General features: G+C 38.4%; 2 protein-coding genes and 1 pseudogene across 3 annotated transcripts; all 3 read left to right on the plus strand.

Moving 5' to 3' along the window:
- The first annotated feature begins 6,540 nt into the window (after nt 1-6,540).
- LOC138811965 (serine/threonine-protein kinase MARK1) lies at nt 6,541-98,242 on the plus strand. 2 transcript variants are annotated; one of them, XM_069999918.1, is made up of 18 exons: nt 6,541-6,672; nt 40,702-40,905; nt 42,595-42,648; nt 51,968-52,016; nt 52,517-52,582; nt 56,353-56,423; nt 62,209-62,265; nt 67,397-67,633; nt 67,720-67,839; nt 76,451-76,550; nt 82,117-82,229; nt 84,448-84,601; nt 84,916-85,109; nt 89,156-89,256; nt 90,012-90,176; nt 91,451-91,705; nt 93,984-94,028; nt 96,147-98,242. In XM_069999918.1, the coding sequence occupies exons 1-18, from the start codon at nt 6,622-6,624 to the stop codon at nt 96,499-96,501; spliced, it is 2,391 nt and encodes a 796-aa protein (XP_069856019.1). In that variant the 5' UTR covers nt 6,541-6,621; the 3' UTR covers nt 96,502-98,242. The 2 variants fall into 2 exon arrangements, with proteins under 2 accessions (XP_069856019.1, XP_069856020.1); XM_069999919.1 differs by having other exon boundaries at nt 6,543-6,672; nt 91,454-91,705.
- Nucleotides 31,158-31,279, plus strand: LOC138811970 (small nucleolar RNA SNORA70; annotated as a pseudogene).
- Nucleotides 98,243-111,221: 12,979 nt separating the features above from the next.
- LOC138811966 (required for drug-induced death protein 1-like) lies at nt 111,222-120,825 on the plus strand. Its single transcript, XM_069999920.1, has 2 exons — nt 111,222-111,536; nt 118,407-120,825. Exons 1-2 carry the CDS (start codon nt 111,225-111,227, stop codon nt 118,524-118,526), a joined length of 432 nt encoding a protein of 143 aa, XP_069856021.1. The 5' UTR covers nt 111,222-111,224; the 3' UTR covers nt 118,527-120,825.
- Nucleotides 120,826-126,598: the final 5,773 nt, after the last annotated feature.

Below are 126,598 nucleotides of genomic sequence, written 5' to 3' on the forward strand. Positions count from 1 at the left end.
ACTTCTGCTTTTCCCAAGAGGTTAGAATAGTACCTAGCATTAGCAGAGCTTAGTATATTTAAACAAATGAATGACAAGCACACTAACAAATGGCCAATATTTATATGGGAAAGGAACAAGTCCATCAAAATGTGATACAATACTTAATTCATAAAAATAATTTAAATATAATAATTAAGTTTAAGGAAGGAAACTACAAACCTAATGTTTGATAGTAATAAACTTAGTATAAAAATGTAAAAGATGGCTGGGAATGTGGCTTAGCGATAGAGTGCTTACCTACCATGCTTGAAGCCCTGGGTTTGATCCCTCAGTACCACATAAATAGAAAAAGCTGGAAGTGATGCTGTGGTTCAAGTAGTAGAGTGCTAGCCTTGACCAAAAGAAGCTCAGGGACAGTGCCCAGGTCCTGAGTTCAATCCCTCAGGACTGGCAAAAAAAATGTAAAAGAACAGTTCATCCAAACAGTTTATCCATGAAATCAAATATACAAATTGCAAGGCTGTTTAAAAGGGTGTTGTATTATATTATGTTCCATTTGTAGCACAAATACCAAAAGAAAGATAACCAAACTCCTACTTTAGGGTGGCTATGATAAGACTTTCAAAGGATTGTTTTGCTTTCTTCATGACATTACAAAACTAGAGTTTGGAAGCTATAATAATATAGGTGTATCCACACCTATAAACTTATGACGGTATATGTAACCATTGTTCTCTTACTTGAAGATGATGCTATTGATGTTGAATTTTACCTACATTTTTCTGCAATGTTGCCAAGTGTCATTATACAACTCATCACCAAATGTCACTTCCATATGCCTTAAAATTCTGTCAATGTTTGCATTACTGTGTGATTCTGTGATAGTCTGTTGAGAAGTTTTTGCTGAGAAAGAGTATTTCAATTTTTTTTCTTTTTCTTACTCTCTTTTTTCTCTCTTATTTCCTTCCTCCTATTTTTTCTCTTTCTTCTTTCTTTCTCCCTTCCTTGGTTTGCTTGTACCAATTTGCCAGTTCTATTGCTTCTAACATATCTTTGTGAAGTTACTACATTTGTAATTTTCAACCTACTCTTAAAGGGCTATTACCTAATCAGTTGCTTGGTATTAGCACACCTTCATTTATGTACATACTTGCTTAAAAGACTATTCTGGATGGGCTCTGGTGGTTCACACCTGCAACCCTAGCTACTCAGGAGGCTGAGATCTGAGGAAAGTTCAAAACCAGCCTGGGCAGACTTTTTTTTTTTTCTGGTTGTGGTAGTTGAACTCAGGACCTGGGCGCCATCCCTGAACTCTTTTGCTCAAGGCTAGCACTCTAGCAGGTTGAGCCACAGCACCACTCCTGTTTTTGAGCAGGTTAACTAGAGATAAGAGTCTCACAAGGACTTTTCTGCCTGGACTGGCTTTGAACTGTGATCCTCGATCAGCCTCCTGAGGAGCTAGGATTACAGGCATGAACCACCCCACTGGTGCCTGGCTGTGTGGGAGGCTTGGGAAATTCTAAGCAATCCAATGAAGATGAACCTGAAGAGCTTGTAGGGAATGAAGGGGCAGTGAATGTAACTTAAACAGAGATTGTGTTTTATAGAGTGTGTTATAAAGCCCGTTGAGCTGACCCATCTGCGTGTCTACTGATGGCTATGAAGGTGTCATTTAAATAATCTATTCTTTTAGGAATATATATCACAAGAGGTGGAAATGGCATTACAGCTTTCAAAATATATCTTTCTCTTGGAGCCCTTGCCCATTTCAGTGATTCCACATTTTGAGTGGTGAGTGTTGACACATAATAAAAATGTGTCCTTGCTAACCATAGGAATGCAATTGGAGTCTAGTTTGTTTATGAAAGTATATGATTCTTTCCCAATGAGCACTAGCCATGTTTCTCTTAAGCTGGGATAGCTCTTTGTTACCATACAGAGCTATTCATCCTATAGTTTCCTTGGGTGGTTCAGTGGAAAATTAGAATAGCGTCTAGTGCCAGGCATGGTTGTGAATGCCTATAATCCCAGCCATGAGAGAGGCAGAGATTGGGAGATCAAAGTTTCAATTCAGCCCAGTAAAAAGTTAGCAAGACCCTCAACAAATAAGCCCGTTGTAGGGTACATGCCTTTGGTCCTAGTTGTCAGGAGATCTGGGTAAGAGAATCACTGTCTGAGGCTAGACCTGTGCAAAAAGACCATATATGAAAAATAACTAACATAGAAAGAGGGCTGGTTTCAGCAGAGCACCTGCTCAGCAAGCTTGAGGCCCTGAGTTCAAAACCCACAATACTATTCCCTCCTCCAAAACAGAGCCTGCAACAGCAGAAACAAAGCCTCAGTAAATAAGTATTGACTGTCCAACCCTAGCAGACAATAAATACATTTAAAACATGTGGTATGATGACTGTGAGGGTTTATGAATTTACTATGAACTTTGTTGCATCTGTCACATTGATCACTTCTCTGTTTACAAGTGACTACAATCTGTTAATGCTCATTGTATAGTTTCAACATCTTTTCCACTGAGCCCTTTAAAAAGACTATAATGCTAACTGATGGTAACTATTTGGTGAAGGATATTCTCTTGGAACAGCTCAGCTTGGCATCTGATAGAATGGTATCCAATAAATGTTTCTTGGACACTACTTTACCAATAGCTTCTAAGCAAGGCCTTTGATACTTCAGAAATTAAATGTCATTATACTCAATTTTGACTTCACAGAAAAGTCTTATCCACTAGACACGTTATAAACCACACATGCAAGTTTCTATTTCTTCAGGATCTACATTAAAAAAATTTAAAACAAGAAGTTGAAATTAGATTTAATATTGTAGTTTATTTAGCTAAATATATGAAACTATTGACATTTTACTATGTCATCAGTATTTATGAATGAGATACCTTACATTCTTTTTTCTCCTTCTAAGTCTTTGAAAACATACTGTACTTTGTACTTACTATTCTAATTCATTGATAAATTTTCATCAGAAAGTTTGATCTTTATATGTATATATATATATGTATATAGTAAAAATGTTGTACAGTTACATGAGTAGGGTAATGAGTACATTTCATAGCGAGCATTATTACCTCCTCCTTTGTTTTCCCCCTATTATCACTTCCCTCCCCACCTCCCCAACTCCCCCTGGCCTCCCCCCAACCCTGACATTATAAAGTTCATTTTCAACATAGTGTCCTGTACATCTTGTTGTGATCTTTATTTCTTTTTAGAAAATGTATAAAAATATTTTTTCAAACGTATGTTAAACATTTCCAAACATGGAATCAAATTTGTATTTAAACAACATTTCAAGTGTTCAAGAGCCCCATGTAGCCTGTATGTCATGATATTGGACAATATGGTTTTTTTTAAAAAATTCTGCTTCTTAGGGCTGATTGTAGACAATGATCATTTACCGTATTTTAGTGTAGGTCTGGCATCTTGTAGATGTTAATTTTGCTTTGTTTTGTTGGAACTTTAGTTTTCTTCTGGAGCTTTTATTGCTCTAATACTTAAAAGTCTCTAAATTGAACATGCCACATTTAGCTAAAAACCCTAAAGAAAATGACTCAAAGCCTTAATATATTCCCATTGCTATTTCTCCAGTCACAGCTGCAAGAAGCTCACAGTCATTTTTATGATTATTTTATTTTATGATTACGGACTAGGGCTAAACAGTTGACACTACCACAGCGCTGCCTTATGTCACTTTTAGAGTGAAGAGTTCACACAGGGGCACGCAATTTCTTTTTACAAAATGATTTTCTAACTTAGGCATACTTTCATTACATATGAAATTTAAATTGTATTAAAAATAATTTGAATACCAATTTTTGTATAGAGTTGTTTTTTGCTTATTTTGTTCGAATTATGGATTTCAGTTATCCGTGATTCCATTTTTGAATGTGGTCTGTTGTTAAAAAAAAGTATTGGTTTAAAAGGTAAGTAGCTCTTATTCATCATATAATATTTGGCAAATTTCAATATGTGAGCAGAGTGTATCAAATACAGCTAAAAGAGTTGTGTGGCTAAAAGCCACTGTGTCTGAATTCTGGGCTCTCCTCTGAGCTCTGTCTCTAATTAACCTTTATGCCTTCCATGGGTGAACTTAGGGGTCTGTGACTGGTACACATTGAACACGGGCACATATTCCAGTTATCTTCTTCTGTATCTCATTAACTTGGTACATCGATGATCTCCAGTCAGTCCACTCAGTGGAATTTTGTCAAATGGGAATAAATATGCCTGTCAGGGTCACTACAAGGGTAAAGATACAGGACATGCTGACTGAAATCCAAGCTACCAGCAGAAGGAACAATCATATTCCAAAGAAGCTAGCCACTTTCTCAGAGCAACTTGTTTCCTTGCAGGTTAACATAGGTACTGTTATTAACACCAGACACTCGATAGTCAGTGTTGTACTGGACAGGGTACAAAGCAGCCCCTCTAGGCAGCAGTGGTACAAGTGCATGCCAGACAACTTCACCATGTCTTGATGATTCAGGATCTCTGAAGAAGCACTCTAACAGGGTGGTATTCCCACTTACATCTCATAAGTCTAGATACAGCCTAACAGCTTCAAAGCCCTAATGTTATGTGACCAGTGGCAATGGGATCTTGAGATTTTTATTTGCTTCGTGAAAACTGTGCAGTGTTTACAAGATGAAATGCTAGAGAAATAAACACACAGATGGTGTCCTAGAAGTGACTGCACACTGAGTGAGACTTTTTTTTTTCTTCCTCTCAGACAATTTGTATTTTGCTATTTTTAGGTTCTTGGGGCCCATGTTTTTGTGTTTAAGGGTCAAGTGTTAACTCTTCAGAAAGAACCTTTAACGAGTCAGGATAAAAACCATCTGGTACAGCAAGTCTTCCTTGGAATGGATGAATCTGGAGAGAGAGGAAGAATTTGCCACCATCCTAAGATTCCCATTGGAGGCATGTATAAGTTGCTCAACAAAACATATCTATCCCTTCCTATCTACTGCTCCTTTTTATCTGAAAGAAGTGGAACAAAGAGATGTAAGTCCCACAGACTGTGCAAAATGCCAACTCGGGAACAAGACTGAGGACAGCAGCCTTGCTTACTCAGTGTGGTGGTGGGGATACCTGAAGGCCAGAATGAGTAGCAGCTGGTGGAAGGGCCAGGAAGGACCCAAACGGCATGGCCCAGATCAGAAACTGCTCTCTCCCCTCCCTCAATGACACTTCCTTATGTCCCAGGAAGTGACGATAAGCCCGTTGTGGGTGTCGTGACTCCTGGGTGTCACCCACTGCAGGGAGACCTGGTCCACCTGCCTCATTCCCAAGGAAGCCGGGGGTGGGGGCGGAGAGAGGACGCTGATCCCCGGGCCTGACCCGGTTCTCTTACCAGCCCTCTTACAGGCTGCTGAGGGGCAGACGGGGGAGGGGGAGGGGGGAGGGAGGGGGGGTCTTTTGTACCCTTTGTCCAAGTATAAAGGTGACCCTGAACCCAGAGACTCCCTGGAAATGGGACTGAAAAAGAGCTCCAGCTCAGCCAGGCACGGAACAAGCCTGACCACGGGGAGGCGGAGGAGAATTTAAGAATGGGGGGCGGGGGGGGGAGGGAAGGGTGCAGGATCCAGCGACGCACGGTCCCCAATTCTTCCACCAATGACAAGGACAATAAAGAAGGCGGGGTGGGGGGAAGGGGGACATACTGATTCGATTTTGCACCAGCTTCCCGGTCTCCCTCCCCCCCCCAAACCGGACCTTCCCCCCCCCACACCCCGATCGGAGGCTGGGAGAAGATCGCGCACCCCGCGGTTAGGGCGAGATGTGAAAATAAACCGGGCCGCGTTGGCTGCCGGGCGGGAGCCGGGCGGGTCGCGGGCGGAGGCGGCCCCGCATCCCCAAGCCGGGGATGAATGGAGAGGCCCCTCGGCTGGCGCGCGCCCGCCCACCCGCCGCCGGCCGCCAAGTGTGTCGGGGCGCCGCGCGCCGGGCCCGCCGCTCCACGCGCAGCCGGCTCGGGCGGAGGGAGGCGCGGCGGCGGCGGCGGCGGCCGCGCGGACCCAGTTGAGAGCCGCCGGGGTGGGCACGCCGCCGCCGCTGGGCCCGCGCGCGTGGCTGTGGCTGAGGCTACGGCGGGGGCCGGGCGGCGCCGCACACCTGAGGCGGAGGCGCGGCGCGGGGCGGCGCTGTCAAGGCCGCGCGCTCCGTCACCCGCCAGGCAGTGATTTGAGTCGCCGGCTTCACCTTCAGCCCGGACGGGGGAGAGCCTAGCGGGGTGTGGGGCGACCCTCCCGGGGGTGGCGGCCTCTCGGCCCCCAGCGTGCCCCCGCTGCGTCCGGCCCGGCCTCGCTCGTCCGGCCCGCCGTCCCCCCCCCACTCCCGCTCCCCTCCCACCCTCCCTTCCCCACTCCCCCCCCGCGGCGCCGCCGCGGGGAGCGGCTCCCCCTCCTCTTCCTCCGCGTCCTCGGCCGCGGCTCCCCCGCCCCGGCGGCTTGTTGCACCGCCCCGCGGCCTGCGGGAGCCGCTCGGCCCCGGCCTGGGACTCGGCGTCGGCGCGCTTCCCGGTCTGCCGCACCCCCTCCCTCTCCAACCTCGGGGGGTCCCGCACCCCCCCCCCCCCGCCTGACCGGCGAGACCCCGACCCTGCCGCCCGCACAAAATGTCGGCCCGGACGCCATTGCCGACGGTGAACGAGCGGGACACGGAGAATGTGAGTACCCGGAGCCCCCCCCTCCCCGCACCTTGCCGCAGCGCCCGGGGCGCTGACCCTCCCCTGACACCCCCACCTCCTCCCGCGCCCGGGCCGCTCCCCCCCCACGCGCGCGCGCACCCAGCGGCAGGGTCTCCCCACCTGGAGCGAGGCGGGACCTCCACCCCACCGCTCAGCCTCTATTCATCCCAGCCCCATTTCGCTGCCTTCCCCGCTAGGGTGCGGGTGGGGAGCGGTCAGTGGCGCCCTCTGCCCGGTGGTGGTCCTCCCGGAGAGCGCGGGGTGTGATGGAGGGCAGGGGGGCGGGGGGGGGGAGGTGGCAGAATGGGCATCCAGGAGGGCCTGACTCCTGCCACTGTATTGCCATTGCCACCCAAGTGAATGCAGCTACCTCTTTACACCTCGCTGTTCTAGATCCTTCAATCCCGGACAAACAGCTTGTCTCCAGCCCCCACCCCCCCCCCCCCCGCATTGCCCCATGACTTTGCTTTTTGTCGCATCTTGTCCACATTTGGGGTTAGTATAGGCACCAAAGGGAGAAGGATCAGGGATGGAAGCCCGTGTGTGTGTGTGTGTGTGTGTGATGTGTGTGTGTGATGTGTGTGAGTTTATACTGCCGTGATAGTCTAGGAGAGAGGAGTCGGGGAGAATTGCACCCACAGCCCCTGGGGCCCTGGGATTAAAGCAAAATGTTTTTCCAAAGCCTCATGCAGCCCACTGGCTTTGTATTCTCTCCCTCAAGGTAGTGGGAACAATTCCCCGGGAAGGTTTTATTGTAAATATCTCTCCTTTTCCTTGAAGTGTCACAAGGTGCATTTCTTCAAAGCCAAAGGTTCTCCAGGTCTGAACAAATTGCCCTCCGGAGTGGGATGTATTTATGCAGATGTCTGATGTTTGCACTCGTGAAAACTAAAAGAACATGAATAGAATCATTAGTTGTGTGTCTTCTGAAAAGTACAACTGGGTGTACGGGAGCAAGTGCAAGTTCGTTTGTGGAAAAGGGCTTTTTAAATTTTTAAATCCCCATGACCTGTAAAGGGACCCCAAGGTTCTATAGGGCCTTGACTGATTGACTAGTTTTAAGGAGCTAGAAGGATACTAAGTTTTGGTTGGCTGCCCAGAGCTCTCTGGTGTGTGTCTAGTTAACTCATCAGCCCTCCAGGGTTTGTTGTATGTACCAGTGATTTCATGGAGCTGGGAAAATAAAAATAAAGAAATGGTCTGACATTCTTAGACAAAAGATAAAAGAGAGAAAAGATACTAGCTCACTTCTCCCAGGGATAAAGGGGGTAGAAACACATTTTATCTTAGAGAGTAGGGGAATGCAGAAATTTAACAATTTTATTATGTGATAGGAGATGAAATTCCAGTAGGATACCATCGTTAGAAGACCTAGGAAGATGTTTGAGTTTGCTTTTGTCTTCTCCTTTGTCATGTGTTTAAAATGATACAGACACTGTTAGGATGCCACCATCAGACATTATAGCTTAATTTTGATCACAACTTGTTTTGTGTGTGTAATTGTGATTGAGAGATTGGAAAAAGTCAGAAAGACGGAAGCATTTTGTTACAGTTGAATGTTAAAGCCAAGCTGGTACAAGATTTTTTTTTTTTTGGACAAGAATTAAAAAAAAAATCTTGTCACTTGGGAGTGTGAATGATAACCTTTGTTTCTCTTAGCAACATTCCAAAAGACCTAGGGAATATTAAAGACAGCAGTTCACAGGAGTGGGAAGAATACATTGTTTTTATTTTGTCTTAGTTAACACTCTTTGCGTAGGTGACTTTATACTGACATGAGATAGTATTATAGAAACACACAAAAAAAGAATAGTACAAAATGTAGTATTGCATGTAAAGTCAAAACCACCACAATGAAAGAAGATTTTAAAGCTAACCTATAATAGTGTGGTAAGTTTTGTTGGGAGTACTTTCTGAAAATGACTATGCTGCTATATAAACTCATTTGCTGTCTCTGAACATGTTATTTCAAAGTCACTTTTACATTCTTGTTACTGTGTTATAAGTCTCCATTGAGCTCACTTTACCACATCCTAATTATCTTCTAATTGGAAAATATCTTCCATACTGTGGCTGTTAATCAATAAGGATGCACTCAGCTCTGCTTTTTGAGCTGGAATGGGATGCAGAAGTATTTAGACAAGGCTTCTCCTTTCATAGAGCTTAGAGAAGAGATAACTTAATCCCAAAAAAATACACAGTAGAAAAGTGTGTAAATAGAGATAAATTAGTTTATAAGTGTTCCAGGTGTTTATCAAAGGGGCTACTACTGGTGGCTGTAAAATCACCATTAGAGTTTCCCTTTATTGTCTAGTTAGTAGTAAATGGCCTTATCCATTCCTAATTCTCATCTGCGAAATAAAGTACCTAACTTGCCAGTTAGCCTATATCAGTGCCACATGACAGTCAAAAGCTGCATTTATGGTAGTCATTTTCAGTTAAGTGATCTAAAAAAATACTTGTGAAAAAGTTGTTTATATATTTATATATAAATATATGTAAATAAACAAATATTTACATAAATATAGTTATATTTATATAACTCAAAGACTTCTAGGTAATATCAAAATCAATAATTCACCTTATTACTCTTAGAAATTAAAGTCAACAAATACAATAATTTAAACAAAAACTTTGGAATCGAATAGTCACTTATAATTAATACAAATATTTTTATGCGTATAACATAATTGGATTTTGTGTCCTTGGGAATATGTATCTATTTTTTCCAGTGTCAGGATACACTTCAAAATGTTAAAAAAAAAAAAAAAAAAAGAAGAAAGAAAGAAAGAAATACTGATCTCTCTGTGTGAGAATTGCTTTTCTTTGAGAAAAGAAATCTGTTAGGTTATTCTGGGATAATTTCAGCACGGATACAGATAATATATTGCTATTTCTCTAAATATTTTTCAGTGAAACAAAATATACTTGAACGTTTTGGGAAAACTCTGATTATGCTCATTTCATGGGTCGAAAGTGCCATGGTGCTCTTTCTGTGTGGAAATTTGGTTCAATAGGAAGAAAGTTGATTTGAGTACTTCTTGGATTGTTTGAAAATTAAATTCGGCTTAAGTTTAAAAACCTTTAGTTAAAAAAAAATCCCTTAATTGTGAATCTTGGTAAATCTGAAATTCATGTTGATATTGAAGTACTTGATGTAACGAAGGTAGCCATTGTGATTTGTCTGATGGAAGTCATTGTTAGTAAAATGAAAGAGCAAAAGAACAGCATACATTTACCACTGACTTTGGCAAACACCTCTAGCAACTACCATTATTACTTATTCTGCACTTTGTGTATCCCTGACTTTAGAGACCCCTTCACACTGCAATTCAGTTGCCTGACTTTATCTCCTTTATTCTGTACTGTCGGTGCCTACCCTTAGCTGAAGTGATTTCTGGGAGTTATGTAAGAGATCAGTGCCATAACACCCCCTTTTGAATTGTTTCATTTATCATCAAACTGTGTTACTGACATGTGCAGTGGTAAACATCACAAATTACAACTCAAAGCAGCAGCTTTCACAGAGCTGAGTGACCTGACCAAGGTGTAATGAATCTCACATCTTCCACTGTTCCCTTCATGCTTTTGCTTGCTTCTAGGAGGTGGTTTGTGTTTTTTTTTTTTTTTTTGCCTAGAGATTGTAAAAGAACATACACACCGATACCATGTACTTTATGAGGAAGAATGGAGTGTTTGCTTCACTGTGTTTCTGAAATGTTATTTTTTTCTGTCTGAGGGACAGAAGAAATACAAGGGACAGCTGTGTCCTTTCTCCTTTCTCCTAGACTTTACAAACCCATTGTGATTTGAATCATGTAAGTTCTGACAAGACTCCTGAAGTGATTGCAGCCAGTACTCTCTTACCTTGCTAAATAGTGGTATATGTATACAGTGTACTCCAGCGGTCTACAAAGTGGGTGTCCAGGACAATCCAGTGGGAGAAGAAATGCCTTTAATATCTATCCCTTCTCTCTGACCTGATGCCCATGAAGTGCTTAACTAGCTATTGATTTTCAAATAATAGTGATTATTAATAACTTTATAAATTATTATAATGAAATTTATTGTCATTCTTTTTTCATCTAACATTTTCCTTTGGAGGTCTTTACTTTCTTCCTGATGATCATCTTTAGAAAGTTCTTTTGGTGAAGCCAGACACAATGGCATATGCTTGTAATCTCAATTCTCAGGAATCTGGGGCCAGAGAATCATGCATGAGTTCAAGGCCAGCTTGGGCTACATTTTGAGACCTGTCTCAAAACAACAAATATTCCAAAAGGAAACTCAGAAGTCTCTTTGGTGAAGGATTGTTGTTGTCAGTCAAAAGCCTTTTTAGAGTCTGAAAACATGATTTCAGAAGGTAGTGTTACATTGTCTAAGAAGTCTATTGTTACTGTTCAGAAATCATGAGTGATCTGTTGCGTTTTTTTTTTCTCTAAAGTTCTCTTATTTTGTTGATGTAGTTTCATTGAAGTACATTTAAGTTTCTTTTCATCCTGCCCGCTTTCTGTATTTGTGAAGTCATGTCAACTTCTGGGCACCTGTTCAGTATTATCTTCTTATTACTATCTTGCATCTGATTCTTTAGTTTCCTTTTTTTGTACTTTGATTAGGTTATATTACACCTTAAACACTCCCAACAGCACTTTTCTTTTTCCCACAGGCTCATTGTCTTTCTAAATGATGAGCTATCTAGTTCAAATCATATAATTTGTTCAGATCTATCTTCTATAGATTCATTTCTTTTTGTCCCATAAATCCACAGTTGACTAAGCATGGCATTTTACTTATTTAAGTTCTGAACATTTATTTTATTATTTTATGTTATTTTATTTTCTTTCTTGTGCTGATACTGAGGCTTGAATTCAGGACCTCTTCCTTTCATTTTTCTTTACCAAGGTGAGCTCTCCACCATTTGAGCCATACCTTCCTTTCTTGCTATTTGCTGGTTAATTGTTGTTAAGAGTCTTATGAACCACAATTCTTAGTTATATTTAAATCTTAAAATTGTGGTAGAGAACATATCACATAAGATCTACCCCCGTAAATCTTTTGTCCAGTATTGTTAACTGAAGAAGACAGTTTTATACAGAAGATTCCTAGAAAATTTTCATGTCCCATGAATGAAACTTTATACTTGAATAGTAATTCTCTTATTTCCCTTTCTCTTCATCTTGTGGCAGTCACCATGGTTATTTCTGTTCTGATTATTTTGATTACTTTAGATATTTCATATTAGTGGAGTCATGAAGTATTCTTCCTTCTGTCACTGGCTTACTTTATTTTAGCGTATTGTCTTCACAGTTCCTCTGTGATTTAATGTGTGACAGCGTTTCTTTCTTTTGATAGCCAAATAATATTCCATTTTTTTTGTGTGTGTGTGATGTGTATGTATATTTCACAGTTTGTTTATCCAATCATGTGTTGATGGACATTTGGATTATTCCTACTGATTGGCTAGGTTAAAAATCCTGCAGTAAACACTGGAGTGCAAATTTCTCTTTGAGACCCTGGTTTCAATTTGTTTGGGTAGAAACCAAAAAGTTGGAGTTGCAAGTCATATATTGGTTCTACTAGTTTCTTGAGGAACTTGTATATATTTTTTTCATAGCAGCTGTGTCATTTCACAATTTCAACAACAGTGTACAGGGTTCGAATTTATCCTTGTTATTTTTGATGACAGCTTTTGTAAAATATATGAAATGACTACCTCATGTATTTTGATTTGCTTTTCTCTCATAGTGATGTTGATCACTTTTTTATATACCTATTGGCCTTTTGTATGTCATCTTTGAAAAAATGTCTATCAAGTCCCTTATGTATTCTTAAACCAGATTTATTTGCTCTTCAGATGTGGGTTCCTTGTATATTTTGGATATTAACTCCTTATCAGATACTGTTTGCAAATATTTTCTCCTGTAAGTTGTCCTTTCACTATTGTTTTCTTTACTGTGCAGAAACTTTTAATTTGGTATTGTCTTGCTCATTTATTTTCTCTTTTTTGCATGAACTGTTGCCAAGACCAATGCCATGAGGCTTTTCTTCCATTTTCCTCTACTATAGGCCTTAAATCTTAATCTATTTTGAGTTGATTGTTGTGTGAGGGTCCAGTTTCATTCTGTTGTATGTTTGCATTCAGTTTTTTTCAGGATCCTTTGTTGAGACTGTTCTCTTGATAAAATTAATTTGACCATATTTGCATGGGTTTATTCTAGGCTCTTTATTCTGTTCAGTTAGTCTCTATGTCTCTCTTTATGTCAGTGCCATAATGTTTTGATTATCATAACTTCATAATGTTTTGAAGTCAGAAAGTATGAGGCTTTCAGCTTTGTTCTTTGTTATAATTGTTTAGGCTATTCAGGGTTCTTTGTGCTTCCCAATGAATTATAGAATAGATTTTCCCCCTATTTCTGTAAAAAAAAAATACTATTGAATTTGATAGGGATTCAAGTACCATTGAATTTCGATTGAGTTGGTATGACTATTATCCTAATCCATGAACATAACTTTCCATTTCTTTGCTTTATCTTTAATTTCATTCAGCAGTATTTTGTGCAAATTTTGGAGTGTGAGTCTTTAACCTACTTGGTTAAATTTATTATTTTTTTCTTTTCTTTTTTTTTTTTTTTTTGTCGGTCATGGGGCTTAAACTCGGCTTGAGCACTATTCCTCAGCTCTTCAGCTCAGGGCAAGAACTCTACCACTGGAGCCACAGTGCCACTTCTGGTTTTCTAATGGTTAATTGGAGATAAGAGTCTCACAGAGTTTCCTTCCCTGGGCTGGCTCTGAACTGGGATCCTCAGATCTCAGCCTCCTGAGTAGCTAGGATTGCAGGTGTGAGCCACTGGCACCTGGCTTGTTTCCCACTCTTAAATATGCTGTTAGCTGTGAGCTTTCACATATGATCTTTATTATGTTGAGAGAATTTCCTCCTATGGTCATTTGTTGAGCAGTATTCTCATGAAAGAGTATTGGATCTTACCAAATTCTTTTTCTGTAACTATTGAGATCATCAAGGAATAGATGATACCTGCCAAATTGATAAGGACATATTCTTTGCTCACTCTGCTGATAGAAATGCTGAGCTTTTCCAGAAGTACTATCGTAGTCACATCCAGAAACAATGTTTTCCAGCAATCCAAGCCTAACTTCACAAAGTTTATGTTTCTAGTGTCTCCATTTCTTCTCTGCTGTCCAATTAATTGGCATTAATATAATTAATCATGAAGTGTCTCTTGTAATCCTTATTTATTTATTTTGTGGGTCGTGGAGCTTGAACTCTGGGCCTGGACTGAATTGCTTAGGGACAGACTGTCCCTCAAGACTAGTGCTCTACCACTTGAGCCACAGTGCCCACTTCCAGCTTTTCTGTTTATGTGGTGCTGAGGAATTGAACCCAGGGCCACATGCATGCGAGGCAAGCACTCTACCACTGAGCCACCTTCCCAGCCTCATATAATCCTTTTTAATCAACTGTTATTAATCTTTTCTTTGATTTCTGATTGTATTTATTGGTTTGCTCTTGTACATCTTAGTCTAGGTAAAGTCTTGTTAATTTTTACTGATCTTTTCCTATTGTTTTTTACTCATTCCGGATAGAATCATTATTATTTCCTTCCTTCTCTTTCTCTGGGATTAGTTTCTTTTTTTAAGTCCTTGAGGAATAGAGTTTGATTATTCATTTGAACTCTTCCTTATTATTGTAAATATTTTAAAATTAAGTAGTTATAAACCTCCCTCAGTACTACTTTTATTGTAGCTTTTAGATTTTGATATGCTATGTTTTTGTTTTTAATCTGTCCTAAGGTATTTTCTAATTTCCTCTTTGATTTCTTCCTTTGCTCATTGGTTGTTCAGAAGTGTTTGATTTCAATGTATTTGTGGATTTCCCAGCTTTCACTCTGCCATTTATTTCTAGTTTCATTCCATTATAGTTGGAAAAGATACTTGGTATGATTTCAGTCTTCTATTTGTTAATTTTTTTTGTGGTGTATGTGCCTTTGTGTTTTGTGTATGTGAGTATGTGTGTGAGATGGGGAAGGGAAAGGAGAAGAGGGGGGAGAGAGAGAGAAAGGGAAAGGAAGGGAGAGAATGAATGAATGAATGAATGGAGAATGAGAGTGAATATCCTGTTGTGGGTGCCTAAGTAGAACACATAACATGCTACCATTAGGTGGTATAAAGGATGTTTTCAGTATGACTACTAGGTCTACTTGATCTGTAATGATGTTCAGTTCCTCTTATTTCCTTATTGATCTTCTATCTGGATGTTCTGTCTGTTATTGAATGAACAGTGTTGAAATTTGTTACAATTGTGTGGCTGTTTATTCCTGCCTTTGGTTTGTCAATGTTTGCTTTATATAATTAGTTCTTCTGTTAATTGCATATATGTTTATACTTGTTATATCTTCTTCATGGTTTGACTCTTTTTTCACTATGTGATGTTCTTTACTCTTCTGACAGGTTTGTGTGTGTGTGTGTGTGTGTGTGTGTGTGTGTGTAAGTGTGTGTGACAGGTTTTGTCTTAAACTAACATAAATATGACATTTATGTCATATTTATGTTTTTTAGACATTTATCTTTTTTAGACATTTAGTTGGATTTTATTTTTTAAGCCATTCAACTCTATGTCTCTTGACATAGAGTTGTGGGGGGTACTTCATCCTTTATATTTTATGTAGTTGGTGTATGTGTTCTTGATGTATGCTTGCATTTTCCCAGTTTGTCTGTGTGAAACTTGATGGGGGGTGTCTATTTTGAGGATTATGTCTTTTCAGTTAGTTTTTATTTTTCTCCAGTTGGGAACTTGTTGATTCAGGATAATTTAGTATCTACACATTTTAGTATCTTTTGGTAATTTTGGCTCCATGGATCTTAATTACCACAGAAAGAGTGAAATAAGCTTATACATTTTCAATAATTTCACATTAAATGAAATGTGAGTTTACCATACTAAACTGTGGCATTTCTGAGATTCTACATCTATATATGTAAAAACGTTCATAACTCTGTGTTTTGTTTTTCCTTTCAAAAACCTTAGCTGGTAACCAATAGCTCATGCCTATAACCCTACTCAGAAGGCGGAGATCTGAGGATTTTTGTTTCGAAGCCAATTTAGGCAGAAAAATCTGAGTGACCTAATCCCCAATTAGCTAACCAAAAGCTCAACTGGACATGTGGTTCAAGAAGTAGAGTACACTGTGAGCAAAAAAGCTGAGCATGACTCTGAGGCTTTGAGAACAAGCCCCAGTACTGATGCACACATGGCAGACAGACAGACAGACAGACAGACAGACAGACAGACACACACACACACACACACACACACACACACGTACGCACGCACACACACACATTTAAACATACAGAAAATCAGTAGATTTTGGAAACTTTATTATAGTTTAAAATGATTAAATTGCTTTTTGTTGTACTGGAATTTGAACCCAGGTCCTTGGGTTCACTAGGGTGATGCTGTCTTACTTAATCTGTGCCTCTGGCCCTATTTTTCTTGCTGCTTATTTCAGAAATAAATCTAGTGGACTTTGTGAGTCTGGCCTTAAGCTGTGATCCTCTGGATCCCAGCCTCCTGGGTTTCAAGTGTGAGCCATCAGTGCTTGTATAAATGGTTAGTTTTCAAGAACACCTAATTGTCATCAGGGAAAGTAGAATGTTTTGTGTGTGTGTGTGTGTGTGTGTGTGTGTGTGTGTGTGTGTGTGTGTGTGTGTGTGTGTGTGTGTGTGTGTGTGTGTGTGTGTGTGTGCTGGTACTGGGGCTTGTACAGGGAAAGTAGAATGTTGTGTGTGTGTGTGTGTGTGTGTGTGTGTGTGTGTGTGTGTGCTGGTACTGGGGCTTGAACTTGAGGACTGGAGGTCTTGCTTAGCTTTTTTGCTCAAGGCCGATGCACTCTACCATTTAAACTATACTCCACTCCCAGCTTTTTGGTGGTTAATTGGAGATAAGAGTGTCTTAGATTTGTCTATCCAGGCTGGCCTCAATCTAGGATCCTCAGATCTTAGCTTCTTGAGAGTAGCTAGGATTACAGGCATGAGGTATTGGCACCCAGCTTAAAGGTGGAACTTTTATAAAGAATATTTTGCTAGCAGAACCTTTACGAAAGTTTTTTCTTAATAGATGGATTAAAATGTGTGCAACATATTTAAGTAACTGTAGTTAAATAAGATGACCCACTGTCTCCTCTTGTGTGAGGGATACCTTATCCATGACAATCATTAAAGTCAAGTATCAATATAAACTGAGTTTACAAACAGTCCTTTCATTTTCTGCCTCGCACAATTTTTAAGATTTCAAACATTAAGAAACATTCATTTCAAAAATTGCATAAAATAATGTTTTATTAAATACTGAAAAGCTTATACCATTAGTATTTAATATATTTAAAATGTTCTGCTTTTTTAATATTTTTATGCATATAATTTATTTGCAAGTTATATTATTTCCATCAGAATTCCTATGGGGAGTTCAGAATTTAAAATTTTAAATATAGAGGCCCTTGAGTTAAAGTTGAGGGACTGTTCGATACCTCAGAGTTTAGCATTTGTCTGTAGATGTTCATATAATAATAATATACTCTTATACATATAATAATACTCTTATATACATATAATAATAAACTCTTCCTCACTAAATTTGAAAATATTTTGAGGGCGCACATTCCTTCTAACCTTGCTTTTATATATCCTGTATTACTAGCCTAGTTTAGGATTTGCCATATATTTTGGTACTAATGATTTAACAACTCAAAATCTATTTTATTTATATATTCTCAATTGTTTCAAATACACTTCCCTAACCACTTCCATCATCACATTACATGTTCTTAACACAATTTCTCCAGTAAGCTCTAGATGTCTCCTTCCCTGAATCTTGTGATGCAAGTATCTTACTGACTAGGTGTGATAATGATTTAAGTGATGGTAATGATTGCATTTAGTCTCATCTTTCTCTTAAAAGGAAAGAAGAGTTATGGTTGGCTATAGGAAGTCAAGGGAGAGAAATGATGTGGCAGTTCTTTCATAGCTTATGACAGCTATAGAATTTTCTGGTTTGGAAGTAATAAGGTGCATGTATGAGCCACATGTAGGTGGAAGATAGAAGCAGGTAACAATCCTAGGTTCTTCTCTTCCTTCTTCCAGCATTACATAGCTAATCATGTTAGAAGAGAGGAGATGGAGCAAAACGAGTTCACCACACAGTGCATTTGGTTACGGGCTGAATCTTTCTTCAGAGGCAGTATTACTTAATACTATTTTGACCACCTTATCAGTGTAGTTCAGTGAGTAAACAAGCTGAGAAACAGTCCAAAAATTTGGTGACCTGCCGGTAAAGGATATAGTAACAAACTCAGTATGGCTCCCTTTCCTTCTGGGAGCCTAGTGCAGATTTCACAACTTGAAAAGAGGTTTACTTTTATTTCCTTTTCTATTCACTTCATCACAATTGAAGCTGATAGAAATACAAAGGCAAGTGAAACCTGTTCCCTGTTCTGGAGTGACTCAGAGTCTGAAGAGGGAGATAGACATAGAGACAAGAAGTTCAGTAGAAAGTTACAGTTCCCTGTCATCTGACTGATCAGAACACCAAACAAAGAAGGCTGGTGAGGCAGGCCTAGGTGCTCAAGACAGCCTGCAGGTTAAATCTGGAAAGAGATGTTTGCCAAACTGCTCTATGGGCTGAAGGAAGGAGTAATGATGCAGCTTGGAGGAGGGTACCATTTATTGGAGGGGACTCCATGGACTGCTGGAGAGTAGGTGGTACTCTGTGGGCCTTAGTAGGAATGTTCCTAGGGAACATGTAGCCCCTGGAAGGTTTCGTTAAAGGCACAACATGATTACATTTGTATTATCTGAATCTGTATGTTTTAGAAACTTTGCAGGTTTTCAATTCAGTGGGATACTTTGTCATGGAAGAGCTTTAAACATTTGTAAATACGTTCTTTGTCATACTGGAAAGTGTTTGGTAATGGGAAGTTGCCAGTTCTTGAAAAAAACGTTACCAGCTGGGCGCCCCCGTGGCTCAGGCCTGTAAACCTAACTACTCAGGAAGCTGAGATCTAAGGATTGCAGTTCAAAGCCATCCCAGGCAGGGAAAGTCTGTGAGACTCTCATCTCCAGTAAACCACTAGAAAACCAGAAGTGGCGCTGTGACTCAAGCGGTAGAGCGCTCGCCTTGAGCTGAAGAGCGCAGGGACAGCGCCCAAGCTCAGAGTTCAAGCCCCACAACTGACCAAAACAAACAAAAAAAGTTACCAAACTATAGTTAGGCTACTCTGACTTTTCAGCTAGTTTTCAACCTCCATCTTTTGTATTCATTTCTCTCCTTGCTAGCCTAGTTTTAGCAAAGGGTCCTACTGAATCACTTTAGTAAGGTATTATACTTTATATCTGGTCAACCTGGATATACCACTAAGGTCTTTGTCTCTACCTTTGTTGTTTCCTCAAGAATTTTCCATCTGCCACCTCCCACTCTGCTCCTTGACTATAAATCTGCAACCATCTTTGCTGTATGAGAATTGAGGCTGGTATCTTACTCTTTTGATAACATCTCTATTACAGTAATAGTGAATAATGTCTTCCTGACTTTTAACAAGTGTGAAAATACATTTTTCTTTAACACTAGTTAAAATTATCACTTACTGAAATCCCGTGTATGTGTGCAGTGGTGTATATTGGGATTAAGATTAGAGAACTGTGAGCCACGAGTGCCCAGATTGTCTTTGAACTTTTTAATCACTACACCATGGGAAGAAGACTTATTTCATTGCTGTTTTTACTTATTATTGTCTCCTAACTTCAGGTTACTTTGAGAAGAACATTATTACTTTTTAGAGCTGATCTACAATCTACTTATTATACTGAAAAAGATCAAGAGTCTAGGAATCAAAGTAAAAAGCCTTGGTGCTAATGAGTTACTAAGCTAGGTTATCTTAGAAAAGTCCCTTACTCTTTCCTCTTTATGGCTGTTAGGGATGCATCTAATTTTGGTACTTATAAACTGCTTTGAATGTCTCACAGAAATTATCAACTGAATCACATTACTAAATCATGCCACGGATCCTCCTGCCACTTAAAATTCTTTTTGTTGACTGTTTAAATATGATAAATGAGAAGGAAAGAAAGTAGTAGCCAGAGGCTACCTGTTTAAACCTAGGGAATGGTGCTGGTGGTGGAATTCTGGGCATCTCACATGCTAGGCCAAACAGACTACCCTTGAGCACTCTAATGAATTCTTAAATACCATTGCCCAGAGGGAAAGTCTAGAACAGAGAAGGTTGATCCCTAATGCTTGATCTCTTAAACCTTTCCCTCATACCTTCCTCTTATGGCAGGAAGAAAAACAAAGGCAAAGAAAGAGTTTGTCAAGGAGACTCTTCTCCTTCTTTTGGCCAGAAACCAGTATTTATCACTTTACATATTTTGCTTTGTGTATACTTGGTGACAGCATTTTCAAATGGTACTGCAATTTTCTTAAGTTTGTCCCACATGTGATGCTACCAACTCATTAAGACTAGGAACTCTATGAATTCACATATTATGCAGTGGTGTCTGGAGTTTGCAGAACTACTTGTGCCAAATTAAAAACAGCAAGAATACATGAGTACCATATATTCCTTTTCCTGCAGTATTTTAGCACAGTGCTATCTAGGCACATAGTAGTAATTTCATTTCATTCTGATATAGTACTAGGTACACACAGTATTTACCTTTTGGGGGGTGGGGGTCGGTTATGGGGCCTAAACTCTGGGCCTGGGCACTGTCCCTCAGCTCTTCAGCTCAAGGCTAGCACTCTACCATTTGAGCCACAGCACCTCTTCCAGTTTTTTATCCTGCTTATGCAGTGCTGAGGAATCCAACCCAGGGCCTCATGCATGCTAGGCAAGGACTCTACCACTGAGCCACCTTTCCAGCCCTTACTGTTTAAATTCTGATCATTAAATTCTAAACTTAAATCTTTTATCCTATATTTTGTTTGTTGAAAATCATCAGCTAAAATTTCAATGTGCTAAAAATATTTATTTTGAAAGTGTTTTAACATTTAAATTGGTATGATTATTAGCTTAAACTACATTAGGAAATAATTACTAGATTCTGTTAGGTTTATTTAACTAAACTGAAGATCATAGAATTAAACTTTTACTACTAGAGTATTAAATCAAATGTAATGATTTAGAGAACAAATTATCTATTGTAACTTCTGGAATGAGTTTTCTGTAACACTTTTATCCTTGTGGGAATGAAAGAATTAAGAAGCTTGGAAAAGAATTTAACACCATATTTTTAGCTTATAATTTAGGCAGATGTTTTCTTTAATTCTCTGGGGACTTGGTTGTGTTTGCGTGTAATGTTTTCTGGCAAGTTGTATTGAATGCCTTCCCAGAGGAGCTCTTGGGAGTATAGGGGAGGAGTGCCTCTAAAATAAATACCCACCCTCAGTGAGTCCCTGTCTGCTTCCTGTATCTCAACCCCCACAGTCCAGGGTGTGTGGGGGAATGGGAGATAGTAAATGCTTTTGTGTAGCTGCTTGATGAACATGCTCTACAGCCAGACCCTGGGTTCAGATCCTAGCGCTGTTGTCTGTGAATTGTGATTTGAGGAAGCTGTTTAACTTCTTTATGCCTCAGGTTCCACATGAATATATACATATATATATGTATATGTATATATTCACAAGGGAATTACAAAAATGCTTACCTTTTGTTGTGAAGTTTAATTAGTTGAGCATGTACAGTGTTCTTACAACAGTGCCTAGCATCTAGTAGAAACTATGTAAAGGCTAGCTGCTACTAATACTATTACACTTGCATGTTGGAAGATGTAAATATGTCAGAGTTTTAAGCGTATCCCAGGGTTACTAGATTATACATGGTCCACCTTTTTAAAAGTTTTTGTATCTTAAGACATGGACTTATATTCCTTTTTAGACCAAGGAGAAGCATTAAACTTACAGTTTAATGTAATAATCCAGTAGTTTAACTTTCTGGTTTACTGGATGCTTCCATTATATGTAAGAGGAATGAATTGGAAGCTGGCTTATCTGCAGGTGGCTTGGTGATCAGGAAACTAGAGCTCACTACAGAGGGGCAAAGTTGTTTAGTGACATGGATGTCTTCTCTGGAAATGGGAATGTTTATAGAGTGTTGTATACTGTTTAAGAACTCAGACTTTAGATAAGATACTTATTCTCATTCATCCGTTTAAGGTATATGACTTTGGACATGTTTTCTTATCTCTAAAATAGGGACAATATATATCTGGCATATAGTTGCCAGGTTTAAATCAGTAAGTTTATATAACATACTTTTTAAGAGTAATATTCAGTAAACACACTAAAGAACCAAGGAATCAAAACAAGGTAAAGTGAAAACTTGCATTTGCTGATGAGAATATCTTTCTCTATGTGCCTCCCCCAATGATGAAAACACACAAAGAAATAAATTTCTTTTTTTCCTTTAGCCAATGCTTACTGTTTTCTTCATGTTATACTTTCATTCTTCGGACTGCCTTTGAATATACTTGAATTGTGTAAACACCCTAATGTATTCTCTCTCTTGAGACTACATTGATTTCACTGAGCCCAATTAGGCAAGTCTTAAGTCAGGAAAATTCAGATTAAAGATCATTTTGATAATATTATTGTATATGCTATAATTTGATCTTTTTCTGCTGTTGTCTTTTTTAAAATGATATACTATATTTTGACCCCTTAGAAATTTTAAGCAAAGTTTTGGTGAAATGATGAAATGGTCTTTATTTGTATTTGGTATTAGTAGTCTATGTTTGTCTTGTGTCTCCTCAAATATATTTCTCTTTAATTTTCTAAAAATAATATTTTTGATGGGTAATTTTTTAACACAGAGGAATTTAGGTGTGTGTGTGTGTGTGTGTGTGTGTGTGTGTGTGTGTGTGTGTGTATGTGTGTGTGTGTGTGTGTGTGTGTACCAGTTTGGGGCTTGAACTCGGGGCCTGGGCGCTGTCCCTGAGCTGTCCCTCGTTGTGCTCAAGGCTAGTGCTCTACCACTGAGCCACAGCGCCACTTCTGGTTTTTGAGTAGTTAATTCGAGATAAGACTCTCATGGGGACTTTCTGCCTGGGCTGGCTTGGAACCACGATCCTTAGATCTTAGCCTCCTGAGTTGCTAGGATAACAGGTGTGAGCCACCAGTGCCCAGTGAATTTAAAATTTTCATAATCATAACCTAAATTAGAAATACAAGTCCATGTTCAACAAACTTAACTTTTAAGTAAGAACATTCTGATCTACGTTATTGCATCTGTGTTCAGTCAGGGAAGCAGAGTCCTATGAGTGATCTAGAATAAGGCTTTACTAAGGGATCAAATTTCTACAGTTGTGGGAACTGTTTAAGCATTCTGTATGAGATTGCTGTTTCAGAGTCTCTTATTAGGTGGCAAAAATCTTTGGGGCCAAGATCAGAAAAGAAAGAAGAATGTGATGTGAAGAAAAGTGAATACAAATTGGAGCCTGTGAAGATGAACTGGAGCCTGTGAAGATGAACCAGAACTTAAACTAAAACTGCTTTTAGTCTGAAAGAGGTGACCTGTAGGATGAGCTCTAGTATTTCCTATCAGTTACCCATGCACCTGGATTCAGATTCACAGCAGTTGAAGCAAGTGATCCAGTACAATGAGTCCTGGCTCTGCTCCATGCCTGTAAGACATGCCATCACATCAGCTCCATCAGACATGAGCTATGTCTGGTTCTGTACTGATTTTCAGAAGTTAGAAAAGGTTGCTGTTTTCGTTTTTGCCTTCCAAATGCATGCGAGTTTCTCTTGTGGTTAATTCTAACCCAAGGCCACAGGGAAAAGAGAATTCTGGGAACCACAGTTTCAGCCTGGCTCAATTAACACTGAGTCCATTCAGCCCATCTCTCTTGTCATTTTGGTTGTCTATTTTAAGTATGGCTTGTGCCCACACTTCTCTTAACTATATTTAACTTCCAAATAAAGATAGTAGCAAAATTATTCCTTTGCCTAATGTGACGCAGCTATCATAGACATTCCAAAAAACATGCAAATCCTCTCCTTACAAGAAGATATAGTCTCTGTCCATTTTTGGATGATATTTTTTTTCCTCCTTGGCCACATTTTAGTTTTTATTTGCTGTAACTCCCATGTTAACATTAAGAAATTATGTTAACACTTTAATTTCAGAGGATAGGGAAATGGGAATAAAAAGAGAAGAATTGGTTAATATGTACCCAAATATCATCATAACAAAATAAGAAATGTTTCTAAGTATTAAAGTCTTCATTTCTGTTGCTGGTCGCGTGGTCATAGGTGATATTTTAGTTACCTTCTACTACTAATTCCATATTCCCTCTGCCCTCAGCAAATACTTCAGCTGATTATAGTTTTTACTTGGTGAAATAACCAAGCCCCTCATTCCTCAGGAGTCTGGGCCTTCAGAAGTTGTGTCTATATTGGGTTGTTGTAATTTTCCATTGACTTCTCTCAGGACATAAGAGTAAGTAGAGCTCCCCCAGAGGAGCTCTTGCTATTTAGACATACTCCTCCTTACAGTCATTATGTAATAGCAACACAATTTTCCATTGATAGGATCATTCACCTCAGTATGATAACCTTTTTATCTATTAATTCACTACTGCGAAGAAGTTGCAACTTCCAGTTTAAAGGACTATTGCTGTAACACCTAGTAGAACATTTTCTCCCTAAGTACCACCTTCTAGAAGTTGCAGGGACTAGAAAAAGAATTTCACTAGTGGGTCTATAAGGATAATAGTGAGGAAAGCTACTCCTGTTTATGTCTCTTGATTCCTGAACCTGTGAATTCTGGCTGTGGGAGAAATAGCATCATATATTAGTCACTGGCTTATGGTACATATTGCATCCTGAAAGATGTTACTCCGGCTCTGCAAGGTGTTGTCACCCAGCTGGCATTGTTACAAAATCTTTAAAAGGCCATTCCAATGTTTTACCAAGCCAGGTGCATCAGACTATTGGGAAATATAGTAAGACTGGTAAATTCTCCAGCAGGAACGCATTTTCATGCTTCATTTGCAATAAAATCCATTTCTTTCCTAGAAGCAATGTTGTGTGGAATACTATAATAGTTAAAAAATAACATGACGGGAAACATTATTCTGTGATTCCAGTCAGTGGAGATTTTGGAATCATCCTGGAAGGTGGAAAGCAAATTGTTTATTCTAGGTAGAATAAAAAATGAGATAATGGACAAAGCACTGTCCATTCTATCATGCGAGCAGTCCAGTATGATCAGCCTGCCACCATTTAACTGGCTATTACTGCCACCCCCCTCAGGAATGATTCCATTTGGGGAGCTCAGTGTTGTTCTCTGTATTTGACACATTTGCCTTAGTAAATGTTACTACATGTTTCCAGGCCCATATATAATCTTCATTCTCACTAAGGTGGTGGGGATGAGTGATTACGTAGAGGGTGGCTTATATGCATAGCATGAGCCATCTTTCTGAGTACCAATTTAGATGAGGCACAACTAATATTCAGGGAGATTTATTCATACTGTTATTAATTTTTAAGTATATCTAACTTTCAAAGCATCTTAGAAATAATTGGCCTTTTTTCAAGATGTTGCCTTGATGTGGCTCTTTGAGGTATGAGGAGTGACAAAATGTATTTCTTCCCCAGTGCTGGCCTGCCATGCAGAAGGGATGTCTCATCAAATTTCTGTACTAGATTCAAGGCTTGTGAGAAGTGTGGGCTTCTCCTGTGGTGAAGATTGCCAAGTCTGTGTTCACTAAGGTTGTTGGACTTACCTTGTGTTTGTAAGTAGAGGTATGGATTGATTCCTGCTGTTCTGTATAGCCTTTCTGTTTCTTCATGCTTTTCAGCTTTTCCTCCATATTCTTCCTCTTTTTTTTTTTTTTTTTTTTTGTCGGTCGTGAGTCTTGAACTCGGGGCCTGGGTGCTGTCCCTGAGCTCAAAGCAAACACTTTACCACTTGAGCCACAATACCACTTCTGGTTTTCTAGTGCTTTATTGGAGGTAAAAGTTTCATGGCTGTTCCTGCCTGGGCTGGCTTTGAACCACAATCCTCAGATCTCAGCCCCCTGAGTAGCTAGGATTACAGGCATGAGCCACTTGTGCCCAGCCTTCCTCTCATTCTCTTTTCAGGATATAGTCCATCTCTTGTTCATCTGACCCTTCTTATTCAAGATTGAATGGAGGAAGCTTTTAATCTGTTATCTTGCCTAGAAATCCCAGAGCTCTGTTGGATTACCCATAATTTATATTACATTTTATTACTTTTAAAACCAGAATACATGGTGCCTTTCTCTTAAGGGTAGAAGGATGCAATTCTTTGTTCTTAAAGGAATATTTCAACATGGGAAAGACCATTAAGCCCCTGGGAATTTCACTGAAGAGTCAGGCCCCTGAATTTTTGTGGAGTATATTTTTGGTATACTGATGTATTGACAACATTTCTGGAGAAGTTGTAACTTCTTGCTCACCATATCTATTCAGTTTAGTATTAGCAACATAATGGGCTAGTGTGGCATCTTGTGAAAGGAGAAGTGATTTTTATTAATGTTGCTGTGAACTAAATGTAGTTTTCATTTGGAGATACTTTCCAGAAGACATTTGATAGTGTTTGGAGACATATTTGGTTATGACAAATACGGGTTAGGAACTATTGGCATCTAGTGAATGGAGGAGAGGGCAAGCATGCCATTAAACATCCCATAGTGCACAGGACAATCTCCTGTAAGAACGAATCATCTGGCTCAAATTGTCTGCTATGCTGGGGTCGAGTAACCCTAGACTAGATTGTAAAGTAAGGCTGGAGATGTGAAATATTCCTGAGGCATAAAAGTGAACAAAGAAGCACATTGCTTTGGGTGTTCTTGACTAACATATATGGGAGGAAGAAAGCACTCACCAGCTGAGTAGTCATACACTAGATGTCAAGAGTTGTAATGTGTTGATTTGATCCAGGAAGCAAACCACATCTATAATAGCAACCTTCATTGGAATTACCAGCAGGGATTAAGTTTTGATAATATATTGTCCAAAATTCCTCGGTCTTCTGCTCAAGCCCCAAACGCGAATTGGGTGGAAATGTGGTAAGATTACTATCCCTGCATCTTTTAAATTGCTTATAGTAGCATTAACCTGCAGTCTACCCAGGAAGCAATATTACTACTTTTGGTTTACTATTTTAGTAAACTCTAATAGTTCTACCTACCATTTTCTGATATTAATACCCTCATTTGCAGTCCAAGGATGGATTTGTATGGGTTTTGACAGGTGCTGAGTTATGTGTATTTTCAATTGTGTGTTCCAGAGTTGGGAAAGTAACGTAGGCTGTTTTGGGTAACCCGTTGGTTTTGCTGTGAAGTCACTTACAGACTTACTCTGTAAGTTTATTGATAATCTAATTTCCAGAAGCTTTGGCCCAAACATAATGGCTTTTAGTCCAGTGCATCATCACCCTAAGAAGTTGTCTAGTTTCAAGGAGATCTGGTCTCCCTTTCAAGAGTATTCTAGTTCAACTCTGGGAGTTGAAGTGCTGTGACTTTACTTTTTTATTTAAGTCAAAAGCACTTGACTTCAACAATTCATCCAAAAAATCATACACCACGATCAAACAGAATTCATTTCAGGGATGCAAAGCTGGTTCAATATACGCAAATCAATAAGGATAAGAATCACATGGTTATTTCAATAGATGCAGAAAAGGCATTTGACAAGATCCAACACCCCTTTATGATGAAGGTTCTGGAAAAATTAGGAATCCATGGAACATTCCTCAATACAATGACAAACCTACAGCTAGCATTATACTTAATGGTGAACAACTAAAGCCATTTCCTCTTAAATCAGGAATGAGACAAGGATGTCCACTCTCTCTACTTCTCTTCAATCTAGTATTAGAATGCCTAGCTACAGCAATAAGACAACATAAAGGGGATCCAAATAGGGAAAGATGAAGTAAAACTCCCTCTTTGCAGATGACATGATCTTGTATTTAAAGAATCCCATGGCCGCCACTCCCAAATTAATCAAACATTCAAAACTTTGGCAAAGTAGCAGGGTATAAAATTAACCCTCAAAAATCAATGGCTTTTCTGTATGCCAACAATGAGAAAAGTGGGGCTGAAATTAGGAAAGCAACTCCATTCATAGCTCCACAAAAAATAAAATACCTAGGAATTAACTTAACCAAAGAAGTGAAGGACCTCTATGATGAAAACTTTAAAAACCTGAAAAAGGAAATCAAAACAGAACTTAGAAAATGGCAAAACCTCCCATGCTCCTGGATTGGAAGGATCAACATCGTGAAAATGGCAATACTTCCCAAGGATATCTACAAATTCAATTCGATACCTGTCAATATTCCAACCTCATTCTTCAAGGAAATAGAAGAGGCAATTCAAAAGTTCATATGGAACAATAAAAGACCCTGAATAGCAAAAACAATCCTTAACAGAAAGAACGGTGCTGGAAGAATATCAATACCAAATTTCAAACTCTACTACAAAGCCATAGTAATCAAAACAGCTTGGTACTGGCACAAGAACAGACCTCAGGATCAATGAAATAGAATTGAAAACCCAGAAATGAACCTACAGACCTACAGCCATCTAATCTTCGATACGGGAGCTAAAAAAAATAGAATGGAAGAAAGACAGCCTCTTCAGAAAATGGTGCTGGCAAAATTGGTTAACTACATGTAGAAAACTAAAGCTAGATCCTTATATATCACCTTGCACCAGAATCAATTCCAAATGGATCAAAGACCTCGGAGTCAAAGCAGGCACTCTGAAAACATTACAGGATGGAATAGGAGAAACCCTAGGTCTCGTTGGCACGGGCCGAAATTTTCTGAATAGAGACCCAGAAACACAACAAATCAAAGAAAGGTTGGACAAATGGGATTGCATGAAATTGCAGAGCTTCTGCATGGCAATGGACATAGCTAGCAAGATCAATAGAAAGCCTACGGATTGGGAGAAGATCTTCACTAGCCATACAATGTACAAGGGTCTCATATCTAAAATGTGCCTGGAACTCAAAAAATTAAATCCCCCAACAACAAACCCTCAAAGAAACAACTGCCCAATAAATAAGTGGGCTAAAGACTTAAAGAGAAACTTCTCTGAAGAGGAAAGACCAATAGACACATGAAGAAATGCTCAACCTCCCTAGCCATAAAAGAAATGCAAATCAAAACAACATTGAGATACCACCTCACCCCAGTTAGAATGGCTATAATCAAGAACTCAAATAACAACAGATGCTGGAGGGGATGTGGACAGAAGGAAACCTTACTGCATTGTTGGTGGGAGTGTAAACTTGTTCAACCACTTTGGAAAGTAGTATGGAGGTTCCTCAAAAGTCTCCACATAGAGCTCCCCTATGACGCAGCAATCCCACTTTGGGGCATTTACCCAAATGATCACAAACAAGACCATACTAAAGCTACCAGCACATCTATGTTTATTGCAGCATTATTTACCATAGCTAAGATATGGAACCAACCCAGATGCCCCTCAGTAGATGAATGAATCAAGAAAATGTGGTATATATACACAATGGAATTCTATGCCTCCATCAGAAAGAATGACATTGCCCCATTTGTTAGGAAATGGAAAGACTTGGAAAAAATTACATTAAGTGAAGTAAGCCAGGCCCAAAGAAACATAGGCCCCATGGTTTCCCTTATTTGCAATAACTAGTATATGTCTGAGACAAGCAGAAAAGGTCAGATAAGTTGGTGTTAGGTGAAATGAACCCTAAGATAAGTATTCAAATGTTTTTTCTTACATGCTATTGTTTCTAACACATTTATAAGATTATTTCTTTGTTGCTTTGTATGTCCCTCCCCTATGGTATAACCCCTGTTTTCACTGTAGTTGATGTTGGTATAATTTGTGGAGGGGAAGGGAAAAAACAAATTGTTTAAATAGGGATACAGGTGGACCCATTGCAACAATGAGATGTACAAGTCGTTATGTTGAAGAACGAACTTTACAACTTTGGCCGGGGGTGGCGGGGTATGGGGGTGTGGGCGGGTGGGGGGGGAGATGGGAATGGATAGGAAGGGGAAACAAAGGAGAAGGCAACAATGCTTGATAAGAAATATACTCATTATCTTGCCCATGTAATTGTAACTCCTCTGTACAGTATTTTCACAATTAAAAAAAAAAAAAAAGCACTTGACCTAGGACTAGAGTATAACATGTGTCTTCCAGTCCTGTGCATGTTTCATTCATGGCAAAAGACATCTCAAAGCCATATATTTGGAACTTCGGCTTAGCTAAGTTGATCAGTACAAAACTACTATAGGTATGTTGATTACAAATTAGATTACTGACTATGGATAATTTTTTTTATCAGTACTAGGGTTTGAGCTCAGGTCCTTATGCTTTGTTAGTCAGGACCTTTTTATTACACATTGGCCCTTTTTGCTTTCCTTATGTTTTGGATAGGTTCTCCTGTTTTTATCCTCAGGGTCAACCTTGGACAGTTATCCTCCTCATACACCTTCCACATGGTTTGGACAACAGATGGTAATAAGTTATGTGGGGGGGAAAAGTTAAAAGGATGGAGAAGAATTGATGGGAGGCTCTTTTAGAAATGATGGTGCTAGAAGGTCCATGTTGGCATTTGGGTAACAGTTTAGTATGATCTCTTTAAAGTTGTACATTTTTCTGCTTGTGGCAACTTAGGATATGTTGGATAAATAACTTTAAAAAGTTAACACAGCTAATAAATTGCAGACCTTTCTTATATATACACTTCTCCTCTAATTTGGGGAGGGGAAGGGAAAAAACAAAATGCTTAAATAAGGATACAGGTTGACCCATTGTAAGAATGAGATGCACAAAACACTATATACAGGTTGACCCATTGTAACAATGAGATGCACAAAACACTATGTTGAAAATGAACTTTACAACTTTGGTGGGGTGGGGGATAGTTGTGGAGGTGGGAGGGAAGGGATGGTAGGGGGAAAACAAAGGAGGAGGCAACAATGCTCAATAGGAAGTGTACTCATTACCTTGCTCATGTAACTGTAACCTCATGTAACTGTACAGCATTTTTACAATAAAAACCATACAAATAACTAAATAAATTGCAGACCTTGAGCTCAAACCAAGCTGTCTAGGTTCAGAGACATTACTCTTGCTACTGTACTAGTGTTTGTGGAAGTAATCCAAACATTTTAATGAAAGTATTTTATCTGAACCTAGACTTTTTTTTTTTTTTTTTTTTTTTTGCTTCAAGTTACTGATAATCACCTGGTATGGAATAGCTATAGGGGTTGGGAAGTTGGCTCAGTGGTAGAGCGCTTGCCTTGCATGCATGAGGCCCTGGGTTCGATTCCCCAGCACCACATAAGCAAAAAGAAAAAAGCCGGAGTGGCGCTGTGGCTCAAGTGGTAGAGTGCTAGCCTTGAGCTGAAGAGCTGAGGGACAGCGTCCAGGCCCAGAGTTCAGGCCCCACGACTGGACCCATGGAATAGCTATAAACAGCAACCTCATTGGTAATGTAAGCATTCTGTAGTTTGTATGGTTACCCTAAGCAACCGTGGAGACAGTTTTCCAATAGATGGTCCTGTCTGAACTCACCTTGTCCTTAATCTAATCTACAGACAATCTGGGTTTCCTTTGGGAAGCTCCAGGGCACAATAGCCAGATTTCATATCAGCTAGGCCATAATGTCCATTTATACTAAGCGATAGAATAAGGAACATATGGTTGGGGCCCTAGGAAGGGTCAAGTTAAGTTACCATCTCAAAGAAATACAACTTTACTTGTTTTTTGTGTGTGGGGAGTGCTGGTACTGGGGCTTGAACTCAGGGCTTCATGCTCTTACTCAGCTTTTTACACATGGCTGATGTCCTACTACTTGAGCCATCCCTTCATTCCAGTTTTAGCTGGTTAGTTAGAGATCAGAGTGTCATGAATTTGTATTCCTCAGCCTACCTTGAATGAGATCCCCAGATTTATAGATGTGAGCCACTAGTGCCCTGCAGGACTTTACTTATTATAAGGCAAATGAATTTGAAGACCTGGTAGCTGAGAGATAGCTCATCCTAGCTGACTATAGAGTTAAATATATCCTAATCTTGGTTCCAGTTTATAATCCAGTTTACATCTAGAGAGCCTATATCACTGTTACAAGCTTCCTTTTGGGGATTTCATTGTAAATCAGCACTTGTATTAAAGGATGTGGGATGGGGGCACAGAAGACTTGCCAAGTTAAAATGGGTGACATGCTTACTCATTTAAAACAGTTTAGTCAGAATCAAAGTAGAAACCATTGAATGAAATAGCTTTTAAATAGCCTGTGGATTTAATTTCAGTTTTCTATGTTCTTTGTTAAATACAAATAAAAATTAGGTCTCATCATAGGTCTGAACATTTTGGGAGGTTAGATTATTTATTCTACACATGAGAACTTGTAGTAAGCTAGAGTTCCTATGCCAAGGAATTTTGTTTAGGTAGCTTGCTAGATGTGGGTCAAATGAGTCGGCACTTTTTGTTCCCTTTGGAGATATACAGTTAATTACTTAATTGTAGTGACAGTGGCTAAAAAAATACAAGAACCCAGGTATAAATGTAAAATGCTTCCTATGTATGTTATCTAAATTGGTCCCTAATGCTATTGGTCCATAAAAGAAGATATGCTGAGATACAACTCAGATGATCTGGGAGTAATGGTTTAAGGATGGGAAACAGTTCTAGTAAACAGCAAAACAGTATGCTGTGTATATGTTACCTTCTTATTACATCATATAGAAACAGCTTTAGATTTTTTCACTGATCATTATTATTTGGAGCTATTTCATATGATCATATTTATTCCATAAAGCAGCTATAGAGTCTTAATTATTATTTGTCAAACTTAATAATGTTTAGGAACTTCATCATATTCCTAAAGTAATATTAGTATTATTTTTCATCTTTAAGGCAGTGTTTGTGGATACCAAAGAGGAAATTCTCTGGTATAATTTCTTAGTCTTTTTATTCTTATTCTCATTTTTAAGAAGATTACATTTTCTAATCTTTCCCCATTCTGTTAGTTTTTTTAAATGAAAATAAAATCCTACTTAAATTGTAATGGAAGAACATACAAAGCTACCTATTTTGTGCAAAAGGAAATAAAAAACATCATATCTCCTTTTATATTTCAGTAAGGTATTGTTTGCAGCAGTTCTTTCATTAAGAATAGATGTGAAAAGCAAGTAAAATATAAAATAACTGCATTTTAATCATGTTCATCAGATACCTTTTCCATTTCTTTCACTGTGCATTTGTAATTTGGATGATCTAGTTTTCTCAGAAGTGACTATCATTTAGACTCATAAATATCTCTGGTTAGTTAACCCATTTCAGAGAATGCTACAATATCAAGGTCCTTTTGAGAGCTACGAGTGTCCCTATGGTAATATCCTGAGAAACCCACTTCTTGTTGTTGTTGGTGGTAGTCGTTGGACCTGAACTCTGGGCTTGGGTGCTGTCCCTTATCTCTTCAACTCAAGGCTAGTGCTTTCCTACTTGAGCCACAGCGCCAATTCCGGCTTTTTTCTGCTTATGTGGTGCTGAAGAATCGAACCCAGGGCCTTATGCATGCAAGGCAAGCACTGTACCACTGAGCCACCTTCCCAGCCTCCTGAGAAACCCACTTTTAACATTTGCTTTATAAAGTGGTTTATGATCTCCCTGTTGAAGTCTTTATTGTTTGGGAATAGCAGAAGAAAATACTGAAGTGTGAATGTATGCTTGTGCTTGTACTATTTTGTGAGGGTTGGCACTATTCTGTGCCCTTCGTGAGCCCTTTGTGTTGGATCTATTACAAAGAGGACGTATGGGTGACAAAGTGTAACTGGGAGTCTAGGGAAAAGTAGAGGCCCTGTCACTTAAAAGCTCTAACTATATAGTAGTAGCATTACATATAATAGTAGACAGTGAGAGGACTTTTTTCCTTGTCCACACTTCTGTTAGCTTTTCATTGCTGTGATAAAATGCCTGGGAAAAATCAACTTAAAGGAGATAAGTTTTAGTTTGGTTCACAGTTTCAGAAGTTTTCATCTATGACTACTTGTCTTTCTTGTTTCTGGATCTGTAGTGAGGCAGAACATCATGATAGAGGGGAGGGGCATGAAAAGCAAAGCTGCTCACCTCATGGCAGCTGAGATGCAAAAATAGAGCAGAAGGGGCAGGGTCCCTTCAAGGGCACACCCCAAAGATCTACTCCCTCTAGCTGAGCCCCCAACCTCTAACTTTCACCTCCTCAAAGTAGTACCACCAGCTGGGGACCAAACCTTCAACATAAACCTCAGAGGACACTCAAGATAGACACTATAACAACATTTAATAAAGTTCTGTTGGACCTTTGATCTCTTCCTTTCACCATGTTGTTTTTAGTTGTTTGCAAAGCTGAGCAACCAAAGGCCTCTGGCATTTGGGTCAGAGCCTTCCCTGTAAAATCTCCGTGGATGAGAACACAAGTTCTCTGTAGACACTCAGCTATGAATGGAGTCCTGAACATCTACTTTCATTGTTCCTCTGATATTGTCGGAATGGCGGAAAGTTTGAGGAAGTAGCTTCACATTCTTCTGAAGAATGTAAGCTTCTTACAGTGGGACAAATCAGAGTTTGTTTCCTGAAATTGCCATATGCTGGCTGTGAGACCATAGACAATTTGTTTTACTTCCTGAGATTCTGATAGCTTATGTTTAAATTGGACAGTGATAACAGTTTCTGTTTCTCTAGGTTCCAGTGAGACTGAATAAAATTATGTTTAAAAAAGCACTCCACATTGAAGGTATTGTCAGTTTGAGTAAAATGATTGTTTTGTGATGATTATTGGACTGGTTGTTAGGAATCACTAGCAGTTGCCATGGTGTTCTACTCATGGTGGGGGAGAGGAGAAGCCAGATGAGAGAACCACGATTGAAGACCTATTTCATATCTAGTAATCTGTCAGTGGTTAATATCACAGTTTCACCATAGTCTAACCACTAAAAGTCTTCATCCACAGATCAAAAGATACTTACTATTTGTCAATTTACTGAGAGAAAACCATTGCTAGGTTCTTTAATTTTGTTTTTATTTTTAAAAGAGCTAAGGCAATTGGATGCAAATGTACTATGCCTACCAAGCTTACTCATAAATGTGATTTGAATAGGATTGTAGTTCCCCAGTGATAGCAATATTCATCAAGTAGTAAATCATGAAATTATAGTTTAAAAATGTCAGCACACTGTAAGTATTCATTTAGCATTTAGTGAATAAATTCAGGTATAAGCCACTTAATTTGCCTTGCAAGTAAATACTTAGAAGATAGAAACCAACTACTTTTAATAGCTTTATATTCTGTTTAAATATTTATGATGACTAGTAATATATTTGAATAGGTGGAAAAGGTACACTAGTGAAAAGTTTTCTTCTCAACCTACGAGTTGTTGAGATATTTTAGTTTTATATAATTATCTCTCTGTATCTGTGGGTTTCACATCTTGGATTCAACTAAGTAAATAAACTAAATAAATGGAGAATCTTTTTTTTAAAAAAAGTCAGAACATCTCTAGACCCTTTCCTCATTATTTCCTAAGCAATTCAGTATAATTATCTACATAACATTTATGTTGTATAGATATAATAAGTATTTAGCGATTGCTTGAAGTATTATATAGGTGAATGTTGGATAGTTTATATGTAAATACTACATCATTTTGAGCAAGGGACTTGAGCATCTTCTAAGTTTCTATCTGTGTTGGGTCTTGGAATTTTTCTTTGTCAGATATCAAGGGATGACTTTATAAGAAAATGTGAATCTTCTTACACAAATGGAAGCATATATTACCTTCATTTCTTTCTTTTAAGAGTGTATCTTGGGTATTTCATATCACTACATAACGATCTTATTTTTCAAAAATAGTATTCTATTGTACCAACTTTCCTCTCAAGAACTATTTAGGCTGTTTTTGGACTAATGTAATAATATAAATGTTTTGTTGCAGTAAGTTGTGTTTGACTAGTACATAAATTATTTTACATTTGCATGTGTGGGAGTTTATTTGTAGGCTAAGTTCTTAGAAGTGGAATTGCTGGCTCATGGAGTAAGTACTTAAGAAGTCCCTGGTATGGCATAGTAAGTATTTGTGCTTTGCCTCAGAAGGAAAAACATTATACAATTAATAGCTATATGTTAACTCTTTTTAACCTTGAATGATTCTCCAAGTATCTTTAGAAAACAAAACAGATAGCTAGAAACTAGAATTTCTACCATAGTTCATTTCCTAACTTCAAAATAGCTCTCTTTAAGACTATTTTTCTGATATCAGAAATAATAAAAGGCATCTTCTCCATTTTCATATATGACAAAGGTGGTAATTACAGTGGATTGTGGTCTTGAGCCTGTGCTGTATACTATGCTAAATGCTTTATTTCATCTAGTTCTCATTTAAAATACTTTGTTATATAGTAAGCCTACCCCAATTGTGAGTTTTCACATGCGGTATTGACCAAGTACAATCAAAAAGTAATTAATTGAAATAATAGAAATTTCCAAGCCCAAAATTTTAATTTCCATGCACTTACCACACAGCTCAGTTGATTTGGAAAAGCTCTTATGTTATTGAAGCTTTTACTTTGTTATTGTCGGCTGTGTTTCAATTGTGTGATCTGCTAAATGTTTCTTTGCCCTCGATTTTGTGAAAATATACCTCTTAAAGCAAGTGGTAGCTGGGCACCGGTGACTCATGCCTGTAATTCTAGCTACTCAGAAGGCTGAGTTCTGAGGATCCCGGTTCAAAGCCAGCCTGGGCAGGAAAGTCCATGAGACTCTAATCTCCAATAAACCACTAGAAAACTGGAAGTGGCGCTGTGGTTCAAGCAGTAGAGCGCTAGCCTTGAGCTGAAGAGCGCAGGGACAGCGCCTAAGCCCCTTGAGTTCAAGCCCAGGACTGACAAAAAGAAAAATAAAAAAGCAAGTGGTGCCCAAAAAGCAAGGTAGAAGTTACAGTTATCCTCTGAAGCTAAAAAAGGCACCTCCTGTACTTTATTTAAGTGATAAAGTAAATGTTTTTTAAGTCTGTTGCTAGGTGGCTTGTCTTTAGAATCCTAGACGTAGACTCCCAGATTTCAATCCTAGACTTGCTATTTTATGGCTAAAGAAGGAAGTGACATTGGGAGCACTTTCAGGCTGACTCTTGTGTTGTTGATCCTGACATAAGATATTCCAGGTTGATCTTGTAAACTTCTAGTCTCCCTTACCTCATCCCCGGTTCTGGAGTCAATCACTTCTCTAAAAGGCACCCATTACTGGGTGTCCTGTGTTTCTAGGCCCTTTTCATGAACAGAATTAGGAACTAGCCTTAGATTAAAAAAATACTATAAAATTTTAAATTGCCATGATAATTTTTGTATTTTGGGGCTTTAGTTTGGTATTCATTCACATATATAGAGGGGGGATATATTTAGGAATGTCTATGTATGTGAATATATAATACATAGATACAGTATATGTGTATATTTACAGCATATAATGATCATCTCATGGTAATTGATATATCTAGCATCTTACATATTTGTTATTTCCTTGTGTTGGGAGCTTTCATAATCCTCTATGTTCCCTATTTTGAAATATAGAACCAATTGTTGCCATCCAGTTACCCTACTGTGTAATAGGGCATTTGCAGGAGGTAGGCACTTTGTTAAAGTAAAAATGTGGTTTATGTTCAATAGTTATCATAAGATTAGTATCATAAGATTTTAATTTTGGTTTTATAGTAACAATTTTTATAACTGTATAATTACTTGCTTTATACATATATTTATACATATATTTATTTGCTTTATACATATATATAGATTCACATATAAAATATAGCCTAAAATAAAAATACCACTAATAAGGCTTTCAAATAAATTTCTTTACCTAAAGATATATTGCACTAAGGATAAATTTTTTATTTCTAATTATATCATCAATTTGATATCTAGCTCATTGGTTCCATTTTATTTTAGATGTCTCAAGATTATTTTTAGGGGAGATGGGAAAGGATGAGAAGGGGAAACAAAGGAGGAGGCAACAATGCTTGATAAGAAATATACTCATGGAAGTGGCGCTGTAGCTCAAGTGGTAGAGCACTCGCCTTGAGCTGAAGAGCTGAGGGACAGCGCCCAGGCCCAGAGTTCAAGCCCCACGACCGACAAAAAAAAAAAAAAGAAATGTACTCATTACCTTGCTCATGTAATTGTAACCCCTCTGTACTGTATTTTCACAATAAAAAAATACTATTTTTAACTTCAGTTTTTATTTTTATTTTTTTAATGTTTAAAGCATTTACCTGATTTCTGAGTTGAAGCTTATATAATGTAACAATATGCATTCAGGGAAATGTGTTACCCCTCTGTCTTTCCTCCTCTTTCCTAATTTTCAGTTTATCCTTTTACTGTTTCTTTTTGCAAATACTAGCAAATGTTGTATATATGTGGTAGAGTAGGTTTATCTAAAGTGTTTGTCTTTCCTACTTCCTTGAGTAATTCTTCCATAATGATATTTTTTCTCATCTAGTCCCTCCCTCTCCCTCTCCTCTCAGTACTATACATTGGGATCAAGTAGGAATATTTTCTATGCAGTACATTCTTTGAATGAGAAACGTTATCTAGATTTGCTATTTGCTCAAGAATGCTGTGGGTGGATTCTCCTTGATTTACCTCCTCATTAAGTAGAAATAGAAGTTGAGCTGACAGTTAGATGGTCTAAGTGTTAAAGAGTCACAATCTCTTTTCTGTTCTTGAGCAGCTGGAGCAACGTGATGAGTGGTAAGGGGATAGAGACTGGTGCTAGTTGGTGTAGAAGGCCTCAAGTAACCTATTTTCTTAGAATAGTTCTTAGAACCATTTCATTAAATGTCAGATTGCATCTATCTATAAAGAAATGCTCCTTGGATTCTGGCCTGTTTTGCTTTCCAGAAAGTGCAGACTTGCATTCTTTTGTACCAGTTAGGAAGTTAACTTGGAGAAAAGTAAGATGATCTTAAAAAGTAGTTATTCTTTCTTCTGTAATCTGTCTCTGTAACCAGTGGTAATCCCTTCTACATAGGGCTTATTAGTAAGAGTACTCTGAAACTATTCACTTTATCGCTTTTTATTCAATTTAGAATTTGAAGAATGGGGTTATAATTCCATGCTTTATTATACTGTATTTCCCCCAACTTAAAATTAATTTTGAGTCTGAAGAAGTTATATGCCAAAGTTATGCAAAGCTCTGCTCAGATTTTTTTGTTGTTGTTATTGCTTCTTTGAGATAGCCTCAAATATACATGTATATGTGTGTGTGTATATATATATATATATATATATAGTATCATATATATTTCTAACTGCTTCTGTAATAATAAATATTGGAGTTTGATTCTAAATAATGCAACTCATTGGATTTAATTTGGGTAAGATACACAATATGTACATAGTGAACTTACTAAATACTGGTTCAGTCTATACATATATTGTAAGGTCATTAGGGGAACAGTTTCCTGTTGATAGACATTTATGCTTATTCTATCTTTTGCTGTTACAAACAATATTGTTGTGAATACCTGGATATACATTCGTTTTTAGGCTCACCTGACCTGTGGTTATGTCTGTAATATAAGTCATCAGAAGTAAATTTCTAGTTCAAGAATTGAAGGAATTTTGGTGCAGGGATTAAGCCCAGAATCTTGTGCTGGCTAAGTCTGTGGTCTTCCACTGAAGACCTACATTCTCTGCCCCCTTTCTTGATATCTCCCTCTTCCTTTACATTAAATTGCATCCATTTTCATTCTGATCAATGATACGTGAGTGTGCCCAATTGTACTGTACCTTCACCACTTATTTACTAGATCTAAAGGGAGCAGCAGAAGAGAGGAAATATTTGTTTTGTGAAAAGACAGAAGCTTTGTGGAGAAGATATTAATATTAAATCTTGAGATATTTATATTAAATCTTGAAAGGTGGAAACATCAGCATCAGATGGAGAAAAGACCATTTGTGGGAAGTATAATAATGGTCTATTAACTCTTTAAAAAATTGTCTAAAATCTCTTGTTTGCACCCAGGTTCAAGAAATATTTGAAGAGCTAGTTAATAACTTTCAAGTTTTTTAAAAATAAAGTTTTACTAGCAAAATTAATTGCATAAAGGAGTTTCATTGCACTATATCTATTACATATATAGGCCACTCAGCCACACTCCTGGCCCAATATGTATTTACATTTTACATTGTTTATTGCAATAGTTTTCAAACTTTGGCATGTACCAGAATCACCCGGAGAACTTGTTAAAGTACACACAGATTGCTGCATTTTGTCCCCAAAGTTTCCTATTTAGCAAGTCTTAAATGAGACTGAGGAATTTATACTTCTGACAAGTTCCCAGATGATGTTGGTCAAGAGAAATACTTTTAAATATCTATCTGTCTGTCTGTCTGTCTATCTACCTATCTACCTATTTATCGCTCTATCTAGATAGAGAGATAGATAGAGATAGATATATAGATATACAGTCAGTCATGGAGCTTGAATTCAGGGCATGGGCACTGTCCATGAGCCCTTTTTGCTCAAGGCTAGTGCTCTACCACTTTAAGCTACAGTGCCACTTCCCGGTTTGAGATAAGAGTCTCAATGGGGACTTTTCTGCCTGGGCTGGCTTTGAACTGCAGTCCTCAGATCGAAGTCTCCTGAGTAGCTAGGATTACAGTGTGAGTTACTGGCCCCAGCTCCATTTATACTTTTTACCAAAGTAAAGCATTTACCTAAAGTTATATGTAACATTTATTTTACATAATTGTACTACCCAATAAGGGGAGTTGGAGTTAAGGTGAAATTCTAAAGAGAATGCTCAGACTTTAAAAAATTGTATAATGCACAGTACTTTCATTAAAGATGAACTGTTAATGAAAATTTTAGTCTTTGTAACTTTCTTTTGTAATTTAATTAACAATGAAATTTTGTAACTTTTTTCCTAGCATACATCTGTGGATGGATATACTGAACCACACATTCAGCCTACCAAATCCAGTAGCAGACAGAACATCCCCCGGTGTCGAAACTCCATTACATCAGCAACAGATGAACAGCCTCACATTGGAAATTACCGTTTACAAAAAACAATAGGGAAGGGAAATTTTGCCAAAGTGAAATTGGCTAGGCATGTTCTAACTGGTAGAGAGGTAAGTGTTTATGATGCCTTTTAATACCTGCCTCGACCTTTCCAAAGTCTTGTGAAAAGCTTTCTTATGGCTGATGTTGGGGAGGAAATGACCTTTTGTAATACTCTGGATGCTGGAATATATGTATTGGAACATTCGGGGTCAGATGATTGGAGGCATAAAAGTTAACTTTTCAACATTTAGAAAAGAAATATTCCAACATGTTAACATCTCTAATAGATGAGGTGAGCTTAGAGGTTAACTTTCCTCAGCTTACCTTTTGTTTGGTTTCAGTGATGAACATTTCTGATTACTATTGCTACCCTACCTCAGGAATAAGGCTGTAATCAGTTTTTTCATTACTGCTTAAGCTAAGGCATCAACATATAGAAAATCACCCACTAATTTTTATTTGTTTAGAAGCTGCATCAGACAAGTATTGCTGTATAGATTATTTTCTCCAGTGATAACGGGATTTGTAAAATCTTTCCTCCCTCTCTTCCCCCTCCCTCTCTCTCTTTCTCTTTCTTTTCATTTTTTTCTCTTTCTTTGAGCCCCACTTCTAGCTCTGTTGCTTTAGTTATTTTTCAGATGGGGTTTCATGTGCTGTTTTCCCTGCCCCCCTACCCACCCCACACACCCCACACTGGCTTCAGACCACAGTCTACCTTTGTAAATAAAAATTGCAATTGAAATTACTGATTTGTACTATCACTCCCAGCTTATTTGTTGAGATGGAGTCTTGCTCTTGGGGCTCAGACTGCTTTTAAATCTTGATTCTCCTATCTTTGCCTCCCACATATGTGTTTTAACTAATTGTACTTAAATAGCAAAAAAAATGTATATTTGCACATGGGTGCATTATAAATTTATGTCTGCATATTGGAGTTAAAGCCATTTAAACACACCCATCATTTTAAGTAAAGATTCAACTAGGAGCCAGGTGCCAGTGGCTCATACCTGTAATCTTAGCTACTCAGGAGGCTGAGATCTGAGGATTGCAGTTCAAAGCCAGCCTGGGCAGGAAAGTCCGTGAGACTCTTATCTCCAATAAACCACCAGAAAACCAGAAGTGGCTCTGTGGCTTAAGTGGTAGAGCGCTCAACATGAGCTGAATAGCCTCAGGGACAGTTCCCAGGCCCAGAATTCAAGCTCCATGACTGACCAAAAAAAAATATTCAACGAGGATCTGATTAGGACATTCTTTTTTTTTTTTTTTAATCTCAACCATAAAAATGTTTTTAGTAAGTTTTACCTTATCCTGTATGTATGATCATTGTTATTTCTCAATAAATTTAGTCCTTTCTATTCATTCTACCCCTGGGGAGCTGTTCAGACATGCTACACAGGCAAGAACATTCAAGGATATTAGAATCCCTTTTTTCTTGCTATAAGTATCCACTCTGTAAACAATTTTATTTACGTGAACTACAAGTTAATAAGCCACTCTTCCTTATATTGTTTGCTTATCAAGATCATGAGTAAGATACAGGATAATGTTACATTAAAAGGGGAAATTTGGAATTTCATTGACACAGAATCAGAGAGGGTAAAGGCAGGACAGGTAGAATATATTCTAAAGCTGCCCAGTTATTAAAATTTTACTTTCTAATTATGTGAACACTCAAATAGAGCTAAATAATATATTAAGAAATAAAAAATGTTTATTTTGTTTTTGTCTTAAAATGTTTAATAATTCTTTTCTTTCAGGTCGCTGTGAAAATAATAGACAAAACTCAGCTAAATCCTACCAGTCTACAAAAGGTATTTAAGTTAATAAAGTAAATAGAATATTTGTTATTGTTTTTATATAATGCTATTATGTAGATGACAATGTTTGTTATTAATATATACTGCTAAATAAAGTCAGTCACCTGATACTTTTTTGTGTGTGTATTGGTCTTAGGGCTTGAACTCAGAGCATGGGGCGCTGTCCCTGACCTTTTCTGCTCTAGGATAGCACTCTACCACTTGAGCCACAGCTCCATTTCTAGCTTTTTTTATTGGTTAGTTGAAGATAAAGTCTTACAGACTTTCCTGCTCAGATTGGTTTTGAACTGTGATCCTCAGATATCAGCCTCCTGAGTAGGTAGGATTAGAGATACAAGCTACCTGTTCCAGGCTTCACCTGACATTTTTTATTAGTTACTATATTTCATTAGCATATGAAGCAAAGACATGACACAAAACAATGTTATAACTGAAAAATATCTTCTGCAGAACCAGAGTATTTCAGATTTTGAAATACTTTCATGGCTTTATCCGACTCTATACCCATATAGAAACAATTTGTCTATTAATTTAGTAGAATAAAACTTTGTGTCTAATATTTGAAAAATATTTAGGATCTTTTTAAATTAAAAAATCTTCTCTTTGGGAGCCAGTGGTTTGAGATTGTGATCTGAGGCCATCCCAGACATAAAGAACAAGTTGGTAAGACTCCACACAGTGGCCCAAGCCTGTACCTCAGCTGTAAGGCAAGCAGTGGCAAACATGTCATTTGATCAGTGTGGGGAAGTAGAAATGGGTGAATCACGACCCAAGCCATCCTGGGCATAATGTGAGATCCTTCCTTAATAATAACAGATACAAACAAGTTTGGAGGCATGACTCATGTGGCAGAGAGTCTGGTTAGCAAGGCCCTGAGTTCAAACCCAGTACTGCTTGCCCCTCAAAAAAACCCATCTAGCTATGAGTCAATATTGCATGTACATAGGTTTTATTTGATTGATTTACTTGGCTAACCTTCTTTTTCACAAGATTTGTCTTTCAAGTAATTCACAGTAAACAACTTGGCTCTTCCCTCAAGGTGTGAAACTATAAATGTATGGGTAGGAAAAAAGCATTTAGGATGTGAAATATGGTAAACCAGACCTGTTTCTTGCGACGTCATTCATTCCTTCAATGGAAAAACTTTCTCAGAAATATGTTCTTAGCATTTTAATGAGCAAATGATTTAGTGATTAGGCCATGAATGCTAAGTTTGTATATATTGAGATAATGTACATTATTATTTTATTAAAATATAATAGGATTGTAATTACATATTTAAATGAATTTGGATTCCTAACAGAATCTTAAAAGAATTTTTAGTCTGGTGTGGTTGCATTTGCTGTGATTCTAACTAATGTTGCATTTGTGATATCAAAACTTTGTTCTCACTTGACTCAATGCCAGGTAACTTAGTATATTTTTATATATTTCTCCTTAGAGATCTATCTCTGTTCTTTCCTGAGATTCCTTTTAAATTGCCAACCAATGTAATGTTTCATAGCACTGATATTTCTGCTCAGTGAGAACATGAGAGGTTTGCTGGATTCTTCTTTTTCTGTGAAGGTGAGATATATTATGGGTCTCTGTGAGAGAAAGCCTTTCCTCCTAGCATCAAGTCTTCCAGCTAAACATGATGCATCAATGTGATAGAATGACAAAAAGACATCCTCACCAGGCTGATGAATTTCCCAGAGATGCCTATTTTTAACTAGGCTATAGCCTCAGAATTTTTGCTCACCAAATTAAGTGCCTAAGTATAACCAGTGGTCTGGTCTTGTCAGTGGGCTAGTAGGTTTTATGCTTTATACTTCAGTAAGTACTGGTTCCTTTGGTAAATGGAATGATGACAGTTAGGACTTGTAACTGAGAAGTGCTATATAGCATGACCTCCATTGTCTTTCCCAAGAAGACTCAGAGAAAACCATTTAACAATAGTTTTACCTGTTCAAACATATGAATATGAAACTGAATGTTGCTTTATTTATCAAAATAACCAGAAGATTTGCTTGCTGATTGATGGTAAGTAGTTGGTTATAGATTTTGCTAGTCTTTACTGATAAAATACTGCTTTTCCAAACAGACATTCAAAGAGTGGTATAACTTTTTTTCTTTAAAGTGTGAAAATAAAAGCAGAGACTATTAAATGTAGCCACCACGCTTCCTATGTTGTTGTTTAGATAATTTGCCATTGTGCTCATTTATTTTCTTGCTGGTAAAGTTTTAGGGGGAAAAATAGATCATGGCTTGATTAGTTTCCATCATTATAGAACATTCAACATTTGGCCTTATCTAGTTTGTCAGTAGCATCTTCCAGCCAGATATATTTTAAAAAATAAATAGTGGAATGAAATGCAATTCATTTGTTTTTCCCTCACATTGTTAAAGTTCTACAGGTTAAAAAAATGCTAACACATGTTTCCAGGCCTCTGTTAAAAGACACAATAGAATGCTAAGAATTCACTTTAATCTCACCTTCAGAAATGCTTGGTTAAATCTCACTCTGTTTTGGTTTACATTTAAACTATCACCCTCTTTCATACTTTTCCATATGTAATTTATCTCTAGGAAATATTACCAAACCCCCTTGGGTTAAAAAAAAAAGTTTGTGAGACACTGTTTCTGAGGAAGAAACTGGATTTGGTAGTGTTCATACCATATTTGGTAGTGTTATCCTAGCAGTGATTCTAAACCTAAAATGAAATGGGTAGATTAAGGTCTAACCATAAGCCTGGGCAGGAACTAAGACCCTAGCTTAAAAACAGTTGCAAAAAAGGACTAGAGCTGTGGCTCAGCAATAAAGCACCTCCCTAGAAAGTTGAAGGCCCTAAGTTCAAACCCTCAGTCCAAAACAAAAAGCATTTGAAGCACAAGTCTCACCTCATGTGTTCATGATTTTGAGGATGGTCTGTAGTGATCCTTGGGGGTCTTTTAGGGCAGAGTAGCACTGTTGAAAGAAAAGCAGAAGAATGGCTTAATTTTGTTCATAATTTATACACTTCCAATTTAAGACTTTTTTCAGAAATTTCACTCCTTTTGAAACTTGGGGCACATTACACATAGGTGACAAAATGTCTGCAAACATTTTTGTATCTCCTGTGTATTATTGCTTTTATTGATTTACATTTTTATTTTACTGTGTTACATTGTATTTCCAGAATTCAGAAATGGCTCTATGGCTCAGGAGTGATGCCTGAATAGCAAAACCTGTAATGCAAATGAAAACAGGGATTAGGCATAGTGGCACATGTCTATAATCCCAGTTACTCAAAAGTTTGAGGCACTTCCTACTGGTCATGAATTTCTGCCTAGCCTGCACAACATAGTGAAGAATGCATCTCAAAATAAATCCCTAAATAAATAAAATATAAAAAATAAGAATAAGACCACTGCAATTCAGAATTGTGTTAAATAACATGATTGTTGCATTAAAGTTATATAGGATATGAATCTCTGTGTTAGGATAGTGATATTTGCATCAACAGAGGAAGTGTAAGCCTTTCAGTAACTGACATCTTAGATTTTATTAAATTGATGCCAGGTCTTAGCGGCCTAAGTCATGTAAACGTATGTTACTTCCCACGTAATTGTCAAAGAACTCTCAGATAGGCAACTAAAACTTTCAACTATTGCAGAACAATCTCTGTCATGTTGAATTATTTGTTCACTTTAAATAGAGAGGAAAACACAAGCACAGAAGCAGTTTTCAGAGTTCAAGATCTCTCAGCAATTTTATCAGGAAACCAAACTGACAAAGCCAATTGCAGAAATTATTAGCGAGTATTTTGACCAAGGAGAAAACAAAACAAGCTCTAAGTGTTATTTCTTCATAGATGCCTCTGATGGACATATGTTGAAATATCCGTAGTCTTACATTTAGAGGCATGCTTTGTCCAACATTTCCCATTATAGTAGAACAGAGTCACTTATGTCCTGAGCAATTCTTTCATGCAGTACTTGTCATGTTTGTAGACCCTGAGTGCAAAATGCTGACCAGTTGTTACGAAAGCCTAAGTGAGAAGACAATTAGTACTTTCTGATCTGGGTTGTAGACTTTGAATCAGTAACACTGAACTAGATTCCCTTACTCTCTCTTTCTTTCCTTTTGATATTCTACAGAAAGATATTATGTGAATAAATGATTATATCTAATGTGCATTTATTCTCTGTGAAATTAATGCTTAGCAATGTTTCTGACCTTTATTTTTAGACAAAGTTTTGAAAATAAAGATTATTATAGAGTCATAAATGAGTTTATTTCTTTAACATACCATATAAGAAGTCAGTGGGAAATAATACTTTTAATATTGAAACTTGATAGGTTTTGAAGAAAAAATATTCCATGTACTATTTGAAAAAAGAGATGTTAATATTTATTGTCTTAAATATGAACAGTGTTGAGATTAGGGTAACAGTTGTCTGAGATCAAACTGTTTCACACAGCTCACTGACTAAAAATCTGAAAGTTGTTTACCCTTAGTTATTGAAGAAAGTGCATAATGACATGTTACAGAGCATGTTTAACATACAAATGACTCATTCAAATATAAAAAATACCTTCCAGAGGAAGAATATCCAGAGTATACTAAGGACATATTTACTTGTATCTTTCAGTTAACAGTCCTGTCTTTGAACTGTGTAGTCCAGTAAGCTCAATAATGTGTTTTGTTTTGTTTGACAGTAGTCATCCTAATGGGATACTACTTATATCTCATTGTGGATTTCAGTTATTATATTTCCCTAGTGATTAAAAACCTTGACCATCTTTTCATGTTCTTTTGAGTACTCATGTACCTTTGGCCTCTGGAAGATAAAATATATGTTTTAACATTTACTAGGTCTTAATATCACTAGTTCTCAATATCACTTGTTCTTAAATAAGTTGATTTTTGAATCTTAATACCTATTGAAAGTTAGAAAAAAAAGATGGAAAAAATGCTAAATCATGCTTTTTGAAAGTAATTTTAACATTCATATTTCAAGTGACTTCCTGTTATATCTAAATTTTTTGTATGGTGGTCTTGGGCTTAAACTTAGGGCCTGGGTACCATCCCCGAGAGTTTTGCTCAAGGGTAATGTCCTACCACTTGAATCACAGTTCCACTTCCTGCGTTTTGGTTTATAGGTTTATAGGCATGTCACCAATACCCAGCTTTTTTTCTATAAAATTTATGTTTTTCAAATAGTTGTACAAAAAGATTGCAGTTTAACATGCTAATCCTCTTCCATCATTTTTCTCCCCGTATCTATTCCATCCTTACTCTTTTCCTTGTGTTTCTTAGTTCAGTTTTCATGTAAGTACATTGAGTGTTATGGTTGTATTCACCCAGCATTCCTCTTTCTATTCATCTACCATTCAACTTAAGACCCTACCCACTTTATAGTCAGACGTGTTCTAGATCTCTAGAATTCATTTTAATGAACTACCTGTTGATTTTTTTTCAAGGGCCTAAATCATGGGATCTCACTCCTATATATTAGCATCCTTTAGTCCATTTGATCATATATATGAATATGGCCCTGTATGTATTTTCAGATAGGTTTATAGTTTACATCTAACTTGTACATATAAAAGAAAACATGTGCCTTTTGTCTCTGAGCCTGGCTTACATCATTTAATATGATTTTTTCCAGGTCCATTTATCTCTGTGCAGATGGCATAATAATAACCTTCCTGATATATGGATTATATTTCATTGTATAAATACACACATAGACATATGTATGTACTTAACATGTGAATTTATGTACATAATATATCTTGATCAGAGTCATCTCTTCCATCATTCCCCCCATCTATATGGGATCTGTGTACACACACACACACACACACACACACACACACACACACACACACACGACTCAGGACTGGCAGGTATGCAGGCACACACACACACACACACACACACACACACACACACACACACACACACACACACACACACACACACACACACACACACACACACACACACACACACACACACACACACACCATAATTTCTTGATCCATTCGTCAGTTGTAGGGCATCTAGGTGGCTCCCATATACCTTGCCTATTGTAAATAGTCGTACAATGAACATGAGTGTGCAGGTGTCTTTATTGTATCCTGACTTGTAATCTTTTAGATAATTGCTCGAGACTGGTATTGCTGGATCATAGAGTACAGTTCTTCTATTTTTAGCCTCTTTGAGAAATATCCATGCTATCTAATTTAGACTCCCACTAACAGTGTATTAGCATCCCTTCTTCCCTACATCCTCATAAGTATTTGTTATTGTTTTTATTCTTGATGATGGCCATTCTAACTAAAGTGAGGTGGAATCTCACGGTAGTTTGGATTTGCATTTCCTTTATTGCCAAGGACACTGAACATTCATCATCTATTTATTGGCCTTTTTACTTCTTCAGAAAGTCTATTTCGCTCCTTTGCCCATTTATTGATTTGGATTATTGACTTTGGGGTTTGGTATATTCTGGTAATTAGAACTTCATCAGATGTATAACTGGTAAAGTTCTACCATTCTGTAAGTTGTCTCTTCAGCTTAGTAACTATATCCTTAACTGTGAAGAAGCCTTTTAGTTTGATGTAATCTTGTCAATTCTTTCTCCCATTACCAGAGCTCCTAGAATTTTATTCAGGAAGTGTCTGCCTATGTCAATAAGTTCTACTGCTTCTGCCACCCTTTCCTGTAGTAATTTCAGTCTGAGGTCTTAAATACACTTTGAATTGATATTAGTACCAGGTGACAGGCAGGACCCATTTTTAGTCTTCTGCATATGGATGTCCAGTTTTCTTAACACCATTAGTTGAAGAGTCTTTTTTTGGCGCCTTTGTCAAAATTTAGGTGGAGGAAGATGTAAGGGTTTCTTTATGGATCTTCTAGACTATTCCCTTGGTTTTTGGGTCTGTTTTTGTGACACTACCAAGCTGATTTTATTACTATAGTAAAGTTGAACATCTGGAATTATAATACCTCCAGCATTATTTTTGTTTCTTTAGAATTGCTCTGACTCTTCAGAGCCTTTTGTGGTTCAATTTGAATTTTTGGTTTTCTTTACCTCTACAAAGAATGGCATTAGAATTTTGATGATTGTTATATTGAAATTATAGATTGCCCTTGCAATATGGCCATTTTGAAGACATGAATTCTGCCAATCCATGAACAAATCTTATTGCCTAGTTGTGTCGTTTTTAATTTTTTTTAAGTATTACAGTTTTGTTGTAGAGGTTAGATTTATTTCTAAGTATTTTTAAGGCTATTATGACTGGAATTGTTCTCCTAATTTCCCTCTCCCATCTGCTCATTGTTGGTAAATAGAAAAGCTAATAATTTTGTTAGTTTTATATCCTGGTACTTTGCTTTTGCTGAAGGTATTTATCAGCTCTAGGAGATTCTGGGTGGGGTCTCTAGGATATTTTAGATACTGGATCACCTTATCTACAAATAGGATTGATTGACTTCTCCCTTCCCTATTTGGATCCCTTTTACTATCTTTCTCTTGTCTTATTGCACTGGCTTGGAATTCCAGTAATATATTGAGTAGATTGAAGAGAGTGGACATCCTTGTCTTGTTCCTGATTTTAGAGGAAATGGTTTCAGATTTTCACCATTCTGTACCTTGGATATAGGGCTGTCATATATATCCTTTATTATATCAATTCTATTCCTAGCTTCTCTAGCACTTAAAATGCCTTTTCTGTATCTATAGAGAGATGATTATGTGATTCTTGTACTTGATTCTTTTTTTTCCTTCTTCTTTTTTTTTTTTTTTCCTGATGATCGTGAGGCCTGAACTCTGAGCCTGAGCTCTTTAGCTCAAGGCTAGCACTCCACCACTTGAGCCACAGCACCACTTCTAGCTTTTTCTGCTTATGTGGTGCTGAGGAATCAAACACAGGGCCTCATGTATTCAAGGCAAGCACTCTACCACTGAGCCACCTTCCCAGCCCCGTACTTGATTCTTTTTATGTGTTGTATTACATTGCTTGTTCTGTGTATATCAAACCAAACTTGCATCCTGGTTTTGAAACCAGCTTCACTGTGGTATACAATTTTTTTCATTAGTTACTGAATTTGGTTAGCAAGTATTCTTTTGAGTTTGCATCTGTTCATCAAAGAGATTGTTCCTTTGTGTTGTTTTCCCATCCAGTTTTGGTATCAGTGTAATGTTGGCTTTATAGAATGAGTTTGACAGTAATCCTTCCCTTTCTATTTCATGAAAACATTTGAAAAATATTAGTGTTAATTCTTTACATATCTTGAAGTCCAGTTGTAAATCTGTTGCTTTGTACTTTTCTTTGTTGGGAGACTATTGCTGTTTCAAGATCATTACTTATTACAAATCTGTTTAATTTATATCCTCTTGGCCAATTTTAGGTTACCTACATCGATTTTTACTTGATTTTCTAGTTTTTTTGAATAAATATTTGGGAAGTATTTTCTTATACTGTTCTGGATCTCACTGCATTTGTTGTGGTATCACTTTTCATCCCTAATTTATTTGTTTGGGTGATTTTTCCTTTTGGTCAGGTTGACTGAGGTTCTATCAATTTTGTTTATCTTTTTGAAGAACCAGCTTCTTATTTTGTTAATTCTTTGAATGGTTTTTTAAGTCTCTACTTCATGGATTTTGCCTTAATTTTTATTATTTCTTTCCATCTACTACTTATGGGTTTGGCTTGTCTTGTTTTTCTAAGAGTTGAGGTGCATCGTTAGGCTATTAATATGAGATCTCTCTGTTTCATTGATTTAGGTGCCCATAGCTATAAACTTTCCTCTTAGAACTGCCTTTGCTGTATCCCAAAGGTTCTGGTAGGTTGTGTTTTCATTTTCATTAGATTTGTTATTCTGCAGACCTATCAAAAGTTGCTCCCAAATCTTTCTTTAAAATGTCTGATGAACCAAAAGAGAGATGTCTAAAACATTGGACACATAAGGAAGGTTGTTTCTGAGTGAAGCTCATATGAAGGATCATTTAGCTTCATTTCCACAGTACTCTTCTTATGTCTGTAGTTATAAAGAGTTATTGAGTAAAGTGTATATTTCATTATGTATAGAATGTTCATATATACACAAGAACAGAATCATTTGAGTTCATCTAGTCAAAATTCTTTTAGAAACCCAGTCTCTGCGAAGTCAGATTATTGTTCAAAGTTGCATAGCTTATTGTGAAGGGTTGACAGACTCTTAAAGGGTTTTGTAAGCAGCTTACTTTTTTCAGATAAAAGTCTTATTTGGCTCTCTGCTTGAGGCTTGTTTTTGAAAAATAAAACAAAAACAAAAATCTATTTACTTGTTTTCTTTAACAGTTGTTTCGAGAAGTAAGAATAATGAAGATCTTGAATCATCCTAATATAGGTATGAAATTTATGTGTGCACTTAGTGACAAAGTCAACACAAGATTTTAAAAAATCTTGTTTATATATAGTTACTAATGTTGTTATTAGTAGTAGTTTCAACTATAGTTTTGTGATCAATTTTTAATCTATATTTTATAAATATAGTTTTTTGTTTCTGTACTAAGGATTATTTGATACTTTATAATATATTGTTATATCATGGTCCTACTTTAAGCTTTGATTAAAATTCTACTTCTAGAGTTTAAATTTTTTGCCTTTTTATTATAATTCAAACTTTCAATCTCAAATTTTTTAACACAAGAAGTTGTTTCCAAATCACCTCATGGCAAGTTGGTAAATTGTTTTCACCCATAGGAGTAATAACTCTTGAGAACCTTTGTGAATTTGAAATTAAAGTGCTTCAGTTTTCTATGGCTTACTGATACCTAAGATTTACTAAAGTATATTCTCATCCCTCTGTGCTTGTGATTATAAAATTACATCTTATTTTTTTTTCAGTGAAATTGTTTGAAGTCATTGAAACAGAAAAGACCCTCTATTTAGTCATGGAATATGCAAGTGGGGGTAAGAGTGAACAAAATTGGAAAGTTCTTTTTGATAAGACGTAAATTTAATAATGCCTAGTGGTTTACTATGACATATCTTTAATATTGAAAATCAATATATGGTTTTATTAAAATGTCTCTAAATTATATCTTAAGGATTAAATAGAATTTTGCTTTATTTAAAAATAAGTTAGGACTTTTTAAGACTTAATTTTATCATTTGTTTTAATTTGCTTGTTTAAATATTTTTTAAATGTAATAATAATGTGGTTTGGAGCTCTTGCCTATAGACAGAGAATCTCAAATGTAGATTATATTAAACAAAGTGGACAGTAAAAATAAGTTTTAGGTTAGATGTTCATTCCACATTTGTTCATTTATAACAGATTTACAGGATGCATTTATTTTTAGTATAATCCATGAAATGTTTCAACTTAAACAAGTATCAATCTGTATATTTTATAAATTAGAGGACTAAGTTATAAGGATGTAGTCCTAGGTAAGATTTTATACATACACATATGTGGATTAATATAGTATAGTGATTTTCATGCATGATTTTAACATTTTAAATAACAATTCTGCAACTTTATAGAGCATCACTTTTATTTTTGTGCTTCATTTTAATTAGTGGACCATTGACTTAAAGTTAATGTTATTTTCTCAGAAAAGTATTTAAACTTTATGGAGGTGATAAATCATTTAAGAATAAAAAGGAATACTTTATAGGGGAGAATGAAAAAGGGATGATATTGATCAAGATACATAGTAGTGATAAACTGACTTGTTGAATCACAACCTCTTTGTATAACTTTAATGATAATAAAAATATAATTTAAATAAAATAAAAAGTAAAAATGAATACTTAAAGGCACAGTTTAAAGCTTTAGAGAATTTAAGCAGTTGAAAAAGGGTACTGCTAAAATTATTTGGCTGATTTTTTACCTTTTTGATAATAAATGGAAAACCTCAGTGTTGAATTTAATATTGAACCTATTTTAGCTAATAAGGTTGAAAGATTTCCATGATGATGCAGATTTTATGTAAAATGGAATAAAGAAGATTTAGCCTCATCTTTGGATTTATAAAAAGCTTTACATTACATTGAATATATTTAGTTGCTTTTCAGTTGTTCATGCAGATTAAATTTTTTAATAAGACTTGCTTGCAAAACTTCTTTTCACTTTGAAAATAATCAGTGTAGGGTTTTTTTTTAACTTGACCTGAAAACCTATGGGATTAATTATTATAGATTAGTTAAAAATATGTAGGTGTATAAATTCACATAAAATATAGATCTACCAACTCCAAAATAGTAAATAATGAAGTATTTTATTTTCCTATCCTGCAATTAGGTTTTCATACAAGTTTGTCAGATTGGAAACCTTGAATATTAATTTTAGTTCAGCAAGACTCTTACTAGTTTTACTGATAAAAACTTCTAGAGAAAGGGGCTAGATACATTTTCTCTATGAGAAATTGCAGGCTGCTAAAAATCCATAGGTACCTTCCTGCTTTCATAATGGTCTATCCCAAGACTGTGTTAATATAGAAATTGACTGAAGGTCAGTTAATGGCAAGAAGTACAGTAAACTCTATTGGGGCTACTGAAGGGAAGTGATGGCTATAAGAGAAGAGCAAGCAGCACTGTCACTGCCCTCCTTCAGTAGCATAATTGAAAGGAGCAATGAGGAGGAGAAAAAAGGAATGATACTGGACTTCTATTTAAAAAACCCAAAATGCCCCAACAGCTGTTCCTGAAAGTGTGTGTGTGTGTGTGTGTGTGTGTGTGTGTGTGTGTGTGTGTGTGTGTGTGTGTGTGTGTGTGTGTGTGTGTGTGTGTGTGTGTGTGTGTGTGTGGTCTTGCCAGTTATTCTCTAATTTTAAAAAAAATCATGGTTTTGTGGCAATAAATCTAGAGTTTTTCTTACCTTTTAAAGGCAAGAAATGGGAAGGCGACTCTGGAAAATAAAACACTTCAGTGTTTTTCCTCTGGTATTTCTAGCTAGTTTAAGACTGAATGTGATATATGCACTAGAAATCTAGTAGGAACAGAAACTGAGTCAGATACCTGCTACCTTCCCAAACTTGTTGCTCAGTGGATTCCTGTTCACTAATGAAGCAATGATTTTTCAGTGATTAGAAAGTCAGGAAAATACTGACTTTTTTAAACTGTGTTTAATCCAAAGGAGCCAGTTAAAAAGGTGCCAGGGCTAGTAAGGTATGGTGTGTTTACTCCTTTTTTCATTCATGCAAACAACGTTTATTAAATGCTTGCAAAGTAATAGTCTGGGAATACCAGGAGTGAGCAAAGATAAAGCTCTGCCCTCAAGATTACATTGTAGTTGGGGAATTGAACCCTACGTAAACAATATATGATATGTGAAGGATTTGGTGCTATAAATATCTGGAGTATGAGCATTCTAGGCATAACCTAAGAGTATATCCTAAGTTTTAAATATATATTATTTATATATCTTACTCATTTAAAACTCCTGTATCTAGAATTCGCTATAGTAGGTTATCTGGAATTAACAAGTATTAACACATATCTAGAATTAACTGTTCTTGAATCAGCTAGAGCATGCATTCATTTCTTTGTTCCCATCATCCCCACTAAATCACTCAAATATCATTGTAATATATCCCATTCAGCATTGTAGATATATTAGTTTCATCTGACATATTTATTACACATTTCATTTTTAATATTGTTCTTATATCAGATGGATATTGCATCTATATATGTAATATATCTGTATACTTGAATATAAATATAAATAATTTATTAGGTCTTAATATGCACTAGTCCTGGTACCAAGCACACATATTATTTATTAGTCCTCATTGCAGCCACGTAAGTTGTAGGTAGAATTGAACTTACCTTAATGTCTCCTAGTAAACAAGGATTCATAGCAAAATTGGTGTGATTCTGAAGCCTGGATTTACAATCAGCTTTTAAAACTATGTTGTGAATTTAAATATGCATATGTATGTGTATGCTGCAGATTTTTTTACACTGAAATATTTTTAAGACTTAAAAAGTTTTTTCTGAACTGTTACTGACTGGATAAAAATGAAAAAAAATCTATTAAGACATATAAAAAATAGGCCCACTAGAAACTTCGTACAGCTTCTGGTTATTTTAAAATTATTTCAACATGTGTTTATTACCTACCCACTTTGTATTTTTTTTTTGGTACAATACGGTACAGATATGACAATGATGTTCAAGTAATGTAGTTCATTTCGGGTAGTAGAGATACATGTAATTTGTGGTTAACTACTAAAGTGTTATGATAGAATGAGAATAAATGTAGTTAGCGTAGGAAGAAAAAGAAATCAATTTGGATGGAAGTAGTAAGATGGCATTTGATCAAGACTGTGTGATGTGTAAAATTTTAAAGAATAAACACCATAATATGCCTTTTTTGACATATTTTGTTGAAACTATTTTGTTCATATTTGAGCACCAAATACAAAGCTAAATGTAATTCTTTATCAACCATGTGGTGGTTTCCATAATAAAGAGTTGACTATTTTTTTATGTAATATGTGGTTATTTTATGATGTGTTTTTGAAAGAGTTTTGCAAAGTCATAAATTACATATACTTAATTCACTTTTTTTTGTTTTTCTGTTCATGTCTTAGTTTGTAACTTATATAAATACATTGGAAAATTGTGGGCCATGAAAGTTTCTTTAAAAACAAGGCAACAGCTTGACTTGGTATATATTGCTAAACAAAAATCGATGTATATTTTACTACCTGCTTACCTTTCTGATTCAGGTGAAGTGTTTGATTACTTAGTTGCCCATGGAAGAATGAAAGAGAAAGAGGCCCGTGCAAAATTTAGGCAGGTATGGAAAGTAGTTTTCAACTCTGTTTTGCTGATATGTTCAGAAAATGTACAGTTGACTGTATTACGAACTGGAATGTGAGAGTACATGCCATCTTAAAAAGAAAAATACCACTGGGCGCTGGTGGCTCACGCCTGTAATCCTAGCTACTCAGGAGCCTGAGATCTGAGGATCACCGTTCAAAGGCAGCCCTGGCAGGAAAGTCTGTGAGACTCTTAGCTCCAATAAACCACTAGAAAACTGGAAGTGGTGCTGTGGCTCAAGTGGTAGAGCGCTCGCCTTGAGCTGAAGAGCTGAGGGATAGTGCCCAAGCCCAGAGTTCAAGCCCCACGACTGACAAATAAAAGAAAAAAATACGTACTTAAATACTTTGTAAGAATGGAAGAAACCTGTTTTTCATAATTTAAACTTAAAATAATTGCATATTGTTTTTAGTTTGTTACAGAAAGTGAATTTTTTAAGTCACTTTGTTTCATTGTGTCTTATAAAGGCAAACCAGACCAAGATGGAAAAGATATAATCTTTTGATGCCTATGTCTAGTAATTTTTATCAAGAATTATGAGTCATATATGTGTGCTGTTAAAAAATGTGTATTGTCAGATTATCAGTCATATATGTGTGCTATTATTTTCTTTTATAATTAAAGATACATTGGTAATAAAATCCATAGATTGAAAGTATTTGGTTCATTTTATTCAAATATTGAGGCAAGGAACTTTGCAAATGTGATAGAAGACTTTCAATTCCAGTTTGACTTGTAGAAATTATAAAATAAGAAAAAATAATATGTATTTGTCTAGGACTTAAATTTAACGTTTAGGATTGAAGTAATTAAAATAAGTATAGTTTAGCTGGGTGCCAGTGGCTCACACCTGTAATCCTAGCTACTTAAGAGACTGAGATCTGAGGATTGGGTTTGAAGCCAGCACAGACAAGAAAGTCCATGAGATCCTTATCTCCAATTAACCAGTAAAAAAACAGAAGTGGAGTGTGGCTCAAGTGCTAGAATGCTAGCTCCGAGCAAAATAAACTCAAGGACAGCACCTAGACCCTGAGTTCAAGCCCCAGGACTGGCACACACTCAAAATAACAACAACAACAACAATAATAATAAGTATACTTTATAAATTACTGTAGAAATTGCTAGTTTTAATCATTCATAAAATTTGTTGAAGTAAAGTTTCAGAAAGTATCAGTATCTGATACTTTCCCTTGGTCAATTATGATTTTCCATTTTAAAACTGCTCAATAACTTGGTAAGGATTGGTTCTGCAATTAAAGAGATTCTGTAGTCTATATGTCTGAGAAACACTGTGTATTTACATAAGATTTTCTAAGGGTTGTGTGTATATGCATGTGGAGCATATGTTTGTTTATATATATGTACATGTTAACATATTAAACTATCAGATAAGTCTTCAAGAAGGAAGGAAACAAGTATTTAACTTGATATTATATCAAGATATGACATTCTCCAAAATGATTATAGAGTGACTGTCTTATAAAACCTCTATTATTGATATTTCATGGAATTAAATACTTTTGACAGCCTTTTATTTTTGGTAGATTTTCAGAAGCAGTCATAGTAAAATAGTAAATGCAAAAATAACTGGTGATGGGGAAAATAACATTAAGAAACTGAATTGTGCTTAACCCCTTATTATTAAGTTCTATCCTGTCCTGGGATAGAGTCTAAGCTTACTCATAAGTAAAGCACTACAGATATCACTTCCAGTGCCACTCATCTTTCAGTATCACAGTAGCTTTAGTGAGTAGTAGGCCATCAAGAAAATTCCACTTGTTACTCAGTAGTCCATTGGGATCATAATGTATATTGTAAAGGTTACTGTTACTTGCCCCTTTTCTTCTTAGTCAGCTACTAGTTTTACTCACCAAAGACAATGTGTATAAAAAATAGTAGTTGGTACAGTGTAAAATTAGAGATGTTGAAATGCCTGCAATTTGAAAGAGTTTGCCATATTTGCTGGTTGGTTGACAAGAGTGCATTAGGTGATTAGGAAAAAGATTGTGGGTCCTGGGGTTTGATCCACAGTACCACAAAAAAGGTATTTTGAAATTAATCATATTTACTAAAGTTGTCTTAATTTTTCAAATATAGTCTGAATTACTTTGGAATCAGCTTTATGTTCCTTATGTTGCAGAGGTTGAATATCAAGAAGAGCTATTTAAAATATAGAACAATGGGGAATGTTTTCTTATTTTTTTATTTTTTGGGTCCGGTTGTGGGGCCTGAACTCTGGGCCTGGGTGCTGTCCCTCAGCTCTTCAGCTCAAGACTAGGGCTCTACCACTTGAGCCATAGCACCACTTCTGGCTTTTTTCTTTTTGCTTATGTGGTGCTGAGGAATCGAACCCATGGCCTCAGGCATGCAAGGCAAGTGCTCTACCACTGAGCCACCTTCCCAGTCCCTGGGGAATGTTTTCTTTATAATCATTTGTGTTTTATAAATGTTAGATTATTTTATATCTGTGTTTCCCTCACACTAGAAAATTTATTTTTGAGAACTTATTTTCACTTAATTCCCATCTAAACTCTTTAAAAATTAATAAGTGTTGCATTGAGGACCCCATTTTACAACTTAAGGATAGTTTTTTTGCTTTTGGGGGGGGGTCAGTTGTGGTGCCGCTGTCCCTCAGCTCTTCAGCTCAAGGCGAGCACTCTACCACTGGAGCCACAGCACCACTTCCGGTTTTCTGGTGGTTTATTGGAGCTAAGAGTCTCACGGACTTTCCTGCCTGCGCTGGCTTTGAATTGTGATCCTCAGATCTTAGCCTCCTGAGTAGCTAGGATTACAGGCCTGAGCCACTGCTCATAGACAGTTTTTTAAAGAATAAATATAAAGTACATTTTTTATGATTAAAAAATTTTAACAGTTAAAAAAGGTGTACTACATTAGCAAAGATGTACAGATGTATGCCCTTGACCCTGCTGTTAGGTATACCAAAGAAAACGTAACAGTTTAAAACAGTTTTAGTAACCAATACCTATACTTTGTCTTCCCATTCTACAGAATATGAAGGCCTGTAAAAAAATCACTATTAATTCTAATACCAAGTGTCCTGTAAAGCATAGGAATTTCTGGCCCATTTATAAAGAACACGGGAGTAACCCCACAACTGCACCTTAGCAGAAGACACTGATGTGTGTAGCCTTTAGATCACAGCAGGACTGGTGGAAAAGTCTGATCTCAAGGTTCATAATAGAAGCGTCATGCATGGAGTAGTTCCAAATCCTGTTTATAGTAGTCCAAAATAGTTTGAGATAGAAGAGTCTAGCCATACAGTAGTGCAATAAAATTGAAGTTTTGAATGAGGATTCTTGCAGTGCCAAAAAATGTCTGTCATGGCAGAAATTGGACCCTGGGAGTTACATATGGTAATACAATAAACTACCATATATGAATGCTAACTCAGAGGTCATTTCTCTGTAGGGAAAGGCAAGCATAACACAGAACATTCCCTTTGGTGATCTTTGTATTGTTAAAGCTTGAAGCCTTAAGAAATTTTTTATTCCAGAAATGTCTATAGAATTGCTCTCATATTGACCATTCTGTCTGATGTGAAGTGTCTGGCCTCTGATCATGTTTGGTAATGAAATCATTACCTGTAGTATACTTTTGCTGTGTCACACAAGTGTGTGACTTGTCATCAGACAATTTCTGTTATCCATAATAAGAGAGTAACCTAATAGTGAATATGTTTTATTATAACCTGTGGAACATATCCAGTAAAATATGCATGTAAATATGTCTTACAACTAATAAACATAATTTTATGAAAAGTGGGCATTAGAGTTTTGAAGCAAATTGCTTAAGAAAACTAATTATTTATTGTTAAATTCTGCAGTATTTTTAGGGGCCACACTTATGATCATAAGAATCCTCAGTCACCCTTCATAAAAACATATGTAGTACTTGCTTAATTTAGAATTCAGGGGGCTGGGAAGGTGGCTCAGTGGTAGAGAGCTTGCCTTGCATGCCTGAGGCCCTGGGTTCGATTCCTCTGCACCACATAAGCAAAAAGAAAAAAGCCGGAAGTGGCGCTGTGGCTCAAGTGGTAGAGCGCTAGCTTTGAGCTGAAGAGCTAAGGGACAGCGCCCAGGCCCAGAGTTCAGGCCCCACTACCGGACCCCCAAAGAAAAAATAGAATTCAGGGACTGTTAGCACTTCTATCAAGTTTGACTCCTGGGCTGAGGATGTAGTTCAGTGGTAAAGGTACATGTGTTTACTTTGCAACAAGGCATTGGGTTCAATGCTTAGCACCACAAAACAAAGCAACAAGAACCTCCATCTCCATTTCTCATCCATTTTCACACTTGTGTTTCCTCATAAGTAATGCTTACCTCCATGCCCTTTGCCCAGCTCTCAGCATAAAGCTCTACATCGTTAAATATTACTGTCCTTTCATGGATAGCTTGGATCAAATATCACCTTCTCCAGAAATCATTTCCAACTGCTATTTTATTTTTTTATGATACTCTCATTTTTTTGTTCTTCTACTCCTATATTTCTGTCTTGTATTATAGTTTTTGCATACAGGTTTTCTCTGCAATTAGATTTTAAGCTCTTAAGGACAGGATCCATTTATGCTCCTTTAGCAACCAAAATACATTTTCTTGTTAACTGACTTGGATTGTTGAATTTGGTTGAATTATATGTTCCTCATTGTGTGTTGATGATTTGTTTTGAACTCATTTCTTCTCTGTCTTTGAACCATTTTAATATACATCAGAATAATTTCCTAATACTGAAATAGTTTCACTTTAAAGTTCTTTTATCTTGCCTGTTACTATTAATTCACATAATTTAAAAACTTTGAAAAATTTCATTTTAGTCTCCATTTATAAATGATTAACCAACATCTAACATTCAAACATGTTTTTATTTTTAATTGCATCTGTAATTGAATGGGCTTCTGTACATTAAAATGGTCATCCTCTCTTTTTTTGGGAGGGGGGTCCGGTCGTGGGGCCTGAACTCTGGGCTTGGACGCTGTCCCTCAGCTCTTCAGCTCAAGGCTAGTGCTCTACCACTTGAGCCACAGCGCTACTACCAGCTTTTCTCTTTTTGCTTATGTGGTGCTGAGGAATTGAACCCAGGGCCTCAGGCATGCAAGGCAAGCGCTCTACCACTGAGCCACATTCCCATCTTATACATAATACTCTGTGTGTGTGTGTGTGTGTGTGTGTGTGTGCGCGCGCGCGCGCGCGCGGGTGCACACACACGTTGCCATGCATACACTGTCCTGGAGCTTAAACTCAAGGCCTGGGCAATGTCCCTAAGCTTTGTGCTCAAGTCTGGCTCTCTACCACTTGGAGCCACAACTCCACTTCCAGCTTTTTTTGGTGGTTAATTGAATATAAGTCTCATGAACTTCCCTGCCTAGGGTGACTTCAAACTGTGATCCTCAGATCTCAGCTTCCTGAATAGCTAGGATTAGATTTTTGAGCCACTGGCACCCAGCTTTTATCAGATGTAATCTTAAGTATATAATGGCTCTTTATCATCTGCTGTCAGATTCTTTCCATATCTGTATTTATGTAAGAATAACATAATTGTTTATCATCTATTTCTCATAGTTTGATGAGCACAGTTTTCATCACTTAAATAAATGTATAGTTTTCTGAACTAGAGGAATGATGAAGTTACCAAGTATTACTTTGAATCTGATTTAGGTTTTCTAAATTAGAGGTAATAATTGTGGAAAAATCAGAATGTTTTTAACTATAAAATAATTTTGATTCTTATCTAAATATTTATTTTAGATTGTGTCAGCTGTACAGTATTGTCATCAAAAATGCATTGTTCATCGTGATCTTAAGGTAAGGTGTTGACAAAATCATGATTATTAAAGTATTTAATAATGAAATTAGAGCTATTTGATTACCTGTTTCAGGCACTGAGATAGTTTTTATTTCATTCTTACAGCATCTTTATAACAGGTAATATTTTCAGAGCAAATGGAGAAAATATGGACATGAACTTATCTAGCACTAAATAATAGAGGATTTGATTTACTATTAGCTTTTTTAAGTAGTTAACTGTGGGACATTTTCCCTAACTGAAAATGCCCAAGGTTCTTTTCAGAAAGAGGCAAAGTTGATGTAATCCATGTTTGTCTGATATAAGAGCCAGTGTTAATTCTCTACATTAAAGCCCAAAATGTTTTTAATAAATGTTAAAGAATTGTAATTAGGGGCTGGGAAGGTGGCTCAGTGGTAGAGCACTTGCCTTGCATGCCTGAGGCCCTGGGTTCGATTCCTCAGCACCACATAAGCAAAAAGAAAAAAGCTGGAAGTGGCACTGTGGCTCAAGTGGTAGAGCGCTAGCCTTGAGCTGAAGAGCGGAGGGCCAGTGCCCAGGCCCAGAGTTCAGGCCCCATGACTGGACCCAAAAAAAAAAAAAAAGAATTAGTATACACTGGTGTATTGATCAGTAAAAGATATATATATACTAGTTAGGAGATGGTTGTCAAAAGAGTTGAAAAAAATTGAAGATAGTAATTCTCTGCCTAAGCATTTCAGTCTTTTTCCCTTGCCTTTCTGTTCTACCCAAATCTAGTTTGCATTATTCTTTACTGAACTTTTAGTTTATTTATGTATTTATTTTTATTTTCTTTAAATAGTTGTGTAGAGGGTTTTCAGTTCAGTTCAGCATATAATTTTATGGTTACAGTACATCTTGATCATGGTCACCCTTTCTATCATCCTCCCCCACCTCTTCCAACCCCACTCATCCCCTTAGGTTACCTGATTCCATTTTCACATATGGGCATTGAATATTATAATTATATTTGCTCACTCTTCCTCTCTCCATTCATCTTCCTAGCCTCTTTTTGGCCTCCTCTCATGGAGACAATACAAATTTCAGCTTCCTGGTATTCATTTTTTTAAGTATAAGTTACTTTAGGAGTTAATCTATTGCAATCCTTTTCTGTGACTACCATACTTTAGACTGTCACACACACACACACACACACACACACACACACACACACACACACAAACCTTGTATATGGTCTCATTTATGTTTTTAATTTAGATCTAACACATATGAGAGAAGCCATGCCCCTTTTGTCTCTCTGAACCTGACTTCACTTAACATCTAAATTTTCCAAGTCTATCCATTTCCCTGAAAATGAAAAATTCCATTGTGTGCATACACACACACACACACACACACACATATACACATATATATCTTGATCCATTCATCTGTTATAGGGCATCTAGGCTGTTTGGATATCTTGGTTTGGTGAATAATAAAGCAGTGTACATTCTTGTGCAAGTGTCTTTACTGTATCCCAACTTGTAATAGTTTGATAAATACCCAAGAATAGATATAGCCTAGCTCTGTGTTTAGATTTTTGATCAGTCTCTAAACTGCCTTCCATAGTGTCGGTACTAGTTTACTTTCCCATCACCAATGTAATAGGGTTCTCAAATTTCTGGCAGCATTTGTTTGTATTCTGGAAGATGGACATTCTTACTGGGGTGAGATAGGATCTTAGTGTTGTTTTGATTTGCATTTCCTCTATGGCCAAGGATATTGAACATTTTGTCATGTATTTATTGGCCATTTTTTACATCTTCTGAAAGTATTTAGCTCTTTCATCCATTTATTGGTTGGGTTACTGACTCTTTGCGGGTTTAGTTTCTTGAGTTCTTTGTATATTCTGGATATTAGACCCTTGTTAGATATATAGCTGGCAAAGATCTTATCCTGTTATTCAGAAACCTTTTAGCTAGATTCAGTCTCATTTGTCAATTCTGCTCCTATTTGCTGAGCCCTTGGAATTCTACTTAGGAAGTTCTTGCCTATGTTGATAAGGTCTAAGGTGTCTGCTACTCCTTCCTGTAGTAGTTTCATGGTTTTAAGTCTTACATTCAGATCTTTGATCCATTTTGAATTGATACTAATACAAGGTGACAGGGATTACTAGGAGTCTCTTTTTCTCTTTTTTTTTCTCCATCACCTTTATTAATTATTAGCACTGATTTGGATTATATTTAAATATACTATCCTTAATAGTTGTTAGAAATCTCCTCATATGTTTTAGCTACATTTTTCTGGGCTTACCAGATTTTCTACAGTCCCAAATGTTTTCATTTCTCAATTTCCACTCTCAGATTGATTTCTTTTTGGTCAGTCCTGGGATTTGAACTCAGGGCCTGGTTACTGTCCCTGAGCTTTTTTGCTCAAGGCTAGTGTTCTACCACTTTGAGCCATAGTACCACTTCCAATGTTCTGGTGGTTAATTGGAGATCAGAGTCTCACAGACTTTCCTGCCCTGATGGCTTTGAGTCACAGCCCTCAAGATTTCAGTATCCCGAGAAGCTAAGATTACAAGTGTGAGCTCCCAGCTCCCAGTTCAGATATTTTAAGGGAAAAAAAATAACTTCTACCAAGAAGAAAGGGGAGGATTATCGCCTGCTTCTGTGTTCTGGTCCCCGATTTGTCATTGCATTTCACACACGATCTACCAAAAGATCATGTTCCACTAACACATTTTCTTCTAGTTTGATAGAGAAAATTTTGCCTAGACTCCTAGAAGGAGACCTCAATACCTCATGCAGTTCTCTTTTACTGAGGCTATGTGAGTACTTTGATCTCCATCCAGACAGCTCTAGGAAACTGATACACAGCTCAGAAACATGGACTCAGAAACTTACAATGATCAGACCATTATTTCAGATAATCTTTTTTATCGTATAGTCCATAAATGTTATGATTTCATAAAAATCTCCAAAATTTTCATACTTTTATGGTAGTTATATGATAAATTATATCACTTTGTTTTTATTTTGTTGAGCTAGAGTCCTACCAGGACTTACAGGGTGGCCAATAACTTTTATTATTCTGCTTTGTTTTGTTTCACTTAGCCCTTTGTTAAGGAAACATTCTAGAAGAGATGGGGGAAAAAACCTGTCATGGTAGCTCACACCTATAATCCTAGGTACTCAGAAAGCAGCAGTCAGGAGGATCATAAATTTGGGGCTAGCCCAAGCAAAAAGTTCATAAGAACCCATTTCAGCCAAGAAAAATGCTGAGTGTGCAAAGGTAATAAACCAATCACTAATTATGGGCAAGGGAGCTAAGGAAAGACTTCTCAGAAGAGATAAGAATGGCAAAGATGGGGCTGGGAAGGTGGTATTATGGTAGAGTGCTTGCCTAACATGCACTAGCCCTGTGTTCAATTCCTCAGTACCATATACACAGAAAAAGCCGGAAATGGTGCTGTGGCTCAAGTGGTAGAGTGCTAGCCTTGAGCAAAAGAAGCTCAGGGACAGTGCCTAGGCCCTGAGTTAACAAGCACCAGGACTGGCAAAAAAAAGAAAAAGAAGAAGAAGAAGAAGAATGGCAAAGAAACACATGGCCAAAAAAGAAATGCAAATCAGAAGAACTCTGAATTTCCATCTCATTCCAGTTAGATTGGCCAATATTTTGATTTCAAACAACAACAAATATTGGCAGAGATGTGGGGGAAAAGGAACCCTACTGTACTGTTGGTGAATAGTTTAACAACTCTGGACAACAGTCTGGAGGTTCCTCAAAAAACTAAACGTATGAACCAGCCATACTACTCCTGGGCATATACCCAGAACATCACAAGCCAGGATATCATAAAGACACCTGCACATCCATGTTCATTGCTGCACTATTCACAATAGCAAAGATATGCAAACAGCACAAAGGCCCTAAAATAAATTAGTGAATCCAAAAAATGTGGTACTTATATACAATAGAATTTTACACAACCATTAGGGAGAATAAAATTATGTCACTTGCAGGGAAATGGATGGAACTAGAACAAATCATGTTAAGTGAGGTAGCCAAGCTCAGATCTCTGATATGCCAAAATTAGATCTAAAATGCACTAGAATATGATAAATTATACAGGATTTTAGACAGTCATACACAGTGAGACCAAAAGAGGATACTATTAAGAGAGAAACACAAAGGCACAGTGCCTACATACCTCTTTATATTTATATAAAATTATATATATAGAAATAAACTCCAAGATATGGAAACGAAGCCTTTTAAAATTTTTGTTAACGTGTATTCACATGCATATCTTCAGGAGAGTGGGGAGGACACACAACTCTAGGGACAAATGGCAAAAATGTGCAGTAGTGGAGCTCACTGAAGACTGATGAAAGTGAACTAACTATACAACTCATGGGTATAGACAGGAAGAGGACTAGAAGAGAGTGAGGGGAGCGAAGACACTGTATGAAAGAAAATGTACTCACTACCTGACTCATGTAATTGTAACCCCTCTGTGCATTACCTTTATAATAACAAAAAAAAGATGAGTCTGGTGACACAGAACACCTATAATACCAGATAAGCTGGAAGCCTAAATAAAAGCATAGTTTAGGTCTGCCTTCTGAAAAGCAAGACGTTACTTGAAAAATAGTGAAAGCAAATAAAAGTCTGGAGATGAACTGAAGTGGTAGAGCTTCTACCTACCAAGTACAAGTATAAGCCCTGAGTACTGAAAACAAAACAAAAAGAGAAATGAACAAAGTGGTTACAGAATCCAGACAGTCATTTTAAATACATCCTGAGCCTTTTAAGCATGCTATTAAAACAGAGGTCCTCCAAGTAAACTCCAAGTAAAAACCTGGGTTAGTTGAAAGTAAAATAGGGTTGTTCTTTAGATTAAGTCCTATTAAGGTATAGTTCCAGTGTGTTTCCTACCACGAAGGAAAAAAGGGTTTTAAAAAAAGGTTTAAAATAACTGGAATTCAATGGGTTTTAGATAACCTGTTTTAAATAGTTGTATATGTACTTATAAATGACAACTTTCATAGGCTACTAAATGTCATACTATATTTAATAATGAAAGGCAGTAAATTTGTAAGTTTGAGATCTGAATCTAGTTCAACAAAGATTTTTATTTTATGTATACTTTTTACATTATCCTTTTTATTATTTTCCTCTTAGGCTGAAAACCTTCTTCTTGATGCTGATATGAATATTAAAATTGCTGACTTTGGTTTTAGTAACGAATTCACAGTTGGGAACAAATTGGACACATTTTGTGGAAGCCCACCTTACGCTGCTCCTGAGCTTTTCCAAGGAAAGAAGTATGATGGGCCAGAAGTGGATGTGTGGAGTCTTGGCGTCATTCTCTATACATTAGTCAGTGGTTCCTTGCCTTTTGATGGCCAGAATTTAAAGGTATCAACTAAATTTTATGTCGTATTTTAGCCCCAGATGCAGTCATTTCAAAAGGTAATTATAAGTGCTTTCTTTCTTTTTTTAAGGAACTGCGGGAGCGAGTCTTAAGGGGGAAGTATCGTATTCCCTTCTATATGTCCACAGACTGTGAAAATCTTCTGAAGAAATTGTTAGTGTTGAATCCAATAAAGAGAGGCAGCTTGGAAGTAAGTAGTTTCTTTTGTACTACAGATTCAAAGTTTAGTAATTATAATATTCTAGAACTTGAAAAGCACTGGTTTCCCATTTTGTTCTTGGGAAATGTGCTACCTTATCTAATCTGCCTTGTATATGAAAGTGACAAAAAAAAATGGCATGATACTTTATTCAAAATTTGTCATAGGAGGTTTCCCTAAGGACTTTATTCTCCATGGTTTTAAAATTAAAACAACATAAAAATAGGGATAAAGTTGACTTTGAGTTACAGAAGAAGAAAACATAGCCTGTGTCAGAAACTACATTGTTGGAAACAAAACATTGATTTTAGTAAGGACTCAACACATATTTCAAGGACAAAGAAAAGTGATTGCAAAAATTCTAGTCTGGTGAATAATTCATGACTATGTCTTAAATTATTATCTGATAACAAAAATTTTAATAGAAACCTCTCAGTACAGAAAATTTACAGAATGTTTAAAGTAGATCAGTTTGGAAATAGATATTTTCATTTCTTAACAGACTTATGTACCTTGTCTACATACTGTTCCATATTTACTATTGTACTAAATATGTTAGGGCATAATAATAGCAGAAGTTCATGTAATCACAATGCCCAATTATTTTTCCTTCAGGCACTACAATTAGGATAACTTGTTTCTTAAGTATTCTGCTTGTCTGTTTTTGAGAGTGATGTTTTGGCTATACTAAGAAATTTCAGTGATTCAGCATGCATTACTCACTTGTGCTTTTTGTCTTTTTTTTAAATTTACCTTAATTTGGAAGAGTAGAAAATTCAGAGAATTAACCTCATTTAAACTGTACTTTTTTAGTGTAGCAATGGGGCTTTCTGGCACGGACTCCATGCTGGTTAGGAGGCAGCCAGCCTTATAGTGAGCCATCCCTGTGTACAGAGCTCTCAGGTTAGTTTGGGCTTTGTAATTTTATTTCCACAAATACTTTTCACTAAGAGATGCAATATGTTTTGATGGAAGCCAAGGGATGGTGACTTCCACTGGGAAATTATTGCAAATGCTTTGTATCAGTGGATCAATTATCAAGTACTTTTAAACTGAATTATTATTGTTTAAATGTGATTAGTTCTCATTTTAAGACTTGTGGGGGTTTTTTCTTTTAGGGGAGAAGGGTATGTTAATAATATTTTACATCTGAAGGAAAAAATCTCATTTTTCTGTCACTGCTTTTCTAAGCTTACTTTCAACTATCATAGAAAATTATGTGAAACATTTAAGTAGTTGATATCATTAACTCTCACTTCTAAAGGCCTAGAACTTTAAAGAAGATAAATCTCTACTTTTCTGCTTTGTTACCCATTTTCTTTTTCTTTCTTTTTTTTTGGGGGGGGGGTGGGTCTGGTCGTGGGGCCTGAACTCTGGGCCTGGGCGTTGTCCCTCAGCTCTTCAGCTCAAGGCTAGCACTCTACCACTTGAGTCACAGCACCACTTCCGGCTTTTTTTTTCTTTTTGCTTATGTGGTGCTGAAGAATCGAACCCAGGGCCTCAGGCATGCAAGGCAAGCGCTCTACCACTGAGCCACCTTCCCAGCCCTTTGTTACCCATTTTCATCCTCGGAACCTACTTTATTTGAGGTTCACTCAGTTGAAGCAGTTTAGACAGTCAGATTAAAAGGCACATACAAAAATTATTTTGAGAGAACATATACAAATTTCTCTGGGCAGAACAGATACGCTTCTGTCTTAAAGATGACTACTTTAGTGCCTCTCATGCATGAGTCTCTGGGTTCAATTCCTCAGTACCACATAAACAGAAAAAGCTAGAAGTGGCCCTGTGGCTCAAGTGGTAGAGCACTAGCCTTGAGCTGAAGAGCTGAGGGACAGTGCCAGGCTCAGAGTTCAAGACCCACAACAGACCAAAAAAAAAAAAAGTTGACTACTTTATAATTGCCAAATATTTATCTTTCATCTTTAACATTAGAACACTGAAGATTAAGGTATTTGAGTAGTTTGACATGAATTTAAATGCCAAATTACTGTTATTAAAATATTTAACTTTGTCACAGTGAAACCATTATTATTTTATACAATTTATGTATACAATAATTACAAAACCAAAAATGATTTGATATTTAAAAACCATCTGATCTCTAGAAGTTCAGGTTGATATATTTGAGTAATTCTTGGAGACCTCCTGTTCCAGTTTATCTGAATTAAAATTTTCAGGTCAGAACCCTCAATTAACATCGGAAATATTATCATAATATTTCAGGTTTCACTATACAAAGGTTGGTCTCCTTCACAGTTTCCAAAAACAACTTTCCAGTGAAATCAGACATCATATTTTTAAAAAGGATTTAGTACATCAACCTTAAAAAACTCTCTTTAAATACCAATGTCTTAAGAAATTATATTAGATGGTCTTTATTTTTATTCCTCACACCAACATTACTATTAAGTTTATAATGAAGAAAGCTATAAAGTATTTAAAAACAGTGGCTTTCAAAATACTTACTTTTGGGTGTTGAAACATAGCTATGTATCTGGTAACATTTTTGGCTTGTACTTTTTGCCTTTGCATAGGAATGAAGTCTTTCCTTTCCATAGCTGTGTCATTCTTCATGGATGACATATCATGTTACGATTAAGCTATACTGCACATTTGAGTTGTTTCATTGCTCTTCTTAGAAATAGTGTAGTGTAGTTTATTTTTCCTACTGAGATAAATCTTTAGTAAATCTATAGTAAATCCAATCTGGATAGATTGGAACTACTGTACTATAGTCTGATGGCTGTTATCTTTACCAAAAGATGCATGACCCATGGCTTTTTAATGTTCCTTTTCCCTTCAGCTTGACGCAGTATTGCATATATTAAGTTCTAGAGTGCTAACTATGGTAGTAACATAGTTTGTTATAATTGCTTTATTTATATTCTTTTTCCCTTTCTCCTTTCCCATCTGTTCTCTGGTATTTATTTATTCATTCATTCATTTTTATAGTATTGGGGATAGAACCCAGGGCCTTATACATTCTAGGTAAGTGTTCTACTGTCCACAGACCTTGGTTTGACAGTCTTGCTGAGTAGCCCAGGCTGGCTTCAAACTCACAGTCTTCCTGCTTCTGTCTCCTAAGTGCTGTGGTTACAGGTAGGAACTACCACACCCAGCTCTCAGATTATTTTATTCATCTTTGAAATGCAATTGTTGTTATATAAACTGCCAAGTAAACTCTTGAATTCCCAGTTACTAGAATACTGAGACAGGCTAAGTGGTACTGCTCATGGTTGCCCTTTCCCCATCTCTACATCTCCATGTTTCCTGGCTGAGCTTGCCTCACAGCTGATTCTGAATAAGGCTCAGGCCAGTGTTCTGTTTGTGTGTCTAACTCTTTACTCAGTACCATTACTAAAATGTTGTTTATCTTTCTTGTTAATAAAATGTATCATTTCTCTGTTGCCTGTCAGATGAAGGTTATTAGGTTGATCAGCTGAAGATTAACAAACCTTATCTTTCACTCTTTCTTTGAACATTATCTTTGTTCCAAGTCACAGAACAGCATCTCCCACTGCTTTACTTTCTACCAATCCAAACAGTAATCATATCTCCAGAATCAGTTTACATTCTCCTCCTTATGACTCCTTCCTACACACCTCCAGTCCACACTGCTAATTGTTCTTTATGAATTTAAATACTTGGTGTTAATAGCAGCAATAGTTGGATATTGTATATTCAGTAAAAGCTATACCACTTCTCAGTGTTCGTATATATTTTAGATATTGATTCAAGTATATACTTTTTCCTGTTAAGAGTACTATATAAACATACATTGAGAAACATCAGGAAATTTGGATTCTCTGTATTTTTCTTTTTTTTTTTTTTTTTGTTGGTCATGGGGCTTGAACTCCGGGCCTGGGCGCTGTCCCTCAGCTCTTCAGCTCAAGGCGAGCGCTCTACCACTTGAGCTACAGCGCCACTTCCGGTTTTCTGGTGGTTTATTGGAGATAGGAGTCTCACGGTCTCTCCTGCCCGGGCTGGCTTTGAACCGCGATCCTCAGATCTCAGCCTCCTGAGTAGCTAGGATTACAGGCGTGAGCCACCAGCGCCCGGCTGTATTTTTCTTTTAATGGCCTGTATTACAACTATTAAGTTTGGTCTTGAGCCTATGTTTCTTAATTCATAGAATCTCTGTTTTGCCAGTCACCTGAGTTAAAATTCTTCAGAACCCTCTTGGATTAACATCCTTTTCTTGAATGTCAGATGATACTGAGAATGATACTCCACTTTCTTTTCCATTTCTAAATGTCCAGGCCAATCTTGTTTTTCCTCCTAACATTTCAACAGCTTTCTAAGATGATGTTTTGCTGCTAAATCCCTGCATTCTCTCTTATCCTGGACTCCTACAGCAGCTTTTTTTTTTGAAATACCCTATTCAGAAACAGAAAGCATTTGTGCTGAAAAAGGTGGTACAAGACAGTCTTTGACCTCTATGACTTTTAAGACAATGGAGACAAACCTGTGCATAACTAACCATAATAAATGAGGAAGTGTAGGAGTCATTGACAATAGCAGTATGAATAACAGAGTTCCATGGGAACACAGAGGAAGGGCAAAGAAGTGATTCAGAAAAGGTTTATACATTCTGTCTACTAATAGGTATCAAGAACTTCAGTGTTAGTTCTTTTAGGAGGCTAGATATGTAAGATTAACAAATCAGTTTTTAACCAGTCTTTGTTTAGGTTTATAGTTTGATGGTAGAGATAGTGATAACAGGTAAACAAAAAAATTACATTATGGAAACATTATATATCTTCCACTTAGGACAGAAAGTGCATCCATCAACTCTGAAATAATCCCCTTCCATTGCTAACTTCTTGTTTAACCCTTTTGAAACAGACCATACTGCCTCTCAGTAATCCCTTGGTTACCCATTTGCCTTTATACCCACTGCCTTCTAGTTCCTAATGCCATCAGTCCACTGAAACTTCCCTTAGTAGAGTCATCTTTCTTTGTTAGATACCATCATATTTGGCCATGTGGACATGTCCTATTTCTTCTAACCCTTAAATGATCGAGTCCTCTTCTGTACCTTCTCACTGGTCATTCCTTCTGAAAAGTCCAGTGATTTGCAAATGTTGGTCCTGAACCCACACTTCTCTTGAACATCTGAACAGACTATCAGAGTGTTTTACAGAACATGACTATTAGGGTATCCCATAGTGCCTCAAACAACTTGTTAAAACAGATCCAGCTGTTTACTCCCCCACACCAAGTCCTTTTTTGTTCTGAAGCTTGATTTCTCAGTGAAAAGTACTAAAGCCTATTCATTTTCCTGGACCAGAACCTTAGGCGTTCTTTCTCATTTCTCCTCCTTTTTACAGTCATGTTTTGTGTTAAGTTTTGAATGGCAGAGTCTGAAATTGTCATTTTTATGTTACTCCTACCTCCCTTAAGTTCAGGGTGTCATTTTTCTCTTAGATTTCAGCTGAAACCTCTCAGTTGATTTCTGTTCCTTTAGCCTTGAACCTCTCTAGTCTACTTTCCCTATATTCACCAGAGACCATTCAAAATTGTATCCTTTGAAACTCACCCTTTCCATAAAGGGAACCTTTGTGGTTTGGTTTCTGTTAGTGTATTACCTCAGCCTTGCTCTGCTTCCCTTTCACACACTTCTCTCTAGTCATACTGAACTTGCAGGAGCCACACATCCTGCTGGCTTTGCTGAGAGCCTCTTTACGTGTGTTGTGTTCTCACTGAGTCTTCAAGTTATTTTGTCTCCCTTCCAATTCCTCTTTTGTTAACATTTTTTCTTCTTGAGCCTAATTTTTTCATTATTTATAAAACTTATTTCATTAGTTATTGATTATGAACATTGTGGTCTTAATTAAACTTGAAGGTATCACTAAGGATTGGTCTAGATTGAAGAACCACAAGTATTTGTAACTAGCTTATGTCTGTTATTTTTCTTTGCCCAGTGTCATTTATTATAACAGCAAACCTACAGAGGCCTTCATTGAACACTCACATGTTGATAAAAGTTGAGTTAGGTTTGTTTGTTTGTGTTGATGTGTAGGTAAGAGGTTAGATTTGTAGCAGATTTATATGTATAAAGGTTTTCATTTTTTGGGGGTGGGGGGTCCGGTTGTGGGGCCTGAACTCTGGGCCTGGGTGCTGTCCCTCAGCTCTTCAGCTCAAGGCTAGCGCTCTACCACTTGAGCTACAGTGCCACTCCTGGCTTTTTTCTTTTTGCTTATATGGTACTGAGGAATCGAACCCAGGGCCTCATGCATGCAAGGCAAGTGCTCTACTACTGAGCCACCTTCCCAGCCCCAAGGTTTTCATTTTTGAAATAGCACTTGAACTACTAGCCCTAGATGCTTTCCCTAGCTGTGCTTGTGCAGTCTAGCTATAGAAGTGGACAAAGGTGCTAAAGCAAATAGGCTTGATAGATTAGAGCCTAGAAAGTTCTGGGAGACATTGTGTGTACCCAGTGACTGTCCTTAAGTAGTTCATTATGTTCACTGAGGATTGTTATGTATAGTTGTCTCCTCAGGAGATACATTTCAAGAGCTCCTGATACCTAGAACTTCAAGAGCATCAAAGCCTATATATTCTATTTTTCCCCAATCCATGCATACCCGTGATAAACTTAATTTATAAATTGTGCCAAGTAAGAGATTAACAGCTACTAATAATAAATAAGAATAATTATAACAATATACTATAGGAAAAGCTATACAGATCATGTCTGTATAGCTGTCTCTTTATCTCAGAATTATATTTTGTTCACACTTTTTCTTGTGCTGACATGGAGTAATATGATACCTACCTGATGAGATGGGGGGAGGAGAATGACATAGGTTTAGAGAGGTAGCTCCAGGTCACTGTCAAACTTCTTTATTTGTCCCCAAGAGGCCATGGATAGCAAATTCTGGTGAGTCTCAAACAGTTCTATTTCATCCTCAGATGATAGGGGTCACTTTTTCGTCCAGTGTATCCTTATTGTATTCACTACCCATTGGTTAGTCACTTAGCTATCTAGGTTATTAGATTAACTGTGGTGGAATGCTAGTGTTTGTGTCCAAGTAACACTCCGAAAGGCACACAATTTAAAACAGGAATTATTTGTTTCTGGAATTTTCCATTTATTTCCAGACTATGGTTGACTGTGGAAAATGAAACTACAGATAAAGGGGGAGAATATTGTGTTACCTTTCAAACTAGGAAATTCTGCCAACAATAATTTTTTCTTTTTGTAATTGATAGTGCCTGACTCTAAGCTTCTGTTAGACATACTTTTTTGAAAGAAAAGGGATGAAGAATAGAAGAGATCTTAATTCGGGGAAATTGTCTACTCTACTTTCACCATATTTTTTCCTCCTGGTGTGAAACCTCCCCAGAATTCTTGATTTTTTTTCCTAATTGATGAGTAATCACTAAAGACTGACATGTTAGTGTTATTATTTGAAAAATTGTAGTGGGTTTGCTTTTATTTAATTAGTTGGATAACAAACTTAAATTATCATGTTCAGTATTATTAGAAACAAAGTTAGTGGTAATCTTTTAAGAGCTACATGTTAACACAATCATGTTTTAAATATGTGTATTATCTATAAAATTTAAATATGTATCATATGACCAAAACCTTTAGAAAAATCATCTATTCTGTATAATAGTATTCTTATAATCCCAGTTGTCTGAGATCTGTTCTAGAGTGTTTGTTTTCTGGGGCCTGACTTTGGGTGACTATGAGTAAATAAGGGGAAGATACATAGTTAGGCAAGAAGTCAGTCTTCAAAAGATATGTATATGAAAGATAGTTACTTTCCTAATTAGTAAAATAAATCCTAGAGCTGGAGAATTGTATTTTGTAGCACTTGAAAAAGGAAACATAGAATATACAATACGTAGAATAAAAACCTAAAATTCTATATTATAAAAGGATTTTTAATTATTACAGTTATTTGAGTATATGTCTCTTTAAGTTCTGAATTTTTATTATATAAATGATAATTTCCCATCTTTTAGTTCCCCATTGTCTGATTATGAATCTGTGAATATAGTAATTTTCCCACAAGGTTGCTCTTCTGTCCTTTGGTTAAAAAAAATAGCATAAATTTATCTTCTTAACAATTTATATGCATATTACATTATGTAAATGCATATTATAGTATGATTAATTATATGAGCACTATTGTAGGACAGATCTCTAGACCATTATTATCTTGTGACTTAAAACTCCATGTGATTCTGGACTGCTTTTCCCTCCTATATTCTAAATTATCTTTAGTAAGTGGTGACTTTTAAATACCAACATGTGTTTGATAGAAGACCAGTGATACAATCTTTTCATTAATCTTAAATGTAAAAATACAAACTAAAGGTTAGGATCAGTACTTTCTTACATTAAAATTTGCCCATTTGAAATATTTCTTTTAAAGGAATAGGGGTAAAGGTTATAGTGAGTCATTTGTTGGGTGAGTAATGGATGACAATCCCAGTATGTGTGTTCCACAGTCTCACATCAAATTAGATATTGGAGAATATCCCATGATTCTTGTTGACCAAAACAGTAAATTTCATATTTACTAAAATATTAAGATGCTGACTGCTGTGATTTACCAAACATAATTTAGTGTTTATTTTCTAGCAAATAATGAAAGATCGATGGATGAATGTTGGTCATGAAGAGGAAGAACTAAAGCCATATACGGAACCTGAACCAGATTTCAATGACACCAAAAGAATAGGTAAGTATTTAAATATTATAAGAGGCATTACCATAGGCTATCAAAAAATAAAAATAAATGAAATAGGCAAATAAAAAATTAAAAGTACTATCTGGGTGCTTATGGCTCACGCCTGTAATCCAAGCTACTCAGGAAGCTGAGATCTGAGGATCATGGTTGAAAACCAGCCTGGGCTGAAAAGTCTTATCTCCAATTAACCAGTAGAAAACTGGAGGTGGTACTGTGGCTCAAAGTGGTGGAGCACTAGCCTTGAGCAAAAGAGCTCAGGGATAGCACCCAGGCCCTGAGTTCATGCCCCATGACTGATTTTTTTTTAATTAAAAGTTCTATAGTCTACCAAGTAGTGTTTAGAAATATAAATTAGGCCAGCATGCTGACCCTGACCTGTAATCCCAAACACTCAGGAGATAGAGATCAATTGGATCATGGTTTAAGGCCAGCCTGGGCAAAAAATGTTAGCAAGACCTCGTTTCAAACACTAAGCCAAGTATAGCTGTAATCTCAGCCACACAAGAGCCATAGGCAGGAAGGTTGCAGACTGGAGCAGCCCTAAAAAAAATATGAGAACTACATGGTTCAAGTAATTGAGCTCTTGCCTAGCAAGCTAAAAGATCCTCAGTTCAAACCTCAATACAACAATAAAGAGTGTGTGTGTGTGTGTGTGTGTGTGTGTGTGTGTGTGTGTGTGTGTGTGTGTGTGTGTGTGTGTGTGTAAAAAATTACTCCATGTTATTTTAAAGTTACATTATTATCTTAATGTTACACTGAACATTAAAATATCAAGTTCCTCATCCCTCAATATAACCAAGGCTGTATATGACAAACCTACAGCCAGCATTATACTCAGTGATGAAAAGCTAAAACCATTTCCTCTAAAATCAGGAACAAGACAAAGAGGTTTACTCTCTCCACTCCTTGTCAACATAGTAGTAGAACTCTTAGCTAGAGCAATAAAGCAAGAGACAAACATAAAGGGGATCCAAATGGAGAAAGAAAAAGTAAAACTTTCCCTCTTTGTAGCTGACATAATTTTATATTTAAAGAACTCCATAGATTCATCTCACAAGTTACTTGAGCTGATCTGAAACTGGCAAAGTAGCAGGGTATAAAATTAACACAAAAATCAGTAGCTTTTCTATATGCCAACAATGAGAAGAGCAAAGCAGAAATTAGGAAAGCAACTCCTTTTGTAATGGCTTCAAAAAATAAGTAAAATACTTAGGAATTAATCAAAGATAGGAAGAATCCCTATGATAAAAACTTTAAAAATCCTGAAAAAGGAATTTAAAGAAGATAAGGAAGTAGAAAAACTTCCCATGATGGCAGGGGAAAAACAAAGGAGGGAGTAACAATGCTCGATAGGAAATGGGCTCATTACCTTGCCCATATAACTGTAACCCCTCTGTACAGTATCTTTACAATAAAAATATATGTTAAAAAATAAAAACCGGGGCTGGGAAGGTGGCTCAGTGGTAGAGCGCTTGCCTTGCATGCCTGAGGCCCTGGGTTCAATTCCTCAGCACCACAAAGAAAAAAGCCGGAAGTGGCGCTGTGGCTCAAGTGGTAGAACGCTAGCCTTGAGCTGAAGAGCTGAGGGACAGCGCCCAGGCCCAGAGTTCAGGCCCCAGGACCGGACCAAAAATAAAAAATAAAATAAATAAATAAAAACCTCCCATGATCCTGGATTGGAAGGATTGACATCATGTAAATGACAAAGTACCTACAAATTCAATGCAGTATCCATCAAAGTTCTATCAACATTCTTCAGCAATATAGAAGCAATCCAAAAATTCATATGGAATAATAGAAGACCCTGAATAGCAAAAACAAGCCTTAGCAGGAAGAACAGTGCTGGAGGAATATCAATACCAAGCTTCAAACTCTATTACAAAGCCATGGTAATAAAAACAGCTTGGTACTGGCACAAGAATAGGCCTGAGGACCAATGAATAAAATAGATGACCTAGAAATGAACCCACAGCCCTACAATCATCTAATGTTTGATAAGGGAGCCAAAAACACAGGCTGGAAGAAAGATATTCTGGCTGAACTGGCTATAAACATACAGAAAACTGAAGTTAGATCCTTATGTGTCATCCTTAACCAGAATCAACTCCAAAAAGGATCAAAGACCTCAATATAAGACCAGATACCCTGAAAATATTACAGGAAGGGATAGGGAAAACATGAAGGCTCCTTAGCACAGGTCAAAACTTCCTAAGTAAAGATCCAGAATCACAACAAGTGAAAGGTTGGACAAATGGAATTGCATCAAAGTGAAGAGTTTCTGTATGGCAAAAGACATAGCTAGCAAGAGAAGTAGAAATCCCACATATTGGGAGAAGATCTATCTTAGCTATGTATCAGACAAGGACCTCATATCTAAAATATACTCAAAGCTCAAAAACATTAAACTTCCCCAAAACAAACCCTCAAAGAAACAACAACCCATTTAATAAATAGCTAAAGACTTAAAGAGAGACTTCTCTGAAGAAGAAATTAGAATGGCCAATAGACACATGAAGAGATATTTGTGACATCTCTGGCCATAAAAGAAATGCAAATCAAAACAGCATTGAGATTCCACTTCACCCCAGTTAGAATAGCTATTATCAAGAAAATGAACAATAACAGATGCTGTTGGCCAAAAGGGAACACTACTTCATTGTTGGTGGGAATGTAAACTTGTTCAACCACCTTGCTCTGGAAAGCAGTATGGAGGTTCCTTAAAAGACTAAACATAGAGCATCTATCAGTTAACCATTACACTAAAGCCACCAGCACAGCCATGTTCATTGCAGCATTGCTTACCATAGCCAAGATATAGAATCAACCCAGATGCCCCTCAATGGACAATTGGATCAAGAAAAGTGGTATAAATGCACAGTGGAATTTTATGCTTCCATCAGAAAGAATGACATTGCCCCATTTGTAAAGAAATGAAAAAACTTGGAAAAAATTATACTAAGCAAAGTAAGCCTTACCCAAAGAAACAGAGGCTGCAATGGTTTCCCTCATTTGTAATCATTTGAATGTGCCTATAAATCTACAAGTAACCCAGTGGACAATAAAAGACAAACAACTGCACATGATTAAACAGAAATCTAAATATTCACATAGTGAGAACAAAGGAGGATATTCTTAGGAGAGGATTACAAGGGCTCAATAGCTATGTGCATAAGATCATATAAAATGATGCTTATCACAATGAACTAAGAAATGGAAGTAAGAGGATCTTTAATTATACTGTTTGTGGTTCTTTTTTTTTCTTGTTTCCTTTTTTCTTTGGTTTATTCCCTGCTGTTGCATTTTTTATTTCTGTTCCTTTTGTTTTATATATGTTTATCTGACAAAGTGTGAAACAATTCAGCAGTGAAACCCACTAGACACTATGGGGGAGGGAAGTTGGGAAGGGAAAAAGTAGGAGATAATTAGGGGGAAGGGGTGACCTTGTTCAAACAGAAATGTTCTCATTAGCCAAATCATGTAGCTGTAGGCCCTCTGTATGTCATCTTTACAATAAAATTTAAAATAAAATAGCAAGGTCTAAGGTGCTTGTACATATCATGGTGCATCTCAGTTTGCAGCTAATGAGAAACTAATTATATCATAAACATTTTTCTTTAGTCCTTCATGGCTCATATTATTAGCACTGATCTGTGAATTCATGGTAGGTTTGACCATATTAACCTGTTTTCTACTCTCTTAGCAGAGTCCGTCTTCTCCATTCCTGCTGCTACCTACTCTCAGCCAGCACTGTTTCCAATTTGTTCTCTCTTTCTCTCTGTCCCTATTCAACAGTATCAGAAATTCACAACTCTACATTTAGTCTTTTGAGGAACCTCCATACTGCTTTCCAGAGTGGTTGAACAAGTTTACACTCTACCAACACTGTAGTAGCATTCCCTTTTAGCCACATCCCCACCAGTATCTGTTGTTATTAGATGTCTTGATAATGACCATCCTAACTGGGGCTAAGTAGAATCTCAATGTTGTTTTGATTTGCATCTCTTTTATGGCCAAAGATGTTGAGCATTTCATCATGTGTCCATTGGCCATTCTTATTTCCTCTCAGAAAAGACTCTCTTTAAGTATTTATTAAAGTCATTTATTAATGGGTGGTTGTTTTTTGGGGGATTTGTTTTTGGGGGGATTTAATTTTTTGAGATCTAAATATATTTTGGATATGAGGCCCTTGTGTGATGTATGGCTAGTGAAGATCTTCTCCCAATCCGTGGGCTTTCCCTTTATCTGGCTAGCTATGTCCTTTGCCATGCAGATGCTATGCAGTTTCATGCAATCCCATTTGTCCAACCTTTCTTTGATTTGTTGTGTCTCTGTATCTTTATTAAGAAAGTTTCAACCTGTGCCAAGGAGCCCTAGTGTTTATTCCTTTCTGTAATATGTACATATGACTATATAAATGATGCTAAGTGAAATGAACTCCAAGATACGGAAACGAGGTTTTTGTTGTTTTTAATGTACTGTGTGAAGTTATTTCTTTTTCATGCATTTTTACACTATGGTTTATTCCTTGTTGTCACTGTGTTTGATTTTGGTACCCTATATATTGTATATACATTTATCTGAATTAAGGAAGGGAAGGGGAACAGCAAAACGGCGAGACAAAGGACAAAGGGTGAACCAATGCAACAGTACTACTCACAAGACAATATGTTGGAAATGAACTTTACAACTTACGAGGAAAAGTGGGAGAAAAATGAGGGAGGGGTGACATGTTTGACAAGAAATGTACTAAGTACCTTACATATATAATTGTAACCCTTCTCTGTACATCATCTTGACAATAAATTAAAAAAAAAGAAATTCACAACTCCATCATCTCACATGGGTGAGCAGTGTAGCAGGGAGGAATATTGAGAATCTGATCAGTCAGGCGCCAGTGGTTCATGCCTATAATCCTAGCTACTTAGGAGACTGAGATCTGAGGATTGTGGTTTGAAGGCAGCCTGGGCAGTAAAGTCTATGAGACTCTTTATCTCTAATTAACCACAGAAAAGCTGGAAGTGGAGAGTACCAGCCATTAGGGAAAAAAAAACAAAAATCCTCAGGGACAGTACCCAGGGCCCTGAGTTCAAGCCCAGAACTAGCACCAAAACAAAAAAGGGTATCTGATCAGAATAGTTGTGAAAGTCAAGGTTTCCAAAGAAAAATCATTCCTTGCAGATCGGAAGAAGAAGTTGTTGAGATGAGAAGTCCTTCCCTAAGTGGGTAGGATGTGTTGAGAGATGGTGACAAGAGAGACTAAGGAGGGACTTTGTGACACCGACTGCCACAGTCTCTCACTGGACAAAAAGGATATCAGCTCAGAAATGTACTAAGCAATGAGAAATTGAGTGGGTCTATAAGTATATAACCCAGAATATAAATAATTCTATATGAAAAAAATAGGCAGTTACAGTGTCTATGAACATACAGTATCTGTAGCTAATAATCTAATAGTTTTTATAGTTAAAAATCACTGTAAATTTTTAAAGCTTAGTTTTCTTTTTGTTGATTTGCTTACTAAAATAAACTCATTTTCAGATTTGCATTTTTCCCCTAGACATTATGGTCACCATGGGTTTTGCGCGAGATGAAATAAATGATGCCTTAATAAGTCATAAATATGATGAAGTTATGGCTACTTATATTCTCCTGGGTAGAAAACCACCTGAAGTAAGTTTTCATCTTTTTAAATGAATTTTGATTATTTCTTGAGTTAAAAGACAGCCAGGTATTTAGCAGTAAATGTATTCTCTTTTTTTGTCATATCACAAATAACATTCTTATTCATGAGAATTCAAAAATCAAGGTGCTGAATTATAAACTAATTTTGTTTCTGGATGCAAGTGTGATTTCAGACCCACTGCCTCGTTTGGCACCCACAGGCACCCCTACTGTCTTGGCTTTTAGAAAAGTGTCCCTAGGGTTTCTTAATGCATAGTTTGTACATCCAAGTACAACAGCCTTGCCAAAGGCAATATGATTATTCTGAATGCATGACAGCATTAAAATGATAGATATAAGTGAGAACCCAAGGGAAGTGGATTCATGTTATTTTTGCCTTTCAGCATGTTAAGTGGCTTTCACACATCCAGTTGGGAATCCTCAAGGCCAGGAGAGATTTATGATAAGAGAACTGTATATAAATGGTGAATCATAAAAGCAAACGAATCTTTGGGAAAGAATATTATAAAGAGTACAAATTATACAAGATATAATTTGAGAGTAGGAACAGAGGCCCGAGCATTGACAATTCGTTAAAAATTAAGCGTCTGTGGGAGGCATTCTGTGGTAAAGGCTGGAATTATTTATAATTAAATAGTAACTGTGAATGAACAGTTCCTTTCAGATGACATTTATTCAATGTACTTTATTCAGAATCTTTGCTAAGTCTCTCTTCTCAGTGAGTCCTCAGAATAGAGCTTAGCAGTCAACAGCTTGGTTCATGGGGTATGTGTGGTCAATACTCTGGGTGCTCATGGGAGGGCGGGCACCCACCACGGTGGTCTGTGTGATACGGTAGATGGAAAGTAAAAGTACTTGGTGACCAGTTGGATTCAAGGAGAACTCCTCAGTCTTCTTGCATGATTCCCTATTACATGAGGTGCATTTGCCAGAATCGAGAAGGTGTGGAGCCAAGACAAAGATGAAAAGTTCCATTTGGGATAGTTGGATTGATGGCTCCAGTTGGATAATGCTGTCTAGTAGGTATTTGGGTACAAAGATTTGGATTTGGAGGGAAAGGTTTGACTATAATTAATAAATAAGCTTTGGAGTCGTCACCAGAAAAGTATGTATTGCACGCTGCCATATGCCAGGAACTGTTACAGGGACTTCACTTTTCAAGGTATTAAATTCATCTAATCTCTCCATGAACCTGTTGGTAGAAAGTACTATCACAGTGGAGGAAAGGAACCTCAGTGGGAACACTGACAGCTAAACGCACAAAAAACAAAAAACCAGTAATTTTACAAGCATTCAGCCATGCCCTTGCATAAGTTAAAAGGAAGCATGAAGTGTATTGGAGATAAGCTAATGAAGCTGCTATATGTGGTAAGAGCTTGGGCTTTGGAGCTCCATCTCACCTGGGCACTGCCATTGTGCACATAGGCTTTTGTGTCCTGTTTTTCTTACCTATATAGTAAAAATAATAATAGCACTTATCTCTCAGGGTCATTAAAAGGACTGCATAAAAAATACCTGTAAGTTCTTAGAATAATTGCTGGCAGATTACCATCATCAGTAGTACCCTGCAGTTTGTTATCAGCATTATCCACATAAGAATTTAGATTTAGTGATTCAGACACAGGTTTTCTGTCAACAAACAACATTTGTGTTATGGATAGAAGGGTAGTCCATTAACCCCCAATTTACAATGCCTAGTTCTAAGTAGATGTGATTTTCCAATCAAAGCTGATAAACCAAATTATGTTTTATAAATGTGGAGAAAACAAAAGAGTTTATATTGTTAGTTCAGAACATAAAACTTGCAAATGTGTTTTTTATCCTAATTGTGAATCCTAGTGCTGTCCTTGACTCTTCAGTTTTTCCATCCTAAAGTTCAGGTTAGGAAAAAAAAATACTTGCGCAGTGTCTAGTCTGTAACAACTATGTAGTCTAGACTACTATCCACCAATTTGTAGCTATTATTTGATGTTTTGACTAAACTAAGAATTTGTTCAAAGTAACTGAAGATTGCAAATACTTAACTGAAGGAGTCCAGTTCCCTCCCTCCCTTTTTGCAATTCTGTGTGCAAAGCTACCTGCTCTCTTTTGTTTTCAGTTTTAATGACTACTTGTAAAGTTTTGAATCATTTCTGACATCAAGAGTGCATTTTGCTTATATAAACAGTTCTATGTTTTGAAATCTTGGTGGTCTTTCCTCTTGTAGTTTGAAGGCGGTGAATCACTATCCAGTGGAAATTTGTGCCAGAGGTCCCGGCCCAGTAGTGACCTAAACAACAGCACTGTTCAGTCTCCTGCTCACCTGAAGGTCCAGCGAAGTATCTCAGCAAACCAGAAGCAACGGCGCTTCAGTGATCATGGTAAGGAACAAGTCCAGTTAGTGAAAAGATTGACTAGACTGTATTGTAGACTTAGACTAGATTGTAGACTAGATTCTGTACAAACTCATTCACATCTCGTATGCTCCTGACATTCGGTTTTCGCAAACTTACAATATTGAAAGTTAGATGTAATATCTTTTCAGGGACTGAACTAATTTTTATAACCTACCAGCTTAATCTTGGTTTAGAGCATAAAACATACAGTCTATTTAATAGAGTTTTTGTTGGTGGGAAGAAAATTGGGTTTGGGTTTTTTTTTTTAGCTAATTGTGCTTTTTTTTTTTAAATTACAGCTGGTCCAACTATTCCCCCTGCTGTATCCTATACCAAAAGGCCTCAGGCTAACAGTGTGGAAAATGAGCAGAAAGAAGAGTGGGACAAAGACGTGACTCGTAAACTTGGCAGCACCACGGTTGGATCAAAGAGTGAGATGACTGCAAGCCCTCTTGTAGGTCCAGAGAGGAAGAAGTCTTCTACTATTCCAAGTGTGAGTCAGTATTCTAGTGTGTTTCCGTTTGTTGAACTGATTTGTTGTCACCGTTTTTAACTATAAAATGATCATATTTTGTCACTTTAAATGTTTCCAAATGAATTGTTTTAAGAACCTGAAAAAAGGCCTAAACTTCTCATCGTACAATTTAAGAAAATACTAAAAAGCCTTCTCAAATCAATACTTAATGTTATATTAATGATACATGTACCATTTTGTAATTACAAAAATTACTTTCTTGCTTATATTTCCTGTTTATAACAGTGGGTTAAAGATATATATTTTTTTAATCTTCGTTAGTTGTTCAGTGAGAGCAAGCACACTAGAAATTATATAGGGTAGTAGAAAAGCAGAAAAGAGAAGGAAAGTATAATACAAAAACTAAAACTGAAGAATAGAATAGAACTGATAACATTTAGATAAAAAGTTATTTGGGAAGGGAAAGAAGCAAAATGAAGTGGGGAAAATATCGAAGAAATAGTAACAAGAAAGGAAGGAAAATAGAATGGAAACAGAGCCAAAATGAAAACCTACTTCTGGGCTCATTGAGGTGACAAGTCTAAACATCAAAATCAATTGTTTTTTAAAGTTTAAAACATTGTAGTAGAAGAGCAGATGACTTTAAATGGAACAAGGTTTGATTGACAATCGATTTTTTTCAATGGCTGACAAAGGACTAGTGGAACATTCTTAAAGGATTGAAAGGAGAGCACAATTTGGGCCTAGAAATTTATGTCTATCTAAACGTGAAGTATGATAACCATATTCCTGGTCATAAAATGTGTTAGGTGTTTGGCTACATATAGACTATTTGAAAACACGCCATATCATCTAAGGAAGTATTCTTTAAAGCCCAGCGTATCTTTAATCACAAATGGGTGAAATGTCCTATGCCTCTCATTTTATTTACTTAAATAAAGCTATACTGTTTTTAAATGTAATCATATATTGTTCAGAGCTTTACATTTTCCACAGCGTCCATCTTGGTACGTGGCTGCTAAGTGCCTTCTCAGAAGGTCTGCCTCTGGTCCTCGGTGATGATGCGGTTTTTCTAACCTCAGGCGCATCACACCCCTCAGTCTGTGTCACAGCACCCTGAGTCTCTGCAGCTCCCAGCCTCACTCCCACGCACCTCTCCCGGTAATTCTGATGAGTTCTAATATGTGTCATTGGCTGTCTTGTGTATCCTTGCAGCATACACATCTAAATTTTTAATAGATGCAGCCAGTGTAATTTTCCAAATGGCGGGGCAATTTAGAGAGTAATTATTTTCTACAACCTCATCGACAACTGGATATTATCCATCTTTAATTTTTTTGGCCACTCTGAAAGGCATCCCTTTATTTTTAATCGATGTTTCCTTGACATCTGGTGACACTGATTACCAAAATGCTCACTATTTGGCTCTTAGCAGAAAAAATTGACTGCCTCCTATTTGAAAGCCAAAGCTTTTGTTTTGAGGTAGTTTCTCAGGAAGAAGGAACTTGGGCATTTATAATCTCAGCTCTGTATTATTGTAAAAGACTGATTGAACAAGTGAACTTTTTAATTCGTGACTATTATTTATCAGTAAAATGGAATATTATGAAAGATATATAATCTACTCAAATGACATAGCAAGCCTTCTTACTTTCCAGTGAAAAAAGAAGTCATATTTATTACATGCAGAGATAATTTGGTAGGTGGTAGCCTAATGGTACACTTACTATTTAGAAAATTAGAAGCATTTTTAGTCAAATATAAAAGCCCTTGCTTATAAGTGATTTACTGACAGTATTATTTGAAAATGTAATATATTGATCTCTGGGTAGCAGATGATTTTTAAAACCAGCCAGTTGAAGCTAGGTATGGTAGTTCAAGCCTCTAATCCTAGTTATATAGGAGGCAGAGATTGGAGGAATGCTGTTCAAGGCCAACCAGGCATTTAAAAAAATAAAGGTTGAGATACTGCACTTCAACCGATGTCACAGTGGTGTGCAACTGTTCTCTCAGCTACAGGGAAAGCTCAGTGGCTGAAGTGGTACACACCCACCATCCCAGTGACAAGTGGAAGTACAAGTAGGAAGATCACAGCTCAGGCCCAGGCATAAATGTGAGACTAAAGTATGCTATATGCAGAGGAGAATTCCAGAAGTACAATTCCTTTGAAAACCAATTTATAGTGTAACAAACAAATACCAGGAAGCTGAAACATGTTTCATCAAAGAAATGTGGGGCTAAAGGAAGGGAAGAACAGATGAATGGATAGAGGAAAGGAAGGCTAATATAGTTATAATATTCAATGTACTGATGTGAAAAGGAACCAGTAACTTGAGAATATGGGAAGGGTTGGAATAGATGAAGAGGAAATGATAGAAGATGTGACATTGATCAAGATGCGGTATTGTAGTCATAAACGGACATATTGAATTGAAATCCTTTTGTACAACTACTTAAAAATGATAAATAGAAAAGAAAAGGTCAGGTACCAATGACTCACAACTATATTCCTTGCAACTCAGGAGGTCAGGAGTCTGAGATATGAGTATTATGGTTCAAAGCCAGCCTGAACAGCAAAGTCTGTGAGACTTTGTTTTAAAATTTTATTGTAGGGCTGGGAAGGTGGCTCAGTGGTAGAGCGCTTGCCTTGCATGCTCGAGGCCCTGGGTTCGATTCCTCAGCACCACATAAGCAAAAAGAAAAAAGCCGGAAGTGGTGCTGTGGCTCAAGTGGTAGAGCGCTAGCCTTGAGCTGAAGAGCTGAGGGACAGCGCCCAGGCCCAGAGTTCAGGCCCCACGACCGGACCCAAAAAAAAAAAAAAAAATTGTAAAGGTGATATACAAGGAGGCTGCAGTTATGTAAGTTAGGTAATGAGTGTATTTCTTTTTGAATAGTGTCACCCTCTCCTTCATTTTCTCCCAGTTTTCCCCTCCTAACCCCCCTCCCTCCCAGGTTGTATGCGTCATATGAGAATCTTACACCAAAGAACCAGAAGTACAGCTATAGCTCAAGTGGTAGAGCACCAGCCTTGATCAAAAAAGCTAAGGGACAGTGCCCAGGTTCTAAGTTCAAGCCCTAGTACCAGCATAAAACAAATGTATAGGTAAGTGAGGGAATAAATAGCCAGTGCAGAAAGGGGCTAAAGGCATGTCTCAATAATTCACTGCCTAGCCCACTCTTGAGTTCAATCTCCAGCACCATTACCACTACTAAAACCAAAAACCTGGCCAGTTGATAGACAGCAATAGGAAGTTTCAAGTTAAAAAATGAAATAGATGAATGTAAATAAGTTTTGTTGGTTACTTGGCAGAATCATCTGTTCCATTATTCATCATCTACAACCATTACCCATTCATTACAAATGAGTACTACTGTTTATAAGGGAACTTAGAACTCTTCTTGTAATATGGATCAAGAACAACAATTTTCTATAATTGAAATTTCTGTCCAAAATTACATTAAGGGTATTGATTTTAAAAAATTTAACTTAAAAAAAGCTTCACTGTCCTGTTCCTGATGAAATTTGATGTGCTTTTGACTCACTTCCAACTACAGAGTTGCCTGTGCCTGTCTCTACCGCCAGTTCATAAGAAAGTTACTTCTAGCTGCTATTTATGATTAGAAGCTAAAACTTTAAAGCCGGGCACTGGTGGCTCACACCTATAATCCTAGCTACTCAGGAGGCTGAGATATGAGAATCACAGTTCAAAGCACCTAGGCAGGAAAGTCCATAAGACTCTTATCTACAATTAACCACCTGAAAACCGGAAGTCGTGCTGGAGAGAGCTCAAGGCCATGCCCAGGCCCAGAGTTCAAGCCCCACAATCAACCAAAAAGAAGCAGCTAAAACTTTAATGAATTATTTTATGCTGTGCCTTTTATTCTTAAAATCTAAATATGAGAATGAAGGAGAAGAGACAATCATGTTAATGTAAGATTCTAAACAATGAAAATCCTGCTATTACTTTTGTTTCAAATCATTAGCAGCTTAACTACATTTCCTTGACTTTTCATGAATAGAGTTAGCAGTTTTCAAATTGCTTTTTCCTTTTTCCTTCTTAAAGAACAATGCATATTCTGGAGGCAGCATGGCGAGGAGGAATACATATGTCTGTGAAAGGACCACAGATCGGTACACGACATTGCAGAACGGGAGAGACAGCAGGTGGTGGTCATGATGCTAAGTACCTTTGCCATTGTTCTACCCCAGTAGATGTACTTAAATGCCCATAGCTAAGTAGATCAGGGGAATGGAAATACAAAGCATCCTACCTTCCTCACAAGGGCACATAAAGCACATGTTTTAATTGTAAGACATGCAAATATAAATGCATCTTCCTTGGACCCTTTAGGCTAGATTGCTAGAGAATGATTTCTTTCCAACTAAATGCTAATCTGTGTGTAGCTCCTTGAGTTTACAGTAGTAAATCTGTTGCTTCATGATGTGAGTTAAAAGTATTTTGATAATATTTCTAGAGAATAATTTTAATATGTTTATGCATTCCTAATAGAAATTTTGGACAATGGGTTGCCATAACACATCATATAAAATTCATTTAGAGAAGTGAAAAATGTCTCTAGTCATAATAATCTTACCTGAAACTGTCATACATCTACAAAAAAAAAAAAATCATGCCTTCTCAGGTTCACTTATCAGAGCTTTTCAGTGGAAAGTAGTGATAAATTGTCCCTGTACACTTTTTTGGAGATTTTTTTTTATTAGTATAGAACCCACTCCTTCTTTGTCCCCATCCACTGGTTCCCCTTATACACTTTTAGCAAGAATACTAATGTTTTCATTAGTCACTAATATCCCCCCTGATGTTTTATATCAGCTGCTTTAGCTGTAAAAAGAAGTTCTCATCAGTTTAGATTCCCCAATTTTAGTAAACTGTACCTTTTCTTCCCTTACGTTGAAAGCCTTACGGAGATGTCTGCGAGCAGCATGTCTTCTGCGGGCTCTGCTGTAGCCTCTGCTGGCCCTTCAGCTCGACCTCGCCATCAGAAGTCCATGTCCACTTCTGGCCATCCTATTAAAGTTACACTGCCAACCATTAAAGATGGCTCTGAAGCATACCGGCCTGGGTAACAACATTTCATTTCTTAATGATTAAGTGTTGTGGCGCGAGTCTATAGTCCTAGCACTTAGAAGGCAAATGCAGGAGGATCATGAGTTCCAGTCCTGCCTGGGTTATGTAGTAAGACCCTGTTTTTTAAAAATAACAAAAAAAAAAGAGCTTTCTGAAAACAGTGTTTGTGGCAGAAGAAAAGTTTAATTTTACCATACAATTAGAATGTACTTTAGCTGTTACCACATAATGTTGTTTTATAATTTAAATCATTTTAGAGGATTTTATTTTAAATTCATGTTTAAAGTACTTCTGCCTAACTTACCATCTAATTAAACTGAAGTTTTAGTTGTTGTTACTTAAACATACACACAAAAACATAAAATAAAAATAAAAACATTGGGCTAGGAGTTAAGATCTGGCTCCTATCATATAGTTGCATTATTATCAGTGAAACAGATGAAATCAAAGAACCTACTCAGGTCTTTTGTTCTAGATTTTATCTGTTTTAAAGTTTTCTCAAATTCAGAACCTCCAAACATTTTAGCTGTTTGATAATTAGATCTTATAGTCATTTTCATAGTGCCACAGAACACTGTGCCATCATTGGGCTTAACTTACAGGTAGGAAATGATTTTGTTCAAAGGCTTTTGGTGATTGGTGGTGGTGGTGGTGGTCGTGGGACTTGAACTCAGAGCCTGAGTGCTATCCCTGAGCTTTGCACTCAAGGCTGACACTCTACCACTTTGACTCACAGCGCCATTTCCAGTTTTCTGGTGGTTAATTGAAGAGAAGAGTCTCACAGATTTTTCTACCTGGGCTGGCTTCAAACCGTGATCCTCAGGTCTCAGCCACCTGAGTAGCTAAGATCACAGGCGTGAGCCACCAGTACCCAGCTCAAACACTTTGTGATAAAGCATAAAATTTATGTACTACATTGCTAAGTAGTTTTAAGTTAAAGGATTTAAATTGAGTGTCTCTTTATCTAAAACTCTTAGGCTCAGAGCTTTTTGAATTTCAGTTTTGCAGATTGTTAACATTTGCATATGCCTGTTAGGTCTTTGATATGCAACCTAAGTTTGAACATGAAATTCATGTCTGCTTCTTAAACACCTTATACTTAATAACCCAAAGGTAATTTTATTTTAATTATTTATTTTAATTGCCATCAGTATTTTCATTGTGTCTTCATTTGTATGGTGACTAAAACCACGATGGTCAGGTATGGAATTTTCCACTTGTGAGTGAAAACGTCCCCTGTCATTATTCATATATCTTAATTTGTCCCAGCAGTACAACCCAGAGAGTGCCTGCTGCTTCTCCATCTGCTCATAGTATTAGTGCCACCACTCCAGACCGGACCCGGTTTCCCAGAGGGAGCTCAAGCCGCAGCACCTTCCATGGGGAGCAGCTCCGTGAACGACGGAGTGCTGCTTATAATGGGCCACCTGCCTCACCGTCCCATGAAACAGGTGCATTTGCACACGCCAGAAGGGGAACATCTACTGGCATAATAAGCAAAATCACGTCCAAGTTTGTCCGCAGGTCAGTACCAGCACACCATTGTGTTTTGTGTTAGCCATTAAAAAGGAAATTTGGAGATGTACTCTTCTCTTTGCAGTGATTTTTTCCAAAATGGTTCCATACCATTTTATTAGTGTCCTCTTTTACAGCAGTTGTAGGGGGGAAAAAAATCCAGAAAGACAAAAATCTTTGTCTTAAAGAGCAGAAAAGGAAAACTGGTCAAAATGAAAACTGAAAAGGCAAAACCCTGATGGCAAAGACTTATTTCATTTTGTTCATTCTTAGCACCACAAAAAGAAAAAAGATAGCAAAAAAAGGCCCTTTGCAAGATTGCAGTTGCCTAGAATACAGTCCCAAGCCCTTGCAGAGACCTCTGGGGAGTTTTGTAGTCTCCTGCCCATTCTGGCTTTATCCCTTTCTCTTTTCCTCTTAGTGGTTCCACCCCATCAGGCAGGTGCCTCACTGAACTGGAGCATACCAGGCACACTTGTTCTGAGCATTGCACTTGGATTCTCCTTGGAATCCTCTGCCTCAAATACCTGCCTTACTTCTTCTGTACCAAGCTTTATTATTTTCTAACCATAGCTTATTCTTACGTAGAGAACAGCCTATTCAGTTGCATATATTGCAATAGATAAGCTTTTTAACTTGTACTTTTTCAAGAGCCAGCTATATCTTCTGTATTCCTGCTTGCCTCCCACCAGGGCTACTTTAAACAAACTTAATGGACTACTTAAAACAATTGTCATATAGCACCCAGCTAAGCAGGAACAAGGGGCAGTTGCCATTTCCAGTAACTATAGCCAAGGAAATCGAGTCTTAAACAAAAATTTCACTCCTGATGCATTAAGTTTAGCAGCGGAACAGTGAGTTATGAGGCAAAATGTGATTGGGCATAAAAGCCCAGTGAGACTTTGCTAGCAAAGGCATTTACCTTAGCCTCAGGAAAGTACATTTAAATATAAGAATACATTTTATTATTCTTTCAATTCTGACAGAATAAAGTGCTGAGAGGCATCAGATATATTTTTTGTGAGGGAGGGGGGGCGTAGGGCCTGAACTCTGGGCCTGGGTGCTGTCCCTCAGCTCTTCAGCTCAAGGCTAGCGCTCCACCACTTGAGCCACAGTGACATTTCCAGCTTTTTCTGCTTAGGTGGTACTGAGGAATGGAACCAGGGCCTCATGCATGCAAGGCAAGCGCTCTACCACTGAGCCACCTTCCCAGCCCCAGATATTCATTTTTAATAACCATTTCAGTTTTAGAGTTTGTAGTGAATAAGTATTTTACTTGATAGAATGTAATTTTATTCCTCTTGTATTCATTTTACATAGAATGGCTAAAACATTAAGACAAAAACCTTAAAGATTTAAGTTGATCATTTTTCTCATTACTTAAACTACCTTAGTAAACTACCTTAGTATTTTAGTCGATTTGTAATTTGATGATCCTGTGTAGATGTTTAATTACCTTTGAAAATGACAAAAATGTCAAAAGTTTAGACTTTTAAAATACCAAATATATTTAATACAGTACAGTTAGTACTGTGTTCTTGATTTCATAGGTTGTTATCTAGGTAAGATTGGTGGGATTTTTTTAAGGTTGAATCCATGTTTTTATACTCACCTGCTTAGACAGGCTGTATTTCCTGTGCATGAATTACTATCATAACTTCTAAAAACAGTTGGTTGCTCATTTGAAAATTGGTATTTATTTTTAGAAATACCTATATGTTCAGTGTTATTTCTTCTTTTTTGTTGTAATTTCTATTTAAGTAGTTCTACTAAGGGGTTACCATTCAACAGTTCAGTTTATAAGTATAATGCACCTTTTTCAATATTATTTTCCCCATCCCTCCCAATCTTAAGCTTTATTCATAACTACAATAACAATTTATATATTTTCTCTCTTGAGCAACTACTAAAATTATATGTAGTAAAAAATATGAAGTTATGAATCTTGCTGTAAAAATTACTAAATAATTTTATAACCTTAGATTATGCTAAACAAAGCAAAAAGATAAATTATTACATTGAAGCCATGGCTAGGAATTGGAAGATATATAAAAAGCTGTACTCCATGCCAGCCTCATATCTTCTCTTGATAGTAGTAAGTAGACAGTTAATGATTGTAATGTGGCTCTGATGAAAAACATAAGAAATAGTATTTGACTAGTAATAGAAAATTGTCATAGTAGAAGTTCATTCAACAAGGTGATTTAAAAATTACTTTAGATGTAGGTTTTATCGGTATAGACTTTCACTTTTATCATTAAAATCTCCATCTTCGTTTTGTTTTGAGGGATCCAAATGAAGGCGAAGCCAGTGGCAGAACAGACACCTCAAGGTGAGGAGTTGTCATTTATTCTTGGCTGCTGGGTTAGTGAGGGAGCTGTGCATGGGATGCTGCCATCAGACAGCATGCATGAGCAGAACTCATACTTTCTATCTTTATATATCAGAGTGATGGTTCTAATGCTGCCTTGCATTTAATTAAGTTTATCAACTGTACGCTTGTGTTTTCTTAACATTACTTTGAATTGTTTGCTTGATAAGTCTTTGTTTCTATAGAATCTGACATAGTGGAGAAATTATAGCCTAAATGTCCTGTTCCTTTTCTCAGTAATAGGATGTAACTAAAATTAGTCTAAGTCAAATAGCGCAAATAACATAGAACACTGAGGTACTAAATATGTAGGAAGAACTGATATTAGTGATATATTTTGTGTGAACAGTCTTGGATCATATTTCACGAACTATCCTGTGTCGTATGTTCTGTGGAGTTTTTTGGTATTCAGACTCAAGTCATAATTAGAATCATAGGGACTTGATTTAAAAACAACCACCACCACAACAAAGGCTACTAGTCTTGTATGATTTCCTTCCTAAATAAGTGAGATAGGTTAACAAGTTAAAATTGCAACATGCTCATGGCTCACACCTGTAATCCTAACTGCTCGGAAGATTAAGATCTGAGGATCACACTTTGAAGCCAGCCAGGCAGGAAAGTGTATGAGCTTCATATCTTCAATTAACCATGGAGGAAAAAAACAACAGAAGTGGAGCTGTGGCTCAAATGGTAAAGCCTTGAGCAAAACAGCAGGGACAGCTCCCAGGCTCGCTGAATTCAAGTACACACACACACACACATACAACATGTATCTTTATTTGGAAAATTTCCCAACAAAATTAATTAATTACAGAGAATTCTTTCTATATGATAGCTAATTATTCATTTCACCTTGCTCTGATTATTTGAAATACCTTTTTGGGTTCTATAGTGTGAAATACCTGCATAAGCAAAATTCAGTGAAATAAATTCATTTAACAAATACGTGTTAATATCTACTCTGGGCCCAGCATAATTCAGGATGCCTGAGATATGAAAGGAAATGAAATAGACCATTTTAAATCTGACCCTCCTGGAGGTGTATATTCAGACTGTGATAGGTATAGGAAAAATACAGAGTAGGGTAAGGAGATGTGGTCCATGGTAAGATTGGGCTCAGGATGCAAGAGGAGGCCTCGGGGAAAAAATAAACTGTAAAGGAATTAGCCATCTGCAGCCGTCTGAGGAGAGGCATTCATGGCAGAGGGAACTGCCTGTGCAGAAGACTGAAAACAAGAGCATAGCCCCTGTGGTCAAGGAATAACAGCCTGTGTGGTCAAGGAACGGCGTGGAGGCCAGTGAGTCCAGGCAGGAGTGAGTAGGGTGGACAATAATAGATGAGGATGTGAGGGGGCAGTTGGGGGAAGTCGTGTGCAGCCTGGTAGTCTGTTGTAAGGATGTCTTTAATAAAGTGGGAAATTATTGGAGGTTATTGACACATGCTGTGTGATATGACTTCTTCACATAATTGCAATGTAGCATTCTTTCTTTCTCATTATTATGAGGTATAAACAGTGCTCTTTCCCTGAATAGGCATTTCATCCTCCTGCTTGAGAAGGACAGAAAAAAAAAGAATTTTTTTCTTGGTATTTCAAAATTGTGTTTCACAAACAAAATACTAGTGTTTCCAGCTTTGTGCATGTGCGTCTGTATTCGGAAAATGGAGAATCTGTTTTTACAAACTTGAAGAAGGAAATGCAGAAAGAACGTGGAAAAACTACTAAGCTGTTCACATTCAGCTACAAATTTGTTTTCCACAAAGAAAAGACACTCATTTGGGGATGGGGACATGGCTCAAGTGGTAAAGAGCCTACCTAGCAAGCACAAAGCCCTGAGTTCAAACCCTAGCCCTCCCCTCCCCCATAAAAAAATACTACTTTATAGTGAAGATACTAAAAGTCAAAAGAGTTCATGTTTTTGCAACTATACAATAAAGAACTCTTTGTATCTGTCTTAGAGTAGACTACAGATTGGGTGCTTTTGTTAGGCACTGAATTACGATGATATGAAATGTTTTGCTATCTTTGCTGAGTGGAATTTTTGTTTTTATTCTTCGCCTCTGCCCTCCTTTTCCAGAAGCACAACAGGGGAGCCCAAAGAAAGAGACAAAGAAGAGGGCAAAGATTCCAAGCCACGTTCTTTGCGGTTCACGTGGAGTATGAAAACCACTAGTTCAATGGACCCTAATGACATGATGAGAGAAATCCGGAAAGTGTTAGATGCAAATAACTGTGATTATGAACAAAAAGAGAGGTTTTTGCTTTTCTGTGTCCACGGAGATGCAAGACAAGACAGCCTCGTGCAGTGGGAGATGGAGGTTTGCAAGTTGCCACGACTGTCACTTAATGGAGTCCGTTTCAAGCGAATATCTGGGACATCTATTGCCTTTAAGAACATTGCATCCAAAATAGCAAACGAGCTTAAGCTGTAAAGAAATCTAAATTTACAGGACCAGGGAAGATGCACCCATGTCTGAGGTACAGTTTTTGAATGTACTGGTAATGCCTAATGTGGTCTGCCTACGAACCTCCCTGTGTAGAATTGCCCTTAATGCAATAAGGTTATACATAGTTACGAACTTTAAAATTAAAGTCAGTATGAACTGTAATAAATATCTAGCATAAAAAGTAGGGTCACATGTACAGGTGAGTATACTGTGGATTTCTGTTCATTTTCTGTTCATAGAGTTGTATAATAAAATATGATTGCTTAAAAATTTGTACAGTTGTCTAGATTTCTGCACATAAATGTATAATGCTTTGAGTTGAAAAATCTCTTTTCTTTGTTATTTACAGTCTGGTGGGTTTTTTTTTTAATTCTTACCTCCATCATGCAATTTTGAAAATTGTGTCTAGGATGACAGAAATAGTCTCCACAGTTTTAGCATGAACTTTATAAAATTATTTTAAATCATATTTAAATTGAAACCAGAAGCTGATACATAGATCAGCTTTACTATACATGGAACTAATCTTGCTTATCTTTGCTCTTAGCCTTGTCCTTGAACAAGGTTTAGTTGAAAAGATACAAAATGTTTACAGTGTTGGCACTTAGACTTTTTAAAGTAAAGTACATGAAAATAAATAATAGCTTTGCTTTAAGCTAACTTAGAAGTACTGGGGGGAAAATTAAATCAATACCAGGTTTCTTTTGAACTTTGGAGTGTTTTCTGACCCACTGCTAATTATAGCAGTAAAATTGAAAAGAATCAATACTTCATCTGGCTGTGATAATGTACACTGTCACTTAGGTTTGCTGCCTTCAGAATACCGCAGTGTAATTGCGGAAATACAATAATATTGGGACTGTTTCATAGCACAAACTCATCTTTACAGTGTTGATCAATGCATCAGTTAAGAAATAATGCCACCTCAGGAATTAACTGGCATTGGGAACATTTGCCTCATTCTCCCCCCATCCTCTTCATCCATCCTTCTGCTGTAATATCTGTAAGTACTTAAAAGACTTGTGAGCAAACCATACTATTTATAACAGTGTATTATTGGTTTATGCTGTGGGTTGTTCGGTTTGTTCCCATGTAACCCATTTGTTTTAAGTACTTTGCCAGATTTCTTGTGTTTATTCCCCATCTTCATGCCTATAATGTGCAGCTTCAAAATTGGGCATTTGCCTTCTTTTCTTTCATAACTAGTGATATGTGCTATGTAAAGCCACTAGTAAAGGTACATTTTAATATTTGTTATTTTATACTGAATTAGCCTTGGAGGTTGACTGTGCAATGTTATTTAATGTTGTAATTACTGTAATATCAACATATGGGCCCCATCTGCACACTCCTACATAATAGAAAGTGTATTTAAATTTTATCAGTTTAAAGAAAAATAAAGCTGTACTAAATGCTGTAACCTACAGTGGAAAGCTCTAAGTGTAGGTGATGTGCCATTCTGTAATGGCTTCCAGACTAAGGTGATTTTACCTTCTGTACCGTACTGTGATGTAGCTTTCTTCTGTAACATTCTGTTCTAAAATGAAGTGTATTCTTGCCTTAGCAAAGGGTGATGTTTGAGAAAACAAAGCAAAACTGTGTAGCCCCTTTTTAACTTAGTGTTCATTCAAAAGAGTTGATGCAAATCTTTATTCACTTTCACTGGTGCACACGGGAATTTTACTTGAACATTTCTCATAATAAAGCACTTGTCTTTTGCTCTTTATCAGAATGTGAGTTACCTGTTTGCTAGTACAAAACTATTCTGCATGGGGGAGTTTCTTTTTTATGTTCTAAGTTTAGTTTGTGAGGGATGAAGCTATGTAGGTTTCTAAAATGTCATTACAAGAAAAAATGTTAATCTTTTTACCAAAATTCCAACCATTGAAATACTTTTTAAAAAAATAGAAATCATGCCATTTCAAACATAGAAGCTATTTTTTTAATGTTTCCTCTAGCCAATCTTCTGTTTTATGTAAAGGAATTTTACTTATATAAACAGAGATGGACTCTTGATATTTACTTTATATATTCCATTTTATGTGTTCATGACAACATAAATTATTCTTTTGAAGCCTTAGAAGGATTTTAAGTATTTTTGCATAAATAACCATCAATTATGTTCTCTGTGTTATCTGTCAGTATTTCCTTGGCTTCTGGGGAAATACTATTTCATATAATGTCTCTTATATCCAGATAACTTTTGTAGAAACTGGGGTATATATCAACATCTGCAAATTCAACAAAGAAAAACAGTAAGATAAAATATACTCTAGAACCTTGATCCAGTAATATTATATCAGGTAGAATTTTATTTAAGACCTTAAGGCTTTATTCTGAGGTGGTTTCTGCCATAAGAACCATTTCATAAAGAGAACAACAAAAATAATAGAATGCATGAAGCATCTGTAGATTCATGATTCTATCAGCCTGCATAAAATAAGCAAGATGATCTGTGGGTATCAAGGTAGCTTAAGATATGTGATTGGTACCACTCCAAGATTTTGATCCATTTGGGAAGATAGACTGTAAACCTGTGTACAATAATGGAAATGTGAGAGGAAACCCAGACAATAGATGCTATGGAAATACACCCAATGTTACAGTGAGCAACCAGATTCACAGAAGTTAATAACAGATTTTACCAATGATGATTGCAGCCTCAGCTTAGTCTTGCTAGAAGAGAGCAGTAAGCATCAATTGTAAAAAAGTAAATCATTAATTCAGCAAGCTTATTGGGATGAGTGTACATCAGATTCTAAGTTCTAGTAAAGTACCGATGAGAAAAATCTTTAATAGAAATTTCTAAGCTTGCTTAAAGCTAGAGTCAAGATCTTTTTCACAGTTTATTAAGTTTTAAAAGTGTATGAAATAGCACACAGAGGAGTGGTTAATACAGGATGAAAAGTTTGAGAGATTAAAAAAAAAATTCGTGGACTGTAAAAAAAAGACAGGTGGAGAGACCTGGTGTCAGTGGCTTATGCCTATAATCCTTGCTACTCAGGAGGCTGAGATCTGAGAATTGCATTTCAAGGGTAGCCTAGGCAATCAAGTCCCTAAGAGTGTTATCCCCAGTTAACCACCAAAAAGCTGGACGTGGAGTTGTGGCTAAATTGTACATCACTAGCCTTCAGCACAAAGGCTCAGTACCCTAAGTTCATAAGTTCAAATTCAAGTCCTGGGACCAGTCCCCTGCCCCCCCACACACACACAAACAAACACACACACACACACACACACACACACACACACACACACACACACACACGACCACTGGATGGCTGAGGAAACTTCCTGACATTCAATATTTTAACTTGTATGTCAAGATGATTACTTTCCTATAACATAGAGTAACAAATACCAGACTTACCCTCTCACCTAAAAACAATGAAAAGAACACATCAAATACATGCCATCACAGCCTCATCAAAATGAAAGCCATGTTTTCCAGATGCTGGATATCAGTCTATGGAGGGAAGTGGGCCCCATGATTGACATGGTTCATATACATGTGTGACTGAAAGGGTGAACCTGAGTGAAGCCTAGTATTCTCCTTGATTAAGTCAACACAGAGAGACTAGGGAGGCTAGAGTCTGCAGGGTAGAATAGTAGAGGGAGAGGGCTATACTAAAGTGTACTCCAGAGACCCATATACTTGCATGTGGAAAACCTTGAGACAAATGAAACACTTGAAGTATTAGAATAATCATCAGATCTCATGCAAAAGTAATGCCTGCACCAACCAGAAAACCTCAGAAACCATGGGCCAGTGGGAATACTACTGGAAAGTTTGCCTCACTCATGGGACTGCAGTAGCCCTTGCCTTCATACTTTTATTCTGCTTAACAAAGCATTGTCTAGGAGCATTAATGTGTCTAAGTAATTCATTTGCCAGAAAAAAACCTGAAGAACAATTGTAAGAATATAAATGTACCTTAGAACAAGGCAACATTTGGCATATCTGTAGCATCCATTGGAGGTTATTCTACATGCACATATGCAAGAAAATACAACCCCTAATGGGGGAAAGAGTCAATTTATAACTAACCCAGAAATGGTAGATGTGGGAAAAGTTAGTAGATTAGGACATTAAAACAATTATGATTGCATGTTCAGCAAGAGGAAAGATTATATTAAGTGGAGAAGTGAGTGATATGAAAAACAATTCAGACACCTAGAAATGGATATTTTAGTTTCTGAAAGAACATGGTAGATGGAATTAGATTAGAAGGAGAAGCAACAATGGGAGACTTTGAAGACAATTGTAAAAATTATCCAACGTGAAACAGGAAAATACAGCTGGAACCATAAGCCCACAGAAGCAAACACCAGTGATGAAGCAAATACCACTTGAAAGGTTGTTTTAAAGTCACGTTTAAAATAGAGCCAGGGGAAGGGGTAATAAAGGTACACAGATAAGAATAATGATCAACTTCTTGTCAGGAACAATGCTAGCCAGAAAAAAAATTGCAAAAAAAAAAGCTATCCAACTAGGATTCTATACTCAGATAAAATATCTTCCCCAATACACATGAAAAGTGTTTGAAAATATACACTCGAGTTTTATCATAGCAGACTTAAAAGACTTGCAATTTACCATAAATGTTAAATCTTCCAAGCAGAAGGAAAAAAATCCCAGATGGAAATCTGCATCTACTCAAAAGAGTAACTGACAGTGAAACTATGTTTATAGTAAAAATAATATTGTAAAATATCTAACACATAAAAGTGAAATGTGTTGCAAAACAGCACAAAAGCCTGAATGTTTTTGCAAAATCTGTATACTATTGTCTATTATGGTTTAACATTTTAAGATGGATGATAAGCTAGAGGTATACTATACACCTTAAACCATTTCTAAAAATACACAAATCACAGCTATGAGCCAACAGAGGTTAAAATGAAGTATTGTTGATGCTTTTGGATTTCCAGTTATATAAAAAGCTGTGCACAGCTAAAGAGAGAACAGAGTGAAGAGACAGTCTACAGAATGGGAGGGAATATTTACAAATTATTTATCTCATAGAGTTAATATCAAAAATATGTAAGAAACTCAAATGATAGAGGACAACACAATCTCAAAATGGGCAAGGGATTCAAATAACACTCTTTTTCAAAAGAAGGCATCCGTATGTATAAGTAGTACATGAAAAAAATGTTCACCATTACTAATCAGGGAAATGAAATTAAAACCAAAATACATCTTAATGAGCACTGTCAAAAAGATAAGTGTTGGGCTGGGAAGGTGGCTCAGTGGTAGAGTGCTTAGAGTGGTAGAGTGCATGAGGCCCTGAGTTCGATTCCCCAGCACCACATACGCAAAAAGAAAAAAAGCCAGAAGTGGTGTTGTGGCTTAAGTGGTAGAGCACTAGCCTTGAGCTGAAGAGCTGAGGGACAGCGCCCAGGCCCAGAGTTCAGGCCCCACTACCGGACCCAAAAGAAAAAAAAAAAAGATAAGTGTTGCCAGGTGCGGGTGGATTACAGGCATGTAATCCTCCTACTTAGGAGGCTGAGATATGAGGATTGCAGTTTGAAGCTAGCTGGGAAGAAATTTCCCTGTGAGACTTCTACCTCCAATTAACCACCAGAAAACCAGAAGTACAGTTGTGGCTCAAAGTGGTAGAAGGCTAGCCTTCAGAAAGAAAGAGCTCAGGAACAGTGTCCAGGTCCAGAGTTCAAGCCCCATAACTGACAAAGAAAAAGCAAAAGATGTCTTTTGTAAGTCAAAAAATAACCAGTGTTAGCAAGGAAGTAGAAACAAGGGAGCCCTTGTAAATTGTTGATATGATGTGATTTAATACAGTACTATGGAAAGCAGATAGATTGATTCCTCAAAAAAAATAAATAAAGCTGCCATATGATCCATTAATCCCACTACTGGGTGTATCTCCAAGGGAGATAAAGTCAGTATGCCAAAGAGATACCAGCATTCTACATTAATTTTTACAGCATTCTATACAAGAGTCAAGATGCAGAATCAGTCTTAAGAGTCCATCAAAATGAATACATAACAGAAAATGTGGCACATATACAAAATGGAATACTATTCTGTTCTTTAAAAAAGCAAGTCCTACCACTGTCACACCTGAGTGAATTTGGAGGACATTATGTTAAGTAATAGAAACTTGACATGTTATCTCACATATGTAATATCTAAAACAGCAAAACTCATAGAAACAGAGTCAAAAATGGTTTCCAGAGGATGGCTAGTGACGGGGTGGGGAGAGGCTGGGGAGACGTTGGTCAAAGAACATTAAATTACAGTTATAGTTCAAGAGATCAATTGTGCATATTGCTTATCATGGTGACTGTTTAATAATACTACATTGTACATTTGGACATTGCTCAGAGAGTAGATTTTAAGTGTTCTTACCACACCAAAAAAAGTGTGACATGTATGTTAAATAGCTTGCTTCTAGCCTTTGTACAATGCTATATCAAAAATTATGCAAACTATAGATGCATACAATTTTACATGCATACAATTGTCAGTTAAAAATTGAACAAGAAAGTCTTTCAAATACAGCAAAAATAAATAGAAAAAAGGAACAAATGAGAAAATAGGAAACAAAGAAACGCAGTTTTAAGCCTACCCATATCAAAATTAGATGTCTAAAAACCCCAATGCAAAAACTGCAATTGTCAAATTTTGTGTAAAAATAAAAATCTAAGCCCAACTATATGCTACACACAGGATACCCACTTAATATAAATCGGTTAAAAGGAGGATCAGGGAACAGTGAGTTGTCTGGCTATAGGTAAAATAACAAGCTTGGTTTCAATAAAATCCTAAAATTACAGGATAAAGGTGATCAAACATATGTATCTTCAATATTTAACAAATGAACAGATTGTAGTTTGTTACAATGAGGAGCAGTAGATCCTGAATGAAATGTCCTATAGTCAGGTGCCAGTGGCTCTCATTCCTGTAATCCTAGCTACTCAGGAGGCTGAGATTTGAGGAACTCAGTTTGAAGCCAGCTGGGCAGAAAAGTCCCTGTGAGACTCTTTATCTCCAAATAACCATTCAAAAACCAGAAGTAGCGCCGTGGCTCAAATGGTAGAGTACTAGCCTTGAGCACAAAGAGACTCAAGGACAGAGCCTAGGCCCTGAGTTCAAGACCCACAACTAACCAAAAAGAAAAAGGAAAAGGAAGAAAGAAATGTCCTATGGACTGGAGATTATAAACAGGGTAAGAGGTTGACTCTGAAGGCAGATTTGGATGTTGTCAGCAAAAATACTGTGGATCTGATCAGTAACAGAAATAAAGAATATATAGTCAAGGTCCAATAATAAATACTTGAGAAAATACCAACTAACCTTACAGATGTTTTCAAGTTTATTATCACCAAAAACTTAAACTGTACATTTATGTAGAAATTTGTCTATGCAACATTTCGAATATTTTAAAGCCAGAATAGTAAAATGTTTATTTTTTTCGTTTGCTGTTATTGACCTTCATATTTGCATTTTCTGTAAAAGAATACCACAATACATCTTCGTGAATATAAAGCAAACAGCTTGTGCAATAGGATATTTGATGAAAATACACATATTCAAAAGTTACAACTAGTTTTTCAAGATTCTAGTACATACTGGATAGCTGGCAAGTCTAATAAAACTATTTCAAACTACGGAATATCACATGTGTCATAATCTGTCTTAAATTTTTTTGACCTAGATAATTTTGATCAAGCACTACTACTTGATCATTGCATATATGTATAATTCTATAAAATTTACAAATAATAGCTCACTCAGCTTATATTTGGTGGTTTGATGCTCATATATTTGAAATATAGACAAGGTTTAGGGAAATAGTTCTTCAATCTTGATCATTACTTTTCTAAATCTTTTTTTGTTTTAGTGATATTTACTTTGAAAATATGAAGTTGAGAACAGCTGACTTTGAGAAGAACTAGTCTTATTGAACTGAGGTAAGTCATATTTTTTGACTCTGATACTGTTATGGAGTAGTATACTTTAAAAAATCATCTCCTTTGTGTTTGATAGATTCTTAATATCCCAATTCATATATTGGGATAGATAGATAGATAGATAGATAGATAGATAGATAGATAGATAGATAGATAGATAGATAGATAGATTCTTAGTATCCCAATTGTATCTTTTTATATATTAAAAAAAGCCAACTGTCATTCCTTATAGATTCTTAACACACTAATTTTATTAACGTGGAACCTAGCCAGATGCTGGTGGCTCATGCCTGTTATCCTAGCTACTTGGGAGGCTGAGATATGAGGACCATGGTTTAAAGCCATCCCAGGCAGAAAAGTCCATGAGACTCATATCTACAATTAACCAGCAAAAAGTTGTAATCGTTGCTGTGGCTTAAGTGGTAGAATGCTGGCCTCCAGCAAAAAAGCTAAGGGATAATGCCAAGTCCTGAGTTCCAGCCCCAATACACACACACACACACACACACACACACACACACACACACACACACACACACACACACACACACATGAGCATGCATGCACAAGTGAAATTTGAGTTAGAGTGAGTTGATTTTTTTCTTGATGCCATCAATAATTATTTTTATGAGACTTTGTGAAGTCAGATATCTATGTACTCATGGTGAAGAAAATTTTCAATTCCAACAATTTCTGTAGATTATTCATGTCTAAACAAACTGATAATAAATCTAGTTTATGTTGTTGCTGTTACAGTAGTAACTAAGTACTCACAAGGCCAGACAAGAACACAAAGAAGACCTTAGTCCCAACGCACTCCTTCTCTCCTCCCCTTCTCTCTTTCCTGGCTCCATCGGGCACTGGAAGGGACCTAAAGCACAAGGATTGTGCACAAGCTCTCAACTCTCATGTATTCATTCAACCAGGAATGAGTCTTACTAAAACTATTATCATTTGACTTGCTTTTACATTTTGATTTTTGCCAAATGTTTAGCTGAAAGCTAAACTCACTTTTCATGATGTTGATTAATAAAGATAAGAAATAAGAAGAGGAAGAGGAAGAAGGAAACAAAGGATATCTGCTAGGATGTTGTTCTTAGTGAATCTATGCTAATTAGTAATAGTTGCCTTATGTTTTCTTTCCTAAGTGCCTAGTTCTCAAGTCAGTGAAAGATCTTTCTAGAATCAGTGTTTACTTGTTCTGGTAGTCACTTGGTGCCTGAAAGAAAAATAGCAATGATAGAGAGAACCCAAGTACCCTTTCCCAAGAAAAATAAGGTGTCTTCCTTCCTTCCTTCCTTCCTTCCTTCCTTCCTTCCTTGCTTCCTTCCTTGCTTCCTTCCTTCCTTCTTTCCTTCTTTCTTTTCCTCCTTCCTTCCTTCCTTCCCTGCTTGCTTGCTTCCTTCCTTCCTTCCTTCCTTCCTTCCTTCCTTCCTTCCTTCCTTCCTTCCTTCCTTCCTTCCTTCCTTCCTTCGTTTCATCAAGGTGCATCAATGTGCCTTGTTCTCTTTAGGAAAACTGTCCCTCTTTCTCACGTTTCTTTTGCTGCCTTGCAGTTCTTTTCTCCATTAAATGATAATCCTTTAAAAAAAATAAAAACTCCAAATGTGACATTTTAAACTGTAAATGTATTCTTTTGATCATTTGAAAGGTAAATGGCCTCAAAATAGGGATTGAGCAGGCCTATATTTTTTTCTCAGCAATTTGTTAAGGGGACTAAAGAATAAACCAGTCCAAGCGCTTTTGCCTTCATTGTTAGAACAGCATAGGATATAAAACTTGAGCTGTAATGCTTTTGTGAAAGTATAATACTGTTCATTATAGGAATTTGATTTAACTATGGAAAAAAAATGTGTCCAGACCAAGGAACTGGTTTTGATTTTTAAATGTGTGTATGCTTTTTGTTCTCACAATATTACAGAGGAGGCTTGAGAAATCATTTTATTCACAGCTTCATTTCTGTAAGATGGAAAAATGAATTGAAAAGCCAGATGTGATAGCATACCTCTGTAATTCCAGCCTTTCAAGAGGTGAAGGTAGGAGGCTCCAGAGTTCAAGGCTGACTGGAGTACACGTATGAGGCTCTATGTTAAAAACAAAAGAATAGACTGGGTGCATAGCTCAAGTGGCAAATCCTCAATACCACAAAAAAAAAAAAAAAAAAAAAAGAAGAAGAAGAAAGAAGGTATATAGGAAAAGGGAGGAGAGGAGGGGGGAAGGAGTGGGAGACAGAGAAGGAGAAGGAGGGACAGAGAGGGAGAGGTAGGGAGAGAGGAGAGAAGAGGACGGGGGAGAGGGGGGCAGAGGAAATGCACTCATGATGAGTCTTGCCTAGTAAGGTCTTAGCCCTGGTTCTCAACTCACTACGCTACTTTGAGTTTTCCAACATCCCCCACAACCACCCACCACAACCTCCTTGTTTTCTACAGATTCATCCCACTCTACAGAACCTACTAATTCACTTGTCAACCAAAGATTCTGGTTGGTGTGAAATGATCCCAATCCAAAGCACAGAAATGCCTGGCCATTTCTTCTCAAATTTGTTGACACGTTGATAGTTGTTATTTCCTGTTATTACCAGACAGTACCACTAGAGGTCAGGGCAAATCCCTGCCTAGTCTGAAGTTTGTGTCCTACCACCCCTGCAAGTCGGAATGGGTCTGTCAATGCAACAGGCACCCCAAAGCCTCCCCAGAAGTGCTTGGCCTCAGGACCCACACTTCCCTGGACTTAACAAATAACACTTCTCTTGCCTACTCATGAATATGAGGTTAGATTCCTCCCTTGCTTTACTATTTTGGGCTTTGCAACTTTTTTGATTCACTTGTGTTAAGTATCTTTCCATCTGGCTACAAAAGTACTTGTATCCTTTCCATTGAATCTCTTGTATGCAAATGTAATGCTTTTATCACATTTTTGGAACTTGGTATTATGCATTCTTTTCATATTCTGTGAGCTTAGCAAGGTCAAAAGCCTTGAGAATATTAAAAATGACACCCCAAAATAACATAGTCTTTGCTAGCTATCCATATATATATTTGTGTGTGTGTGTGTGTGTATATATATATATATATTGTATATGTATATATATACTTTTTCTCATAGCACTACTATGAGCTCATGACTTTTCACTGACATTATTTGTTTCAATTCTTTGTAATCATTAATTCTTTTTTATGTTGATCCAAAAGTCAAATTTTAGCCAAAAGAACCCTTTAATTGCCTCATGTTAACCTTGATACTATTTTGACAGTTTTGACCAAAAAAGCACAAATAGTTGTATCTTTGCTATCTGCTATCTGACAACAGAATACCCTGGACTGATCTTGAACATTCTTGAACCCAGAGGTGCAGTCATCAAATTTTCCAAGTCTTGAATCTTTTCAGAGAAAACTAACTAGAGAGCCAAGTGTGGGCAATATGAAGTGCTTGCATGATTTTGTGCAGCTGGGATATGTGTGTGTGTTAACTCGGCGTTATATACTTGTGTGTATGGTATGAGTATGTGCAGGTGTGCATATATATGTTAGGATGACATTCTGTGGGCATGGGAGAATGCATAGTAACACACAGTTTACAGGTTTTTATCAGAGACATTTTATCCCATAAAGTCATAATTCTGACCTTATTTCTCTACATGTATATTTTTCTATTCTCAATGGTCTTAAAGGCTGGTAGCTGAGTAGTTTTTGAAATCTTAAGTGGCTTTAGGTAAATACAACTAAATAAGATCCATTTGTGATTTCATTAAATTATAAAGAATGATCCTAAATGTTGGATAAGGTACCATGCAGCTTAATTTACCTCCTGAGTCTACAGGTGAACCCAAACTCTGCCACTTGCCTCCCTTCCTCTCAGCTCAGAGGCCTTTGCCAGGACAAAGACCACAGGCCTTTAAACGGTGATGGTGTCTGGAAGTTTGCAGGCATGGTAGATGAGAGGGAGGCAGCCCACATTAGAGGGTTGGATGGCCCAGCCTGGTTCTGATAACTCCTAGTGGAAGTCCACTGGTGTTAGGGTACAGAAGCAGGGATGGGGATCCTCAAAATAGCTGAAGGATTTAGTACTCCAGAGAAAAGACATAATTTTTCTAATTCTTCAGCTTCCATGGGAAACACTATATGCAAGACACTTGATCTGTGTGTGTGTGTGTGTGTGTGTGTGTAGCAAATTCCATTTTAACTGCAGTCCTGTATTTACATTGTATTCACCTCGTTTCTTTCTCCTTTATTTTTGGTGCCCAAATCTAAACCTTCAGGTGAAAAATGTGCTCCTTCTACCTACTACAGGAACCTGCATGGTTACCACAGATACAAACTGTAAGGAAAAAGCTTAAAGGCAAATGTAAAATTCATTCTAATTCTTATGCCATTTATTTTGACCACTGTTTGAACTATAAGATGTCTTATATCAGAAATAACTCTTTGAAGGATTTTTTTTTAGGACTAAGTGCTAAATGGTAGCGCTTAAGTGGTAAAGCAGCTGCCCAGTGAGGCCCTGAGTTCAAAGCCCAGTACCATGCAAACAAATGAAAAAAAAGCATTTTGTTTCTTTGCTTTCTTGCGTATTTGTTTTTGTGCCCACACGGGCTTAAACTCAGCTCCTGGGTGCTCTCCCTTAGCTTTTTTACTCAAAATTGATGCTGTAACACTTGAGCCACAGCTCTACTTTCAGCTTTGGGGTGCTTAATTGGAGATTAAAGTCTCAGGGACTTTCTTGCCCAACCTGGCTTCAAATCTCCTTAATCCTCAGATTGAGGATTCAACCTCAATCATGAGTTTTGGGGGGGGGGCAGGGGATTACTAGGGCTTGAACTCTGGGCCTGGGCACTGGTTTTTAGCTTGATTTCACTCAATGCTGGTGCTCTACCATTTGAGCCAAACCTCTACTTCCAGATTTTTTTGTGATTAATTGGAGGTAAAGAATCCAATGGACTTTCCTGCCCCTGCTGGCTTCAAAGCAATCCTCAGATCTCAGCCTACTGAGTAGCCATGGGATTAAAAGCATGAGCCACTATCGTCCATCTTCGAGCAGTAGTTTGTATAGAGGAAAACATGTTTTAGACCCACAGTCAATCCACCTTTTCTCCCATTTGATAATAGTCAAGTAGCATGGTGTCCTTGTCATTTTGTACAAGAAAAAAGAATACTGGAACTTTACAACTTCAGTTGTGGAGGTGGGAGGGAAGGGATGGTGGGGGGAACAAAGGAGGAGGCAACAATACTCAACAGGACATGTACTCATTACCTTGCTCATGTAACTGTAGCCCCTCTGTACAGCATTTTTACAATAAAAAAGTACCAAAGAAAAAGGATATGGATGAATCCTACAGTTGAAAAATAAAAGCCAGACATAAATGAAAAAAAAAGGAAAAGGAATACTGGGGCTTCTACTTAAAAATAGTAGTTGCTGTAATAAAATGACGAGAGTTACTAGTTTAACTTTTTAAAGCCAATTTACGTAAGGTTTTAAACTAATTACAAAACTAATAAACTTTTACAATCTATGTATGAAGATTACCATTTGCTTAATTTAATTCCCTTCAATATTTAAGCAACTTTTACACACTTAGTATGTCTTAATTATTTACTAAATGTTTCACTTCAGTTTCTTCAATCATGTAACAAAACTATGTAGTTATTATAAATATAATAAATTAAACTTATTTCATATCCCTTTCATATTAATTTATGTCAAACTATTTACACAAAGATTACACATTTAAATATATTTATTATGTAAGTCTAAATTGTTTCTATTACCCATTTTAAGTTGAAATCCAAAAACGAATTCTTTGTTAAATTACAAACACTGCATGTACTTACACCAATATAAACTATTGTTAAAGTTAACACAAACCTTAATATTAAAGTACTTATAAAATGTAGAGGTAATTTGTTTTATTTAATTATAGTGACTTACGTTTTATTTTATTAACATTCCCCAGAATTCAGAGCCATGTACTTGCTCCCTACCTCCTCTCCCCACCTCAAAAACAAAACAAAAAGGGAAAAGTTGAGTGCAGAGGCGCAAGCCTGTAAACTCCAACTACTGGGGAGACCAAGGCAGGCAGAGATCTAGAAGTTCAAGGCTACACTCGGACAGCAGAGCAAGACCTGTCTTACAAACAAACAACAAACCACCACCACCACCACCACCACCCAAGGCATTCCAGACAGGTTGAGACTCTGAGTAACCATGACGCATATCTACCAGAGTGGTATTGTAAAAAATCATGACGGTAGTAATACCCCACCCTACGTGGACCCCAGAGGTTTGGCCTCCCCATCTGGGTAGGTTCACCGCCTTTCACGCTGTGTGTCTCTGCTGTGAGGCGGATGGACACGCTGCCTCATGAGTCTGAACATGGACTTACTGAGAGCGCCGCAAACATGTTCCCATTGCTGCCAAAGCTCACCTCCACCTTGCGCTTGGAACCTTGTCTCCAGATGGCCGCCCTATTGCGCCTTGGCTACTCCTAGTATCACCTTCAGGAAGCAATCTCCTCGCTGCCGGTGTTGATCAAGGACGAACGGGGACCCCCACGGTACATCCAAGCTGCCCGGGAGTGTTTGGCATCCTTGTGGCCAACAGGTGGGACTCTGAGGCCAGGTGAGGCTGGGGTCGCCGCCATCCCGGTCCCCAGGGCCAGGGGGCGCTGTCACCCCAAGTCTCCCCCGCCTCCGCCCCCTAGGACCGGCCGGGGCGGGCGCAGAGCGAAGGTCGGAGTCTTCGGGCTCCGAGACTTTCTCCAGTGGGGCGGCGGCATCATGACGGTGGGAGCCAAGCTCCGAAGCCAGGCGGCGAGCAGCTTCGCGCTCCTGGGGCCCCTGGGGCGCGCGCGGGCGGAGGGGGACGAGGAGGCGGAGGCCATCGTGGAGCACCTGGAGTGCGAGGAGCCGGAGGCGGTGGCTGCCGAGAGCGGGGCGCGCGGGCGGCGCGCGGGGTCCCGCGGCGGGGCGCGCAGGGTGCACCTGGCCGCGCTGCCCGAGCGCTACGAGCCGCTGGAGGAGCCCGCGCCCCCCGCCGCCGCCGACAAGCCCACGAAGAGGTACCGGCGGAAGCTGAGGAAGTACGGCAAGGTATGCGGGCGCTTCTACCGCACGCTGGGGTGGGTGGCGGGGCCTTTGATGCTTCCCCTGCCTGCACACCCCGGGGCTCCGCGCACCCCGCGAGGCGTTGGAGAGCCAGAGTACCACGCTCGGGCGCGGAGGGAGAGAGGGGATCGCTGGGTGTCAATGACCTCAAGGATCTTATTTAGTTGAAATCCTGGGCCAGGAGAGAACATCGACGTCTGGGTATTGCCCATCAGAGCACCGACGAGTTGGCACAAGTTAGGTGGCTTGCGGGAAGGCGACCCAGTTGGAGAGTTAAGGAAGGAACTGTGAGCCGCTCCTCGCCTGTGTGTCCCACTAGCTGAGAGATGCCAGGTTACTCTTCCCAAATGGTTCCAGGGCTCCGACGCACCCCAAATACAGGCATTGACACCTGTTGGGTCTCCTGTTCTTTGTTCTCTACCCTGGAGCTTTGGAATATCCTGCCATTTGCCTTGGGGTGGGTGGGTGGGGGGAACCCATGGGGAAGGAGAAAAGAAGGAAGAATGGTAGACCAGAATGACCCATTTCCTTCTCAGAGATTGGGAGTCCAAAGGCAGTTCTCAGGAAGATGTAGACACTGCTGCCTGTTCCTTTAACCGGGACAAGGCCACTAGGAAAAACAAACAAACAAACAAACCACCACCTCATTGTATCCCCAAAAGACTAGGCCTGCCTGACTTACTGTCCAGTCATCTGTGAACTTCACTGGCTTCTTATTATACCTGCAGCCACTCCATCATGCTGGCTGCTGAGGTTTATCCTTCTCTTTTTTTAATACATATTTTTTTACTGTAAAGATACTATACAGAGGGGTTATAGTTACATGAGCAAGGTAATGAGTACATTTCCTATGGAGCATTGTTACCCCCTCCTTTGTTTTTTCCTTCCATCCCTTCCCTCCCCACCTCCCCTACTTCTCCCTCCCCACCCCCCAAAGTTGTAAAGTTTGTTTTCTACTTAGTATCTTGTACATCTCATTGTTACAATGGGTCAACCTGTATCCTTACTTCAGCAATTTGTTATTGCCCTTCCCTTCCCTGTCTCAGAGAAGCTTTGGGAATAGATCAGAAGCTGGCAGTGGTGAAATTCATTAATAAAAACTCTCAATTGGAGCCAGTGGTGCACTCATGTAATCCTAGCTACTCAGGAGCCTGAGATCAGAAGCTCAAAATGCAAGGTCAGCCCGGGCAGGAAAGTCCAGAAGACTCTTATCTCCAATTAACTAACTGCCAAAAAGCTGCAAGTAGAGCTATGATTCAAGTGGTAGAGCACTAGACTTGAGTGAAAAAGTCAAGGGACAGTGACCAGGCCCTGAGTTTAAGCCCAAGTACTGGAAAAAGAAAAAAGAAAAGCATTTCACTTGGGACGTTAAGGATGAAGGTCGTGTCTGAACTGATCATCTTTCTTCCTTGTCCCAGTGGAGCACAAAGGAGCCACCAGTCAATAGCCTGATGATGTACAAACCCCAGTGAAGAGGCTGGTGTTTGGAGAGCTTTCTGGAGTACGCATTCTGTGCAGGGCTTTGTGTAGGCACTAGAGATGTGAAAACCAAATACCTTGCAGCCCTGATCCAGAAAATCTACAGCTACATGGAGATAAAACATAGTAAAGAATCCACTGTGGAGCTCCATGGGGCAGAGGTCAGCAGATGAATCCTCAAAATGCAATGTAAAGTCAGGGAACATTTCTGATCATAGTGACATAGACATGAGGTGCACAAGAATGGGCTGCGACTTCACCAGATAAAGCCAGGCAGTGTGGCCACACCTATATTTCTAGCTACTGTAGAAAATCAAATCAAAATGTGTTTGAGGCCAGCCTGAGACTCTATCTGAGAAAGCCAGTGAGAGAGAGGAGAGAGAGGCAGTAGGGGGGAGGGAATCCCCATGTAACAATGTACAATGAAGCACCACACCCTATTTGCTAGAATGACTACTCTGAAAAAAAAAAAGTCAATGCTGGATGGCTCACATCTAATTTCAGCTACTTAAGAAGCTAATATTTGAAGGATTGAGGTACAGAGCCATCCTGGACAGAAGAATGCGGGACTAACACTCTCCAGTTAATAGCAAAAAGCAGGGTTGGAGGCATGGCTCAAGTGGCAGAGCACTAGCCATGAGCAAGCAAGCTAAGAACATGAGGTCCTGAAACCAAGATACACACACACACACACACACACACACACACACACACTCAAAGATAAATACAGCAGGCAAGTATAAAATAACAAATGGTGAAACTGTGGAAAAAATTTGAGCCCTTGTACCCTGCAGACAGAAATGTAAAATGATGGCATTTTATGAGAAATAATTTGTATGTTTCTCAAAAAAATTAGGCATGGGATTAACCTATGATCCAGCACTTCATTCCACAACTAGGCATACAACCAAGAGAGATGAATGCACACATGTTCATACAATCATTACTTTTAAATAGCCGAAAAGTGAAAACAACCAAAGGTCCACCACTGGGTGAATGAATAAACAAAAATATGGCATGTACATACAATGGGATTTTATGTGGCCATAAAAAGGAATGAAGTACTAATATGTGCTACTAAATTGTCGAGGCTCTAAAAACATGATGCTGGGTTGAGTGAGCCAGAGCCACCGGTTACACATAGTAAATTTGACTTGCATGATTCTAGTGACAAAATATCCAGACTAGGTAAATCTAGCGAGAGAGAACACAGATTGGGATGGGGTCAGGGGTGAAGGGGAAATAGAGACCAATTGCTTAATGAGGTGTGTGGTTTCCCTTGGGGAAGATGACCTGACATAAGTCAGGTAGCAACACAACATTATAAATACCTTCAAGGCCACTGAATTGTCCACTCTCTAAAATAATTAGCTTCATCTTACATGAAATTTGCCTGAACTAAAGCAGTAAGAGATTTTAAAAGATAAAGGTATGACATCTGCGATGAAAGGAATAGAGAAGTTGACTTGGAAAGTTCTAGAGTTGCATACTAGCTCAATAGACCCAGGACCCCAAATGAGACCACATTCCCATGTTAAGGGTCAAAAAAAGTGAGTTCAGCTTCCACTTCCTCAGAGCCAACTGGGTATCAAGCTCCAGCAAGGAGAGAGACCCGCAGCCTCTTTTGGGGGAAAGGCTGTGAGGACAGTCAAAGCTCAAAATGTGAGAGGCAATTTTTTTTTGGGGGGGTGGTCAGTCATGGGGCTTGAACTCTGGGCCTGGGCACTGTCCTTGAGCTCTTCAGCTCAAGGTGAGTCCTCCACGACTCAAGCCACAGCACAACTTATGATTTTCTGGTGGTTAATTGGAGATAAGAGTCATAGCTCCTTAGATCTCAGGCTCCTGGCTAGCTAGGATAATAGATGTGAGCCACTGGCGCCAAGAATGAGAAGTGATTTTTACCCACTTTAGTCACCAGGTGAACTTCTCTTTTCCATATTTAAAATCCTAGTTATTTTTTTCACATGTTTTATTGCCATCCATTTATTGTACAAGGGGGTTGCATTTCTGACAAGTCTGTATTTGCACACAATGGATCTCCTCAGCTCACCCCAACGTCCCCCCAACCAATCTCAACTAGAACCGTCATTCCATTTTCACACATGTATGTAATATTTTTTATTTATTAATTTATGTATTGTCAGTGGTGGGGCTTGAACTTAGGACCTGGGCACTGCCCTGAGCATTTCTGCTCAAGGCTACCACTCTACCACTTTGAGCCACAGCTCCACATCCAGTTTCATGGACTTTCCTGCCTGGGCTGGTTTTGAACTGTGATCCTCAGATATCAGCCTCCTCAGTAGCTGTGATTACAAACATGAGCCACCCATCCTCACCCGCCTTCAGAAATGTTATCTTCCTTGATCTCCGTGGACTAAGACAGGAACCTGCAAACAGCTCCAAGTTTTAAGGAACGTGTTTTCTTGTCATTGCCCGTCCTGTTAACTTCTTAGATCCTGCCTCTCCTCCCTCCCATCCCCCAAGCCTCTTTCTGCTTCTACATAAGTAAAAGACTTTGCCTTTGTGCCACGAGAAGAGCGTGCGTCCACACTGCCGGTCTCACCCCAGATCACAACCTTAAACTGAGGTGGTTCAGCCTTCTGGAAGCCTGTGTGCCCAGGACTCTTGTGGAGATCCATGTTCCCAGTGGGTTTTATGTAATGAGAATAGCATTCCTATGGCACACGTGATATTGTTCAAATGCTAATTGCTGGGCACCAGGGAGAGGAAGGAACATGCATTTGCTGTGTGTCCCCCAGGGCGCGGGCATCCTGCTTTCGTACTTTATGTGCCATGCTTCTGAATCCTCTCAGCAACCTTGGGAAGCTGGGATTACCCTGTGGTGCAGCGAAGGAAACTGTTCAAGGCCGCACAGCTAGAGATCAGTGAGTCTGGAGGGAGGGAGGAGGCCTGGCCTGGGCTCTTCCCAGGCAGAGCTGCAGAGCTGGGCATAGAAGAAGGAGGCCCTGCACTCTCAGAACTTAAATTAAAATAACAGTCATTTCTCCAGGCACCATGAGAGCCACAGAGCAGAAAGGAATTAACTTTTTCTAATCAGGAAGGTATGAAATAACTGTTAGATCCCCATGTTTGGGGTTGAGATTACTGTAGCTGAAGTGGTGGAGCACTAGCTAGTGCACCCAGGCCCAGAGTTCAAGCCCCATGACAGACAAAACAAAAACAGACCACTTACCCCAGGTCCTGACCCCATTCACCACTGAAAATTTTTGTTTTCAGAGAAGGTCATTGTGGTGGTGGAGGGATGGTTTCCTTTTTGAACCTGGAGAGGCAGTGCCATAGGAATGCTTTGCCTTGGCCTGGTTTAATATGCGGCAACCCCCAGAAAGCCTCCCTCACTGCATGAGCTGCCACAAATCACACAACACATTAGGACTTAAAATCAAACCTTGGGGCTGTTGCTTCTGGAGGCTCTGGGAGAGATTCAGTTCTTTGCTCTTTCCAGCTTCTGAATCCCCCATTCTTCTCTTCCTTCTCCCTGTCTCTCTGCTTCCTGCCCTTACATTGCTCTCTGTATGACTTCTTCTGCATCCCTCTTTATAAAAATACTTCATTTGAGATAGAGATATGGCTCCATGGTAGAACACTATCTGACCTGCATGAGGTCCTGGGTTCTATCCTGGCACTGCAAAGAAGATTAACCCTGGATTAAGTAATCCAAGATAGAAACTTAACTAATCAAGTTTTTTGCAGTAACATAGTTATAGGATTAAGGGGTGAGCATCTTAGGGAAGGGCCATGATTCAGGCTTGAACACCCTTTCATGCTTATGACCCTAGCATCTCTCTGTGAGATTCATTTTACTCAGATCAAAGAATCTCAGACAGGCTCCACTGAATACACAGATACTGGATCTCTCAGATCTATATTTGACGATGTTCAGTTAATGAGTTATTTTAGTAGATTTCCTTCCCCCCCAAAAAAAATACCTCAAAATATGAAATGACAAGTAGCTTTGTTTTGTGTTAGCTATCAGTTTGAGGAAAATGGATGAACGAATACCAAAAACATCAGCTTATAGGCACTCTGAGACTATGAGCAGTTTGCTTCAAAATGACATAAGTACTGCTTTGATTGAAGAAGGGAAACAAGGTTTCCTGGGCTCCTCAGGAAGGAGCAGGGACAGAGGTCATCTGTACACAGTGTTGGGAAGACGAACAGGTTCCTTGACAACACGGGATTTTTGTAGTGATAGAAGAAGTGGGATCATTTGGCTAGGGGTAGGCAGGTGGGGAGGGGAAAGTATGAGGTTGTATCAAGAAAGGAGAAGCCAGCCTACTAATCAGGTAGGTTGGATTTGCCAGGCAGTATTTGATATCAGTGTAAGCTTTATGATTGGGATCAGGAATTTCAGATGGTTGGGAAAAATCGTGAGGTTGAGATATGAAGTGTGTGAGCTAAGATTCTAGTCAGCTACGTGGGCACCGATGTCCCTGAGAATAGTGAAATGGAAGACAACAGTGCAGTCAATGTGAGTCCATTACTATGCCCTTTATTTTTCTGTTGTAGTTCACTTTGAATTTCTTGGCTATCTCCTGTCCAACATCAGCCCTTAAAGATAAGGAAGAAGCAGCCACTGAGAAAGCATTGCCTTCAACAAGTTTCTGATCGATTGTTCTGGAATCGCAGAACTTAGTGCATGCAGCATTTGGAGGATGACAGAATATTCCATGGGAACTAATGTGTGGGTCAGACAGGAGTGAGCCCGAGATATAGAGGGAAGGCAAGATGGGCTTCCAGCAAGGAGCATGAAGGACAACTTGACCCGGCCTACAGATGGCCCAGAAACTTTTAGGCTAAAGAATGGTCATAAATTGCTGGGCACAGGTGCCTCATGTCTGTAATCCTAACTACTCAGGAGGCTGAGATTTGAGGATCACGGTTCGAAGCCAGCCCAGGCAGAAAAGTCTCTGTGAGACTCCTATCGCCAGTTAATCACTCAAAAACTAGAAGCTGTGGCTCAAAGTGGTAGAGCCCTATCCTGGAGCAAAAAGAGTTCAGGCACAGTTCCCAGGCTCTGAGTACAAGCCCTACAACCACCACCACTACCAATAAGAATAATAAATAACTGGCTTGGTTTTAAACTGGCAGCCTAACTTGTTTCTAAGAATGTCTCTGGATACTTGAAAATATACTGAGCTTACAGCATTGTACACAGAGGTGACATCTTCTCCAAGCCTAATGTGTTGTAATGCAGATGTGGGCTTGGACACTAAGGGATGTCAAACACAGTGACTAGTGAACTTTCCCTGAGAGAAAGAGGAAAAAGGATTTTCCAAGCATGTCACCATCACTTTAAGCAGGAGTTATTACCAAGCTGCTCAACTTAATCTTTTGCCTTTCTCTTTCTGAAAACAGAACGTCGGGAAGGTCATTACCAAAGGCTGCCGCTACATTGTCATCGGCCTGCAAGGATTTGCTGCAGCCTACTCTGCCCCCTTTGGAGTAGCCACCAGCGTGGTGTCCTTCGTGCGCTAACTGGAGTTCTTGTGGCAGGTGCCATGACCAATGAATGGAAGCCTCTGCTCTGGGGATGGTGAGAATCCAGGAACATTTCAGACTTGGACTCACAGAAGATGGGGAAAATATATGCTTCTTGGTTGCATTGAGAATGAGTGTTAGGGATGAGTCATCCCATCCGTCTGCTGAGCCTTTCAGGCAGACTCAAGGGTCAATCCTGCAGTGAATTAGGCTGAGATTAAGTTTGGGACTAGGGCTACTTGGCTTCACATGAAGACCCTTCCTGTGAAAGGTGGAGGCTGGCACATGACAAATCGAAAAAGTATGGGAAGCAGTGTGGTGACTGGGAGGAGGAAGATGGAGGAGACCTGGAGTCTGGTGGCTTGCTAGATTGTTATGAAAAGATGGGTATGCACAGCCCTGGGCTACCTCACTGCTGAGAACAGCAAAGGAGTCGTTCATTTCTCCTTCCTCCGCCACTCTGTCACCAGGAGTTTAATTACAGGCCTGAGAAGGAGGAAGGAGGAAAAGCCCCTCTTTGAAGGCTATAATGCTTTGAAAGTGGTATTCACAGTTGTGTTAGACTGTTTAAAGTAGATAAAAGCATGTCATTTTCCCCAGCTCTGTAGAAAAATGTAGCTGACTGTGAGAGGAGGAGGAAGGGCAAGTTCAGATGCAGGCTGGACAGCTAGGACAGGTGATATGAGAGGCTGTAACTGGTCTAAGCCCCGTCTGACCTGGCCAGACTTCCCTGCAAAGGGGTGGCTAGTTGTATATGCCTAGCAGGCCCTAGGAGCGTCTATTCAAAGCTGACGAAAACCCAGCTCCTCCTTTCTGCCAGGCCAGCTCAATGTGGTCTGTCTTGGAACACAGGGAATGAGGGAGTGGGCACAAAGCCTGGAAATAAAAGTGTGGATTTAGAGAAGGTACCAGTAAGTAGGAGGCAGGTGCTGAGGAAGTAGAAATGAGGCCAGAAGGTCAATAGAGGAGAATAATGGAAGTGAATCTCGAGAGGGTCCAGCCTTTAATTCTAGATAGGGGCTGAAGGATGCAGAATGTGCAGATGCTTAATCTTCTGTGAGGCTCATGTAGCTTCCGCTGGCTACATTTGTAGCCTCCTTTCCTTGGCTGCGCTGCCCCATTTCACCACATCTCACTTGGATCGTTACGAGGATGACACATGTCAACGCTGACTCACGGACTGCTGTGGCACACTGGGCCAAGAAGGATGGAAGAAGCCCTTTGAAGAATGTGATGACCTTGGGTCACCACTGTTGAAAGTAGTTAGGAAGATCAAAGAAGAAGGAGGGTCTCTTGCGATGTGCCTTTGCCAACCCCTGTGGCTACTGTTCAGACTGCTTCCAGAATGTCTAAGATCCTGACCAGTTGTTCTGATCTCCCTGCAGGATCAATGGAGCCTCTTGCCCTAGGGCCTGCGTGGAAGGCCTCTACACTCCTGTGTCACCCAACCATCCAGCCAAGAGGCACTGGGTGGGAGAGAAGGGACGGTGAAGATGGGAAGATAGATAGATGAGTCAGAGAGAAATGGGGAGAGGACAGCGTGGTGGCTCTAGCTAGCTTAGTGAAGATGTTTGGTGGCTCAATCCGTATGAGGAAAGGAACAAACCAACGATCCTGTGGTGAAAGTTGCTAATGGCACATTTTTACACATACTTATAGCTTGTTTGGCAGGGCTGGAAGTGAGGAAAAGGAGAGGCAGATGTGAATGGGAGGAAAAAGTCAAGTGTAGTTAGAGGGAAGAGAGTCAGAACCCTGGAGGGCTGTGGCTCACCTCACTGGAAGTGAGGGAGGTGTCCTAAATGCTCTGGGGCCCCAGGCTGCCGACCATGTCCCCTGGGGAAGACGCCCCAAGTTCCAAGATTGTGTCTTTGTCTGGGAGCCTATCCAAAGAAGAGCTCCCCCCACCCACCCCCAAATTGGAAAAAAAAAAAAACGACAGTCAAGCACGTCCAGTCCTAAATTTCTCAGAAAGTCTGGTTAAGAATTAACTCAGAAATCTCCGGAATTGAAACCTGGCAGGGATTGTCCTAGATGCCAGCTTCCTACTCCTGGCAGGTGGACTTCAAGCCCTGGCTCTTTGGGATCGTTCTTTGAGCTGAAGGACTTGTATCATACTTTGCTGATTACCTGCTTGCCTTCTGTTTCTCTCTTGTGCTTTTAATACTGGGCCCATACCCTGCTGAGAATGTTTTGAACCTTCCCCATTACTGACTTGTCCAAGAGGCTTCTTCTTCTTCTTCTTTTTTTTAATCTTTTCTCTTGCCCTGTGGTAGAAATAAAAGCCCCACTTACCTGATGTTTCTGTGTGTGGAGGGCTATTTTTCCCTCTCTTCCTTGCCTGAAACTCCAGGCTAGCCCAGGGGCTGATGGGCTGGCCGACAGTAGGAATTCAGAGCTACTGAGAGGAGAGAAAGATGACCACCGCTCACCAGGGTGCTAAAGGACTTTTACCAGAAGCCCTCACAAGGTGCTCTGGGGATGCAGGGGCCTCTGCTCACACATGTGTTGAAATAAAACATTTCTAGAACCTCCAATTTGGATTGAAGAGAGTCCAGCGTGGGACCAGGAGGCTCCACTTCCCCCCACATAACTGAGAAGTCGGACCCAGCTGCCCTCTGCCCTGCCTGAGGAATTCCAGGCCTGGAGACTCACTTGCCAGAGAGACTCAAGGCAGGAGGAGGCTGTGGAGGGGGACTGCAGGGTGCCAGCTGGGCATGCTTGCTCACTGCCTCCTCCAAGAGGCAATAAGAAAGGTCTTAGTGGTGGTAAGGTAGAGAGGAGGTGGCTGGTGGTCTTGGGTAACCATCACAGGATCAGGTTCAGGGGTCACAGCTCCCCTGGTTAGGCTTATTTATAAAGCAACCTCGCCAGGCATGGCCGAAGCATTGGGAAACTGTTTTAGACAGCTGCCGCTAGAGGGTTTCTACATATGACCTTTACCTCTGGCCCCTTACTCTGCAGGAGTACAGAGAAATGAAATTAGTCTTCAGACTTTATAGAGCTCCCAGTATTTTTACAATTAAAGGTAGATCCAAGTCGAAAAGGGGGGGGGAGGGCTGCATTTGAAGGGCTCAAGGCTTTGCCAAAAAGCCAGATGGATTCTAAGTCTTAAAAAAAAAAAGTCACCAACTCCTTTGACCATTCATATGGAAATGTGGAGTCAAAAATAATACTGTTTTTCTTTATAAAAAAAAAATAGAGGTAAGGTTGTGAGTGAGACCACTTGCTGAATAAACATCAAAGCCAGGAGGAAAAGGAGATCTCTTCAGATCTTCCCCGGGGCTCAGTGCCAGAGCCTGGTGAGAGCCCCAGCCGGGCAGGGGTGGAGGGGCAGGTCTGGGGGAGCAGCAGTAGGAGAACAAAGGGCAGATGGCTGGAGGCCTGAGCCCAATCTGTGCCCCGTGGGCTACTTCATGCCTTCCAACCTTCTGCTCCATCTAGAGACAAAAATTAGGCTAAGAATTCAGCATCTTGAGGACTGGCTTTGCTTTTTTTGGAGGTATTTCTCAGGTGCTTCTTCTTACATAATCTGGTAACAAGATTCTAAACAAAAGCATCTGGTTTCACACCAGACATTAAAAATGAGAGCAAGGGCTGTAATTCAGTGGCAGAGATCTTCCCTAGCATGCCAGTGTTGGATCCCCAGACTGTGCGTTTGTGTGTGTGTGTGTGTGTGTGTGTGTGTGTGTGTGTGTGTGTGTGTGTGTGTGTGTGTGTGTGTGTGTGTGTGTGTGTGTGTGTGTGTGTGTGTGTGTGTGTGTAAAGGGAGGAGTCTGAGCCAAAGTACTGAAAGTACTGAAGAGAAATAGCACTGAAGGGCTCATATTTCCTTCCTTCACTGGCTCTTCAAAGCCAGGGTAAATCACTTCTACTTAGGCTTTGTTTTTCTCACTCATAACCAAGATAAGTAACTTGGTTTTGGTTTTGGCTTGCCATAAGAGATATTTAGAGGGGCTGGGAAGGTGGCTTAGTGGTATAGTGCTTGCCTTGCATGCATGAGGCCCTGGGTTCGATTCCTCAGCACCACATAAGCAAAAAGAAAAAAAAAGCCGAAAAAATAAATTCAGCATTGCCTTTATAAAAAAAAAAAAGATATTTAGAATTGTTACCAAAGCAAAAAAAATAGTGGTGAGATGTCTTTTAAATTTTTTAATAAAAGTAAAACAAATATAAAACATAGTTTATATAAAAAATTATCGGATGGAACCTATCCATTATGTTTACAAACATATCTTCTTTATTGAAAGGAGCAGAAAAGCACATGCAAGTTAATTATGAACTTTCTTCATGCCTCTCATTCTTCCATACAAAATCAGACCTGAATTTCTCTTCCAAGTGTTTTTATTTTAATTAGTAAGATATTTATAGAGTCCCATACCTGCTTCCCTGGTTACAAGGCTGAGGCACAGGGGATCAGAGAAGAGCACTAAGTTACATTTAACATCTATTGGATACACAAGACACTGCGCTGGGTGATTAATGACATCATTTTATTTAATTTTCCATTCTATTCCAGTTTCAATGTAACATCAGTGATCCTCTTGGTTTTATAGATGAGCAAACCAAAGTTTTTAAGAAGTTAAGGAAGTTAGCTTGAACGCCATGATCAGGCGTGCTAGATTTTTGTAGCTGTGACAAAATATCTGGGTCAGGGCAAAGGGAGGGGATATCTTTTTTTTTTTGTATTTTTAAATAAAGTTTGTAATCCAATGGACACACAAAACAAAACTGCGCTGAGGACAACAGTTTCATAAATTAATAGTGTGAGGAGGTCTGGGGGCGGTCCGGGTCTCAGGAGGAGGGACTGGCCGGTCCTGTACAGATGCTGGGTGACAGACACTTGGGAGGGGATATCTTAAAGAAGGAAAGGTTTATTTGGGCTGATGGCTTTAGAGGTCTCAAGAGTCCATGACTGGCTGACTCATTTGCTTTTAGGCTGGTGACCAGGCAGAAATATGACAGTTAAGCAGAGTAGAGGAAAGCTGCTCACCTTATGGCATCCAAGAAGCAGAGAGAGAGGGAGAGAGAGAGAGGGAGAGAGAGAATCAGAGAGAGACAGAGAGAGAGAGTACCGCGGCCAGAGGCCAGGAACAAGTTATGCAATTTTAAGGCACCTTCCCAGTGACTTCTTACACTTAATTACTCTTAATAAACCAAGTTATGACTCTGTCAATGATACCGTCCTTCAGATAAAGAGAATCCATGATCCAATCACTCCCCAAGGACCCCACCTCTGAACACTGTTGATGGGAACCCAGCCTTTGACACATGACTCCATAATGCCAAGAGATGCAAAACCAGGACGCAAAGTTGTGCTCTTTCTGCTTGCTTCGGCTAGCTCTCATCTCCATTTCTTCTCAGGCTCCTGATATCTTCAGTAACCACAAGGAAAGAGACTTTAAATGTAATCACACCCACCCTGCATTCCTGTTTGCATTATTGTGGTCCAGGTGTTAGAAGGACTCCAAGAACAAGTTGAGGTGCTGACCAGCCTGTCATACTTTGGATATTCAAAACACCAAGGTTACTTATTGGCTAATTTGCCCTGGCCAAACTGTAGAGTAGGAGAATGTAGAAGGGTAAGGAAGGAAGTTGTGTCCCTCAAGTCAATAGTATTGAGTTTATTTGGGGATTTTGCCATACTTCTGTGGCCTTTTTCTGCAACTACAGTCACTGTCCCTATTGACTGGTAATGTCACGTGCTTGGAGCCAGAGCTATACACCAAGGGCCCAGGTGCTGTGGGAAGCCATTCTGCATGAACAAGCTCTTGAACTTTTTTGAATTCCAGGACTTGGTTTTATGCCATTTGTGACATCAAGCAAATAGCATCTACTTCTGAGGCTTATTTGATGTGTATTAAGAACCACTAGCACTGGAGATGAGAGTATATAGCTCAGTGGTAAAACACTGGCCTACCGTGCTAAAGCCCTGGGTTTGATCCCCAGCACTGAAAGAAAGGTAAAAGACAGACAGAAAGGTAGCATTTAGGATGTTGTAGATATTGCCACCCCTGCAGAGGAAAAATAAAACGGTTTTGAGAGCCATGGGGTAGGCCAGGCTGGGGAGAGGGGGAGGGAAGGATACTGGAGCGGTGGGAGGGGAGCTAGAAGACAGATACAGCTCCATGTCTATCTGTAATGGGTTTTACTTTTCAGGCTCATGATCTAGATGAGACACCCAGCTTGCCCTCTGTTGGTTGGAGCTGCAGAGGAGCTGGGCTGGAGATCTGCAGGAGATAGGATACAGCATCCAGGCTGGACAGGCTGCAGACAGACTATCTAGAGGGCAAAGAAATGCGTTGGTTGGCAGCTCTTGATTCTCTGCTGACCAATCAGAAGACCAAAGACTTTGCCCTGTTCCAGTTCCCATTTGCCTTGGGCCTTATTTCTGGACACCCCAAATCCCCTTATCTGTAATAGGCAGAAAAAAGTTTTCAATCCCTAGGGCACAGAATGCTCTTAGGCAGGGACCAATGGGAGACAGTCCTGGGGCTCAGAAGGATCCTTAGGGTCACCCCTGTGGCTCATAGTAAGTAAAATGGTGCCCTGCTGATGTAATAATAGCTACTGTGAGACTTGGAAGGCAAATGGACACTTCCCTTAGAGGCTCTTAGTGCATTAATTCAGTTGTCCAGCTCCATCAGTTCTGAGCACTGCTAAGTGTGGTCCCTGTAAGAAGGTCAGCCTGCACTGCTTGCTGCAGAGAAGTGGCGCAGTGTGGCCTCCGTGACCTGGAGAGACACATGACAGGCTGGATAACAGTGTGCAGTGATGATTGCGGATGCCATAAGCCTCCAAGGAAAAGGAGGCAGTTCTGAGCAAGTGGAGAAACTGAGCTTCTCTGAGAAGCAGGGCCTTCGCCAGGCATTGGGGTGCACATGCCCACGCTTTGCCCTGGAAGTCCCCGCCAAGGGTCAGGCCAGGAGTTCATCAAGGTCAAAGTAGGTTGACAGGTGTGGTTGGGAAACTGTGAGTCATCTTTTGCAGAGGTAACTAGAGTTTCTTAACCCTTAAGTAGTTGCACAAAGGGGTTTCAATGCAACAGGTCAGTGTATGCGTACAATGCATCTTAACCAAAGTTCTATTCTCCTCTCCCTCTCCCAACCCCACCCATCCCTTCATGTTACCAAGAGAGTTTTCCTTTCTACCTGTTCTCAGCCCCAGGAAGTAACTGGGAATGAGAAGAGCAGTTCACCTTCACACAGCAAACTCCAACTTGGCACTGGCCCTCTGGGCCTGGACATCTTCTGCACAGAAATAGCCACTCCCTGCTGTAATTCTGAGTCTAAGGCATTTTCTCTAGAAGATCGGGGCTTGTTTCATTTGATCATCGCTTATCTTCTGCATCTGCTAGGTGCTCGTTTCCTGTCCTGGCCTCTGCTTGGCGTCTGAAGTGGCTGTCAAGGCCACCCTGACAATCAGTAGCCTGGAGCCCCCTTTCAAGCAGCCCCCAGAAGGAAGCAGAAACAATAGGAATCACTTCCCAGGCAGGGGTGGCCACGTGGTTGTTCTGGCATTGCTCTTGTTTTCCCCAACACCACCACACCCTCTGCCCTGTGCTCTCTGGATCAAGGTCCCTGTGGCAGAAGGACAGCCCACTGAAGTGGGGGAGGCCAGCTCCCATCTCTAACCTTTGCTCCAGCCTTTCTCTCTCCCTCCCTGCCCCTCCCCCAAACCTACTTCTCTTGAAAACATTGACTTTTCTAGCTAAGCCTCAGGCCACTACCCCCCAGGAAACCCATCCTGATCCCCCCCTGGGACCCTCTTTCTCAGCTTTGCTGGGTTGTGTATTGGAATTCACTCTTCACAATGTCATTCCTGTACTCTGTCCAGCCTGAGATGGTGGTGGTTTAGGGGAAGGAGGAGAGGACATGAAGGTAAGAAACAATAAATAAATACATTAAAAAACAAACAAACAAACAGCACTGCCTGGGGGTATAAGTGGGATCAAATTTGTTTCTAGTTAACAAATCTGCAGTGCAGGTGGGAGTCTGCTCAGAAACAAGAGAGCTGTCTGTCAAAGTTTCCCTAGTGTGGATCTATTAGAAAGCCACTCTCAGTGATCCTTA

This window comes from Dipodomys merriami, unplaced genomic scaffold (genome assembly GCF_024711535.1).
Source record: "Dipodomys merriami isolate MVZ:Mamm:240054 unplaced genomic scaffold, mDipMer1.0.p SCAF_551, whole genome shotgun sequence".
NCBI classification, from domain to species: Eukaryota; Metazoa; Chordata; class Mammalia; order Rodentia; family Heteromyidae; genus Dipodomys; species Dipodomys merriami.

What these genes read in the sequence shown, in the direction of transcription:
- LOC138811965 (XM_069999918.1), top strand. Translation starts at nt 6,622, where the DNA reads ATGTCGGCCCGGACGCCATTGCCGACGGTGAACGAGCGGGACACGGAG. An exon ending in ACGGCGCTTCAGTGATCATG is followed by an intron (nt 84,602 to 84,915) that starts GTAAGGAACAAG and finishes TTTAAATTACAG; the next exon opens with CTGGTCCAACTATTCCCCCT. An exon ending in AGTCTTCTACTATTCCAAGT is followed by an intron (nt 85,110 to 89,155) that starts GTGAGTCAGTAT and finishes TCCTTCTTAAAG; the next exon opens with AACAATGCATATTCTGGAGG.
- LOC138811966 (XM_069999920.1), top strand. Translation starts at nt 111,225, where the DNA reads ATGACGGTGGGAGCCAAGCTCCGAAGCCAGGCGGCGAGCAGCTTCGCG. An exon ending in AGCTGAGGAAGTACGGCAAG is followed by an intron (nt 111,537 to 118,406) that starts GTATGCGGGCGC and finishes TTCTGAAAACAG; the next exon opens with AACGTCGGGAAGGTCATTAC.